General features: G+C 36.5%; 9 protein-coding genes across 9 annotated transcripts; 5 read left to right on the forward strand and 4 right to left on the reverse strand.

Annotated features, from left to right (window-relative positions):
* Nucleotides 1-11,325: 11,325 nt before the first annotated feature.
* LOC100890509 (tripartite motif-containing protein 40-like) lies at nucleotides 11,326-12,327 on the reverse strand. Its single transcript, XM_003729929.1, has one exon. It carries the CDS (start codon nucleotides 12,325-12,327, stop codon nucleotides 11,326-11,328), a length of 1,002 nt encoding a protein of 333 aa, XP_003729977.1.
* Nucleotides 12,328-23,670: 11,343 nt separating this feature from the next.
* On the forward strand, nucleotides 23,671-26,167 carry LOC115927626 (monocarboxylate transporter 12-like). The gene is made up of 4 exons (XM_030993734.1): nucleotides 23,671-23,691; nucleotides 24,263-24,425; nucleotides 25,613-26,109; nucleotides 26,147-26,167. Exons 1-4 carry the CDS (start codon nucleotides 23,671-23,673, stop codon nucleotides 26,165-26,167), a joined length of 702 nt encoding a protein of 233 aa, XP_030849594.1.
* Nucleotides 26,132-27,667, forward strand: LOC115927275. The gene is made up of 2 exons (XM_030992993.1): nucleotides 26,132-26,581; nucleotides 27,384-27,667. The coding sequence occupies exons 1-2, from the start codon at nucleotides 26,170-26,172 to the stop codon at nucleotides 27,500-27,502; spliced, it is 531 nt and encodes a 176-aa protein (XP_030848853.1). The 5' UTR covers nucleotides 26,132-26,169; the 3' UTR covers nucleotides 27,503-27,667.
* A 14,488-nt stretch (nucleotides 27,668-42,155) lies between these two features.
* On the reverse strand, nucleotides 42,156-49,733 carry LOC587202 (dual specificity protein phosphatase 3). Its single transcript, XM_011666040.2, has 5 exons — nucleotides 49,558-49,733; nucleotides 49,092-49,235; nucleotides 47,440-47,554; nucleotides 46,316-46,430; nucleotides 42,156-45,304 (listed from the first exon to the last, which is right to left on the reverse strand). Exons 2-5 carry the CDS (start codon nucleotides 49,217-49,219, stop codon nucleotides 45,114-45,116), a joined length of 549 nt encoding a protein of 182 aa, XP_011664342.2. The 5' UTR covers nucleotides 49,220-49,235; nucleotides 49,558-49,733; the 3' UTR covers nucleotides 42,156-45,113.
* A 912-nt stretch (nucleotides 49,734-50,645) lies between these two features.
* Nucleotides 50,646-62,855, forward strand: LOC594632 (dual specificity protein phosphatase 3-like). Its single transcript, XM_030992994.1, has 6 exons — nucleotides 50,646-50,681; nucleotides 52,716-52,858; nucleotides 54,144-54,255; nucleotides 55,714-55,837; nucleotides 59,040-59,180; nucleotides 61,629-62,855. The coding sequence occupies exons 2-6, from the start codon at nucleotides 52,734-52,736 to the stop codon at nucleotides 61,772-61,774; spliced, it is 648 nt and encodes a 215-aa protein (XP_030848854.1). The 5' UTR covers nucleotides 50,646-50,681; nucleotides 52,716-52,733; the 3' UTR covers nucleotides 61,775-62,855.
* An 11,354-nt stretch (nucleotides 62,856-74,209) lies between these two features.
* LOC115927278 lies at nucleotides 74,210-75,358 on the reverse strand. Its single transcript, XM_030992995.1, has 2 exons — nucleotides 75,243-75,358; nucleotides 74,210-74,758 (listed from the first exon to the last, which is right to left on the reverse strand). Exons 1-2 carry the CDS (start codon nucleotides 75,354-75,356, stop codon nucleotides 74,444-74,446), a joined length of 429 nt encoding a protein of 142 aa, XP_030848855.1. The 5' UTR covers nucleotides 75,357-75,358; the 3' UTR covers nucleotides 74,210-74,443.
* A 128-nt stretch (nucleotides 75,359-75,486) lies between these two features.
* LOC115927627 lies at nucleotides 75,487-86,073 on the reverse strand. Its single transcript, XM_030993735.1, has 9 exons — nucleotides 85,737-86,073; nucleotides 84,874-84,992; nucleotides 81,402-81,629; nucleotides 80,089-80,231; nucleotides 78,203-78,287; nucleotides 77,663-77,840; nucleotides 76,590-76,786; nucleotides 75,758-75,943; nucleotides 75,487-75,492 (listed from the first exon to the last, which is right to left on the reverse strand). The coding sequence occupies exons 1-9, from the start codon at nucleotides 85,804-85,806 to the stop codon at nucleotides 75,487-75,489; spliced, it is 1,212 nt and encodes a 403-aa protein (XP_030849595.1). The 5' UTR covers nucleotides 85,807-86,073.
* A 5,941-nt stretch (nucleotides 86,074-92,014) lies between these two features.
* LOC105444990 lies at nucleotides 92,015-96,965 on the forward strand. Its single transcript, XM_030992558.1, has 3 exons — nucleotides 92,015-92,167; nucleotides 94,343-94,470; nucleotides 96,227-96,965. Exons 1-3 carry the CDS (start codon nucleotides 92,079-92,081, stop codon nucleotides 96,514-96,516), a joined length of 507 nt encoding a protein of 168 aa, XP_030848418.1. The 5' UTR covers nucleotides 92,015-92,078; the 3' UTR covers nucleotides 96,517-96,965.
* A 2,190-nt stretch (nucleotides 96,966-99,155) lies between these two features.
* LOC115927628 (dentin sialophosphoprotein-like) lies at nucleotides 99,156-114,657 on the forward strand. Its single transcript, XM_030993736.1, has 4 exons — nucleotides 99,156-99,206; nucleotides 102,488-102,536; nucleotides 107,597-108,280; nucleotides 114,368-114,657. Exons 1-4 carry the CDS (start codon nucleotides 99,156-99,158, stop codon nucleotides 114,655-114,657), a joined length of 1,074 nt encoding a protein of 357 aa, XP_030849596.1.
* The last annotated feature ends 7,241 nt before the right edge of the window (nucleotides 114,658-121,898 follow it).

A 121,898-nucleotide genomic window follows, 5' to 3' on the forward strand; every position in this document is an offset into this window, starting at 1 on the left:
TTTTGGTTAGACTGTAGATGTATAGCTGGGAAAATAGGGACGGGCATTTTGCTGATAACAAAACTATCAAGGTTAACATGACAGACACTGATTATATAAATTTTCCCACAACTTATGACGTATTCTAAATCAATATGCACGCACATATGTCGAGCTCTATGCATGCTCTAGTTTGGTTAAAGGGGCGCTATAAAACATTCGACATTTGCATGTATATCAAAATATAAAATTTAATCGAATTAGAGGTTTTTGGCAAAGTCGCAGGACCGAAGTTAAATAGAGAAAAGACTGTCTTGATTTGGATTGGAACAGCCTGTCAACGATGGTCGTTATCTTGTTTTGGCTTACATTGGACAGATGAGCCAGTAAAATACTTAGGACATTATATCGCACCTGATCTGCAGTGTGCTTTAAAGATAGATTGGGAAAATAAATTAGAAAAAATGCAAAAATTGCTAGATAACTGGAGAAAAAGAAACCTGACTTTGTTTGGAAGACTGACTATTATTAAATCACTTGCAATTAGTCAAGTTATACATTTAATGATTGTTGATACAATACCGTCTACTTTTTTGATAAAACTGAATAGCCTGATATTTAAATTTCTTTGGAAAAGTAAAATTGAAAAGGTAAAACGATGTATTGTTACTGAGGATTATTGTGAAGGAGGAATACGAATGATTGATGTTAAAAAGCAAATGTTTAGTTTTAGGCTGAAGTGGCTTGGGATGTTTTTAGATAATACAACAGGAAATTGGAAAGATATGTGTAAACATTGGTTTGACTGTTTGGGAGGGCTGCATCTACTGCTCAATTGCAACTTTACTGATTATACTTTAAATCTCTTAAAACTTAGAAATGTCCCACATTTTTAGATAGAAATATTACATGCATGGTACCTCATAATCAAATACACATCAGCTGAATGTCAGACACAGAAACATGTCGACGAAAATATTTTATGGTATAATCAAGATATTGTTTTCGAAAAGAAAATGTTATTTTATGAAGACTGGTATAAAAGTGGTATTATATACTTAAATGATATCTTTAAAAATGGTACTTTTGTTTCAGTAAATGAATTATTCATCCGCCTCAAAACTAGAAGAAGTAAACAATTTTTGATTTTCGACTATACAAAGCTACAAAAATCAATTCCAAAAATTTGGATAAATGATAAGCATAGGGTACCTTTGGTTTTCAAAGAACATAATTTCTCTATCCCCCACTTTGTATTTGGAAAATCAGTTAAGCCTGTTAGTCTTTTGAGTAGTAAACAGTGGTATAATATGATTAGTTTTGAACAAATTAAAATAAATAAATGTTGTTTGTATTGGGAAGATGTCTTGCAGAAGGACGTTAAATGGTCCTCTGTTTTTAATAGGAATTTGATTGGGATAAAAGATTTTCGTCTACGTGAATTTAATTTTAAGCTTTTATATAATATGTTACCAGTTCGTAACAATCTGTTCAAGTGGGGTCTCTCATACGATGACCTTTGTTTAAAATGCAAAAAGACTGAAGATGTGCTTCATGCTTTCATTTCATGTAAGGCAAATGAAACCTTCTTTGAATATTTAAAGGACTTAGTTTTACGTGCTTTCAATCTTAGAATAGAGATAGATATTGTTTTATTACTCAAAATGAATTCGCAAACCGATATCGATTTAATAATGACTATTGCTTTTTGGTCGATTTATAAAATGATTATTTTTCGTAATAAGTATGGGTATGATAATAGAGATTTGAGTTTGATTTACTTATTTAAGAGAGAAATGACTAACAGAATAGAAATAAACGAACATTTGAAAGTACAAAATATGAAATTTCCTGCGAATTTGCTTAGTTATATTTGAATAAATAACTTGTGTATTATTGATGTTTCATTAATTTGCTGAATTGTAAGCAAAATTATGTTACTGTTTGAATATTGAATAAACACCTCTAAGAGGCAAAGAGAAAAAAAAAATGTATATCAAAATATGCTGCAAACTTCTGGATAAGTATTTTTACATGTAGTTTCAAACAACAGACTCAATTTCAAATCCAGTTTTATTCAACGAGGGCTTGTTTTCTGTAATAGTTAATATGTAACAGGTATATCTTAGCTGCAAAACTCACATCTCCCTTGTAATAGGCCCTACCTATTTTTTGTTAAATTATCGAGAAAAAAAAGTCGATCGTAATACATCTCTAGGGGTGCCATGAGAGAAATTAGGTTATGTCACAAAAACATTGATGAATTTACTTCGATTTCATGAAAAAAGAAGCTTGGAAACCCAAAGAGTATGTCATTTTACGGTTTCCCTTCCTCGCTCGCTCGCAACATTTAGGAACAGGATGATTTGAGTCAGCCAAGTGCCTGAATACCTCCATAATTATGTGGGCACCGAGGTGCCCGAGTATCATTATATTGAATAGTGAGGATCCTAAATACATCTTATATCTTTTCTATAACAATTAGATTTTTACCACGCTTATTCGCCTCACTCGATTGCAACATTAGGGCAATGAGATGGCCGAATAACCTCATATTCATTTATCACGGTGACCGAATATATGAGTTTTTGTATTCATTGATATTCCTCGGTGAGGTGCTCGCCTACAATTTATCAGGATGAATCTTTATTAACAATGTCGTTCTTTTGTATTCGCCTGCTTCGCTTGCTCACATGTACTATAATATCAATTAAAACGTTACTACGTGTGCATACTTGCAAATGACGAGTGCCAGAGTGATACAAAATGAATCTCCTGTGACGAATTGGGGATTAGGGTGACGCGAACCTTTTTATTTCTTAAAAGAGTGACAAAAAAAATATTGAAAACACTTATCTATAGACTAAAGACTGGTGCCCCCTCCCCTCCCCCATGGCCGAGTCCATGCACACTACGCTACAAAACAGTCCTCAGATTCAGAAATCCATGCCATTCAGTACAAACAGAACGCGCTCTTCATGCTGGACACAATATTCGATGGGGTGATGTCCATATTATTGACTTTTTGAAACACACCTCTGGTCAAGAAAAGCGAAAGAACCCATCTCAATAATAAGGATTAATCTTTCACTGAACCGACTCTGTCTATTCATTATCACCTATCGTCGCTCCAGTAATCTCGAGGCAGCAGACAGCAAGAAACTGTGTAGATGATCACTTGGCTTGAGAAAGTCCACAGGAGTGGACAAGAGTTTGTGCCTATACTAAAGTTCAAGGTTAGTATAAGCTTAAACTACATGTTATAATTTCCTCAACCAATGAAATTGTTCTGCATCAGATGAAATGTAGTGCGACGTCCCTATCCACAACCCGATATGAATGAGTCTCAAGTTTAATATCGGTGTGTTATATTTTTCTTCTCCCTTCCTAGATATCCTATTTGACCCCCCCCCCCTCTCCCTGGTAATGGTAATGGTAATGGTTTTATTAAAACATTATTTGCAGCCAGATGGCTGAATTGCAGAACTTTGTACATTGTAAAAACATAAATATTTATATAAACATAAAACGTATTAAGACATATCACTCAGTGAATAAATTTTCTAAATAAATCAGTGTACACATATATGCAAATTAATAAAATTCATAAAATTCGCTTAACAGCTAACAGTTGCTTAATTCTATTCCACAACCATCATAGGGCTGGAGGGAAATATAGAAAAGAGGTAGGGAGGATAATAGTGCAGACAGCACAGGACATCCAGGAAAAGTGGGAGATAGAGAAAGATAGAGGGAGAGAAAGGGAGAGAGGGAGAGAGAAAGAGAGACAAAGCGAGAGTTAGAGAGATATATATATAAAAGATAATGCTGAGGATGAGAGTGTATATCAGACATATCGAACATAAAGTAAAAAGTACAATTTCGACAGAGAGAATACCGATTGTAAAAATTAATAAATCACCTTTTAAATTTTCGTTGGTGAGTTATGGATAACATATATTGTAAATTGAGTTAATCAGATGAAAGACATGAAATATGGTAATTTTGAGATTTTTCTTGTAATAAATATGTGGTAAGTATGTTTCAATCATTACAAAAGCTAACAATGGTAATCTTGATTTAATTTATTATATTGTCATGTTCATTTATCAATTATCAAGGTTGTACAATCGTCTTGGTAACAAAAAGTTATATACTATTTCACATAAAATAAAATAATTCTACAGCACCTCTACCTCATCACTATGGGGATAAGTTAACATGTTATACATATGTGTACAAAGTGCATGATCACTACTGTGAATTTAGCAAGTCAATAAGGTAGGGAACTGGACTGTTACGAAATCGTTCGGTTTTACATTTTAACTGTTCTCTGGTATTTGATTTGGGTAGCTTTCTAATGTTCTTACAATGAGGTATGAGGTAAGATACCTTCTCGTTTGTTATCAGTTTCTCTGCAAAACTCAAACACAGTTCCCTCCTTCTGTCAGCCAATGAAGACAGATTCATTAGATTTAGTGCTGTCTCATATGACTGGTAATTAGGTCCAAAGATTATTTTCAGAGTTGTTTTCTGCACCCTTTCTAGTCGATCTACTTGTTCTTTAGTTAGGCCTCCATTCCACACCGGCGAGGCATATACTCTACGAGGGGTCTGAGGAAACCGGTGTAGATGGTACAGAGATCTTCGATTGGCAGTCCGTGACCTTTCAGGATCCTAATACATTTGCACGTTTTATCATGAAACCAACATGATCACTTCATTTTAAATTACAGCGGATATGAACTCCAAATAATTTGACAGACGTGGACTGCTATCTTCCCTTCTCTCCTGTTTATCTTTCTCTTTTCCCTCCCTTTCTTCCCAATCACAGCTCTTTGTAAGACAGGGCCTTGACGTCACAACCAATACTGTCCGTTTTGTACAGGTTCATGTGTGTAATGATTATGAACCTTGCAATGAATGTAGCATTGATTTCACAAACGTGTTTGTACTGCCCTGTACCACACTTTCATGTTCAGTTAGTTTTGTCCTGCAGAATTGTTTCATGCCCTAAAGAAACATCTATGGTACTCTATCTCTTTAACCTATTGAATCTATTTAATTAAACAAAAAGATATATAAAAAGAACAAATTACCTGTCAAAATTTCTTACAAGCCTATGGGCTTCCTTAAACCTCTATTTATGATCTTATTGATTATTATATGATGAAAATGAATATTCTCACATAAGTCTTAAAAGACCACTCCGTTACAATTTTGGGCTCCTTGATTGATAGAATTCTATTTTTTTTCTAACAAGCCGAGTTGAGAAAGATTATAGTTTCAAGCCCTTTGCAGAGAAACGCTCCTCAAAATCGATAGTTAAAGCAATGATGATAGTGACAGTGATAGTAATAATAGTTTCTGGAAATATGAAGTAACAGCCACAAAATAGTGTTTCTTGATAATATATCAAATACATTTTATAGTCAAGTTTGAGGCTTGCAAATACTAAAGGCCTTTGTGGGGATATTAGCAAACCGTGTTTTTGGTTAGAATGTAGTGAGTCTGAAAAAATGTCCCACTTTGTAAAATTTGTATTGTTTGAAGTATGAATATTTAATCATGTGTTTCATGATATGTCTGGATAGAGTTATCCTCCCAGTACATTTAGGTTCCATTTTCATTTGAATCTCTGCATGCATGACTGAACATCAGACAATATTTACAAGACTGCCAGATCTCACTTGCGCCAAGTTGCTGGGTGAGGAATAAAATAGTGTTTTGAACAAAGACAGCTAGGCAGACAAAATACACGCACCCACACGCAGAGGCACACGCACAGGCACACGCACATAAAACGAGTGTTCAATTTCCGACAAGGCCCGCCCAAATTGTTACTTTTTGTCGGAATTTTTTTTTCTCGTACGAAAAGTTGAGTGGCAGCTGTCCTCGTGGTGCGTATTGGCGGATGTTGTGCTTCATGATGATGAAAATTAAGATGATGACATGATGGTGGTAATGAACGTGTACTAAAGGGAAAGATTGTCAGGGTTATGCCACTTAAACATTCAGCGATCTTGATAAAATCATTGCTTAATAAAAAAAGGGGAAATTATGAATATTGAAAGTGAGATCGGGCAGTCTTGTAAATATTGTCTGATGTTCAGTCATGCATGCAGAGATTCGAATGAAATTGGTACCTTAATGTATTGGGATGATAACTCTTTCGAGACATATCATGAAGCCCATGATTAAATATTCATACTTCAAACAATACAAATTTTAAAAAGTGGGACATTTTTTCTGACTCACTCTGTATAGCTGGAAAAATAGCGTCGGGTATTGTGTCGATAGCAAGATTATCAAGGTTGAAATCACAGACACTGAATATATAGATTTTTCTCACAGCGTATGACACAATCTAATTCAATATGTACGAAGATGTGTGGAGCTCTATGAATTTTGTAGTTTTGTAGAGGGAGGGCCGCCAATAAATAAATATTTGACCAATGCATATGTATCAAAATATGCTGCAAACTCCTGGGTAATTATTTATGTTAATAAATGTACTTTCAAATAACAGACCGAGTTCCAATCCAGTTTATTCATTGAGGGCTTGTTTTCTGTACTAGTTAATATTTAACAGGTAGATGTTAGCTGTAAAACTCACTTCCTGGTAATACCTAATTTTGGGGTCAAATTATCGGGACAAAAAATCAATCGTATTACATCTCAAGGAGTGCCACGAGAGAAATTAGGTTATGCCACAAAAACATTGATGGAATAACGTCGATTTCATGAAAACCGAAGCTTGGAAACCGCGAAAGTAGGCTATGTGATTTTACGGTGTCCCTTCCTCGCTCACTCGCAACATTTAGAAACAGGGTGATTTAAGTCAGCCAAGTGCCTGCATACCTCCATATGTGGGCAACAAGGTGCCCGAATATCCCTTTATTTAATAGCGAGATATCGAAATAATATTTTTTCTATTGAAATGAGATTTTTACCACGCTTATTCACTTCACTCGATTGCAACATTGGAGCAATGCGTTGGCTGAATTATCTCATATTAATGTATCGCGATGACCGAATAATTATATGAGTTGTTGTATTATTTATATTCCTCGGTAGGGTGCCCGCATACATTATTGCACGTCTTATCTATATTAAGAATAGCGTTCTTTTTTACTCTATCGCTTAGCTCGCTTGATAAAATGTAGAATGAAAAAAAAATGCTGGTATGTGTGCATTATGGCAAATGACGAGTCTCAGAGTGATACAATATGACTAATTTGGGATTGGGGTAACGCGAAGCTTTTTATTTCTTAAAAGAGTGCCGCAACAACAAACAATTTTTTAAAAAACACCTATCTAGTAAACTTACACAGTTAAAATTTTTGTGAACAAGTTGTTTAAAAGTTTAAACAACTCTTGATTAACGGGTGACCTGATCTAAGAGTTGTTTAAAATGTTAAGCAACTCGAGTTGTTTAAAGTTTAAACACTTAGTTGATCAACATTTTGAACAACTTGTTTAAAATCACAATTTAAACAACCGGTGTTGTTTAAAGACGGTTGTTTAAAACGGAGCTGTTGTTCAGTGGAGGTTGTTTACACCAACTGGGTTGTTTAAAGAAAGTTGTTTAAAAAGGAGCTGTTGTTCAGCGGGGGTTGTTTACACCAACTGGGTTGTTTAAAGAAAGTTGTTTAAAACGGAGCTGTTGTTCAGTGGGGGTTGTTTACACCAACTGGGTTGTTTAAAGAAAGTTGTTTAAAAAGAAGCTGTTGTTCAGTGGGGGTTGTTTACACCAACTGGGTTGCTTAAAGAAAGTTGTTTAAAATGGAGCTGTTGTTCAGTTGGGGTTGTTTAAACCAACTGGGTTGTTTAAAGAAAGTTGTTTAAAAAGGAGCTGTTGTTCAGTGGGGGTTGTTTACAACAAAAGGGTTGTATAATGGGGTATAATTTGGGTTTGATACTCTGAATAAGTGCACCACTACTTCTGGGTCTCTATATAGGTATATGAAGACTAGGGTAATTCTGCAATTCATGAATTAGCGCCAAAACATGAGCGCGCATGCACGCACGTATAAACTGCATATATATAGGGATGCATGCAATCCCTATGGCAAGAAATTTAGCACACGTTATAACCGAGTGCGCGATCAGTGCCGCACTGCATGACGCGACGATTTTAAGTCTACCTGTATTCTGACATTTGCGTACAGATACCGAAATTTTAACTGTGAACTTACGCTAAAAACTTCAAAGTAGTTAATAGAAAAGTGATTTCAATTAAGCCATTGAATCCCCAGTCACTTAGAAGCGCGTCGGTAGCTTGGTCGGCCATGATGTTGTGTTGTGGGTTGGAAAGTAATAACTATTAAGCTAAATAAATGTAAGTATAGAGACAAACAAAATGGAGCCTGCAGAAACACGTGTGGTTGCTTTGGTAGTTTAATCCAGACTCAATGTCCATGTGCTTTTACATATGTATCAATCTGTGTAGTCAGCAAAAGACCCTTGCATACACTTGCATTGTGTGTATGCATCTAATATGAATAACAATGAGCTGTGCCTTAACAGCTGCACTGCATTTCTAAGTGGCATGTCAATTTCAATTGCATGTTAGTTTCAAGGAACCTGTTTCTAAACATAACAATGTGAAATAAAGCCTTTAGCCAACACGCACTTAACTGGCACGAGACACATGACGTCATATGTAAACAACACTGTCTAAAAGCTCTCGTATAGTAAATATAGCAGTCATTAAATTTTAAACAACGAATGTTTAACAAAATTACTTCTGTTTCGAGCAACATTGTTTACAATTTGATCAACTGTTGTTTAAGATAGTGTACAACTGTAAGTGAACATCACTTTTTTAAACAGCGTTTTTACTGTGTAAGACTGGTTCCCCCCTTCCAACACATGACTGAGCCCATGCACGTTACTCCACTGATTGAATGAGCGCACAAGAGCCCTCAGATTGAGCAATCTATTCAGTAGGAGCAAATCACGTGAACTTTATCTACCATTCAAATATAGCTTTTAATCAAAATTACATGGAATCAGTTCTTTATATGATTACCACTCACCCTGGCAATCTGGCCCAGGAGATTGTTTCTCTTGATGGTACCTGCTTCTAACATGTTGTTTTTCAACACCTAAAGTAATAATAATTAGTACAAATCATTGTGGATCAAAACAGAAGATGATATAATCACTATAACCGCAAATTATTAACTCTAAAAATATTACTTCATTAGTGTTTCGCCACATATGATTATCCAGAGTTATCCTCAACACATTATAATACTATAACTCCTAAATACCCCGAGTAACTTTTCAGATAACATAATAACATTCAAATCATCACAAATTACTACAACAAAATCAGAATCAAGTGCTTAACTCAGAAAATAAATCAACCTACTGGTGAAAAAACAAATGATATGCCACCCAATACAGAACTAATATCAATTCAACACAGATTATCATTCAAAACAATACCAAAATTGAAATGATACTTAATAGAATTGACAAAAAGGATGAGGCTCTGTCTTTTAACAGATAAAAAATTTGTCCCCTTGAGGGTAACAATGAAATGTTATGTTATCAAATAATAACATTCGATAGATACTCCCAACATTTGGAACCAGTACATCGCCTAAAAAATTCTAATTGCAACATCTCCAGTGTTTCGAATGATGCACACCGTCAAGATTCCCTAGTATTGCCTTTCTTTGGATACCATTGGTGTTTTGCATTAATTGTTTGCAGCAAAACACTTCAACGTTGTACAAAACATATACATAGTTGTCTTTACCAATTATTATTCAATTTATGTATTGAAGGCATACTTTTGTTACACTTAGTGAACATGCGTAAGCGCTCTATCAGAGTAAGATATGAAGCAGATGACAATCGTAGCCACCAAAACTCGTTATTTCACTCACTTACATACTCTCTTTAGCATGTTACGAAAGTCAGTGTGCAATTCATGCTACATGGATGGTTTGTTGCGGACGTTACGTGATGTTAACATGTCAGTCAGATCATCAATTTATACAAACTTTACTACACTATGTTGACTGGGGGTAATCGGTTTGATTTATTCTTGTCATGAAATTACAGTGTACCATTCAAGTTTATCACATACACGTGTTAGCAAAACATAATAAATCTATTTAACAATAAAACCGCAAAGAAATATCCTCGGCGTTTCTTTTGTGTTAGAAAAAAAAGAATGTTAAAACATCGCATATCCTGAGAATGGTACATTTACACGTCTTTGAGGAACATCAGATAAGAAAGGGAATTAAGGCCCTATTGATTTTTGTACAGTTTTGTTATACGAGCAAGGGAGGGTCAAGCTATTGAGTATTTAAACAACATGTGAGGATGATTCATGACAGGAGAGGAAAAATAAACGATTTTGGAGACGTTTCAGCTTATTACCCACGTACTGACAAACATTTTCATGATAGTTTGCCGTGACATTTTAAATGCAGCGTGAAGAATCTTTGCTCTGTTTTTCGTTTGCAATTTACTTGATGAATATTGATTTGCGCAAGTGCTCTGACTATATTTGTAGAGGATCAAGAGGGAGGGATGGCAGGGTCACTTAAGGGAAAGAGGGTGCGAATTATGAACCCCGTTATCCATTTTCTTGAATTCAGGTCTTTCTTTATGTATCACTAGACCGATAGCCTGTATCATTTTAACACACACCATTTTCTACACAACACATTGCTCCCGTCCCCAAATTTCTCTTGATTTAATGGGGGGGGGGGGGGGGGGGTTCAAAGAAGGTAGAGGGTAGGGTGAATGTTCTGAACTACACCATGCACAATTTACATTTTTCAGATTGCACTGTTCCAAATTTCACTGTTCCATAAAAATATGAGAGATAATTCAGATTTAATGTTATCTGTATTACAGATCCACTCATGGTCATTGATCATCGATAAGAAAGAAATATATTGTTTGCGCATGGCTATATACAATTATCAACTTCAACGAACTTTTGGTATGTCGATTCGGGTTACAAAATTGTGTAAACAATTTGCTATTCAGTGATACCTCATGCACATAACGCAAAGTTAAAAATGTGTTGTTAAGCTCTGGGAGATCAATCTAGATCCATGCTACAAGGAAACGAGAAAACTTTATCAATGGAAATGTTAAAGCTCTCAAAGTGCCATTTAGCTATTTGGTCGTAGTTAAGAATTAAAACAAACAGAGCCACAATCTGCTTCGTTCATATCTGACATGGTGTATGAAGACAAATATATATGCCACTTCTGGTCGCCTGACACAGAGAAGCAATCAGAACCCTTCCAGTTCCCTCCATACCCTACCACCACAGCGTCCTGGGACAGCGCTGCCATGCCAAGCAGGTTATAGAAACCATGAACCGTTCTTTCCAAAACGTATTTTCACTAGTGGTGGAGCGAAACTGTAAACCTGGTTTTTAGGAACACATCCATTAGCAAATACTGAAGTCTTCTTCCCTTTCATCTCTATATGACCTAGGTCAAGGAGCTCCTTCGCACCGGCAACAAAATGTGCACTCTTTACTGCTTGCAATTTCGGCATGGATCCCTCTACATTTGTTTTCTTCAACGACTTTTCAAGATCATTAGAGTACAAATGAAGTTCAATAAGGATATCGTCATTTACATCCTTCGTCATGCTGTTCGTCAAGTTCGCAATAGATCTCTCTATCTTCTTTATCGTTTGTTTCTGATGAGCAATATCTTTGTCCAATTGCTTGCTTGCATCCTCCCGAATATCATTGACCTCTTTTATTAGTTTTTTCTCGTTTTCCTGGAGGACTGTTATTTTCTTGGCAAGCACATCTCTAATGCTACATTCCAATTCTCCAAGGTGACAGTTTATGATCCTTTTTTGCTGCTCAGCATTTTCCACAGACTGTTCAGCTTGGGTTTTCCTGATTTTACTCTCTTGACTAAGAGTGACTTTTTTCTTTCTCAATCCCTTCTCCAGATCTTCTTTCTTGATAATCCTGTGACTTTGATGGCTTTCGATGAAGCACGTAATACAGATAAATATCTCACACACTTCACAGAAAATGTTCTTGCACTCTGTCTTGTGCAAGACACAGGAGTTTGGTAACAGACACTCATCGTGAAGATCATCCTGAAGACCTCTCAATGAAAAGTTTGGCGGGAGTCCAGCAATCCTATAAGGACCTAGCTTGGTGCGGTTCCTACAGAGAGGGCAGTCCATGTAATCCCAAAATGTATGTTTCTCATCGTAAGTTTCAAGGCAGTCCTTACAGAATGTATGTCCACACTGAAGGAGAGTGGGGCTTTTGAAGGCTTCAAGACACAACGGACAGGCTAGACTATCAGGGCACAGTTTTTGTTTGTTGGCCATCTTTATACCGCAAATCTATATTGAGGAAATAGACGATTAAAATATTTAGCCGGACAGAAGTATACAAAGATGATGTTATTTTGTCTTACATGATATTATGTATAATACTACTGTCAAACCCAAGCCTGTCTATAACGACCGCCCTAGGGATACACAAAGAGTGGTCTTTGAAGACAGGTTCCTGTACATGTTTCAATGAGAAACCATGTTCAAGGGAATAACAAAAAATCTAAGTCCGGGGCCCGTTAAACGCCCTACGTAGATATATACCAGACAAATTGTGGTAACGTGCATGGAAAAACTTGATTTGATTGGCTGTTCGGTGATGTTGCCATTGTAATTAATACCGATGGCAAAATTACCATCAGAGTTAAGTTCTATCATACATACGGGGCCCACAGATCGCGTCTGCTATTGTGCGCGGTGAGCCAAGTCCGTCGTAAAGTCCGACGACCACAGGCCCGACCACCCGGTCCTGAAAGACATGCAGCACGAGCAGACGGTGTACTGTTTGTTGGAAGAGTCTGTGTCAATTATTAAACCCAACATTTATCACGCAAGTGCAGTAAATTTACCTGTTTTACACTTATTTCAGATGAAATTTTATGCCGTAATTTATCACTTAATTAGCTGACTTACCAAACTTGTCTCGGCTCATATTAGATGAGATGAAGTCGAACCGCAGCGAATATAACTACACTCATACTACCTAGCCTGTCGGATCGATTATGACTGTTAATTCTAGCTCTCCTGCCAGCCGGACGTGTCGCGCGCGCACATAACTGAAAATACGTATTTTTAGTTCTATGGTCGCGCTCCCAATCAGCTCAGCTGAGAAAATATAAGACACCGTCAACGCTAAAACAGAGACAATATTGGGGAGTAGTGCGATCTGTGTTAGATGCGTGTAAGGTGAGAGGACATAATGATCGAAGAATTTAAAAAATATATAAAAACGGACAGAATCTGGACAAATGCCAATAGGGCTTACAGTGAAGATTTCAGCATCTCGTTCGCGAAGCAATCAATTTGAATGATTAGCGTGCATTGCATTATCTGAGCGTGATTTTCATGGATAATTTGAAGTGTCGCGCTTTTTTGACACAGGGTGCCCTCTGGCTTAATGCGTACATAATGCGATATTTTAGTCCGAAAACATGGTAACTCGAAATTGGTTTTGTAACAGTGGCTCAGCCAAAATGTATTGAGATAAAACGAGGATATCCTATTGAATATAATCTGTTTCAATTCGTTAAGGCCGTTCACTTTTCTGTTGCCGTCCTTTATCTTCCAAAACGAGAAGTTTTATGAAAGTTTTAGGACTCTGACTAATACATAAACACTGCCGCTCACATAGTGGGAATATTTGTTTTACCCCAATTTATGGAATTATTTTGACAACGATTTATTCCTAAAAGATCTAGATAAAGTATACATTCTCAGATGTTATTGAATAATAATTTGCCAGTGTTTTTTGTGCATGACTGCTAAAACATGGGTATGCTCCTATGCTTATCAACTAGGGGATCTACGCCCTTAAGTCATAAATGACAATAATGAGGATTAATGCCCAACAAAAGGGCACTAATATAGCACATCGACACGGTTTTGATCATGGGGCCTCACAGTTACGAGGCCATTGCTTTGCCACTGAACCATGACTGTATGCAGCGGGGATAGGGTAGGGGGCAGTTCCCACAAAAAAAGAAGAAGAGGAAAATGCAATAAATTATCAATAACTCACTGAATTCCCCCCTGTCCCCAACAGAAAGACACATTTGTGTGCCCATCCCTTGAGCCATAATGAAAATCCTCCGTACGGTCATGTAAGGCCCCGGGATCAAAACCGTGTCGATGTGCCATATTAGTGCCCTTTTGTGGTCCATTAATCCTCATTACTGTCATTTATGACTTAATGGCGTAGTTCTCCTAGCTGATAAGCATTGTAGCATACACATGCTTTAGCAGTCACGCATAACAAACACTGGCAAATTATTATTCAATAAAATCTGAGAATGTATACTATTATCTAGAGCTATTAGGAATAAATCATTGTCATGATAATTCAATAAATTGGGTTAAAAAAAAATATTCCAACTATATCAGCGACAGTGTATTTGTGACCCTGCCCATTGCCATTCCAAGTGGAAATATATTTTCTTCTTCTGGTAGCCCAATAAACAAAATCACGTGAACATCACGTCAATATCAAGGTATCGACTTGAGGAGAGTTACGTTCTTCAAACACCTGACATTTACGTAAATGTGTTAATACGTTTATTGCACTAGGTAACTTAAAACACACGTACACTAAATCACGCAATTGTCACTGCAATATCACCATTATAATAACGTGATTATCCCTACCTTGGAGACCATGGTTTGTAAACCTAATACTCCCGTGTTTGTTTGGTTATGAAATTACATCTTCATAAACGAAATTATCGCGTCACAGAAACACGTGAAGCGTTAGTGATAGTTTTAGTCAAAATATCTGCGTGAAATTCACGTGAATATTACGAGGCTGACTTGAGATGAATCATGTTCTTCATTCACGTGAAATTTACGTCGAAGAGGAAATATGTTACTGTAACCCGCGTTCAACCCAATAATTACGCAAATGTTACACAATAAATGAACCAAAATAATGACGTTCTCATCCCGTTTCTGAACATCGTGTCTTGGATCTTCAATAATTACGTCCAGGCGCGCCGGAAGCAGTTTGGGATTCGAGGGGGTGGGGGTGGGTGGGGGGGGGGGGGGGGTGCAAACATCCCAGAAGAGAAAGCTAGTTGCAACTGGTCCAGTTGATGAACCAGTTAATGCCAACAGGTAACCCTGGAAATTGAAATGGGCTAAATGATCCAGTTGATCCAGGCCAGTTAGAATTTAACTGGTCTAGCTGAGCCATTAGAACCATTTGGTAAAACTTCCAACCTGCTGAACAGCAACAACACTTCAATACTGGTACGTCTGTATTTCCAATGTAAAGGCATTGGTAATAAGAAGACTTACATAATTTAATTAATCGAAATTTTTTCATATACTTGTATTTTATTGAAACTATTTTAGTTCATAGTTAATGTTTCCCTTATTCATGTTTAACTAAATGTAATGTATACGAAGTAGCGAAATGTCCTAATAACTGGTAATTTATATTTGTAGTATTTTCGAAATGAATTGCATATAACTAAATCATCAGTAATTAAGAAATATGCTGTAAATTTAGATAAATTGTTTAAAAAACATAGATCTGCACGCACCCCATATTCAATATGCAAATTAATTGGTGTCAGCTGGTTCAACTGGAAATATGCACACTCCAGTTATCAACTGGTGCAATGAAAATATGCCAACAGTCAGTTATCAACTGGTGAACATAGAAATATGCCAACAGTCACGGGATTATCACCACGGAACTTAAATGGTAACTGTGAAACCATCAAGACACCCAAGAATAACTCATTTTCACACCTGGAAAACACGGAATACCCAGCTTATATTAATAATCCGTTTGAGTCACGAGATCATCATCGCGGAACTGCTGGCAACTTTGACTACCATTTAAATAGGTGTTTTAAGACACCTAATAATTACTAATTTTTCACACCTAAAAGTCACGTATGCCCAGTTTAGATTAATAATCCGTTTGAGTCACGAGATCATCACCGCGGAACCTATGGCAACTCTGACTACCATTTAAAAAGGTGTTTTAAGACACCTAATAATTCGTAATTTTCACACCTAAATATCACGGATTCACAGCTTAGATTAGTAATCAGTTTTAGCTACGTGATCATCACCAAGAAAGTTTCGGTAACTTTGAAACTATTTAAAAAGGTGTTTTAAGACACCTAATAATTACTAATTTTCACACCTAAAAGTCACGTATGCCCAGCTTAGATTAGTAATCAGCTTGAGCCACGTGATCATAACCAAGACATTTATGGTAACTTTGAAACCATTTAAAGAGGTGTGTAAGACACCTCAGAATTACTAATTTAATATAACCAGAGATTCACGGACAGAACAATAAGACGATTAGCCGGTGTAAGTAACGTGATTATTACCATCAACCTTGGATAACCTGTGAAACCAATCGATAAAGGTGTTTACAAGACCAAATAATTACCTATTTATCACCACCATCGGTTAACGGACAAAAAACTCGTTGCTTGGTCAAGTGGTTATTTGGTCATAAACACTTGATTTACAGAGGTAAGTGGAATCACGTTTCTCCAGTCGCGTGATAAATTGGTGGTTTTTAGGTTACATGAAAACGTGAACAGGAGTACCTTTTTTGTTCAAATGAAGGCACGTGTCGATAACGTTTAAATCTAGTTCAAAGGGCACTATACTTTGAAATCACTTAAAATACACTCCCAGAAGAGGTTACTTTTTAGTGTTCTGTTTATTGGGAGAGGACCTGGGTAATTTCAATATCTCTGATTTTTTTTTCTTAATAAAAGAGTTTCATATAATCATTACCGTACTATATCATGGAAATATCTTTGGAAACAAAAGCTTAGGAATGTTATTAAAGGGATGTTTGAATTCCAAACACACTAAATAAAACGAAAAATCAAGTGTGAAGGGCACCTCGCTGCCGCATACGTGAATGCAAAATAATATTATTATGTGTATTACCTCGATGCACATTACATGAGAATAGTCGAGCATAACATTACCAGAATTATCCTGTTTCTAATTGTTACGAGCGAGTGAATCGAACGAGCATAATTATGGTAAAAATGTAATTTCGATAGAAAAGATATAAAATATTGAGGCACCTCGTTGTCAAATAGAAGGCCGACTATTCGGGCACCTCGTTTCTAAGAGATGGAGGTCTTTAGGAACTTCGCTGCCTGAAATCACGGACCCTGCTGAAATCAACAAGTTGCTAAAGGATGCGATCGAACAAAGCGAATAAGGGAGAAAGCTTTTCCTCATGAAATAGTTATCGAAATCGACGTTATTCCAAAATAATTACAATTTATTAATACAATAGCTTAGTTTGTAGAGCAGTGGTCTCGTAATCTGGTGACCCGGGTTCGAAACCAAATCGATGCGATAGTGCCCTTTGGTAAGGCATTAATCCTTATTACCAGTTTCCCTCGGAGAGGAACTAAAGCCGTCAGCCGTCTGGTCGCTTACTTACAAGCATTTATGCTTTCTTAGCAGTCAGGTACAATAACCACCACCACAAAGGTAATATAACAATTCTCTCGCGGGTAAACCGAAATGACCTCTAGCTCTTGCGTCACCTAGTTAGAAAAAATACTGTTTTTAAGCCATGCATTTCTTTACGCTTATTACGTTAGGTTCTTTTGGTTGAGTAGTTTCAGTCAATAAGGCACATGTATTTAAAGAAAGTAACCGGGGTCGAGAATCCTTACTTTCCGAGTGAACAACAAATATCGTTAATAATAGAATCATTGTACCTTGTATAATGTTATAAGTATGTGAATCAGCAGGCCATTTGTACGTGCTGGACAATCGACACAAAGTAAGAGATTCGCTAAAATCGCCATTGTCGTTATAGTAGCATACCCATGCAGACGTTGTGTGTTCGGACAGGTTGTACCCGGAAAGTCGATTTAAAACAGCAATTTGAAAAAGTATACAAGCAATATTTCATAAAAACTTCTATGTGATGTCGGACAATTTTAGGAAGGACAAATATTCATGATGGTTAGTGCTATTTTATGAATATTTGTCCGTTAAATCCGGCGACAAAAGATCTAGAGAAGTCTTTATGTTTGTTAAGACAGTGTCTGGACACCTTCCTCTCCATTTATACGTTATAAGATGGGTGGTTGTTGCGAAGTGTTTGGGTCACCTCACTTCCCAGTAGCCCTTCTACTGTTCCTTGTTGCTGGTGCTGGTATGGGAACCAGTAAGGCAATGGGACTCTACCTGAAGGATATCAGCCGACATATTATTGGAACACCTTCAACGGATCCAGAACTGCGAATCGCCCTGGTCCTCTTCAATGTATTTGCTCACATACCAGGTATGGTATTGATTCTTCTTCTTCTTCTTCTTCTTCTCCTTCTTCTTCTTCTTCTTCTTCTTCTTCTTCTTCTTTTCCTTCTTCTTCTTCTTCTTCTTCTTCTTCTCCTTCTTCTTCTTCTTCTTCTCCTTCTCCTTCTTTTTCTTCTTCTTCTTCTTCTTTTTTTCTTCTTCTTCTTCTTCTTCTTCTTCTTCTTCTTCTTCTCCTCCTCCTCCTTCTTCATCTTCTTCTTCTTCTTCTTCTTCTTCTTCTTCTCCTTCTTCTTCTTCTTCTTCTTCTTCTTCTTCTTCTTCGTTATTGTTATTGTTTTAATTCTAACTCCGTGTATCATTAAAATGTGACTAGTTACGCCAAAATGTATTCGCTAAAAAAGTATTCCATCCTGCGTTACCTTTGTGCAATGATTTTGCGGAGGTTCTTGGCAGGCTGTCAAATATTTTTTTAATTTTTCATCTATATTTTGAGGAAGCATGATCACATCTCTCCTGTTCTGGCTGAGCTACATAGGCTTCTTGTCAAGAGCAGAATTGAATTCAAGTTCCTGCTGCTCACATGTAAGGCAATTCTTGGTCAGACCCCAGGAAATGTGTCATCTTTATTCGACTTTCGAATAACGTCGATTTAGTGAAAACCAAACATTAGAAACCGCTATACTATAATGTAAGATGGAAATAGCAATTTTAAACATATTTTGTTAATATAAGTGTCTTTCTTCCTCGCTCGCTTCGATCGTTCCCAAACAGTTACGATGTAAATCGCTTCGAAACACTGTACAGGTATTAAGCACTATACAAGTGTGACTATTATTGTTAATTAAAAAGGTGATGAATTCAGGCATCGATGTGCCTAAACAGCTCCATATTTGGGCAATACGCCTGCACAATATGTCCAAATATCCTATTGAGAGCGAGGTGTCCGAATATATCTTAAATCGTATATTTCGAAATTTCATTTTACCACGCTTGTTCGATTCACCGCCCCTTTCAACATTTAGAAACATTTGGTAATTCTGGGCAACGAGATACCCGGACCAAATTTCATATCATGCGAACAAAAATTGAAAACCACAGAAGGTTTTAGGGAGTTTTGATTTGCTGTCAGGGTGAAGATTTTTTTTTTTAAAGTGAATAAGTAGACGAAAATTAACGCATGTACATGAAGGTTTGCTGTACTGCACTATAGAAGTTTGAACGTGGTAAAAATGAAATTTCGAAATATACGATTTAAGATATATATTCGGGCACTATTCTATAAGGCTATTTTGGCAACACTTTTCAAACATAATCTTTAATATCATAGTTTTTCAAAAGTCATAAAGAAGAGCTATAACACTTTTTGTTTTCAATGCCTGAAAAGTAACAGTTTTTCTTCAGACCCATTTTAACAATTGGAAACGATGTTCATAGTCTTAGTTATGACATTCTGTTTCTAGAAATGGATGTTTCGTAAAAGCCTCACAGAACTTCCTGAACAATCGTTTTTGTTTTGTTGTTGGACCAATTGACAACGGACAATATTGGGATGTACGCAGTAACCAATAGATTAAAAGGAGTAAAACACGTGCTTTGCAACTCTCAATATTTTTAATCTTTTCACTTATAACAGCTCTACTTGTGGCAGTCATACAAAGAGATTCGATCATACACAAGTATGTCCTCCGTAGGAGGACTAGAGGGCCAACTAAAATCGTGACCTTTGACATTTCATAGGTTTTGCATTGGATGCATTATGGGGGTTTTGTCCGATTTGAACGACGGTTTTGGAGGGTCAATGAATATTCATGAGCAATGACGTAAAAAATACGCCAACTACTGTTTGATGATTGGCCATCGACAAAATGTTTTATGTATTAGGCCATGCATAAAACATTTTTTTCATTCCCAGAATTCCCTACGATTTGAGCACGAAAATGGCGATTGTGTGAACTGCAACTTTCAAGTTATTCAATTACGAACAATGAAACACTTTTCTTTTAAGTGAATTTCTATTATAATAGAAGTTTGTCAAGTACATCTCAGTGAAGCAGAAAATCTTCAGGCGAACATTGACATCGGAGTGATACCCTATGATATCAAGAAAAGTAAGTAAAGATCCATTTTGTGTGAAGGTCTCTGAAATAATTGTGATGTGTTCGTCATTGCAGTGAGGGGCTCTCCGCATTGTCACAACGTATTACCCGGTTAACCCCCTAGATCTATACCCTATCCTCTTTTCTTTCTTCTGACCAAAGAATATTAATTGATTGAATGAACTCTAATTTAAGTCATCGACGGTAATATTTTTTAGAAACAATCAGGATTATACCGTAGGTTATTTCATGAGAGCACATTTCATAAAGTTCAGTTCATAACTTGATTACCGATAGTAATCAGTCGTAGATGTAGACCTGTTGTAGACTGCGCAAATGGCTCATTGCTAGTCCAAGCCGATGAGATCTCGTCGAGCAGTTTATGATTTTCAATTCGCCGGTGCTAGCCGGCTGTAACACTCCACCAAGAAGCGACTGCGTTTCTTGAGCTGGCGCGGCTATAACAGTGTGTTACTGTAAAGCCTAGGCTAGTATTCATAGCATAGTCTAGCCTGAATTTTCTGTCTCTTTCGTTCGTTAGCCTCTGATTGGGTAGGGTCGGCTCCTCTCTTGACGTCAGCCAACCCTACCCAAATCAGAGGCTAACGAACGAAAGACTCAAACTCAAAGAGACAGAAAATTCGGGCTAAGCCAGCAGAGCCTAGGTCTAAGTTAGATCTATCATCTATGATCTAGACTAGGTAGGTCTAGTCTAGATCTAGCACTTGAGTATAAACGGCATTTAACCCCGCATCTAGTATAGTATAGTATAGGCGTCGATCTAGGCCTAACGCATTCTAATAAAAAAAAGACTCAAAAAATGCCTGGTTTAGGTGGATCAATGTGGAAGTTATGGAGGGGGGGGGGGTGCACAATCATTCTGTGCCCCCTTTTTCAGATGTGGCATAGGTCTAGATCTAGGTCTAGTCTCTAGAGCCACCTAGACTAATAATAATATAAAACAGAGGCAATTAGATCTAGATCTATAGCTTGTGTTATGCCATAGCAAAGACTTCCATAACCATGGGTCTAGGCTCGTTTTTGTTCCACTAGACTAGACTAGTCGTGCGCATGTGTCATTATTGTGATCCAGGTCAAGATTCAGCCTAGTTCGAATGTAGATCTAGAGGTCTAGGCTAGATCTACCAAAAAAAAAGGTGTCTCCTCCCACCCCCCCCCCTCCCACTTCCCCTGATTTCGCTCTTAGTTATGTCATTGTGCCTTGTTTGAAATAATTGGTTTATTTTCAGGATTTTATGCCACCACTTTTATGTTGGTGAGAATTCTGGATCCAACCCTACATTATTGTGATATGGATAATATATTTCTTTCTCTAAAGGACATGAACAAAGTTATAAACTAATAACTAATGCATGCATTTGATATTAGCAGGAACCTTACTAAGTTTCTGTTTTCTTTTAATTGTAGATCCTGAACAAAGAAGCAGATAATGATCACAGAAGTGCAACAAAGCACCAGGACCTGATCATCAAATGTTATGGTGTAGATCTAATCAGGAACAGGACACATAGTTTGAACTCTGGCAAGGTATGTTTGTATGAAGTTCAAAAATATTCTGGCTGTATAATCTAAGCCCATGCGAACACAGCACTCATCCTTGGACTATATACAAAGATTTGGGGGAACTGTCATCTTGTGTTGCATTATATCTTGTAATTCTCATTTATTCTCTAGCTTTATTTATATAGGTGACAAACTATGGTGTTGCTACAGTTTATTCTCTCAGCATATTAAAAGATGTACTCAAAGGCATTTTTTCCTAAATTTTACATATTATATCTAACAAACTTTTGTTTACAAAGGTCTAGCAAATAATAGCTTAAAATAAATTGGAAGTTACTTTTAAAATAATTGGAAATACATATAAACCTTTACTCTTCTCTTCAAAAAAGGCCCTATGAGATAGAAATAAGTTTATCATTTTTTAATAAAATTAAAATGCAAGACCTAAAAAAAGTGGGGAAGTACTATTTTTGAAAATCCAATATAATGCAGCAGTTTTAACCTTATTTGATTTCTCTCTTTTTGTTTTTATAATGCAGGTCGTCCCATGCAGAAGGTTTGATACCCAGGCTTCTTTTGTACAAGTCCCTAGACCACCCTCATCTTGAGAGCTGTTCCAGTGTCTGGGATCCCTACAACATCAGATTTCCAGGACGCTACTTCACAATGGGGACCACAAGAGTACCAACATACTGAGATGATCAGCACGTTTTAGTTGCCTACTATATCTACAACTACAAGGCACTCTGCAAGAAGACTGGGAATGGTGCACAAGATAGTCAATGGTCTCTCCGCTCTCCCTTGAAATGAAATGATGTAGTTCAATAGTAATACTGTAGTAATATAATTAATGACATTACTAATAATAACAATATTAAAAATAGTAGCAGTAATAACAATGATAATACAGGTAGTAGTAAAAACAACAACAATAATGTCTAATGTAAGATAAAGTACTCATAAAACTCAGTAAATACCTGTGCTTTACATAATAAAAATAGCATGTTGATATTATTGAATATTTTTTTTCAAAATATACAGTAAACTTTTACAACTGAAAAATTTGAATTCAAGAGACAGCACCCCCCCCCCCCCCATCCATTTGTCATCCTTTTGTTGATGTCATGTTGGATTTAAAAAGATCTTTATAGAAACAAAATATGTTGATAAATGAGTTCATAAATGTTAATAAATTAGTTAACACTGCTTAATTCTGTTCTTTTCATTTTCTTATTTTGTGAAATATATGTGATGGTGCTGGTGATTATGATGATGTAGGCACTCTGTAATGATAATGCTGTATGACTGAGGTGAGATGGGGTCTGATGCAGTCTTGTGTAGAATTGAGTATGGTGTTCGACCTTTCGATGTTTGTTTATATCTGGTATCAGCGAGATAGATTTAACCATCTTTCCTAATGAGAGAGAAAGCGGAAATGTAACAAGAGAGTGGGTAAGACTAATGTATGAATACAGTAAAAAAAAAAAAATGGTTTACAGTAAAGATGAGGGGGGGGGGGGGGTTAAATAAAGAATAAGTCAATGCCAAAATGATGAAAGCATAGGTAATTGGGGTGTGGATGGGGGGAGGGAGGTTAATAGAGCCTATGGAAATGTCAATATTGGAAGGGGTCCCTGTATTAAAATGTTACTGTTTGGGGGGAGGGGGCAAATTTAAAAAAAAGCAGTGGCAATTAACGAATGCAAAAATTTAAATTTCATTGGGGATGGGGCACAATATGAAGAACATTGAAGTCGAGGTGAGAATGATTCTTTATTTGGACACTAAAAATATGAATATATCACTTGTTAAGTCGGCTAAATGATCAGTTCCGTTTTTTCTGATTTAAACAAATATTTAAGTTAATAAACGAACAAAAAAAAGAGGTAAAAAATGAATTGAGGTACCACAGTGAAATGGGGTCATTATTTTTGCCTTTTAACTGAACTGAATTTAAAAAAATGTACTTTCCATCCTGGTGACAGTGAAGTTTGTGGCCCCAACTAAGTGAACCATTTAAAAGTTTATTCCCCCCCCCCCCCCAACACACACACCTCCCAACTCTGCATGACCTTTGTTCTACATTTATCCGGCCCAATTAAGGATTATAGTAACGCATGCGCATTGTCTTTTTTCATTGCGATAATATGCTAATAAGTGGAAAAGAGCTCATGAATATTCCAAATTTTAATTTAAGTATTTTGCGCGCTACGCGCAGTCCAAAATCCCCATTTCGCTGGTGCACTAAAAATTTGTCGTCTTCATAGGCTAATACATGAAAAGTGGAAGCAGTGTGCACTTTTGACCCTCCAAAATTTCCCCATGGCTAGACGGATGCAGAAGCGGAGTTGAACCCCCCTGCAGTCATATATCGACAGCGCCCCTTACGTCGTGTCCTGCTGATTGGTGGTTCTTGCATGGTCTCTATAGGTGTCATGTTGACATCCTTCGCTACGAACAAAGCTTCGATTGGAATCTTCCTCTCAGTTAGTGGTAAGAATAATTGAGGCAACATCATAATTTGTATATATTCTGTACGTGGAAGTGTGGTGGTATAGTGGTTCATTCACTTGTCTCTCAACCAAAGGGTTGAGGGTTCGAATCCCAATCCGGTACTAAGTTCTGTTGGCAAGGTATTAATTCACACGTGCTCCTCCCCACCCTGGTGTACATGGGTACTTGTCATTTGCTGGGGTAATACTAATGACAGGGCCCTCAGGAAGAACAGCATTGATGCTGATGAAGATTCCTTGGGTGAACAAAATTGTTACTATTATAATTTGTTATAATAACATTTCATTTATAAAGCGCCTTTTCATGAGATATAGAAAATACGTACAAACAAAAACGGAAAAACAAAACAGGAAATACTTGCAAACAAGCAAATAAGAAAAAGAACAATAGAATACATAGCTTAAATTAATTGCAAAACAATACGAGGACAAAACAATTGTTTTTCAGACACTTTTTGAAAGCTGCGAGAGTATGGCAATTCTTTAATATAGGAGGTAAGGAGTTTCAGGTTTTAGGGGGAATAACTGAAAAATCATCAACACCTATTTGTTTTACTTGTCCGAGGGACGGTATGTGCATTACTGCGAGGGTGTATTGTACATGGATGTTGCACCTAGGCAGGCACGTAGCCACGGGGGGGGGGGGGGATTTTTTTCTCCAATATCGGTTGAATTGTTTAAGACCCCTCCCCAGGACGTCGATCAATTACATGTATGTCCCCCCCCCCCCCCCCAAACAAAACATCAACATCTGGCTACGGCCCTGCACCTAGGTATCATAGAATTTAGAATGGTCTTCATTGCTTCAATTAAGCATACCTCTCATTTTACATAATTGTATCATGGCTCACACTCTCTTTCTCTCTTTTCTTCACTGCCCTATCCAACTGCTACCTTTGGTCTTCTTTAACTCTCTCTCTCTCTCTCTCTGTCGGCTTCCCCACCATATACAACTGATTTCGTGTAACTTATCAAACTAAAGTTGTTACGCCTGTATTTTAACATTACCGAAATTGTCTATGATTATGATTATTTCTTTTGTATACTGATATGTAACCTTCTAACCAGTGAAAAACGAATTTCCGAATGTACGATAAATGCTCAATTTCATTTTCAATTTCAATTTTGTTACATTTTTAAAATTCCTTTTATTTGTATACGATGTAGGTTTTGGAAATTGTTTCGTCCTGACCTCGGCCTCTATCGCACTGAATGAACTAGCCGACGAAAATTTTAACCTCATCTACAGCATTTCTATGAGTGGTTCTGGAGTAGGAACGGTGGCTTTGCCTGTCCTGACCGAATATCTCCATCAGTCTTACGGTTGGAGAGGTGGGTTTCTTATCGTAGGTGCACTACTGGCCAACATCATTCCTTGTGCCCTAGCGGTGAGATTTGGTACAGCACCCAATGGGACGGGTGAAGACCGTTGCAGCTCGGAAGACGAGGAGGTTTCAGAAAGACTTTCGTGTGATATACCAACCGGATCCTATAGTACTGCACGCTACCGTGGTGGACATAGAACAGAAGACGAGACGGAATTTGACAGCGATCCGAATCATATCTCACAGAGGGAGTCCTATCCATTGATGACTAGTCATTCAGAATCCTCGACTGACCTAAGTGAGGAGAACAGTACGCTGTCTAACTGCACCACACTATGGGCCAGCTTTCGCGCGTCGGATTTTTATATCGATCCAGCATTCAATTTCTTCTTCTTAGCGATGATATTGATTTCTTTTGGGTACTGTGGTTGGTACAACCTCATCATCCCTCACGCTTTGGAGAAAGGGTTAGCAGTAGAAGAGATCCTAATTCTTACACTCTCTACAGCTGTTGGCAGTGTGAGTGGCAGGGTCCTTGTTGGTCTCCTCTGTGACAACCGCTTTAGTCCAGTCACCATATACCTTATATGCACTTTCCTTGATATAGTTTCACTATTGTTTGACGTGTTTCTTTCATCCCTCTACGTCATCATTGTGTCGTCATTTATCAGAGCAGGAACTATAGGAGGGAGAGCAATATTGGGAACTCTTGCAGCCCGGGAGAGGGCGTCTCCTGGCAAGAAGGATATTGTATTTGCCCTTGGACTTTTTTGTTTCGGTATTGGGCTTCTACTTGGGACCTTCTATTCAGGTATGTTGGTTTGGAAGCAGATGTTGTACTCTAAACAAACAAATAGAAAAAGAATAAACAAACAAACATGTGTATCATGATAATAATATCGAAATTTTGTAATGTGCCACAATCATGTCTGTCAAAATTGTCAAAATGGCGCAGGTGTGAGAAAGTGATATGATTGTGGCCATGCATTCAAACGTAATTCAAGAAAAGAAAGCAAAATACACATAACTTGTTACATACTTCAGGAGATGTTTTGGCAATAATAGAATTAAATCATCATTTCCAACTTAAAAGCAAGGTTTCATCCGTCCAATATACAGGTATCACTTGAAACATTTAAGAGATACTGTTAATAGCTAATACAACATTATTGTAATACAAGTTGTACCAATGTAGTCCTGAGTAAAACATAATTAAACAAGCTTAGATGTTGGGAACAAAAACGTAGTTAAATGAGATTTGAGGTGTGAATAGGAGTTCTCATTTCAGAGTTGAGGATGAAGTGTGTTCCATGTTAATCAGTTCAAGGCAAGAAAGTGATCATGATAATAGACAACATGGAATATCGTGATTAGCAAACCAAAATTCACAAACTCCCCGCATTTCTTTGTTCACATTGTTTTGTTAGAGTAATGCTATTGCATGACATTCAGGCCAAGCATTTAAGACTACAACGCTAAAAAGACTATCATATCATATGAATGTAAAGAATGATATTGCTCAGACTATTGGCTTACAATTAATGAGCCTTATGGGTTATGTAATATTTATTGTTAAAATGATTCCCATTTTCTGTTTTTATCTCGTATCCTAGGAGCAATAGCTCACATATCATCGCATTATGACGTCACATGGTGGCTGGTAGCTGGTATATGTTTGGAGATAGCCATCTTCCTGACTGTATTAGTACCCTTACTTTTCAAGAAGAGATGACCGTTGACAAGGATAGGCGATCATTATCACGATAAAACATTAACAAACTTATTTTAATCAAGATGAGGTTAAGATTTTCAAGAATAAGATTTTTGTTTGGTTTCCCAGATGGTACGGAATCTACCTTTAATTTTGTCATTTTATATGCAAAACACTATATTCTCTGCGAAATACAAAAGGGAACAGCTATCTTTGAATTCTTTTAAGACGATGTTTAAACGTTGTTATGAAGTTGAGCGGGTTCTTTCTATCAAACGCAATAAATTTGTTGTTACTTGATAAATGGAGAGGTTCTGGTTGAAACTGTGGGTAAGAGGTGACTCCAATAGGACTATTTACTGATGGGCGCAGCCCCGAAGCAAATAGTACAATTAGAGTCACCGAGGCCCATAGTTTTAACAAGTTTTTTTCTCGAAAAAAGGCAGGGTATATTTGTTTTAAATCCTGCACTCCCGATTCCCCCCCCCCCCAAAAAAAAAAAGAGAGAAAAAACATTGAATTAATTTGTTTTTTTAAATAAAGTTGTATAAAGATTTACAATTTGGTTTGAAAAATATAAAACAAAATATATCATGCACTATTTCAAGCCACTAGGGAAATTATGGATTCCTCGGCGACAGAAATAGCACTACTTTCTTCGGGGCAACGTCTCTGGGAAGTAAGTGCTATTCCTGCCACATCGATCCATAATTTCAACTAGAGTCTCTCAGTGCATTTAGTTGTTTACTATTTGAGTACCCATGATGATCACAAATGGATGAATATTTCCAAAGACAGGATATTATTTATTAGTTGAGTACCCATACTGGTCAAGAAAGTATACCAAATGCCAAAGATATGATATTATTTATCATAAAATGATGACGTGGATCCTAATCAAATGATTGGTTGAAAGTGTACACGTGACCATGCATTTATTTTGGCAAACGCGAAATTTGGATAACTACCGGTCATTATCCTATGGTAATGACCGGTCATTGGCGATCATGTTTTGCGATCGTAACCATTGAGATTTCATCGTTTTACTTTTACTCGTGAAAATGGCTACCGCGGAATTTAAAACGCCTACGTTTGAAATGCTTTCGACTGAAGAAATGAGGGTGAATGGTGCTAGCTGTTAATTGATGATTTTGTTGCTCTAAAATGACGGAAGAAGTGACATGTGTCCGATGTGGAATGTAAAGCAAATAATTACTCCAATTTCGACCAATCAGATGGCTGGATTTCTAAAGTGAGGTATATACTATTTACTATTAGCGCACCTACGACGATCACGAAGTAATAACAAATGCCAAACATGTGATATTATTTACTATTTGAGTACCTACGAAAAGCAAGAAGAAAAAAACAAATACCAAAGATATCATATTATCGACTTTATCAGTTACCGTGCTTATTTGTTCCCATGCTGATTAAAAAGAGGCAAAGACTGGGAATGTTGGCAATGATAAACAAGATATTATCAGCTTTTTGAGTACCATGGTGATTCCGAAGAGATAAAAATTGCCAAAGATACAAAACTATTGAATAGCTCACTAATTTTGTTTGTCAAGAACATGTTAAGCCTGTGAAAGACAAAACGTTATCATGATTATAAACTATTTTGATACCCATGTTGAGTAAAAAGAGGCGAATATTACATATTATTATTTACTAATCTAGCTACTAGCCATGCTAATCAAGTAGAGACGACAAATTTTCAATGATAAGATATTTATTTAATATTGGATGGCTTTGAGCGTCGGATACATTATTGCTCGAGCTATGACAATATTGGAAGAGTCGAAGACCAGACAAATTGTCATAGCGAGAGCAATATTTATATAGTACCACTCGAAATCAAAGCCATACAATATGATTATTATCAACTATATCAGGCTGACTAGCAAAATAGCAAAATAGGACTCGATAATAAAGCAATATTGTATCGACAGTTGAGTTGACAGAGCAATTAGAAAATAATATTAATCTGTCATCCGGGTACTGCGCTCAAGATATTAAATACACTGATTTATTGTTCCACTTGGAAGCCTTATGAAGATAATGATAAAGGCCATTTTTTGTACCCACGGTGAAGAGATATTAATTATTCTACCCATTCTGTATTACTTACGTTATCTTTATTTTAGTGAAAGAGTTTTTAAAAGATGTAAACGATGCTTTCCTACTTTTCAAAATGTTTTTCCTTTTTATCTTCTATAACAAAATCTTGACAAGATGTGTACTAACTAAATTTAAAAAGCACTTTCTATATAGTTATACTGCATTTGTACTTTTACTAAAGAAATATTTTGAAATAAATCGTGTCTATTAACAATCTTTAAAGCTTGATATGTTCTTAATTTCCTTGCTGTGAAATGGAATATGAATATTAAGCGAGAGAGAGATAAGGGAGGTGGAGGAGGAAGAGGGATAGAGAGAGAGAAAAGGAGAGAGACAGGGAGAGAGATATAGTGAGAGGGGGGCGTCACAGATTTTCAACGAAGATTGTAGTTTTGCTTGAGAAGAAAGAAAAGAAAATAATGTCAACTGAAATAAAGAAAAAGGATATCATACCAAAGAGCAGTTAACAATTACATGAAGATTAAGAAACTTGTCTCCAATAATGGTGTCCGTATACAGCGCAGGAAAGAGGGTTTCGGATGTAATATGTATCTACGCATGCGCAACACGTAGATAAACAGTGGAAGAGCGTGATGAGAACGAGTGAAGCTGTTACTTTTAAACATCACACTGAACACCCCTTGTTCCCGCACACAACAGTCCGAACTTTCTTGATTTATCCTGGGAATACCATAATTTACAATGAATTGTCAGTGGAAAGCTATCATCACATGCTATTTGATGCTAGGACTGTATACAACTGGGTCAGTTTCAACAAGAGGTAAGCCAAATCAACAGGAGAAGGTAATTCCTTGTTTCTCGATCCCTCTTCAATATTTCAGTAAGCCTGCATGCTAAGCTTTTCTTTTAGTTTAACAAATGTTATGATTAAATAAAGGCGGTGTTGTAGTCAAGTCCTATAAGAAAATATGTCCAAGTACATTTTGCATTTTGAGACGGTTGCGTCATGAATATATTATATAACTTAATTGAATTTGTCTATTTTGATATGATTTTTTATCAATGTGTTTTATGAAAGGTATTATTTGATTGATTTATATTATGATGTGATCATATACACTGTCGCTCATAAAGGTGGAATATTTTTTTTTTAAATCCCAGTTTATGGAATTATATTAAAAATAATTTAAAAATAATAGATCTAGATAATAGTATACATTCTCAGATTTTATTGAACAATAATTTGCCAATGTGTGTTTTGCGTGACTGCTAAAGCATGTGTATGCTACTATGCTTATCAACTAGGGGACCTATGCCCTTATGTCATGAATGACAGTAATGAGAATTAATGCCCCACAAAAGGGCACTAATATAGCACATCGACACGGTTTTGATCCTGGGGCCTCACAGTTACGAGGCCATTGCTTTGTCACCGAACCATGACTGTACGCAGTGGGGGCTAGGGTAGGGGCAGTTTCCATAAATAAAAAAAAAAACAGAAAATGCAATAAATTTTCAATAATTTATTGCATTTTACCCCGGTTCCCACCATAAACAAATCTTCTGTGTGCCCATGCCTTGAGCCATAATGCATGGCCGTCCAGAGGATTTTGTTTCTAAATGTATGTAGGCCTACTTAATTTGTATAGCCTATTAGTTATTATTATTATGTTTTAAAAAAATGCAGAAATAAAATCAAACAAAGATTCACATAAGAATAACTACGAACATAATGCTCGTTTAGGATAGCAGTTTCCCCCCTTCTCCCCCAAGGGGGAGGGGGCGGTGAAGGGGTGTTAACAAACAAGCTTATTCTTAAGAATTTATGGGGGTGTCTATTTTCTCGACCTTTAGAACCTCAATTATACCTTTCAAAGTCCTGAACATGCATATTTCATTGGATTTGTGGTCGAATATATTGCAATATAAAGGTTTTAAAAACGTTTTTCGCAATCTGGCAGGAATCAATTCCTTGAAATGCCAGAGCGCCGTAGTGGCAGTCGTGCTAAAGCCAGGGTAATAATCGGAAGCGCCATGAGTGTCAAGTCTGACAGACATGAGCGCTATACACAAGAACCCACTATTATTAATATTTTTATTATCTTACTTCCAAATTCTTTTGAAATCAGACTTGAAATCCCCACTGCACTACTTATAGCTAACAATGCCTAATCGGTGACCATTTGTCCCCCATGATCCCCTTTCATAATTGAGAGCTTATTTGATGAGAATACCACGCGCCAGTGACCATGCAGGGAGGTCTAATCCATCATGGCCCAATTAGTGCGGTGTGGCTTAAGAGATAAAATAAGATATGAAATATCTGGGGAAAGGAGATATAATGCTTTTACGTGTTAACCTATTTTCGTTATTTATTTTTTTCTGACTGATTCTCCTAGTTTCGAAATCTTACTTTCGAAACCTTTTGAAATTATACTTTTAAGAGATGAAATATATTTAATATCCGGAAAAGGAGAAATACTTAAAGTTACGTGTTAATCTATTTTTTCCCTGACTGAATTCTCCTATAGTTTCTAATTGCCTAGATAATGAGCAATCTCCAAGCTTGACTATTGAGTGTCCAGGAATGACCATCAAGCTCACCAAAGTAATCTGTGTGAAGCTGTCTAAATGTGCAGACTACACCCCAGCCTTGGATGACCTATGTACCGGAAGTGATACGACGATAGAATGGAAGGCCATATGTGAATGGACCAACCCGTGTACCATATCAGCATCGTGTTCACCTTCTGTGGCCTGCCCTGAGGCCAACTCTTATATCTACGCTGATTATGAATGTAAGTACATGGGACTATTATAGAAGAGCTTAATTCCAAACGGAGCTAAATCCACTTTTGATGAAAATTGAGTTATTGATATCAAAACATTGTTCACTTAAGTACCAGTCTGGCAAGAAAATTATTTTCCTAAATTTTGGGACAATTGTGAAAATTATGAACCTTCTAATATTATTTATCCATACAAATTTCTCTTTCCTCGGAAGTTAGAAAAATGGATTTACCTCGTTCTAGAATTAAACTCTACATTACTGAGGGTCAACAAATGTTATTGGGAGAACACTGACTGAGTATACTTGTCCACCATGAAAAGAAGAGAGATTTAAATCGTTGTTGCTTGATAAGATAAATAGCATTCTCACGGGAATTGAACATGATCTTTGGTTCGAAGAGAACTCTTCGTTTATGTTACACGTATCTACCATGGTGGTAACCGATAAATAAGGACCCTGTTTCATGAAACTTGATATCAATAACAAGTTACAAGCTACTGTTATAAGCTACTGAAATCATGGCATCTGATTGGCTGAGAGCAAATGTGTCATAGAAATTAAGCATTTATTATAGATAACAAGTTTCATGAAAGAGGCCCAAGATCTCACAAAACTAAAATCAATCTTTCTGAATTGTATAGTTTGTTTCAATGAACGTTGTAGCCAAAACTACCATTACAAATTATAATGTCTTAATTGTAAATAACACATAGATTTTTTTCTGTATATATTGATATATATTTGCTCATCCGTTATCGCATCATCATTGATATTGATCATTAATGATGTTTTAAATTTTGTACAATTTTATCAAATTCGTTTATAACGTGTAATGTTATATTTGCTGTATTTATGCTACTTTGACAGTATTACATATTTTTATTTGTATACAGTGGTGATGTATTTTCAGGACCACAAATGGAAAACCAAGTTATGTTGGATGGGCTAACCTGGTGAAATGTAAATAAATAAATATATATAAATAAATAAGTAAATTCACTTTTTCCAGACAAAGAAGGGACTCGGAAAGGGTGGTGCCAAACGTCATCGCAAGGTTCACTCATACGAGTGAAAGCCGACAATGTATATAAACGGATGCAACAGCCCCAAAATGGACGCCCCCATCATTTAAGAATTTTACTTTATAGTTTAGAGATAACATTATTATTGTTGCATTCCGCGGGAAAGTGAAATTATTGCACCCCTCCTTTTAAGCCTCGGGTTAGCCCAGGGTGTGCCCCTGAAAAACCCGTTTCTACTCCAATTCCCTTGAGAAACATCATAATTTTATACCAGAATATTTTTTCCTTAAAGGTATTTCAGAAGGAGCAACTTTAAAAGCCGTGGACGAATCTCTAGTAAGTTTTCCTGTTCGCCTCTTCCCCTCTATCTCTCATTTTCTTTTCCACATTCTCTATCTCTGCCTATTTCTATCTGTTTTTCCTCTCCCAGTATTTTCTATTAATATGTTTTTCCATTTATTTTGATATGATTTCTCATCAATAATAATTATAATATTCCGCTTTTATACAGCGCAAATACATCGATACAACGATATGTCTAAGGGCCTGACGGATTATTACCCCGGTCGTCGGATTCAGGCTTACCCATACACAATGTATGCACATTTCCCACTCCCCGGAGAGCATTCCACATTGTTACACTTAAAATGAAAATGTATTAATACTTGCAAGAAGTTGAACACACAAACAGATTGTCTTAAATTACATTATGCTTTTATGGGATATTTAGGACGAGGAACTACTGAATGATCCATATAAAAAAGGATAATCATGCATTTACCTCAAGATAAAGAATAAATTCAAGACTGAAAGTTGGAATTACTCTCTTTTACCCACTGCGAAAATCTTCCTTTTTCTTAACCCTTTAATTATTCAAAGAAGGAGTAGATGTTGTTAACCAGTATTTGACAAGCTACACTCCCTTTAACCACTTTCATTGCAAACAGAAGATATGTATTGTCGGACACGCCACAAAATGAAGGTTCTTACTTTCAAGCTATTTCCCAACCATTTTTTAAAACGTTGCATTTCTTTCCTGTCTTCTTTTGTATTAGGAAGTACCTACGCTTGCATCTGCGACCAAACGTAAGTGATCAAGTTATAGCTATTGCTTATTTTTAAAATTTATCAAAGTGCAATACAGGGAATGATAGATAAGGAAAATCTGTGAGTGAGTTTGTGCAAGGATGTGCATGAGAGAGGGAGAGAGGGGAAACGAGAGAGAAAGAGAAAGAAAGAGAGAGAGATAGAGAGAGAGAGAGTTAGGGGAAATAATATGTCGAAAGATGGCAACAGCACATCAGGAAGTATTTGAAGTGGTCACCAATAAGTCAAGAACTCACTCACACCGTTTACCAAACCATCAGGAGCTGTTAGCGCTTACCATTGGTATTGACAAAGTTCAAATCCATCGAAGCTGACATTAATAATATATTAAAGGATATGAACAATTAACACTGACGCTTGACAGTTCGTTGAGAGAATATCGATTTTTAGGAATATTAAAATGGTTATACAATATTCACTTTCTTCTCAATCAATTTAAAGTACCATTAACGTTTTTCCATTTTTTTGTATCAACAGAATACTCAAGTAAATAAACTTTAATTACACAATGACGTAAGCAACTATACTAATAATACATTTCAACAAAAATGAGCAAGTGTTCATCCTAAGGACTTTGTAGAATACTCATTTTACAAAAATAAAACGCACCTATTAATGTAAGAACAGGGAGAATGATAAACGAAGAAAGGAAATTAAAAGGAAATAAAGAAATGAGAAGTTAGAGTAATTAAAAGAGGTTGGCCACGTACTGCTGCAACAAACTGCATGATAGCTAGCGTATAATTGAGCTGTATGTATCAAATGCATACCCGACATATCTGATGTGTTTTATTAGAGCAGTTTCGAAAGCAAATATATATTTAGTAATCGATATGCAATAACGTCATGCATTTATCTCGGTTAATATGTCTGTAGGCCTACCGGGTAAAAAGCAATTGATAAAAAAGGACTGTAATATGATAAAAAAATAAATGTATATATCCGATGCATAAGATTGTATGGATCATATATTTATCTTAATTACTGGGTTGTCATTGTCATTTAAAACAATTAAAACTCTATAAAGAAATGTCATCTCTTGTTACTCATTACTATTTTTTTTATAGACAGAGTGGAGTCTTGGTAAAGTATTTCATTTACTTCAATCCCAGCCCGGCACAAACTTCTGTTGGCAAGACATTAACCTACATTTGCAACTCAAATTCACTAACAAGGTGTAATGGGTGCTTGCTCGGTAATAATAATTGCAAGACCCTAATGGAGAACAGCAATTATGCTGATACCAAAAGGCTTCCCTTGGTAAACGAAATAAAATAATAATATTAATAATAATAGTAGTATTTTGAAATATCAAAAAAAGAACGTAGTTTGTTACAAAACAGCTCTATAGACCAAAGCATGTAATGCCTTATCGATTTGCCTCTTGTATATATGTCATCTTTTTTTTTTTTTAATGAATTCAAACAATTCCCTATTACAATAGGCTTTATCTCTCGATTCATTTACAGTTTAAGTATGTCAAATCTCAAAATTAAACTTGATCGTGAGTTCTTACAATAATATCCGTTTCTAAATTCATATTTTCTTAATCAACAGACACATTCCACCAAAACTCCGCCATCTTCATAAGAGCCAATACGCGACGATGCCTTCTACATCACGTGATCAATGTTCATCATCACGTGGCATTTCTTGATTGTACCTCTCTGTGTAGCATGTTGGATGGTTGTGTGTCATTCAATGTTAGAGTTCAAGATGGCGTCTGCGAGTTTAACAACCGGGTCATGAATGATATCGATATCACCGAGAATGATTTGGTTTTCATAGATGGATGTGAGCACTACCAGAATCAGTAGATGCGTGTGGACGTGTATAGTAGGAAACATTTTTAGTTTCCCATTAACCATAAGTTATGGTTATTGTTTGTCATGTGGTGATATCATAATACATTTTTGTTATGAAATGTTAAGTCACCATAATTATAATAATAATAATTATGGTGAAAATTTATAATGTACGCAAACACAGTCAAGATAAGTTTTATTGCGATCTTAAATATAATTATGTCCGCTTACTGAATTGTATCTGGACGATAACATTATGTGCAATTTCTGTATATACATGTATATTCGGCTTAGTAAGAATTATCATGAATAGTAATTATAGAATTTATAATACATGTACATCTTTCCTAACTTCTTTCTATAAAAAGATTGTCACAACTTTGCTTATTATTGATAGGTAGAGTTTATACATAATCTTCTTAGAACTGTATTCAATCAATCTGTATGACTCTTTAAATAGATCAATACAGTTCTGAGAAAATATTAACATTATCTATCAAAAATAAATCATATTGTCACAATCTATCATGAAAAGAGATTAAGAAAATTTATTCCAAATGTATGGGCTACAGTGTACGCACTATTGATTATCATATATATATATATATACATATATAAACATATATATATACATACATATATATATATATATATATATACACACACATGTGTCTTGTTGATGCCCAATCAGTATGCAATGTACATGATGGTACATTTTGTGATTTTCCTTACTTCCAAACTTGTTGTAGGGAAGCGTAATTTATTTTGGTTGATGCGGCATTTCTGGAACTTATTGTAGAGACAAGCGATAACTGCTGCTGTTTATAACCACATGTTGAGAGCATTGACCATCGCGTAAAAGAAGATACATGTATTGAGAATATTGCTTTGCGTTGTTCACGTTTTATGTATCCAATAACTAATCATCTAAACTTTGTTTTCAATACACGAACTTTCTCACGAGGAAGATGTTCGGGTTTCTTAATCATCGTTCATGGCATAAACATTTCTAACTTATATTGTTATATTTCCCGAACAAATCGAGGGTATGAATGAATAATACAGTTTAAAAAAACATGGAGATAAACATAGAGAGAAAAACTCAATTATTATGTTCCTACAGATTTCAATCTATCATCTGTCATGTTCAAAATATACGAGTTTACTTTCGTATAAAGAACGCAAAAATAATTTGTGTAAGTGAATAGGATTGGTTATTAATTAAGTGACTCATTGTTTATTGGTCAAACGTGAATGGAAGAATGGCAATGTAAGCCTCCTCTTTAATCCGAAACAAATAATGGAATTGATGTTCAATTCGTTAATATTCATGCTTACATGGCATACACTTCATTTCATTTCGTTTATATAATACAGTATAGAATATTAGTAATACACAGATTTTTTGGACTTTGTTGCTTCAAATAGCGATAATATAATTGAATATTCAGAGCAGTAATCATTTAAACAAATTTCATAAATTTTATTTCAGATCATTTTTTTTTTTTTACATCCTACGGTTTTACGATGGGCAAATTTATATCTTATATGAGTTATTACTTTTCATTTATCATCACAGATATATATATATATATATATATATATATATATATATATATATATAAGCAAGTTTAGTGAAACTGCAATTTCTGACAGTGCTCAACTGTAGGAGCAAATGTAGATATAGATATAGATATAGATATAGGATATATATATATATATATATATATAAAACCTCCTAACGTAGTAAAGGAATAAGACAATAACGATACAAAATGTGTTACCTTTGTTAATTTGTTTTATTTGATATGTGAAAATCCTGAATATATAGTAAAAATAATTAAAATACTTAATTATTCGAATTCTCAATGACGGTATTATGTCGATTAAGTAATTTGTTTAGTGATGAGTGGGATGCTGTTTTGGAAGATTTATTCACCACGTTTAAGTGTATTTTCCTAATGAGTACCTCATAGAATAGAAGTCCATTGTGCTTCTTTAAGAAATAATTCGGTTAAATTATACACAATCGAAACCAAATTCCATAAACCTAAATTGATAGTCCTAAATATCATATAGTTCCAAGAACAAAATGAATCGAATATTATTTTCAAATGTAACGAATACCTCAGACTTACAGAATAACAAACACACACAATATACCGGTAAATCACATCGACGAAACTAAATGTATAACACATGTCTATATATCTAACAATTTAGATTTATAAACAATTTGATAAAGGTATTACAAAGTTTTGGTATGGGGTCATGAATTTGGTTTAAATGAACATATTGGAAGCATATGCGTTCCTACAATATCCATTGATCGTTTTCGCGGTTGAAATCGAGTCTAAAGTTCTGAAATTATAGATAATAAACTCTTTATGTTGTATAGCTCCCTCTCAAGGTCAAGATATTAATTTAGCTATGAAACGATGTTTCTTGACTAAAATCGACCTATTAGCTATTCTCGTTTGGAAATTGTAAATCACAACTACATATTCTGAGATTTGCATGGTCGCAGCTACCATTGTACGGCCATAGGCGCTATCTGAAATTTATCAAAATTTACCGGGAGCACCGGTAAATTTTTATATTGAATATAAAAATTTACCGGTGCTCCCGGTAAAAACAGAAGTGTTTTGGGGGCTAATTTTTTTAGTGCTTATAATACATCCACAGGGGCATCCAAATATATCAAATTGTAAAAATTCACTTTCCACCCAATTTTCAAAATTTCCCAAAACTTTGTATTACCTTTAATAAAAGGTGAAACCTACAATTTCCTGAAAAAATGATTTGTGTAAAGCTTGAGGGTATAAACAACCCAAGAATAACTTTACTTGGCATTATTATATGAAGAAAATACAGGACAAGATAAACCCACGAAACCTTGATCTAATGATGAAGGGAGATTACACCTCAAACACCCACATCCAGACACGTACACACACCCACATACACACACAAATTGTTTAAAAGAATCTCAGGGTATATTAAAACCAGTCCTTAGCTTCTCATTCTTGGTCTTGCTTTTAATTCCATGCACGCTCTACCATACTCGCAAAGCCATCATTTTGATGCACAAATAAACTACTAAGACACAATAAAACGATGGAATTCCAAACTTTTTCCGTTGAGGTAATACAAATCTATATTTGCACTTGAAAGACCATAATATCAGCCAGAGAAGCAAAGTGTTGATAACAATGACATCAATCTACATATACAAAATAATGTCCTAAATTCAACGTAAATATGTAGGCTTTATACATTTGGCTAATACACAGCATGTCATGTTTCCAAACAAAATGTTTCTGTGAGATTTGAGGAAAACAAGAGAATTAGGGATGATTTCATGTTATTATTTTGTATTCCACCGACATAAAGTTAAAGGAATCTTATACAGTATCATGATTTTAAATTGGTGAAATTAGTAAAAATTTACAGACAAGCTTTCCGTCAACTACAGAGAAGTTTGTATTGCAATATAAAAGAAAGACTGCAAAATAATTGTATTGCAATTTAGCAGCTGCATTTAGCCAATATAATACATTATGCTCATCTGTACACCTAGTCTAGATTTCCCCCTTTTTTCACGGGATCCCTAAATTTCACACCAATTACAAAACGACACGACTATCTCCCTTTTCAGCATTGAAGGCGTGATATTTTCTCAGCAGATCGGACGACATGGTAACAGCATAAGCATTAAGACTCTTGTACACCTTCGAGAGTTTGAGTGAGACTCATGTCACACTGAAGGGACCGAAACCACGTTGGCAACAGATCAAACCAAATATTACATTACATTCATTGGGTCAATTTAGAATTGGCTTGGAATCGATTTGGCTGCATGACTGAAGTTTGTTAATCACATTTACTATGAAACACACTTCATGAATGAAGTAATAGTAATCATATTTACTATGAAACACAAAGGCTAAAGCATCAATGAAGTAATAGTGATCATATTTATTATGAAACACAAAGCATGAATGAAGTAAAAGTGATCATATTTACTATGAAACACAAAGCATGAATGAAGTAAAAGTGATCATATTTACTATGAAACACAAAGCATGAATGAAGTAATAGTAATCACATTTACTATGAAACACCAAAGCATGAATGAAGTAATAGTAATCACATTTACTATGAAACACCAAAGCACGAATAAAGTAATAGTAATCATATGCACTATGAAACACAAAGCATGAATGAAGTAAAAGTGATATTTACTACGAAACACAAAGCATGAATGAAGTAATAGTAATCATATTTACTATTAGACACAAAGCAAGAATGAAGTAATACTAATAATATTTACTATGAAACACACAGCATAAATTAAGTAATAGTAATCATATGTACTATGAAAAACAAAGCATGAATGAGGTAATGGTAATTATATACCTCATTTAAGAAATCCAGCCATCTGATTGGTCGAATTGCATTCATAAACTTCAACTGTTCCTGTAAAATTCCCGGTAACCATGCATAAAACATTTCAATATTTTTAATAACCATGGTTATTAAAAAAATAGGTCAGTCTCCATGGTTACCCCATAGGTTTACATGTTAAAAAATGGTTTGAGCGATGGAGGATACCATACGTGTGCGAAAAATTGGTCGGCAATTTCAATACAATTGAATCTCGATCGATCTTACCGACAATTTTATCTTGCATTGTTGACATGAAGACGAAAATTAACTCTCAAAAACAAAAAAACAACATCTGCCGATAGATCTTGATCTAAGTTCGTGCCAATATGCATTGCAAAAGTAAAAGAAGAGTCCGTATATGGAGCTTTTGCGAAGCATTCATCACACGCGAAGCCGGTTTCAATCCATTTTAATGTATATATCGTACAAAACTGCCAAGCATTTTGATAGCGCGCGATGGCCGAGAGGTCTGAGGCGCTGACTGAAGATACAACACCTTTTGTACGCAAGAGTTCGAATCTCATCTTCGACCAAAAAAAAAGGATTTTTTATTTTTTATTTTTTAGTCTATTTTTTTTCGGCATATAAAAGTATTAATGACTGCTTTAATATTCGAGAAATAGTTGTTTTCATACGCTCTCGGGAAGGTTACAATTGGGCTATTCCCCTCGGCAAGCCTCGGGGAATAGCACAATTCTAACCTTCCCTTGAGCGTAATAAAACAACTATTTCTCTCAAAGCAGTCATTAATACTATACCATATACACAAAGCGTGAATGAAGTAATAGTAATCATATACACAAAGCGTGAATGAAGTAATAGTAATCACATTTACTATGAAACACACAGCATAAATGAAGTAATAGTAATCATATGTACTATGAAACACAAAGCATGAATGAAATAATAGTAATCATATTTACTATGAAATACACAGTATGAATGAAGTAATAGTAATCATATTTACTATGAAACACACAGCATAAATTAAGTAATAGTAATCATATGTACTATGAAAAACAAAGCATGAATGAGGTAATGGTAACCATATGTACTCTGAAACACACTTCATGAATGAAATAATAGTAATCATATTTACTATTAGACACAAAGTATGAATGAAGTAATAGTAATCATATTTACTATGAAACACATAGTAAATTAAGTAATAGTAATCATATTTACTATGAAACACAAAGCATGAATGAAATAATAGTAATCATATTTACTATTAGACACAAAGCATGAATGAAGTAATACTAATCATATTTAATATGAAACACACAGCATGAATTAAGTAATAGTAATCATATGTACTATGAAAAACAAAGCATGAATGAGGTAATGGTAACCATATGTACTCTGAAACACAAAGAAAAAATGAAGTAATAGTAATCATATACACAAAGCATGAATAAAGTAATAGTGATAATATTTACTATGAAACACACAGCATCAATGAAGTAATAATGATCATATTTACTATGAAATACACAGCATGACTAAAGTAATTGTATTTACTATCAAACAAACTTGCCTGTATTCTAATATGATTTAAACCTTACGTTTGGTAAAGGCTTGTTTACAAATTGTAAGTTTTATCAGTTTCTATTTCTTTATACGTTAATTTACACGGTCGGTCAGGTTTTGCTCAATGAGTTCAAATGGACCATGCATTTTAAATGCAGCTTAATCATACATATATATTCATAAATATTCATTTATCGAATGTAAATAAACTACATGGTACATACATTTTAATTCTCTAATTATGGATTACATTTACATCTATATCTTAAAATTTCCACTAAAACACCAGCATTTTTCAGGTAAAAAAAAACATTAGTATTATTCAAATAATTAAACAAAAACAAACGTCAAACACAGACTGGCATTTAACAATCAGTATAAGGAACTTCTTGTAAATTAACCCTCAATATTACTGTCGGGTACAACGCTTAGGGCCAGCCATTCATCCCTACTCTGCACATTTTGTTTTATAAACCAAGGTTGAAAGAAAAAATAAAATGTAAAATCTCTTCCAATATACAAATGCTATATCGGTACTTATGCTATGAAGTACGAAAATAGAAAAGTGAGAATCTAACTTTAGGAAAATAGAATCAGTCATGATTATGACATACTCTGCCAACTGAAATAAGCAAATCAGTAAAAAACAAAACTTTATTAAACCTAATTAAGATACAAGTGTTGCTAAACATTCATCTATACTTTTCAAATAGAAAAGTATGGACTGTTACATTTTATACATTTTATAAGGATAAAATCCTCTGCTTGGAGCCTGAAAGGACGTTATCTCTGTGTAAAATGTATTAATTTACACCCTTCTTGTTCCAGACTGACAGGAACATGTTTACACAATACGCTGCAGTTACACATAAAAGCAAATTTAAAAAACATCATGAGAGCTCTGTGGCTACCAATTTTCATAAGCTCGGCTCACAGTATTGTTAATCTCTCTCCTTCACTTACAGTGCGTATAAAAAGATATACATAATAAGCTGCTAATTCTTATCTGCTTTATATTTTCATCATTATTGGCAGTCTGTTTCGCTGGCATTGCATAAATAGTCTGGTAAGCTGTGGCAAGAGTACCTGATAGATTCACTAACAATACCCTTCTTTAGTTTGGATGCAGTTCTGAATTGAGTTCACAAAGCTGTACACGGAATCCATTACTAGGTCCGATCTCTCTATTAGGTCTTATCTCTTTATTAATATAATACACATGTTTGTATATTTTCATCATTATTGGTAGTCATATTTGCTAGTATTGCATAAATGGTCTGGTCAGCTGTAGCAAGAGTATCTGAGAGATTCACTAACGATCGACTTCTTTAGTTTGGATGCAGTTCTGAATTGAGTTCACTAAGCTGTACACGAAATCCATCACTAGGTCCGATCTCTCAATCTAAGTCCAATCTCTTCATAAATGTAATATATTTTTCATCATTATTTGCATTCATTTTCGCTAGTATTGCATAAATGATCTGGTAAGCTGTAGCAAAAGTATCTGATAGATTCCCTAGCGGTCAACTTCATTAGTTTGGATGCAGTTCTGAAATGAGTTCACAAAGCTGTACACGGAATCCATTACTAATACTAGGTCTGATCTCTCAATTAGGTCTAATCTCTTTATTAATATAATATACATGTTTTGTATATATTTCATCATTATTTGCATTCAGTTTTCGCTACTATTGCATACATAGTCTAGTAATCTGTAGCAAGAGAACCTGATAGATTCACTAACGATACTCTTCTTTAGTTTGGATGCAGTTCTGAAATGAGTTCACAAAGCTGTACACAGAATCCATTACTAATACTAGGTCTGATCTCTCAATTAGGTCTAATCTCTTTATTAATATAATATACATGTTTTGTATATATTTCATCATTATTTGCATTCAGTTTTCGCTACTATTGCATACATAGTCTAGTAATCTGTAGCAAGAGAACCTGATAGATTCACTAACGATACCCTTCTTTAGTTTGGATGCAGTTCTGAAATGAGTTCACAAAGCTGTACACAGAATCCATTACTAAGACTAGGTCTGATCTCTCAATTAGGTCTAATCTCTTTATTAATATAATATACATGTTTTGTATATATTTCATCATTATTTGCATTCAGTTTTCGCTACTATTGCATACATAGTCTAGTAATCTGTAGCAAGAGAACCTGATAGATTCACTAACGATACCCTTCTTTAGTTTGGATGCAGTTCTGAATTGAGTTCACAAAGCTGTACACGGAATCCATTACTAGGTCCGATCTCTCTATTAGGTCTTATCTCTTTATTAATATAATACACATGTTTGTATATTTTCATCATTATTGGTAGTCATATTTGCTAGTATTGCATAAATGGTCTGGTCAGCTGTAGCAAGAGTATCTGAGAGATTCACTAACGATCGACTTCTTTAGTTTGGATGCAGTTCTGAATTGAGTTCACTAAGCTGTACACGAAATCCATCACTAGGTCCCATCTCTCAATCTAAGTCCAATCTCTTCATTAATGTAATATATTTTTCATCATTATTTGCATTCAGTTTTCGCTACTATTGCATACATAGTCTAGTAATCTGTAGCAAGAGAACCTGATAGATTCACTAACGATACCCTTCTTTAGTTTGGATGCAGTTCTGAAATGAGTTCACAAAGCTGTACATGGAATCCATTACTAATACTAGGTCTGATCTCTCAATTAGGTCTAATCTCTTTATTAATATAATATACATGTTTTGTATATATTTCATCATTATTTGCATTCAGTTTTCGCTACTATTGCATACATAGTCTAGTAATCTGTAGCAAGAGAACCTGATAGATTCACTAACGATACCCTTCTTTAGTTTGGATGCAGTTCTGAATTGAGCTCACAAAGCTGAACCAGGAATCCATCGTTAGGTCCAATCTCTCGATTTTTTCTGACCGCCTGGGTTGCTTCCTGAGCGGTCATCCCACGTCTGATCATGAGGTATGCAATGGCTACTGTCGCTGACCGGCTAAAGCCAACTACACAGTGGATCAAGACCTTAGCTGTAGAATGAAGAGATAGAAAGGAAGATATGGATATAACAATAATACTAAGAATAACAATGATCAAAATAATGATTGTAGTAATAACAATAACTATTGAATATTAATAACAATACCAATACTTATAAAACTAAAACATGGTTCTTATACAGTGCTCATGTCTGTTTACTATATGCCCCGGTCACTCTACAATTATTACCCCGCCGTTATAATCTTGAAACAATAAAAAAATATCTTTTGTCCAACTGCTGAAAAAGATGTCTGTTTGATAATTGCTAACCTTACTCCAGCTTACATTGATAGGCTTCTCATGGATGGCTAAGCACTGATAATTTGTTTTGTTAAAAAGGATGTCAAAAATTGCCTTTGCTAAAATTTGGGTTGAATAGGATTCAAGATTTTCTTTCAAATAGGCATTTTTTGTTTGCCATTATGTTTTTCCTATCTAGCAACAACTAATGTATGCAATTTGCATTCTGACTATTGAAAAACATTCATTCATTACAAGTGAATGAAACAATTTGCAACAAGGCAATTAGCAAAGACTTATGCATTCGGTTGGAACGGAGACCATAAGATCAAACCTTAGGTTGGCCATCAAGACACTTTGACATGAATCAGTAAAATGCTAATGTTCAACGTTCAATGGCTAAATCTTTCTTGATCAATGAATCAAATTAAAGAAAACATTATAAATTACAAAGTAAGTGTATTTTAATAAATGTTTATGTACTGATTGAACAAAATATTGCAAGAGACAATTTGACATGAATCTGTAAAATGCTTTTGTTCAACTGTCAACGGGCAGATTTTCTTTGATCAAGGCGTTGAATTAAAGAAAAAAGGGATACAGAGTGGGTGTATTTGGATAAATGTTTATGTACTGATTGCAACAGAAGGTAGGATTGTATCTGTGTTTTCTTTTTCTTTCTTTTTGTGACTCACACTACATGGATGTATGACATAATAGAGTTTAAAAATCTTGGAGAAAAAAATATGAAAGACTTTTACCATCTTTTTGAGAAAGAGTTTCATCAATGAATTTAGCAGCTGTCTCGAAATGTTGCTTGAGGTTTGCTCGAGGGTCATCAGATACCGGTAGGCCACAGTACTTGATGCTTGCATCCTAGAATGATGGAGAAAAGAGAGATATTAGATGGAAAAAAAGAGAGAAATAAAAATAAATGGAGAACAAATAAAGTTTTATAAAGGAATATGACTAGTAGAAGGGTGGAGAGAGATAGAAACTTAGAAAATGAAAGAAAGGGAGAGAGAGACACACACACATACACACGCAGATGGGAGAGAAAACAAAAGAATACAATAATAATAATAACAATAATTATAATACCCTTTTAGATGAAATGATGAACATAATTTTTTAGGCTTATAAGATAACTAAATAAATTTGGACTATTCTCAATATCTTTTACCCTAATTTCGCTATAATAGAGAAGAAAATGCTGTGTTCATTAGGTATTTTAATTTATCAAAATCGTGCAGTTACTCGTGAGCACAAACAAGGGCGCTGCACAGACATAGGTGCTTGAGCCTCCAGCCATTTTTTGTTGGTGATTGTCCGTTGTCCTGATGTTATAGTCTAGGAGAGTAGTAGACTGGATGGTGAACAGCCCCTTGGTCTACGACCAGTCGGTAGTCCGTCTACTACCCAATTAGTCTATTCCCATACGATCTACATCCAGCCCGTCTACTATTCACATGGTCTAATAACAATTTCGTCTACTAATCATTTGGTCTAATGACCGTTTAGGTTAAAATTCATTTGGTCTAATTTCAATATGGTTCAATCTCTGATTAGTCAACTACCCATTTGGTCTATTGTTCATTTAGTCTAATAACCAGGTAGTCTAATTCCCAGTTTGTCCAATGCCCATTTTTTTCTACCATCCATAAGGTCTAACAATCATTTGATGATCATTATTTTTTATGATTATACCAAATAAATATTAGCCTGAATGTTTATTAGACCAAATGAAAAGTAGACAAATTGATTATTATTAGACCATGCGAACAGGAAACATGCTGTGTGAGGACCATATGGGATTAGACTGATTGGCTAGTAGAAAACTGGTAGTGGACCAAACAGCAATAAACGGTCTTGATACATGACTTACAACATAATATTCTTGATTAGTATCGACCCGAAACATTCTTGAAGGACCTTCTGCACAGTTGAGTACATGTGTGATACCTAGGGTACCTAGCTTGGGCAGGTCTCGCGCTATCTCTCTGCAAGATAAGAAATAAACAGTCAGACATCAAATCTATAATATCTTTATATTCCTGGGACAAGATGGAAGCATTGCATCTTTATTGATGTCAGTTTAATAGAATAATGTAAGATGAACTGTTTATTATTCCCCCCAAAAGGGATTAAGGTACAGTTGATAATTTATAGCGCCCTCATTGTTCAGTGTGAGGCAGTGTCTACATAAGGCATGAGGGAAAGTCAACCTGCTGTTGATACACATTTTTGGAATAACAATGCTGTGTCTCAATTGTCTTCAAAATCCATTAATGATTAGCCTTATGAAGTACTATTCAAATGGCAAACATTTGAGAGAAAGCACAGATTTTTTTTCTTCAAATAATATATATCACCAGGAGGGTGACTTTAGATTGACATCTTCTTGTTTAGCAATGGGATTTCATTGAAATATTAGGTCACGTAACCCAAGACTTCTTAGATTCCACTGCGTGTTCTACGAAAGAACCCAAAACATGATAACGTGATTACTAGTGTGATTTTTACAAGCCCTTGAACATCTCTGAAGATGTCCAGATTCTGACCGCTTTTACATGATTTTTTTTTTCAATCATCATTTTTCCACTCCATGATGTCCCACAATGTCTCTTTTTGTATTAGCATTAAGGGTGTTTTATTTTGTCTGCTGATTGGGGTCTATACACCTCAACAGTCTCGGCAGTGACCTACTTTTAAAGCTTATCTGCCATAGTTTACAGGAGGGATTAGAGCGCCCTGCAAGGTCACTGGACAGGTGGTTATCTCATCAACTCAGCTCTCAGTTAACATAAGAAAAAGAGGATCATAGGGGACCAATGGTCACCGATTATGCATTGTTTGTTATATAGAGGGCGCAAGTAGCTACAAGTAGTGCAGTGGGCCTTTAAGATGGATAGGTGCGCTTGATTAGAAACAAGTCATTGTTATCCTCATTTACTATGGAAACTGAGCCAATATTCATTCATTCATTCAGTAATCAACATGTTATAATCTACCAGAACTCAACCTTCTCTAGCTCTTTAGACACCCTGCAGGAATTAATGTTGGGTGAATGATGACACATCAGTGATGATATCATCTATTTACAGCCAGATAGGCGTTCAACTCTGTAGTAAAGTCAATGATATGAGTTAACTCCCTTCTTCCTCCCAACAGATAATATACTAAGAGAAGAAAGGATTCCTTCGAATCATCTGCTCATGGCGTCGGGTCAGGTGGTTGCTTAACTCGACCTTTAGTGAAAACAAGCCCCTTTATTCACGAAATGTCAGGGGAATTGTTTGTTAAATAAATCCCTCTCATCTACGAATGGTATGATCCCATTTCCATGACACTTTGTGAAAACCCTACGGCAAATCTACAAAAGGTTGTGTGATCTTCATTTTTTGTTTCACGAAAGGTTGTGTGATCTTCACTTTTTGTTTCACGAAAGGTTGTGTATAGCGCGACCACCGGACTGGACGCGACGATCCGATGATTCAAAGTAAGCCCCCCAAAAAGTGGAATTGTGTTCAAACTTACTCTCCACCTACAAACACACGCTCATAGACTTCATTGACGTCACAGCTCGGTTCAAACAGGAACCTTGCACCAGCTCTGCAGAGGGACTCCAGCTCATCAGGAGTACAGGAGGCGGTCTTGGTTGCCATGGTGATACGATGATGGCTGAAAGATTAGCATTTTGATTGAAATTAGTCAGAAAGGATTTTCAAAATCTTTTCCAATAGCACATCAATAATAATAGCTTAATACTGCTTTTTAGTTAGGTCCAAATTTTCAGGAAAAAAGAAGGATATTGCACAGTAGACATTTAATTCATCACGTCACTAGATCTACTACTAGTACTACTACTAGCACTCAGCTCAGCTCATTTTGAAGCTTATCCTTAGTCGACATGAATCTTAGTGCGTGGGACCGATTAAAAAAATCAAATCCGGCAGTCTTATACTTGTTTAAGTCGTTAAATCCATCTTCAATTAGTACTCACATTGTCACAAATCACACTCCAAATTGGGAGATACGTTCAGCCAACAAGAAGATATCACGTTCACTATAACTGTCACTGATATTAAGGGACGATCGCGATTGAGGAATGACATCAACTATAAATATAACTCTTGCTGTCTGCATTGCAATACATTGCGAAATGCAATGCACGATGATGTTAATGCTCAGTCAATGCTCGCTCTCGATCTCCACTAGCACGCGCGCACGCCCGACACACAATAACAGAGGCGGTGTGCTAGTAAATGGGCGGGGCAGATATTGCATAACGGCCGGTCTTATTTAGAAGTTTTATCTAGGAAGATAGTGAGGTAGTGCATCTGTGCATGAGCACTAAAAAATAATTTTGTCCTCGAAAATCTGAGGGGGGGGGGGGGGGGGGGGGGGGGGATCTCCCCCCAAAATAAAATTAACGTTTTTTTTTCCCAGGGGGGGGGGGGGGGGGGGGGGGGGGGGGCTGGATCCGCCACTGGTTAGGATGACGGAATGATTTAGGTTAAAATAAACCATATCATTTGCAACATCAACAGTATACGGAAGAAAAGGTAGTCCTGTTGGTCTTCCGGTCGCTAATTCTTATGGTTCTGATTTAAAAAACAGACGAAAGCAACTTTGAGGGCACACTAGCTAGATGGATCACGCGCAACATACTAGAATTTAGACCAATTATCAAGTAATCTTTTGAAAATATTCAAACTTGGTGCTGTGACCGGCTGACCGCAGACTGAGGAAGATTGTTCCAATCGATGAGTATACTAATTTGGCTGCATGCCATCTCAGATTGAGTCTGAATTGTTGCTTAAAAATTTTAAGTGATCTTTATGTATGATTGAACATTTTCTTGGGGAAAAGGATATATTCCTGATTTGGTGAGATAATTATTGCTCATATATTTGTTGGCCCTTCTTCTGTTAGAGCATTTCATGTTTTGCCAATCAATCGACCCGCCCACGAACCTGCTGAGACTCCGCCCCATTTATTGCGTCATCCTGATTGGACAAACTCACTTTTTGGGTGTGGCTGCAGATTCTGTATTCTGTTTGTTCGGCCGTGTGCAATTTGGTTTCATTCATTTCTTGAATTTACGACATTAGACCGGAGTGAAGTGTAAGTTTGAATAGCTGATTTGCATGAGAAATAGTTCTTTAAAATTTATGTGCCAGTACTAATATTCGAATTTATTTAGAACCTAACGTCGCGTTGCGTCGTTGAGGAAATAATGTACAATAATATTGTCCCACATGTTGAGATTTGTGTACTGCACTGCCGCAACCCTTTCTCACCCGCTTTCTACTATTCTAGCTTCGGTTGTCGGCGCTCGTTCAGAAACCTATCCAAAGTTTGATTGAGAGCTGATTTGATGAGATAACCACCTGTCAGTGACCATGCAGGGAGGTCTAATCCCTCCTGTCCAAACTAGTGCAGATGGGCTTTAAATAGAATTATGCATTCAATTAACTGAACTGATCTGGGGGCCGTTTCTCGAAACCGTCATAACTGACTCGCAGCGCCAATGAAGTAAAATCAGTGGTTATTATTATATAATAGATGAATGATGGCGGAGTTACCACCGTTTTACTTACGGTGCGGTGAAGTGTATGAAATGAGTCAAGACGAGACACAGAATAAACAATAAACTAACCATATATTAGACGTAAAAGGATACAGACTGGATGCTTGTCTAGATGCTGAACACGTAGCAGAATCCAGAAGTAGAAGTAGAAGTAAAAGCTCAGCTAATTAATGATGCTCAGCTATAGTGTAGATAGTAAAACCTCTGTACGTCGGAAGGTAACGTCCAGAGGATAGATTCTCGTCTCTAGGCTGGAAGTTGGTTTCCCATGTATACTCATCAGCTATCAAGATCTCGAATGACCCGGTGCTTAGGAAGTTGGATCATTGCTGCGAGTCGCGCGCCCGTAAACGGACGATAAACGAATACGTAAGCGCATCCAAGATGCATACATGTGTATATGTATGTGAAATACCTGCGCTCTGGTAAAATGACCTGCGCCTGGTCACACATGTATCTACGCGTTCACGAATATACAATGAGAGAACTGGCATAACAAATGCCATTTTACAACATAACTGCAAGATCAACGACATCTCGCCTCTGTCACGCAACTTGTCAGCTTAAGTGTTTCACAAAGCCGTCTTTGCCAAGATGAGCGACAACTTCCGCAACAAGCGAGTTGTTACTGCTCCGAACCTGTCATATCTTTTTAATTGCTGTAAAGTGCCATCACAAGTCAGTTTGTTGCTATTCCATAGGCCGCAAAATGTATGATTAGTTTCACGATCATTTTGAGAAAAATATAGACGAGTTCGGTAATTCTCTGGGATGCGAAATGCAAATGTAAAAAAGGGATAATACAAATTATACAGAAATTGTAAAAAGCTGAATATAAACATTAAATCACAAATCATTAAACTAGTCTATACCATATAAATAAGAGAGATAAGAATGTTACACACCGTTTTCCATAGTCGATCTACAGTAGTCTTTTCTTAGGATACCGTCATACCTTTAGGGCCTATGTGCATTATTATTCCCTCTCTAATTACTTTTTCCAAATTATATTTTCAATATCAAATCAATTATATAACAAGTATTTTTGGGACTCTAGAATAAAAACTGGCTGAGAAAAGGTATTTTGCCTAAAAATCCTCGTCACAATAAACAAAAAAGTATGTGGACCTATTGATAAACTATCTTATTACGGTATCCTTCAACTAACTTTTTATTCGACTGTCAAAAAAAAACACTCATCGGTTTTTCTTCAATTTAAGAATCTTTACAGAAATATGCAAATCGTTTGGTGATCTACATTTGATAATGACACTATTTATTACTTATTTTAGGAGAATTTATACATGTATGTATATATTTCTTTTTGATCAATTTTAGCCCCAAAACTTGTTTTGGGTTATTCTTGATAAATCAAGTGGATCGTGACAAAGACTATGTTCTTGAGCTGCTAGTATCGCGATATATCGATATCATGTCTGTCATGGCTTTGTGAAACAGTTTATCCACTTCATGACATCTCCGTAGGTCGCCGACAAAGATATGACTGTCATGGAGTTGGTTTCGAGAAACGGCCCCCTGAACTGTTGATATTACAATTATTTTGGTAGATCTTATCTGCTGCCATCATGGGTGGTAAGATGTCATGCACGCCTCAAGAACTCGTTCTCATCTGTGAAGACAAGAAAGGTGCCTTCAGTTTCCCGACCTTTGATGCGGATGAAGTCTATGATCGTGTCTACGTAGGAGGACAGTAAGTTTACCTTTTTCCTTTCTGAGAATTTGATAGGGAAGTCCACCGTGATATTAATTTCGCTTTTTATGATAATAGAAGAAGAAAAGTGAGAGAAATGGGTGCAGGCCAAGGAAAGTTTGAGCAAAATCTGATAATTTTTTTTTTAAAGTTGCTATAATCAAATACGAATTGGCAACTATGTGACGTATCTTGCGAGCTCCTCTCCATTTTGCTCTGTATCAACAATTTCATTAACTTTCATTTTCTTTGTTATTAATGACGAAAATGTTTTTGTCCGTATACAGTATAGAAACATACTGGTAATTGCGGGTTTAATGGTTTATATTGAGGGTGAATTTGTGATTGAAAATATGGATTTTGAAAGTGTTTGACTGGTTGCACCTTCAAAAATTGTTTTTTAATCAGAATTTCCTCAATCTTTCACCGACCTGTCCCTCTCATTTTACTGCTTCAGGGTGGGCGTCCCCTTTCATGGATGGATTACCCTTTCTTCCATGCTGTGGGGCCAATCCCTTCCAATGTACAAAGTGTTGAACATTAAGTTTGGACTCTAGATTTTTAGAGAGAAAAAAGGACACCATTATTGTAAAGTTAATATTTTATGGATACTGTCATTTTCAAGTGAATTTGAATTTGAATTTATTTGAATTTGAATTACAATGATTTCTAAATGCTTACCGTAAGCCTGAATTCACAAAGCAGGTTTACATTTAACCCATGGTTTAAACCTTCCTTTACACAACCCATAGTTTAAAATTAGCACAAAATAAGTGCAACACAGTCAAAGAGGTCCAATATTAGACGCGGGCAAAGCAAGGTACGCTTATTTTGTGCTAATTTTTAAACCATGGGTTATGTAAATGAAGGTTTAAAACATGGGTTAAATGTAAACCTCCATTGTGAATTTGGGCCTTAGAGGCTTGGAGGAGGAGTCAATGATGTTATCTGAAAAATATATTGTCTGCTGACATTGGGTGGCCACCTCTCCATAAAGGCCACCTGTCCATAGTGGTAGGTGGTCACTTTCTCTGTTCCCTTGAGTGGCCAAACTAGCTCTATGCATCTATGTATGCAGATGTTTCATGATGTCCCTTTGTTTTTACAGACAGACGGCAAAAGACAAAGCCAAACTACAAGCTCTAGGAATCTATGGTTACAGATGTTTCATGACGTCTCTTTGTTGCGTACATGTAGATAGACATCAAAAGACAAAGCCAAACTTACAAGCCCTTTGCATTTATGCATACATGTATATGTTTCATGATTTCTCTTTGTCTTACAGACAGACAGCGAAAGACAAGGCCAAACTACAAGCTCTATGCATCACACATGTACTTAACTGTGCTGAGGGAACAGAAATGTTCAATGTTGATACAAATCAAGCTTATTATCAGGTTAGATTTCTTTTAAAGCACCACCACACTACTTACAGCTACTTGCACCCTCTATATAGCAAACAATGCCTAATCGGTGACCATTGGTCCCCCAGGATACCCTTGTTCTTATGTTAATTGAGAGCTGATTTGATGAGATAATCATCTGTCAGTGACCTTGCAGGGAGGTCTATACTCCCTCCTGGCCGAACTAGTGCAGTGGGGATTTAAAGATGCACAGTAGTGGATTTCATTGGGAAATCAACACCTTTTAGATGTTTAGCCAATGAAAGGTGTTGTCAATCACTAGGGACCCGTTTCACAAAGCCTTTTATCAATGACAAAAGTCAGTGACAAATCTGCTGATAACAGATCAGAAGCAAGGATGTCAGTAGCTTATAACAAGAACTGTCATTTGTCACTGATGACAAGTTTTGTGAAACGCCCCCCCCCCCCCCCCAGGCCTTATGTAATGTTTTACAATATCTACCCATCCCCCATGTGGTAAAGTTGTTATCTTACATTTCTCTTACTAAAGGCTCTTTGAGAGACTAGGGGGTATTTTTCAAAGTCCATAGTGGAGGTGTAAACCATAGGTAGTAGACAATATTTCGAGAGAGAGAGAGATAACCTTTATTATGTAATTCTGGCCCATAGCCTTTGGAAACTGTGTTCTTGTATTAACCATATGTTTATGAGTATTCACTCACAATGGTTCTTATTATTCAAATAATATAAAAAAAGTCTAGTACACTGCATCTACCGCCACAATATTAAGTTCACTGCAAACAGATTGTAGAATGAATGAGAGAATTTAGAAGTCAGTGGATCAAAAAAAAAATTCTTTTCTTGTCTCTCCTTTATCGGTCGCTTTCTTTTCATCCGCTTGTAGATTCCTCATTCTTGAAACAGCTTTACTTTTCTCTTTTTATTCTTTCTCTATGTCTCAATAGGCCATTTTCATAATGTAATCAAAGTAAATGCACAGATCTTTGTTAAAGGCACACTGCACTACTTGTAGCTACTTGCGCCCTCTATATAAAAAAAAAATGCCCAATCGGTGACCATTGGTCCCCCATGATCCTCTTTTTTCTTATGTTAACTGAGAGCTGAGTTGATGAGATAACCACCTGTCCAGTGACCTTGCAGGGCGCTCTAATCCTTCCTGTAAACTACGGCAGATAAGCTTTAAGTGCCTTGTTACAAATTTGTATGAATACTTGAATTTCAATATTTAGAATGTGAATTGCATGCATCCCTTGTTGGGTAAGACAAGCATTAATGTTGGTCCTGCCTAGCAAAAAGCTATGTACATGTATGCAATTTTCAGTGTGACTATTGAAATACAATTATTTGTATTAAACAGAAGAATGAAATAATCTGTAACTTTGCACTTGCTTCATGAATTGATTTTGATTGCATTACAAAAGTGGTCTATTTGTCTAACCTCTTATCTCTTCCTTCTCTCTATCTTTTCAGGAATACCAGGATACAAACATTAAATACTGTGGTCTTCCAGTAAACGATGTACCAGGAGCCAACATGAGGAAACATTTCAATACAGCAGTCAAGTTCATAGATGAAGCTCTGGAACAAGAAGATGGTAAATAAAAACATTTCAATACAGCAGTCAAGTTCATAGATGAAGCTCTTGAACAAGTTCAAGTTCAAGTTCACTTTATTCAATACTTTCATTAAAAATATACAAGGAAAGCAAACATATAAAAGTTAGAATATAATACATGTATCAATATATAACATGAGGATAACACAAGTGGAGAAGACATGATGGACAAGGGAAAAAACATTTTAAACATGTACATTAATGAAAGTATTTGGAGACTAGACAGGAAGGCCGGGCCTTATGTAAAAGTCTGTCTCCAGTAATTGTATAAAAAACTAAGTACATTATTTAAATTTTGTATTTGTTATAAAAAGGAAGAAAAAAAAGGGGGAAAAAATTGCATTCACACATACACTCTTTCCCATACACACCAACACACACTTTTCTGTCTGATGAACATTAAGAATATAGGTTATTGCACTATTGAGTATTGTCTTAACAGGTACAGTTTAAATTTTCTTTTAAAACTATTTAGTGATGGACTCAGTCGAATATCTATGGGTATGTCATTCCAAATTTTATTTATTCTTATTAAGTTGAAAATATTGTAAAATAGTATTTGGTAAAAGTTTTTTAAAGCATAGATACATAAAAATTGCACATTGATAAACATAAATATCGTTTACTTTAAAAAAAATTAGGTTGTAAAAAAGAGGTAAAGTATGAGCAAGGTATTGGCTGTGCGATATAATTCTTATAATTTTCTTTTGTAAAATTAAAAGCCTATTTGTATTTTGCATACTAGAGCATGCCCATACAAGAATACAATAATTTAAGTGGGGTAATATTAATGTATTATACAAAATTATCAATATTTCTGTAGGTAAAAATTTCAATTTATAAAATATACCAACATGTTTAGCCAATCTATTGCAGACGACACCAGTGTGTTCTTTCCAATTTAATTTATCATCAATTGTGACTCCTAAAAAAGTTAAATGTGTAACGTATTCAATAACTGATTCCTTAACTTTAACCTTTATTTGGGTAACATCAATGTTTTTTTTGGTAAAAATCATGAAGTGTGTTTTTTTAATATTGATTACAAGTTTATTTATATATAACCAATCAACCAGTTTAGCAAATTCTGTATTAAACATATTTTGAAGAGATACAATATCTTGATGGGACATACATGTAAACACACTAGTGTCATCTGCAAATAATATCAGTTCTAATACTTTTGAAACATTGCAAATATCATTTACATATAAAAGAAATAATAATGGCCCAAGAATTGAGCCCTGGGGCACTCCACATCTTATCGCCATTGTCTGTGATTCACATTTTTCTAGAACAACATATTGTTTGCGATTACTTAAATAACTTTTGAACCATTTCAGTACAATACCTCTAAAACCATAACATTCCAATTTTTTTAATAATATTGAGTGATCAAGAGAATCAAAAGCCTTGCTAAGATCTAAAAACAGGCCAATCATTATTTCTTTATTATCAAAGGCATTTGTAACTTTATGAATAAAATCAGAGATGGCAGAAGAAGTAGAGTGTCCCCTTTGAAAACCAAATTGTTTGGGAGTAATAATATCGTACTTTTCCAAGAATTTATATACACGACTATATACACATTTCTCTAAAATCTTTGAAAAAATAGGAAGAATAGATTTGGGCCTATAATTTGATAAATTATCATTTGATCCATTTTTATAAATAGGAATAACCTTTGCAATTTTAAGTTTGTCTGGGACAAATTTTAAAGATAAATTGATAATATCACATAAAGGGTAACATAAAATATGAATAACATTTTTAACCAATGTGATATCCACTCCATCAAAACCAGGACTCTTGCCATTTTTAAGTTTAGAAACAATATTAATAACTTCTTTTGGTGTACACGGAGTAAAAAATGCAGATGAATTATTTTTTATTACATGTTGCATACAATCCCCAGAATTTACAAAAGAAGAAGACAGTGTATGGCCTATATTTACAAAGTATTTGTTAAAAGCAAATACAAGAAGATGGTAAATAAAAACATTTCAATACAGCAGTTTTCATCGATGAAGCTCTGGAACGAAAAGATGGTAAATAAAAACATTTCAATACAGCAGTCAAGTTCATAGATGAAGCTCTGGAACAAGAAGATAGTAAATAAAAACATTTCAATACAGCAGTCAAGTTGATAGATGAAGCTCTGGAACAAGAAGATGGTAAATAAAAACATTTCAATACAGCAGTCAAGTTCATAGATGAAGCTCTGAAACAAGAAGATGGTAAATAAAAACATTTCAATACAGCAGTCAAGTTCATAGATGAAGCTCTGAAACAAGAAGATGGTAAATAAAAACATTTCAATACAGCAGTCAAGTTCATAGATGAAGCTCTGGAACAAGAAGATGGTAAATATGCGTAAGAGTATTTAGTATCATTTTCTTAACAAGCGATGGCTCAGTGGTAGAGCAGTGATCTCCTATCCTGAAGTTTCCGGGTTCAAAACTAAGTCGATGCTCTAGTGCCCTTTGGTAAGGCATTAATCCTCATTACCAAGTCCCTTAGAGAGGAATTACAGTCGTCGGTCTCCTGGTTGTTTACTTACAAGCGTGCACATGCTTTCTTAGCAGTCAGGTAAAACATCAAACAAACAAGTATTTTTTTTTTTGGAAGGAGGAACTAATGGGAGAAGATAGAGGAGTAGACCAATCGGGACATAGACTGATAATATCAAACAGTAGACGGGAATGTCATTTGAGTAGCTGAGTAGAACAGTTGACAGAAAGTTATGGAGAACGTGTGTCTCAAGGTCCATTTTATTTAGCATTGCTGCCATAATGGTGCTCTAGCAATACATTAGGATTTAATTACTGCCTGGGTGATGTGTTATAAATGTGAATAAATGTCTTGCCATAGGACATTAGTGCTGTGGTTTGATCCGAATCACAAACCATGTGATAACAATTCTGGTGACTACACCACCACCAGGTGAAGTTTAATTTTTTCTCTGATTTGAGGAGGTTCGAAACCAAATAATAGCTCTTGTGCCCTTTGGTAAGGCATTACTCCTCATTGCCAAGTCATGCAGAGAAAACTTAAAGCCGTTGGTACCTTGGTTGTTTACTTACAAGCATATACATGCTTCCTTAGCAGTCAGGTAAAACAATCAACATCATCATCTAAATATCATCAACCTTTTGTCTTGTTTTCTATGTTTTTTTTGTAGGTAAAGTTCTAATTCACTGTGTAGCTGGTTTTAGCCGGTCAGCGACGATAGCCATTGCTTACCTTATGATCAGACGCGGGATGACCGCTCAGGAAGCAACCCGGACGGTCAGGAAGAAACGACCTATCGGACCTAACGAAGGTTTCCTCAAACAGCTATGTCAGCTTAATACAAAACTATATCCACTATAGACTTGCCAATTTCACAGAAGATCTAGGTCCTGTTTCATGAAAATGTCATCAATAACAAATGCTAAATTTGTATGACATATTTGCTCTCAGCCAATCAGATGCCATCATTTAAGTATAACAGTTATTTTAACTTGTTATTGATAACAAGTTTTATTTAACAAGAATGGTATTGTTAACAAGTCCTGCAGGCGTAAAAATAGTACTTTATAGACGGATTGGTTATAAGTTATGACAAAGTAAAATGTTCACTGTTGGTTACTCAAAATTATTTCAGTAGACACGAATGATGAAAAAAGGTTATAATTCATTGTTCTTTACTTCTTTGCTAAAGATTTAATGGGGGCCATCATCATCGTTTGCATTTGTTGATTATGTTAATGTTGTTGTTGTTGCCAAAGGGCTTGTTGCTGTTGCTGCAGCATCTGTTGTTGCATCAGTTCAAACCGACGCTGTAAGATTGCTTCTTCAGCTTCCCTGTCTCTCTTGTTCCTCTCCTGTTCCTCTCTATCTCTTCCTCTCCATCTCTTCAGCTCCCCGTCTCTCCTCTTCCGCTCTCCTCTTCATCTCCTGCTCCAACTCCATCTATCTCTATAGAAATGTAAAACTATCTCGCCCTTTGTTTCGCTGCCTTTTTGGAGTGGCACTGGTGCTGCATTCACCTTGGTATCTAAAATGCAATATTAAAAAAAATGAGAAAAAAGAAGTGTCAAGTGTCAACCATGTAAGATATTCAAGAGCATGCATGATGTGGTGCGGGTTCTGCATTTACCTAGGTATCTAACATGAAATATAAAACAACAAGAAAGTTATATGTGTGTTGGGAGGGAAGGGGATGTAAGAGAGTTCACCTAGAATTTGTTAAACTGAAAAACCTTTCTAAAAAATATCTCTTCCTAGTTTCTCCTAATGTTTCACATGCTGACCCCCTTTCTCTATGAACCCAGTAATACCGGTAAGTCATATTAGCAACACCGTGGTCTTTCCTTGTCCGGCTGGGGCCAAAATGAGGATTCGCGCTGGCAGTCTGCCATTTACTTTCATTGAAATTATGTCAGCAACAGAACCCTGGAGTATTTTCTTCTTGTTCGTGTCTTTTCCACGAGCGTCCTTCTTCACCATTGTGACAACTTTGTGCATATCTTTGAACTCGGCATAGTCCTTCTGATTCCATTGCTTCATTTGGGTTATGCACAGTTGATCCAGGTACTTATTCTCCAACTTTTTGTGTCATTGCTGAACAGTTGAGGATTCCGAGATCTTCTCACTGGGAATATCTGAAACGATACAAGCATATAACACCATGTCTTATTGCACTCTCGCAATCTCAGCCCCTTCCTGCTCCGACCTCTTCTTTTGCTTATCTCCTCTCTCCTTCGATGCCAACTCGATGTCCTCCTCTGCTTGTATCATCTGCTCTATGGTCTCTCTCTTATCCCTTTCTCCTCCGTTTTCTCTACTGCGATTCCACTTTCAGCCTTCTCCATATTGTTCCTTGCCTTTACTTGGTCTTTTAGGATGTTGATATGATCTCTATCAGCTCGAGAATCCCATCTCGATGTCCTCCTCTTTCTGTATCATTTGCTCTATGGCCTCTCTTATCGCTGAAACTGAAAAGTAGAGGAAACAGAGAATTTTGTTTTATTATTATCATTTTGTAGCCTCAGCTGAATTACATGACAATTTACGATCAATTTAAAAATAACATCACATTTCATTTCTAAACAACTGAGATTCCACCTGCAGCCTTCTCCATATATTGTTCCTTGCCTTTACTTGGTCTTTTAGGATATTGATATGATCTCTGACAGCTTGAGAGTCCCATCTTGATGTCCTCCTCTGGCCTCTTCCTGTATCATCTGCTCTATGGCCTCTATTATAGCTTTTCCTCCTCTGTTTCCTCTACTGCTATTCCACTTGCAGCCTTCTCCTTATGGTTCCTTGCATTGACTTGGTCTTTTAGGATATTGATATGATCTCTATCAGCTCGAGAATCCCATCTCGATATCCTCCTCTTTCTGTATCATTTGCTCTATGGCCTCTCTTATCGCTGAAACTGAAAAGTAGAGGAAACAGAGAATTTTGTTTTATTATTATCATTTTGCAGCCTCAGCTGAATTACATGACAATTTACAATCAATTTAAAAATAACATCACATTTCATTTCTCATCAACTGCGATTCCACTTGTAGCCTTCTCCATATTGTTCCTCGCCTTCACTTGGTCTTTTAGGATATCGATATGATCTCTGACAGCTCGGGAGTCCCATCTCGATGTCCTCTTCCTCCTGTGTCATCCGCTTTATGGCCTCTCTTATACCTTTCTCCTCCTCTGTTTCCTCTACTGAGGCTCCACTTGCAGCCTTCTCTAAATTGTTCTTCGCCTTTACTTGATCCTTCAGAATGTGGATTTGGTCCCTCACCGCTCTGGAGTCCACCTTCAACCCCTTCCTCTGCATGCCTTCTGCCACCTGTTGCCATCCTCTTGCCTGATCTCCAGTCTCGTATTTGTACTGGAAGGGGTTGGCCAGTATGCCTTCCCCAATGAGTACCGGTATGTGTATACTGGTGTTGTCCCAGGACATGCTGCAGTACAAGGAAAAAACACAGATATATGATATTTTTGTGCACAACAAAAGGTACAGTAGTCAGTGCATACGTCAAAATCCACTGACCAAATTGCAAATTTGAGACACGCTTCTATAGATATAGTGATCTCATATTTCAAACTCTTATAACTTTCTTTTTACTGGTCGCATTTATTTAAAACTTTCGCCATATGCTGATTCTCTTATTTCTGCTTTCGTACTAAGTAACAAAGGACAAACGTTGGTTTGCCCTTTGATTAAATTCCAGTTCTGTGTGCCTATATCTTGCCTTCAAATTAATAGGACGGATTTGCAATAATCTTGTTTTTTGCATATATAAAAATTGGTCTAGTTATCTTGTGTGTGCTTTTTCTCCCGTAAAGATTTTAAGTACTAAGAGGTTATAAGTCTTCCATAAGTTCCTTTGCCTTTTAAAGACTTGTAAAACCATGACACAGTCAACTGTACTTTGTATTTTGTACTGTATTTTGTTTTTGTTGGGGGGGGGGGGAGAGAAACAGCCCCAAACCCCTACCCCATTCCCTTGTCCTCTAGAACTGCTGTTGCTCCTAGGCAAGACATTAATCTATATGTGCCACTTTTAACCCATTTGGTCATTAATATTAAAGAGGCTAGAAAGAGGTTTATATACACTATTCATTTTGATAATTTATAGCGCACATATCCACTAAGCAAGAAGCTCAAGGCACTTCAAATGTTACCCCAGCTCTACCGATTTCAGCACTAGCAGCCTTCAAGGAATTCCTTGCTACCAGTACCCTGGGTAGAGAGTGGCAAATGTAGATTAATGTCTTGCTAAAAGACAAGCGTGCCTGGTAAAAGCTGAAAGATTACAGGGTCATGCACAAAAACGTAGAAAACACTGCTGAAAAACTGTCAGGGTTACTAATTGTAGTAGTCAACAATTACAATAGTTGATGATAGACCCTCTTGCTTGTTTGATGCCTTTAAATAATAGTCTTTCATGTATAATATAGAGTTTTTATATTATTCAGTTGCAATAAATTTGGTTTAAAAAAATACCAGTTGTATAATGTTTTAATATGTATAATGTGTTATTATATACAATTTATTCTTTAGGAAGAGAAGAAGAGGAAATGAGAGAGAGAGAGAGAGAGAGAGAGAGAGAAGAAGAAGAAGACTGAGTGGAAATAAAGAGACAAAGGTAGGGAGGGAGAGGGGGAAAGAGAAAGAGAGATGGAAAGAGGTAGGGAGATGGAGAAAGAGAGTGAAAAAGACTGGGAAAGAGAGTGAGAGAAAGAGTGAAAAGGGGGAGGGTGAGAGAAGGTTATAAGGTACAGTGAGAGATATGTCGAGAGATAGAGAACGAAAAGAAGATGGAGAATAGAAACATTCAATGGAGAATTAGATGGACCAAGTTCTGGATAAGAAAGAATGAGAGAAACATTGATAGACAAGGAGGTTGAGTAGAAAGCATGTAAGTAAAATAGGTTAGAGACAGACACAATAACTTCAATGAAAGTGGTAAACAAAATCATTATTCCAACTTTTTGGGTAACAGTGTATAATAAAACGCAGGGAAAGAAGAGACATTGGACGACAGGGGGGGGGGGGGGTTAAGGGAGAGGTCACAAGAGAAATAAGAGGGTAGAGCCTAGCGAAGCGGAGTTTAAAAATTAGGGGGTGTGGTCTTTTAGAATTAGCAATTACTTTAAGATGAGTTCCATGTTCACCAATTCACTTAAATAATATTATTGTCTTTACTAAGCTGATTGTGAGGACGGATCCGATTATTACGAAATTTAAGCCAGCAGAAATCATGAAATTCGAAATCTCCATTTCTGACCCATATATTCGAGGGAATATTAAAGCTATATATTGTTGCATAGTTTAGTTATATCATTATAATAGTAATGGCAATAGGTCCATCTATATAACGCAGCCACTATATGAATATACCCTACATCGCTTGATACAAAGTACCATATTGTTAAGCCTACATGTATTTATTCACGAATTTTTCCCACACTGTTTTTTAAAACGACTTTCTCTTTTCATACTTTTTTTAAAAATCAGAATGGATTACATAACAAAATGTGTGACAAATGGTCGCAGTTATCAGTTACGTCGATTTTCTTAGACATGTATATAGGGCAAAACGCAATTACTGAAAATCTAGAGTTTAGAACCCTTACAAAAAAGTACCATGGTAACCATGTTTTTTTGTCGAAATTACTACTCACCATGGTAACCATGGTTATTATGGTACCAAAACAATGAAATACATTGGGTCAGTACCAAAACAATGTATGTTATTGTTTTGGTACAATGACAACCATGGTTACCATGGTGGATAATAATTTGGACAAAAGTACCATGGTTACCATGGTACTTTTTTGTAAGGGAAGGCTTTGAAGAAACAACGGGGGGATCATTCAGCGAGGGAAAGATGCTTTACATTGTGGCCCACTTCATCTCGCATGCAGTTTGCCTTGAAGATATTGGGGGAAATAACTAAGGAAAGTAAAAGCATAGGAAATAAAGAAGAAGAAGGAGAACGAAAGGGCAAGATAGACGAAGAGACAGGGAGAGAGAGAGAGAGAGAGAGAGAGTGAGAGAGAGAGAGAAAGAGTATGTGAGAGAGAGAGGTAGATAGAGAGAGAGCGAGAGAGAACAAGGGACAGAAAGAGCAAGAGAGAGAAAAAGACAACGAGAGAGAGATATATATCAAGAGAAAGAGAGAGAGAGATAGAGAGAGGTGAAAGAAAAAGAGATGAGGGGAGGAATTATATAGAGAATAAATTGAGAGCCCTTATTTTATAAACACGTAACGTTGTATTGACGTGAAATTAGTTTGCATATTTAATGAAAACGTGACTTCAGTGGTCTTTACAATATCCATCCAATCACGATTTTAATAACTTTGACCGTTCGCCATAAAGCACTTGTAATCTATTCCAGATTTGTATATATTTTTTTCTTCATTTCTTTCTCTTTAAAGAAATGAAAAGGTAAAATAATAAAGACCTGCTCTGACCACCCTTGGCTCGTTTCCAAGTTTCTTTGCATAAAATACCGACGAACCAAAGAAATAGACCAAGTGATCGTTTACTTTGATGGCTGCGCTTGTCATTGTTAAGAGCGCTAAAAGACGACATCGCTAAAATGGTGAGTTTCTTAAAAACTTTAGCCTAAACATTACGTTTTTTGTCTGCTTGTTTGTTGTCTATTTGTCATTTACCATAGTAAGTAACGTACGTAACTAAAATGATTATACTGTTGGTGTAGCTGTTAGCCAATGCCTCCTCTTTCCCTTCATATTTGTTACAATACACCGATACTTATATACAATAGTAAAGATAAATATACATCGACTATTCTAACCTTTCATTGTCTTTTGCTAATTGTAAATTTCTCCATTTTGATTATGAAAAATATATGCACCTGTATTTGTACGGCTCATGGCGTGTTCGAGGTAGCCATTTAATTCTGTTTTCTTATCTGGGACGCACTGAATATAATTTTAACAAACACGTTCATGTGAATTCCGGATGATAAACTTAGATGTTGTCTTATCCGCATGTTCAGCTCTGGCTCTACTGTTTTGAATAGTTTCCATTTACAATTATGATGTGTCACTTTAAATGCAATTCAAAATAATGTCCGAATGTTCTTTTTGGGGATTTACAATTTCCATGACCCTGCCATTTGATTCAATTTCAACATTCATTATTATGTAGAATTCAAGGTAATTTAAATCGCCATTTTTAATATTGTGCAGAAAAAGACGTAACAGTTAGGGGAGCCTTCCAAAGTTGCGACTGTGCCCGGACGCGTCGGGGCGCGATGAATAGAACAGTCGCGTCTCAAGAGACGCATTGAGGCGCAAAGGGGCGCGAAGGGGCGCAATAGTCACCCTCATCTGATTCTTGCATATGAAAAGAAACTGTCTATTGTTGGTATAAACCCGCTCTATTCTTCTTGCGCCCTTTTGCGCCCTTTTGCGCCCTACCAGGCGATGGAAGATTATCTTTCGCGTCATTGTTCTCGCTCGGGATGCGCGGTACAGCTTAAACTTGATATATAGCAAGTATTTGTCGGCCAAAGCCTGTCTTCCCCTCCTCCGGTTCTCGTTCTGATAAACATTCCATTGTTTGTAAAAACTTGATGTATTCTTCTCGCGTCGCGATCTATTCTTCTCGCGCCGTTTTGCGTCGTAACGGGCGGGGTATTATATTTCCAATCATTGTGGAAGCTTTGCGATGTACATTGCTACAGCACAGCATGAACTTGTCTGGTGGGAGCGTCTTTGTTTCGGGGGGCAATCAACACACATTTTATTTTTGTTGGGTTTAATACGCCTCCTTTTAATTTTTGTGACGACTGTATGAAATGTGAAATAAAGATGACTATGTACGATTAATGGCTGTTTAATTGCGAGCTTGATTGTCCCCAACAACAAAAAAATAAAAGGCGAATGATGTGAATGAATACATGTATGCGGTTATAGTCGGCAAATTGATTACTGTTTAGGACGCTTGTTATGTTTGTAATTTGAATGATTATCAACATATTTGTATAATTCCCACATCGCGATATTATTCTAGCGTCCTAATAATGGACAAAGGAATTATCTTTCCCGTCATTCATTTTGACGCTACGCGTTGCCACAGCCTGAGCTTGGAAGAATATATATTTTGTCAGTAAAATCCTCTTTTTTTCTTCTTCTCCTCCCTTGACTTGGTTCTAATAAATTGAAGGTTTGCTTATTAGGGATAAGGAGGATAACATCAAACAAAAGATCTACTCAAGATGACGCTCTTTTCATTTCACCTCGCTGTTTGATAAAGTAGAGTTCTGTATGGAGCGAATACAAAAGAAAAGTTCGCTCTAAAGGAAAAAACATAAAATGCTGTGGCAGGATATCACGCCAGAGATTTGCCTTCGAAAATTGCCCGTCCATAATGCGTTTTAAATCGTAATAATTCCATAGCTCTTTTTAAAAGCGGAATGAATAGTAAAAAAGAGTCTAGGAACTATATCGAGATTATAAAACATGTGTGTCATGAAGATGTAAACAAAAAGCGTAGCTTGATGGCGATAAAGTTGAGCAGCAAATGGAAATGCCATACAAAACATTAAGCAGTTCATGGTGATAATTTATCATTCGACTTCTACTTTGCGCTATATGTACTAAATGATCGCAAAACGGGCAGGGACACAAATACAAACATCGATTTCTGCTCTAACATTCGAATCATTTATTCGTAGATTTGTATAATTAAGTGGCGAAAGTGAAATTTTGAAATCATACTGCACAGATACAAAAACATACCAAACATGTTTTGATTCTTAATAATATTAAATAAAAAATAAAAAAAATAAACGCAAATTTTAAAAGATCTTTTTAAAAAGAGGGAGGCGCTTTAGCCCAGTGGTAGAGCAGAGCAGCTCGTAACCGGGAGCTCCCTGGTTAGAAACCAAGTCGATATGCTAGTGCCCTTTGGTAAGGCATAACTCAACATTACATTTCGTTCGGAGAGGTCTTAAAGCCGCCGGTCCCCTGTTTGCCTAATTCAGAGCATATGCTTCATGTAGCAGTCAGGTAAAAAAAAAAAGCAAATGGTACAGGAAGCTACCTTTTATGGATAGGCCTAAATTGAGGTTTGACTTAACTAGGGAGAAGAAGGATAACATCAAACAAAAGATCTACTCATGATGACGCTCTTTTCATTTCACCTAGCTTGAAGATAAAGTAGAGTTCTATGGAACGAATATAAAAGAAAAGTTCGAATGCTGTGGCAGGATTTTACGCGGCCGAGCAAGGCTATTGTTTGATCGCTATAATTGTCCGACTTGCTATAGATTCTTGTTTAGGTACACTATTAAGGCTGCGTATTATGTGTGTGTGTGTGTGTGTGTCTGAGGGAGGGGGGCGGCGAAGTGAACGGCCGGACGTAAATGGCAGAGGCCCATCAGGAGGGCTCCGCTCGCTAGTTATAAGGACCGCTATTCATTGGACAACTATTCATGAAGACCGCTATTTGTAATTTTAGAACATGGTCATTATGCATAAGGGTCATGAATTCGTAATACAATATCCCCCTCCCCAAAACTAAATAAATAAATAGAAAACTAATGATGCAATAACAAATAATGCCCGGTAATTGGTGATAGCCGCCTATGAGCGGAACAATGGGCGCACCAACTATTAGCTGCTCAAAGAGCTGTCTTTTGTCATTGCGTTGCAATAACAATGTCCTTGTAAAAGTTACATGTACTATAATATCCTTATGCTATATAACACCCAATGTGAACATGACGTGTTCAGGCCTTATAACAAAATACAGTGCACCAATGCAGTGCACGTTAAAACAAAAGACTTTACTAGCGCTAGCTAACAAATATGAAACGTCAAAACCTCACGAGCAAATGATGACAACAAATTGTTACGTCAAATGCCACCACCAATACAGTTTCTTCGCGAAGAAATATTCAATCAAATTTCATGTTTGGAACATATATAGGCGATTTCGAATGGTTCGAGGTGAAAATAACGAATATCGTGTCCGATAAACACTCCTTCTTTCTTCAAGGTCCCATACGATTCAAACATAATTTACAATGTTTATTTGCAAATAATAATCTCTCTGGGAGTATATCGATTTCCGCGATAATGCAGATATTCGTTTTTTTTCGTAAAATTAGTTTTATAATTTTGCAGGGAGACAGTGTTCCTTATGATTCGAGCAGAATTTTGGTGAGTGCATTTCGAAAAAGAGCGTCTTCCATCTACCGAAACGTTTTGATAATGCAGGCTCCCGACAATACGATTATCATTTCTGTAATATCTTTAATTCGCAGATGTTTGTTCGTTTCGTATGACATATTTATAAACGCCCTATGATCTTATTTCAAGCAGAATCTTACAATGTCTTTGATTATAAGTATCATTTTGAAATCACGGTGTTAAAATACAATAGCTGATTTTGCGAAGATTTAGAGAACCTACGTTTCTATTCTTTAAATCGATCTTGCATGAGAAAGAACAGATTGATGATATAGATATATGACCTATTTTGATCGGATGACAGAACAAAATAAGGCAATATGAAACAATAATGTGCCAAAACATACAGAAAGAATACAATTATACATATCGTTTCTGTTTTGTTCGTGAACAAATTAATATAATTGAAGTATTGAACACATTGATGAACAGAAATGAACAATCATGCCAACGTCAATGCCTAAAACACTTCGATGTTGGGAGGGAAATTAACAATCAGAATAAGAATCTAAATCAATGTCATGTACGTAAAATAATAATGAAACAAATCAGTAGCCAAAGTGAAAATTTTATAGTCAAATCTTTCAAGACGAGAGCGGACACACACGCGGGGATTACATGAATAACTAATGCGTTGGAACGGGCGCGAAAGCTTTTCAAAGTTAAGCTCCCATTCACAAATTCACAATTCACAAAGAGCGCTTCGCCGTTAAGCGCACCGCCCCCCCTCCCCCCACTGAGTGTTATTTAGGGTACGCATATCCATGTTCCCTCCTTTTGAAAACAGCCCCCTAAGTCCGGTGTGTAAAGTCAATACGGGCCGGACGTTTGTGTACTAGACCAGCCGGACTTTGGTGCGTGAAAAGTACTCCTTTATAACAATAAGTCTCCAAACAATAGCCAGATTTGAAATTCATATTGTGAGCATGTGCTTAAATAGTTATATCGGGATTTCCTGGTTATATTGAAGACGTGGGCTAATATTGTGTACATGTGTGCCCAGTATTTCTCCCTGATTGTTCGACCAACATTAAATTGCTATTGTCCAGCTGACTTTTCTATAGGCTTTTCTACCCTCGGCGCTGAAGGGCAGTGGCGGATCCATGGGGGGGGGGGGGGGGTTATTTTTGTTTACCTTTTCTGGGGTTTGCCCCCCCCCGGCGCTCAAGGGGGGGGGGGGGGGTGCAAATTTTAAAATTTTCGAGGGCAAAACAAATGTGCTCACTACCCCCCCCCCCCCCCCCCCCCCCCCCCACTGAGCGACTTTTCGGCCGGCGCGATTTTCACATTTTCGGGAGCAAAAAAAAAAAAAATTGTGCTCACTACCCCCTCCCCCCTCCCTCCCCTCCCTCCCCTCCCCCCTCCCTCCCCTCCCCCCCCCCCCAACTAAGCGACTTTTCGGCCGGCGCGATTTTCACATTTTCAAGAGCAAAAACAAAAATTGGGCGCCCTCCCCTAAGAAATCCTGGATCCGCGCCTGCTAAAGGGATTGCGGAAAATTTAATCACTATTTGTGTTTCGTGATGACCCAGTAGAAGAAGAATAAGGGCTAACCCCCCCCCCCTAAAGAAAAAATGGCCCAACACAACGCAATCATTATAAATTCCGTCTACTACTTGATACCAACACGCGCATGATGGATCATTATTTAGACAGCTAGTGAGACAGTTCTTTTACGAGAAGCAATTGAACGAATTGCCATGGCTTGTATTATTTGTTTTAGAACGCACTACGCTCTTTCGATACCACGTGGCCCCAATTAAGCACAATATATACGTATTTCAGTTCTTCTCAACAATGACCTAGATCTAAAACTGGCCGCGGCTGTAACCCCCCCCCCCCTTCTTCGTAAAGAAATATTCGTTAAAATTCTTTGGAACAGAATGATAAACTAATTTCTTCTTGAGATATGTTCGAAGTGAAATTTCAAACATTATTTCCTGGTAACGCTCTTCTTTTTTGATGCATGTTCTATTCTTACGATTTAGGCATAATTTATGTTGATTTGCAACTGATAATCTCCCTGGGAGTTTTGCGATATCCCCGATGATACGGGTACAGTGTATTTAATTTTGTTTGTAACATTAGTGTTTTGCAAAGAAAGAACATTCTGAAAATGAGCGTCTTCCTTCTAACGAAACATATTGATGATGTTCCCGACAATACGGATATCATATGCATAAACAAAAATCGTAATACAGATAAAACGCTTTTTAAATCAAATTCAAGGAGAAACTACGACATTCTTGATTAAGTATCATTTTCAACATCAAGGATTTAAATATACGTTATCTAATTTTAAGAAGATTCAAAGGATCTATGTATTGAAATAACAGACTGATGATATAATTATATGATTTATAATGATCATACGACAGAACTGTTTACAAGATGCAACGAAAATTAAAGAAAACAAAACATGCGATAACATCGCTAGAGAAAATATACACAAATTTAATGTAATATGAATCAAATAAAGTGTCAAAACATGCACGAGGAAAACAATGTCAGAGAGAGTGGGGTAAGTATAAAATAAAGTTGTTTTTGTCGTGAACAAATCAATTTGTACACTCTAAGAAATATTGAGTAAAATTTTACTCAAAATGAAGTCGTATGGGCACATGGTCAGAATTGAGTAAAGGTTTTTAATCAACTAGATGGGTAATATTTTACCCATTATTGAGCTTTGTTTTACTCAGTGAATAGTAAAGTGTGTTTTACTCAAATTTCAGGTAATTTTCTTTTTACTAAAATAAGGCCAGAAAACTCCTTTCACAATGCTCCTTGTGGTTTAATTTATGTTTTACATCAAATTTGACCATGTGTCCTTTTTCATATGTGTCATGTGTAAACGTCATTTTAGTCATAAATTAGCAATTCATTATGTAAATCAATTTTTATTTGGTAATGTCATCATGGACCCCAATGTTCCTTTTTACAGGACATATCTTTAAACTCTGCTGAAAATGAACTCCAAGGCCAAGACGGAATGATGTTATGTTATGAAATTATGCATATAAATAGAGCCTCAAAACCAGTATGCATGAAACTCACAGAAAAGTGGAATATGCCAGTATATAATTGTCCAAATTAAAAAAAAAAACATATCTGAAAAAGACTCCATAACGTTACAAAGCAGGCGGTACCTTAATGCCGGTGTGTAGTTTACAAAAAGATCTTTTAATTTCTTCATCTTATAACAAGAAAGCAAATATTAAAATGCATATCAAAACACAGAACATTAAAAAATCTAAGGAAATTCAGCCTAAAAAAAAAAGAAGGGAGAAAAAAAGAAGCCCAACATTTATTATTGTAGAAACAAGAAGTAAAAGGTAGTTGCATAATTAGAAAAATAAGACACTTTTGTATTTAGCAATTAGAGATAATGATCAGATGATTACAGTCTACCCTCTAAAATTTGACTTCAAAAGAACTTCAATAATCTGCAGAGCAAACATGAAAAAATGGCTCTTGTTCTTTAGCACTTAACACGCTTAGGAAAGAAAAAATACAATTTTTTTTAATCTTCCATTTTTCAAAAATTTTCATATTCAAGCTGATTCTAACAAATTTTCGCAGCATGAAAGAGTATGCAATTTTGTGTCAAAATTGAAGAAGGCTGAAGCATCTGTTCCATGTAATTTCTCATTGTTTTTACAAAAAGAAAAACACTAAAAATGTAGCTGATAGAAACCGTGGTCACTATTATTCTGGCTTTTTCACTAATGCACTCACACCCAATATCCACTCAGAATTAGTAGAATGGCTTCATACCAGTGCCAGTTTATGGGTTTCGCAAAAACCATGATGTTTGCCCCATTTGTGTGAAGTAGTCCTGGCCACATGGGAATGTGAATTTTGTTGTATTGGCATATATATAATTAACAAATACAGAAAATGGCATGTACATAAGCCATAAATTTGGTTCACAATAAAAATCTCAATATATGCTTTTAACATTTTGGCTGCATACAACTATAACAATGAAACATGCCCAGGACAATATGCAACACAAGAAAGCAAATATTAAAATGCATATCAAAACACAGAACATTAAGAAATCTAAGGAAATTCAGCCTAAAAAAAAAAGAAGGGAGAAAAAAAGAAGCCCAACATTTATTATTGTAGAAACAAGAAGTAAAAGGTAGTTGCATAATTAGAAAAATAAGACACTTTTGTATTTAGCAATTAGAGATAATGATCAGATGATTACAGTCTACCCTCTAAAATTTGACTTCAAAAGAACTTCAATAATCTGCAGAGCAAACAAGAAAAAATGGGTCTTGTTCTTTAACACTTAATACGCTTAGGAAAGAAAAAATACAATTTTTTTTAATCTTCCATTTTTCAAAAATTTTCATATTCAAGCTGATTCTAACAAATTTTCGCAGCATGAAAGAGTATGCAATTTTGTGTCAAAATTGAAGAAGGCTGAAGCATCTGTTCCATGTAATTTCCCATTGTTTTTACAAAAAGAAAAACACTAAAAATGTAGCTGATAGAAACCGTGGTCACTATTATTCTGGCTTTTTCACTCATGCACTCACACCCAATATCCACTCAGAATTAGTAGAATGGCTTCATACCAGTGCCAGTTTATGGGTTTCGCAAAAACCATGATGTTTGCCCCATTTGTGTGAAGTAGTCCTGGCCACATGGGAATGTGAATTTTGTTGTATTGGCATATATATAATTAACAAATACAGAAAATGGCATGTACATAAGCCATAAATTTGGTTCACAATAAAAATCTCAATATATGCTGTTAACGTTTTGGCTGCATATAACTACAACAATGAAACATGCCCAGGACAATATGCAACACAAGAGTTGCCCTCATATAAAAACCAATGCTAATTCAAAATGTTACAAATTCGAAGAGTTGTTGATTATTTGAGAGAACAATGGAGAGCACATTGCAAGCATCTTTCTGTATGATTGGTTTTTCCAAAGAACATGAATATGATGTTATTAAAATCCTAAGATAACAACAGGAATTGTAAATCTAAAAACTGTGCTGCATTACCAAGTGAATAAAAAAAAACTAAACACTTAGAAAATTTTCATTATAAAGAAAACCAATTTATGAACTCCAAATTATACATATTTTGGAAGAGTAACTTTTCCCGCATCTTCGTCACCATTTAATGTGGAATGTGTTTACGCTTGGTTGAACATGGTGCATTGTTTGCGAACATGTATAATTCGACTTGTGCCAAAAAATCAAAACAACAAAAAAGCAACTCCATCCTGATCAAAGTGGCATAACATTTTAACGAAAAGGTTTTGAGCAAAGTAACTTAGCAAGAGTGCTGTTACACCTATCGACTAAATTCTGTGTAAAGATTAGATTGATCTATCAAGTTATTCTATGAGTGAGCACACATCAAAGAGAAAATGGTCACTTATAGACATAAAAAGGACTATTGATACTCTTGAAAAGTGATCATTGTTTTCTTTGACGTGTGCTCACTCGTGAATGGCTCCACGGATCTATCTCATTTTTTTACACAGAATGTAGTTGTTAGGTGTAAGAACACTTCTTTTAAGTTAATTGCTCAATACTGTTCCGTTAAAAAGTTACACCAGTTTGATATGTGTGGGGTTGTTTTTTGGGGGGTTATTTCAACTACACCCCTACTTTGACACTTTTTACATCTTTTGATCAATGTGCTATGTTCATCCAAGCGTAAACACATACCACACAAAAATGGTACCGAAGATGTGGGAGGAGTTACTCTTTCAAAATATTATAATAGTTTGGGGTTCATAAATCTGTTTTCTTTTTAATGACAATTTTCTAAGTGATCATTTCAATTTCAAAAGGCCTGTTGATAGAACAACACATTCCAAGGCTTTATTTCTGGTTGAAATGGTAATATGCCCTGAAGGCTCTCACTGCACCAGACTCTTGAGCTCCTGGTTTGACATCAAAAGCAATGGTGTCCATCACGACCCACATTGCTCTTGCCTGGCATGGATACTGTAGATCAAAGATCTGAAAGATCTTGTAGCACAAATCTACAGCTGCAACGAGACTCTTCTGCTCAAGAACGTGGTGCTCCAATACAACAAAAGTCTGAGCTGGATTGCAGAAGTGTCCTCCTAGGGCTAGGATGAAAGGTTGGTTCCTCCCATGCGAAGATTTGTATGCCTCTACATTGGTCCCTTCCTGACATGAAAGAAAAGAAAAAAAATTGCCACCATGAAATGTGCATAATAATTGCTTGTAACACACTCTCATATGCTGAAGTACAGTTGAAATGTAATGTTAGGTGCATCAGAAATTATCCAGGGGGTATTATTACTTATTTGACTGACCATTAAATCTAATCTTTAAATATACAGTGACATTGTTATCGACCAACTTAGTTATTCCTGGGTATGGAAAGAAACAATAGTGATATTGTGTCTTGGAAAGTTGCAAAAATAAGTAGAAATATCTCCAGCTAAGGTGCCACATATATCCACAGCCCATTGTGAAATATTTGCCATAGAATGTATCATCCCACAAAATTTGAGAGAAGGGCTATTTCATGTAATGCTTCTCACTTTCACCTTCTTACCCTCTAACCACTTCCCCTTCCCAATCTACCAAAAAAAAAAAAACAGTTCTTTTTTGGAATGGCCATGAATCTTCTCATTGCTATAATTACCTTTTGAAAGTCAATGAAATTATCCAAGGCTTCTTGGATGGAAGCTCTTCCTCCCTTTGTTGACTTCTTTCCAGGGAACAAATGCGAGAGAAGGCAAAATGCCAGGTTCATCATCTCATCTGTATCAATAATATTAAAGAAAATTTCTTTAGACTGATGATACATGTTTATCATATTTTCATGCACTATTTGACTCGGCCTTCATTGTATCCATCGACTTAAAAAAAAATATTTGTGACGACTTTTAATGCTGAAATCTATAAATGAAAAAAAATAAAAAAATAGATGGAATCACAACTGCACAGTCAAAATTAACCCCTCCCCCTTCCGATGTATATATGGGTTTGTTATTTGTTCCTTCTTCAAACATAATGTAAATAAGATTTAATCTGAAAACTTGTTTATTTTGGTACAAACTACTCAATCATAGATTTTCTTCATAACACAATAAGAACTACAGAAAAACTTTGGGTGATGGTGAAGCGAGCAGTACAATTATTTGCCAATTTGCTTACTATATCTGTAAACAATATCATACCTTGACTGAAGTCTGTGTCTTTTCTATGCTGAACGTTAAATCTGGCCTTCCACCCTGGGCTTACTCGGTTTGCATATTCTAGGATGCACGCAGACACCACCGGCCACTTTGTATAGAGGTGCTTTCCTCTCCCCGAAAACAGCATTTCGTAGTCTTGCTCAATCTATGAATCAGAAAGATAAAATCTATAGCATGCATATCTCATTGTCTTTTTTTTACGGGTGTATTTTTTTTCTTCTTTTGGCCATGTATTGGCCTGCATCAATTTGACATGAAAATCATAAGAATAGTACAAGTAAAACAAGTCATGCACAGTCTGCAATGTGATCCAGCAAATACTTGGGTGGGTGAATGCATATTTACAAGATTAGGACTTCAAATTAAATAGATATTGAATAAACTGTATCAAAATTTATCCCAGTCAAATTTGCTTAAATGTAACATTTTGAATCATGGAATTCCTCTGGGAATGAAATCAACAAAAAAAAGATAAAAAAGAAAATATAGATAACATGTCTGGACAATTAATAAAGTGGGTGAAATAAAAAAAAAAAGACCCTAACCTACTTTTCTAACCACTTCACTGGACGATTCTTGAGGAGTTCTTCACACAATGTCATTTTCAGAATGTGTGCAGGTATTTTTTTTGTTTTTGTTGAATGCTCCATGTAGATATAACAGAAAAAGCAGTTATTTTTATGTGTACATAACCGACTGTATTAATATCCTTCATCTTGATTTCGTTAGATAAGGGACCTGCTTATTAAACCGTAATGACAGTTAACAAAGGTAATGAAACATTTACTTACCATTCCAGGGGAAAGGAGATGTGGAAACTCATCCAGCACTTCAGCCACACAAGGCTTTTTCCTGGAACTTCCCGGCAGTGTTGAATGTACAAAGTCCTTTCTATATGCTGATGTCAGCTGCATTTTGGCCACAACATCTTTTTGGGGGGTGTTATGACTTTTCAACCATTCAGTGATGACTTTCATGTCTGCAAGATCTGATCAATAATAATGGAACTCTTAAGATATCAATCATTATCAAATCAAGCCCGAGTTAAAATGGATGAACCTCCTGTTCATCCTAGTATTTTTCTAACTTTAAGCTGTATGTTTTATCAGGCAGCATTAAAATTTAATTTGGCTGCTAATTAGTATCAAAGTAAACAAGGTTTTACCAGGTAGTATTTGACTTATTTTTTAATACAGTTAAACCTGATTAGTCGACCTTTCATACGTCAAATATTCGCCCAAGTCAAAGCAATCTTTAAGACCAGATTATGCAAACATGTGTTAATGTATACTCTTCTAGGTTAAATTTCTCCCAAGCAAAACAGATTTCTATGGTCCCAAAAGATTCAACATAGCCAAATTACCTGTAATTGAAAAGAGTGTCACATTACCAGCATTTACTCCCTTCAAGAAGAGCTGATTTTGCTATAACATGCATTTGCCAGACCCCAACCAAAGAAATTAGTACTTCAATGGGACAAAAAGGAAATACAAAATTACATTCAACTCGAAAAATGCAAAGAAAGTCGGATCCCTTTCTCTAAGTTTTGCTATAAACATGCCCATGGCGGCCAAACTATGAAAATTAACACAATCTACATATAACAATGGTTATTTACTACTTAGCTTGAACCCCGGGAACAAATTTTTTGCTACTGGGCAAGTATTTTTTAAGCCTGCTTGACTATCCAAAAGGAGAACCGGAATCAACTGGACCAGTTACACCAGTAAAAATTCAACTGGTAACTCAGGAAATTGGAACAAAATAATACTGTTCCAGTTGAACTGGACCAGTAAAAATTCAACAGGTTGCATTAGACTGTTATATGCTTTGGAAATTATTGGTAACATCTGTAAGTGCATACCATAATTCATCTGAGGAGATGCTAGATCCTCACTGGAAGATGTTGAAGCTATATCCTCAGGACTGCCAACCCCGACTTGCTTCTTGTCTTTCTCCGCTGTTATTCTTCTTAAATACTTGAGTCTATTCTCTATCCTACCACCTGCAGGACATTTGGAGCTTTTGAAGTACCATTCCTCCTTTAAAAAAAAAATCCTGTGCATTAGCATGAATAATGTAAAAATTCAAGGAGTAAACTATATAGCCATAACTTCAAATAAATTACTATCTTCAAAGTTCATGAGAAAATATAAAATATTAATCAGGCCATTATCACATTAATAAAGAGCTAGATGAAAGTAACTCACAGACAGAAAATTTGAAACTGAAACTTCCATCATGAAGCACAAGGGAAAATTTAATAATGTGCTTCCTATCACAATATTCCAATGAGTAACAAGAAATTTTTCTTTGGACTAAAAGGACTTTACTGATATGTGCCACAGATGAGTTTTAATTGAAATACTGACACAAAGTCAGTCTCCACAAACTGTCTACTCACATCTCCATTTCCAGCTGGATCTTTCAGGAAGGGGAACTCTGCGATGATTGAGGAGGCCATTGCCCCTTTCATGTCAGGGCCAGGTCTGTTTAGTAAGAGAAATTAACATTACAGTTTAATGTACATGTACTTATGTTAGAAAATACACATGTGGAACAGTGTCTAGAATGAAATTATTGTGGTGTAGTTGAGCTTACTCCAAATCAAAGGATGTGGTTTGAGCTAACCTAATGTGCATGCCCCAATGTTTCGGTGAAACAGTTCTTTTTCTTATTGAATTTCACGAACACCATATTTTCGTTCTCAAAGACACCGTAAATTTCCCAGGTTACTTTGCAGCCACAATACTTTGACGATGAAGAAGTTTGACGAATTTGCAGACGGCAAATTTACCTTTATTTCCTGATTTGTCGAGGCTAATATCGCCCAAAGAGTAAGTAATATGAAAGTTAAATATCTAAATTTAATAATGATATGAAAGAGAAAGGAATTTGATAAATTCTAGATACGATGTTTTGAGATTGAAGTTTGATGTCAAAATTGTTATAACACAGAGTTATTGTTAATATGTTCGCTAGCTACGCTACATGTATTAGCAAGTGAAGAGTGTCAATTTCATAAACAAAGAGTAAAATTGTCTAGTTTGCTTGATAAGATTAAGCCTACAAAAGTACTGAAATTCTGGTACAAAACAAAGGTTTGATTTGTAGGATTAAGCTATGTCAAATTTGGTACAATGTACAAGATGTATTTTGAAAGCCATTTTGTGTTCTTAGTAGGTTTCATGTATTTAAAAGGGATACAGAACAGACGGAACAAAAGAATGCCTGAGAAAAGGGCTGAATGTTTAAACAGGTTTTATAAATGAATGCTGTTAAGCTGCATTTTGCCTGAGCTTGTATTCAAGATATTTTGGTCAGTCAAGATGTAGGTCGATAGGCAAAGGTCATATTTCATTTCGGTCAGATTTATCTGGAATGAGTTCTGGATAAATTAATTTGGATGTTCTTTTGAGCCACAAAAAGAAACAATGCAGCAGTAATAAAGCATGTCATTTAATGATTAAGAAAAAGCAAAGACCATATGTGAATAGTGGAAATATTGTTATATATAAACCATCCAAGAGGTTTCAAGGTTATTTAGTGCTTTGTTAAGCATGGTTTATTTATTCAGGATTTAGTTTGGTTTAAATACAGTAAAGAGCAAATTAGGTAGTTTGAATGAAAATCATACATTTGAAAGATTATACATTGCATGTGTTTTAAGGAGATTTCGGTATTTCCACAGGACGTTAAATTTCTAGTCAACTAGTTAATTGAATTTCTTAAAACCAAGTGAAGCTTGTGATTTTCTGAATTCTTAAAGAAAACATAATTTTGCTACTATTGACGTATAAATAAGTCACTCATGACAACTGATTATTCCATGAAGCGATATATGTTTATTAGCAAACAAGAAGATGTAAATCTCTGAGTATTGCACTAAACAATGTGTTTTTATTCTCTCTGTTTTCATCTACAGATTGAATGATTTGGAAGGGAGTTCCAGAATAAACTTCCATCCTCCATAGACCATACAATATGCGGTGTTAGCCTTGTTATTTGTTGTCTCACTTGACTCAAGGTTACTAGTAGCAGGTATATTTTAAGCTTGGCAAATATCCTTCAGAGCCCTGTTATACCATACTTTGAAAAATGAGATGCCTGATGAGGGAAAGGAGGATTTTCAAATCAACTGGACATGAGAAAGGGACCTAGTCAGGAAGGTCAAAGTCTTGCTGTAAAGTGAATGTGATTTCTTGCAAAAGAAAGAAGAAGAATGCACAATGCAGACAGAAACAAGGCAATAGCATATGAGCCATTGCAAATACATGTAACATTCATTACCTTAGGCCATGCAAGTTTACAAGGTGCTCTGTACACAAATTACAGACGACACGAGTGTTGTGTGGTGCGCAGACTTTCATTCGAGTTACTTCCTCCAACGTTTTTCTTCCTTCCATGGTTTTCTTTAGAATTTCACCCACATCCTATAAAAAAATCAGAATTGCACGAGTTAAGAAAATGTTGTGTGTGTGTTTTTTTTATTTTTTATCATAATAGTACAGGTGGTATTAAATCTTTTCTGGCACATTTCAACATCTTCCAAAAGCATTTGCTAAAAAGGGATTCTTACAGATACAGTGCATGTATTTTTGATCGATTTTGCATGCATAGTAATAAATGGGATAATCACAGCTCAAAATAACATGCAAAAAATGTGCTACCCAGCAGATAGAGTGTTCTTTGTTTTCAACAGACCTTGGTGATAAAAATAGCAACTGGGAGTCAATTTAATTAAATCTCTGAATTCTAAAGGGACTTACAATTTCAATGTTTTTATTATTGTTCTGAACTTAACATCATAGACAGCGTGGCTCTTAAATACTTTGCTCAGGGACACACAGAGTGGTGGACTTTTATTTCCACATAAAAAAAGAATAGATCTGATTGAAAGCTTTCGTTAACGCCATGTGGTAAGCCTTAGGGAAAAGGCCGTTGATATACATGTATCTTTCTTCAAGGGCCCCACTTATAGGGCAATTAGAGGAATAAAGGAAAGGAAGTGAATGCAATGGAATTTGAATTTAGAAACACAAACACAAGACTTGTTTTTTAGCTTTCAATTTGATACGTTTTTAGCTTTTTGTTTTGGTGTTGAAAACACTGAAAAATGAAATGAAATGGAAAGAGGAAAAATAGAAAAAGATCAAGATCAGAAAATTTGTGACCAGTTCACAAATTCGAAGAGTTTAGTTCTGAAAAGAACTGTTGGTATTCCTTGTTGAGTTTATTTCTGTAAAGAACGGTTGGTTTCTTGAAAGGGTTAACTATAGTATTTGTAACTATAGTATTATTTCAATAAAAGGAGATATCGACTCGACATGTTTCGAACAGTATGCTCTATTCGTCGTCAGGAGTATAACTCAAAGAATCATTCAGTGCAACTGGCTTTTTATGCAGTGGGAACCGCACAAATGGGTCCGGCGCTAGCGGAATTGTGATTGTTTAACGAAAGCTTTCAATTGTGAATACTCACTCACCATGAAAACCTAGAGAACATTTAGAATAGCCATGATATAAATACACGTAAATAATATAATATGGCCTAATTATTTAGACTGAATGAATTACAATTTTTTTTAAAAATGTGAACTTACGTATCTTACTGCTTTCTGGCGCTTGAGTGGTGGCGTGTCACTGCTGCTGTTCAAATCATTGACTACTGATGAGCATGAATCTTCATCTACTGCAATAGTTGAAGCCTGAGAAAGGTCGAAAGGAACTGATTCCACATCTGATATCATGAAATCATCAGACAGCTCGGGTGACTCCCAGCCCATCTGCATGCCTGTCAGTACAGATTCTGCAGAATCGTTTGCTTTATCCTGAAAGGATGAAAATACACAGTCTGTCAAAAGGTTTCTGCAATTCAACATTTAAATTATTATCTCGATTTTTCACATCATTTTACTTGAAATCAAAATTATTGAAATGTACTTGTAATGTATGTCTATTCTCCTTTGAAAAGATGCTTCTGATTGTACTAGTTCAAATAGCTATAAAATTAAACATTATGGAATGTGTAAGACAACTGAATTACGGTACCATGTCAAAAGTGAAAATTAGTGCTCACTGTCGATGGCAAATTTCTTAATTTGTTTTAGGATAGATAGAGTGTAATTGATCTTGTCATATTGAAGTGGTTCTGCATGAGTGCCAACATTGTATCCTAAAGATAATTAAACACTTTTGAACTAATAGTGTTTACATTTAAGGTGTTTTATACCTTCCATTATTTGAGATTCATTACTGATGGTGTATTGTTTGAAATGGAAATGAACTGACATTCCTATTATATGAATGTATAATGATGCATAGAAGTGCTACAGTAAACAGAGATATGGATGATCAAAGTTAAATTACAAAAATGTCTTTGAGGGGTTTACTTTGCTCCTTCTAAATATTCAGTTCTATGTAAAGGCCATTATTAAGAAAAAAAAATGTACATACACATTTATTCGTTGAAAGAAAGTACATAAGTTTGAACGGGTATTGAGGAATTGAAACTACAGTGTATTGTACCTGTAAGTCACTTTTGGCTCTGAGTTAACTTTGATGCAGTTATGACAGCATGTATCGGGTAGGAATGTACCACCGATGATCTGCAATACCATGACTCTTCACTGCATGAACAGGTCTGTGTTCAAACAGGTTTTCAGGATCAACCAACTGCAGTGTAGCCAACTCATCTTCTGATGCAACATAGGCTTGAAAGTGATCATGAAAGTAATTTGTCTTCCATGGTTGGATCATCAAATATAGTCTATCCTGCTTTCTCATAAGACAATCAATTCTTGAGAAAGATGGTAGTTCACCACACCAGTCAGTTAGCAACATTATATTAGGTCTGTATGTGTATCCATAAAATGTTACTTTATCACACAATTCTAGTACAGCATCAGGTTCACAGCTCAACAGCTGACATACTTCTGCCTCACTATCAAGATCACACACTTTAACAAATTCTGAACTGTGGATGCATACACATTCGCTGTTGATGTTTTCTTTCTTGAGCATTCTGAATGCTTGATCTTCCTGGTGTTTACGTGCAATTGTTTTGGCAATGTTCTTGTAGTTATTGCAAGTTTTTGCCCACCTTTTCAAAGGCTTGTGCTTTCCTTCTTGCCTCATACAAGCATACTGTGACAAAGGACCTAGCTCTCTCATTGCTCGGGGATAGTGGAGAAGATTGTGATGCTTGGGGAGGAGATGGTTATCAGGAAATAGTTGCAAATACAACTGATGATGCTCACTAATCCTTGACTGCAAGTAGTAGGTAACAGCAATGCTAATGTTTGGTGCTATGACCAGCTGGAAGATTTCCAGAAGAATTGTGAACAACCTCCAGTATTCACACCCTTCTTCAACTTTATCTCCCACAATCAGAGGTATGAATTCAACAAGACAGCTCATCTGTGATGCCTTTTGACCACTTGCTCCAAATGGGTTGTTAAGGTGACTTTGAAGGATGAGGCTGGGCTTGTTTGCGTGTTCTGTTACGCCGTAGCTGAATGACCGAATACGACTGTTTAGTTCATCAAGGCTAAATCTGCCCTGTTGTATGAGCTCAGACAGGACAAGTTTCATCTCAAATGGAAGTAACCCTTCTAGGAAATCGTGCATCAGGTCAGGAGCATAGTTTTGTGATACGTGGTAATAGCTCAGTGAATTGAGAGCACATGATCTCCGGAGTCCTGTTTGGGATACATCTTTTAAACTGATATCATAATCAACGTTTTCTTTAGTACGAAGTAACCTTTCATCAACAACTACCTGTTTTCTGCATATTGCCTTAAGTGCCTTGCAGAACCTGCAATAGTAGTTTGCACTAAAACTTCCAGCAAAGCCAAGTATGGTATTGAGAGCCAAGTTATCACCGACTGCCTGGAGAAGTCTGAGACGAATGGTGCCGTTGAATCCATCTGGACTATCTATATGAAGACCTTCGGTAAAGAGAACTTCAAGATCATCAGAAATACGCTGCAGAACAGCATTAACACCATATTTGGACACAAGAGAAGATTTTGCTAAAGCGACCAAAAGTACATTTTCAAGCTTAGCTTGATATTTCTTGGGCAAAGAAGCAACAGTTAAATAGACTCCAAGAAGTTTGTGTTTCCCTTTCTTTGAACCGAGGGGATTTGCTGTCTCGAAGTCATCATTATAGAGTAACAATTCAATATCCAAACAGTTTTGTTTCCCTTCAAAAGTCCTATAATATGATCCATCTCTATAAGTCTGAAGAACTTCTTTCTCACCAGCACTGTCTTTTTCTTGACTGATGACCGACATATAGCCTGGTTGTTCCAACAACACTTTAAGACTGTCTCCTATTGGCACATACTGAAAAGTTTCATCAACTTGTTTTTGCTCAGTCCTTCCAGTACGCACATTCAAACATTCTCTGTATGCTTTGCCCAAAACAATTTCTTCTGGCTCAATAAGAACTTTACATTCGTGGGCATATTGGTTTTGCTTGTGGACAGTAGATAAACTGAAATAATCAAATGGATCTTTCACCATGTGGAGGACTGACTGTAGACTGTCAATTTTATCATCTGACGGTTTGATATCATGAGCTATGTCCTCAATGACGGGGGCTGACACTTGTAGAACTGCTTCATTTACATTCCTGAGCAGCTCCCGTGTGTCACAAATGATGCTTTGCACAGTAGATGATGGCAGGGAAGAGCTTTTAAGTTTTGCCAAATATTCAGAAACAGAATGTTTGATATTTGCTGATATTTCCTCGTTGGGTTTTTCATTTGGCAGCACTTCTGACTGATCTGATACACTTTCATCATCAGAAACAGCATTTCCATGAGAATCTTCATCACTGACATTTTGTGCAATGGAATCATGATATTGTAAGTGCCGCTTGTAGCTATAACCATGATAAAATGTTTTAAAACATTCTTGCACATGACACACAAGTTTTGTTCTGGTCTTCGTATTGATGTTATGGATCTTTAAATGGTTCCATAGATCCCCACTTTTTTCAAATGATTTCACACATTTGCAACACGAAAACATTTTCTTTCCAGGAATATCTTATGGCTGCTTACTAACCTTTCTCTTCCAGTTATCAAAACGGTCAATGAATTTAAGTCTTGGACCCAACTGCGGGATCACGTCCTTCACAAGACTTGCATCAAGCAGCTTGAATGCTGATGAGTCAATGCCACAATCTAAATGGAAAGAAAAAGATATGGTAAATTCCACTTTTTGTAAAAAATTATCAATTATCAATACAACGATGATTAACTAGGTGTGATTCAATCCATACAGAATACATGACAATCGCATTTTTACTTCAGTCATTTCTATCTAGGGTCTATATCTAAGTTAGATGTAGACCCCTCGGCTCTATACATTGTAGGATCTAGCTTTGTTCTTAATGATTTGAGTCAAATAAAAAACAAAAACAAAAAACACCTGTAGGAAAAAAAATAAATAAAGAGGATTTATCTTTGTTATATTTTGTTTGGTATAAACAATTCTCCCTATCTCATATCATTTCGGGCAAACTCAGAATTCGGAAGTCTTCCGATTTCGGCAGTCTTATAAATATCATACATACATGTAGGCCTAGACTCCAAGTTAGAGTCTAGTCAGTAGCCTAGAATCTAGATCAGATGGAGTAAATATATAAATGCTATACAATGTTGATTCAAGATCAAAGAAAAAGCTGTACTGCTGTAGACCTAGTTTTAACTTAGACACAGCATGCACAGACCAAAATCAGGTACCAGCTAGGAGACAGGACCGCACGCGACCACGGCCGGCTCAGCCCGGGGCTGCGCCACCCAGTACAACGGCTGTGCGTTCGAGCTGCAATACCCAGTGCCCGATCAGACAGTACCAAAAAAAAAAATCATGTTGAAGAATTAGAAAGAAATATATACTCTGGTCTACTGGTAATGCATACTTACTTCTAAAATTGACGATTTGGTCGGTCAGCTCCCATTTCCTCAACAACGAAGCAACTTTGTCGTCCGCCATTTCACCGCTGTGTACTCAGGTTGGTTGGTGTACTAATACTAGATCTATATAGGGCCAGGGCCTTTAGTATATACCGTATGCATGTATTATGCACACATGTTTTTTATCCTATGCGGCCGCGTGCTGTGCAGGGCTTTTCGTGGAGGCAGTGTAAATCTGGGAGTGCAATTTACTCAGAGTTAAGTAAAATTTAATGCCACTGGAGCAAACTTTACTCATCAAGAATGAGCAAAACTAAAAATAGACAAAAATTGGAGCAAACTTTACTCAACAAGAATGAGCAAAACTTAAAAAGGAAAAAAAAAGAGTAAATAGTCAGAGTTTGCTCAATATAGGAGACTTGTACGTTGTAAAAAGTACATTATTGCTCAATATTGAGCACTCTTGTGTTTACCTCGGCGATATTTTACCCCACGGATTTAGAGTGTATTAAAATTAATATACTGAACACAATCATGAACAGAACAGGAGGAGATGAAATAATGAACAATCATGCCAACGTTAACGCCTACAGAACTCCGATGTTGAGAGGAAAATAAACAATCAGAAGAAACATTGTAACCAATGTCATGTACGTAAAATAATATTAAAACAAATCAGTAGCCAAAGTAATGCTTTTCAGAGTCAAATCTCGCAAGACGAGAGCGACACACAAGCAGGCACTATACATGAATAACTAATGCGCCGGACCGGGCGCGAAAGGGCGCGAAAGCTATTCAAAGTTTAAGCTCCCATTCACAAGTGTCAAGTGCTTCGTAACAATGATACTCCAAACAATAGCCAGATTTTAATGAGCTGGGAACCACCTGAAGTCCTCTCGTATCCGACGCAAAAAGGCGCAAATGGGCGCAATAAGGCGCCTCCTTTGTTCTCATATCCTGCTCTGCGCCCCGACGCGTCGCGGCACAGTCGCAACTTTGGAAGGCTCCCCTTATGAAATATTTCTTCTAAACCTGGCGGATAACCAGCCCGTCCGGACACACACAACGTGTTAGTAACATGGGCTAACTCTCGAATGCCTTATTTAGCAAAATAACCACGCAGTGCCGTGTTGAATACAAAGCCTACACTGCTATAATATGTATCTTACAGTTTTTGTTGGACATTTTAAAAACTTCATGTTACATTGTCATTATAATTCAGAACATCATAGCAGTTTGTATCGTGATATCACTCTCGGCATGTGCCTCAGGTAAGAGTTTCTCATTTGTTTAATTTGCATCCTCTAAACATCCTTATATCAGAAATAAACAATCTGGATATCATATTAAACAATATATATGTATTATGAGACAAGTATTTTCGTAAAGCACGGACATGGAGAAAGATTTCTGGATGTAACTAAAAGTACATGACGCAAAGTCGAAAATCCAGAAAAAGGCAGCCAGTGAAAACGAATTCGTTTGCTAAAATTATGAAAATGTAAGGGCTACTTTAAACAAACAGAACTTTGTCCTTCCTTGCTCATTTTTCCAGATTGAGGTGTCATATGAAAGGGCAGAAACTCAACTTTCTAGAAATGTGATTTTCCCTTTGAAAATTCAGATACCGCCCGCCAAATGACTTTTCGTTTTCCTCTCTTCAAACTGATTTTAATCACCCATGCGTGAAATATGCATTATACGAGTTGCATCAAATGAAAGAGGAAAATCTAAGCTTTCCAAGTTTGTGTCATTTATTAATAATAAATGTGACTAAGTTATGATAAAACATCGATAATTCTCGGTTTCGTTTTTTCTGGGACGCACTGTATAGTAAAATCCGCTCTCAAATTAGTCACTACTTTGAAGTGAGTTCTACTATCATGACTATAATTCTCTAGTGAATTCCAAGCCTCACAAACACACAAAGGGGTCACTATTAAGTGACCCCTTTGTGTGTTTGTGAGGCTAGCTATGACTCGTAACCAAGTGGCTTTCTATTCATTTGCGTTAACTCATAAGCAGTACAGTGTCTCCTTTTAATTATGTTTTGATCTGGAATGCTAAGAATCGAATATGTTACACAAAAACCTTCTTTTTAGGACAAAATTATTCCATTTTAATAGGCAACCTTGTAAAATGATCCGTTTTTTTACACATTTGCATTAAGTATATATGCAGCACTTTCCCGTTTTGAAACATTATTCATTTTTCTGAGACAAAAAAAAACTTGTCCTTTTCTTCATAACCTATGACATTCACACTTATCATTTCAATTATCAAACTATACTTAGCTACGTGCCTGGGAAATTGCCCTACACCAGTCTGTTCTGATCCGTCACATGTCCTACGCGAATCAGAAGACAACGAACTAAAGCACCTGTTCTTCAGAAACCAGTCACCATGGTTACCTCGTGACATGACCATATTTGTTTGCGCGGAACCGGGTAAATGCATTCTATGCTAATTTGATTTGATTTGATTTGATGTTTATTTATTCCACACAGATCATCATATTTATATACAGAAAAGGGGTAATCTTAAGACTTATTTTGACTTATCATTTTGGCGTAATAATAATGAATATATACTTATTAGGTTTTTTCTTTATACATGAGAGCTATTACTTCTATTTATTTAGATAGAAAACAGAAGCAAACAAACAAACACACCGGTACATATATATACCGTTCTTAATGCATGTACCGTTCCGTGTATGTAAGAGCAATCCCTGTGCTAATGGAGCTTCATGTTGGGAAGAATTTGAAGGGTTCTCTTAAAATGTGTTAAGGTGTAACCCTGAAGTCATAGAACTTATCTGTGATAAGCCCGGATGTAAGTCCTTGGTTCATTTCCTTCACTCAATATTTAAATTAATGCCATGAATTTAAAACAAATTAACGATATTTACATAAGAGTTTTTAAACATTAAAACAAACAGAAAATGAGCTTGATGTTTCATTTTTTCAATGCTAGAATGACGACCATTATTACTATAAAAAAAGTGTAAGTACCACAAAGTGAAATATTCAAGGCAATGAAAAGCGAAATAGTAACAAGAATGAATAATAAATCCCGGTAAGATATATGATAAGTCACGTATTCAGCACAATACGATTATGAAGTCGATGTAGCCCACCCGCCCTCATCCCTACCTATTGTAGACGAAGAACAATAGGTAACTTATGCACCTTGGTAAAATGGTCTTCTCAAGCGAAGATGCCAAACCTCACCCGTTCATCTTTTTTTCTCGTACATAAACGGGATTAGTTGGTCAGTGTTGATTGTGTTGTTTAATTAAAAATAGCGATTGTTACCTCACTGCCTCATAGTCTCGTCGTTTAAATATAATAATGTAAAAAGTATGAATGAGATATGTGATTTATTATCATGCATTATATTCCCGAAGACCTGTGGTAGCAAGTGATTTTGTCCCCTGCTCCTGGCATTTGTACTTATTTATATTTGTTTTCTGTATTTTGAAATTATATCTTTGATGTTCGTTATCCTTTGTTGGGCAGAATATTGACAATGAACCTACAAATCTGATTTTTAGTCAATAAAACAGAATTTCTATTTCAATTTCATTAATCAGAAAACCCCTCAAACGCCCAGACAGACGATCAAGCAGCCGATTCCACAAAAGATCAAAGAAACGATGAATCGCGCAATGAAACAGCCAAAGGATCGCACAATGAAACAGCCGATGAATCGCGCAATGAAACAGCCAAAGGATCGCACAATGAAACAGCCGATGGATCGCACAATGGAACACCCGATGGATCGCACAATGGAACAGCCGATGGATCGCATAATGGAACAGCCGATGGATCGCACAATGAAACAGCCGATGGATCGCACAATGGAACAGCCGATGGATCGCACAATGGAACAGCCGATGGATCGCACAATGAAACACCCGATGGATCGCACAATGAAACAGCCGATGGATCGCACAATGGAACACCCGATGGATCGCACAATGAAGCAGCCGATGGATCGCACAATGGAACACCCGATGGATCACACAATGGAACAGCCGATGGATCGCACAATGAAACAGCCGATGGATCGCACAATGAAACAGCCGATGGATCGCACAATGAAACACCCGATGGATCGCACAATGGAACACCCGACGAATCACAAGATCAACCGTACGGTCGTACAACTGTTGTTCTCATGTCAAGTGACGATGGCATTGTTATCCTTGGGGAAGCACGTGATGACGAGTCTCTACAGCTCATCACCTATCATGCTTTCACGGTATCAGGCAAACCGAGTACAGTAGACTTCGATCCAGTCTCTACGTCGATTTATTGGTCTGATTCAACCAGTATCAACCGATTACACTTGGAAACATACTCACAATCTGTGATCGTCTCCAACGCAAGCAAGTATTATAAAACTATTTCACATCATTTCAAATGTTCTAACCATACGTGACAGTGCAAACAAGTTTCCATCAAAAAGTAAAGTGTATTACATAAGATTGTGAGTGGACATTTTCCCTCATACCTGTTATTCCGCTTTTTGCTGCGATGGTACCCCTCATTAAAGCCTTCCTGGTGCTTGCAATACCCATGGAGCGCTGGATTAATATTGATTTTAAAAGGGTGCAGGTGAAGCTCGACATCGCTACAAATATCTAGGAAGGTGAGCGTTGCCAAAAACGTTGCTAGTTGTACTCGTGACGTCATATTTTCTGCTAAACTTAGTGCTGCGCCTCCTTGTTTTCCTTACCTCCTAAATGTTCTCATTCATTGACGCACACACACACACACACGCACACAAAACCCGCGGTTTTCCCGGCGTTTGTGATCTGAACAGGCTTTAATTTGTCTGGGCAGGAATCTTTCTAAGACTCGTAATGTTACAAATCTTGCATGCAGAGCTTTAGGCCTTTCTAGGCCATTCTGTTCCAATGACTTTCTTTCAACAACAAAAATGATTGTATATATTCACTTTATATCCTATAATTACGACGTTACAAATACTGATGAGATATAGAAATCGCATTTTCCGGATATCGGGAGCTTCAAACTTATCTGGGGATGCAGCCCCCCCCCCCCCCCAGCACACACACCCAGACGCACATATCGTATGTCTGTGTAAATGGGAGATATCGTACAATACGTTGTAGAGTCATATTTGTAAACCTAACGACAACCCTGCATTCGTCTCCAGCGCACTACCCGATGCATGCGGTATGATATGTAAACCCGTTGACTTCTAAATTCTCAATTCCCATAGACCTAGTGCTAAGTTTACACTATGTTCCTGGCGGCCACGACAGCCTCATTAGCCCGAACGTAGTGCGTTTTTGTTGCGTTCGACCCCGGTTTACTACGGCCTACTAGGTTTTCTCATCTATACGTGACTGTCATGGCAAATTTTGTTGACAGTTTAAAAATCTGGCCAGGCATCGGGCAATCACGGTCTGTCACGTTTTCCCACTCCGCCCCCCCCCCGCGTTGTCTCACGCCCATCCCATTTTGTCCACGGTGGCCTGAAACGTGATTGCCGTAGCTAATAATTACAGGGGCTACCCGGTTCCCGTAAATAATAGGTTAATGGTGCACACAAGTTACCTATCACACAGCGCTACGACCTTAAGAAGGCCATGCCGATCACCCCGATCTGAAAAAGTTATCAAAGCGGGGCACTATCGCCGTGAAAATCCATCAATTTGGCATTTTAAAGATTACATCACGACTGTACTGCGATGATTGTACGTCAGAAGCGTTACTGTCTCGATGCCATTACGATTACACCTAGACCAAATGCCGACCAAGTGGTCGTTTTTACTATGTTTTTGCTACGACGTACGGTACATGACTCTACTATACGTTGTTATAAACACCTAGAAGACCGTAGGACGATGTCACTACACTGGTGCTGACCATATTACACTTCTAGTACGCTTTTACTGCGATTTGTGGCGATGTCTATATAAATCAGGGATGTTGAAGCGTTTCAAGCGGCTCGAAATAGTTGCCGACGGTGCTGCGTTTTTATTAAGAGATGAATTCACAGACATCTCAACACGATGCTGCCACGCTACTTGTACGATAATGGCGTTATCACTACGTTCTTAATAAAACTTTGCCCCGCTTATTGTCGGCCACGAACCGGCTACGCTTATTTTGTGCGGCTTCAATATAAGCGTGGGGAGGGCATGCAGCTTCCCGATCAAAATAGTGATAAAATAAAATATGATAAAATATTGCCTTCCTATCCTATGAAAATTCATTTTGAACAGTTATTGTTACGTTTATAGGTGTCGTGTCTTTCGCATTGGACACGACTGGGCGGCAGCTATTCTGGCTGGATGATGACGAAAGGTTAATTATGACGTCACAACTCAATGGCAGCGAGCCGAAGAGAATACTTGGTTGGATGAAACGTTCTAGGCACATATTCTTGGATACATTGAATAGGTAAGAAGCCCCATGTTCCCTTCAAAAATCATGAGGCATAGACAAGAACAGGCAAAAAAAAATTATGCCAATGGCTGACCTAAAGGAAAGTGACATTACCCCCCCCCCCCCCCGCTTATTCAGCGGCTGGCTGAGTCGTTGCGAAATTTTTGGCCCGATGTTACCCCCCCCCCCCCCCCCCCCCCCTTGAAAAAATCCTGCGTACGCCATTGGACAAGAATATTTATGTGTCACCTTTTGTGTCACTTTGTGCTGTAATGGCATTTTTAAAAACTCACCCTCTCGCTCTCTGCATGATCTTCTAGTCAAGGAATTGACAGCAAACTTTAGGAATATTACCCGGGGAAAGAGAGGGGGAGAGAGAAGGTTATGTCTCATCAAGGCCACGTCCTCTTAAAAAAAAAAAGGGGGGGGGGGTACACGTAACTGCGCGATTCTAATGCAATGCCACACAACGACAACGAAATCTTAATATCTATTATCGTAAAAACTTATGAGAAATGGCTAGTTTAAGTAATTTGATTCAGAAGCCTCGAAATGCCATCTTTCACGTCAGTCCTTTGTTTTTGCAATGCTGAATTGACACGACCGCCTTTTCTTGTTAAAATGACATTGTTTTTTTAATTCTCGAATTTTGAAGAGATGTTTGGCACACTTACTCTCTAGCATAATGTTATACGGATTAAGATGAGATCAGACATTAGTGAATGCGATTAGAAATCTTGTCCATTTAAGTGGAATGTAAGGTGCGCAGACATTAGGCCCCAATCAATATTTTGTTCCCAATGCCTGTTATTCCAGCTTTTCGTGGTTCTTGCGATAACCATGTATTGTCCCTCTAACAGTAGAGGTATCGTGGTCCAGCGGATTATGTCACCGGACTGTGGATCACGTGGGTCGCAGTTCGAAAAAATAAGACGCGTCCCGCCGCGACACTAATGTTCTTTGGCAAGATATTAATCTACATACATTTGCAACTCTCCACCCAGGTAAAGTAAATAGGTACCCGGTAGAAAGAAATTCCTCGAATCCTTTAGCGCCCTATTATGGCAGCTCAGCTACAGCCGGGGTAATAATAGTGATATGATGATACTAGAAGTTGCGCTACTGAATGGACCTATTATTATATATTCCACACCTTTCTATTCCTCTCCCGCTCTCGCACCTTTCTTTCTTTCTCTCTCTCTATATCTCTCTCTCTCTCTCTCCCCTCTCTCCCCTTTCTCTCTCTTTCAATTCAATTCAATTCATTTATTTTCCTATTTCAATCGTTCATATAATACAATGAGGGTACATTTTAACATATTCACATATTTATATATACATATAGATCAATTTGCACAATACAATACATTAAAAAAATAAACATGGAATTGAAAGCAAAGGAGGGCCGACTAAAAAGCAGAGCTTGAAGGGTGTAAGCCCCCTGTAAAAGTAATTATCATGAATTATTATTTTATAAGAAAAAACAAAAAACAACAATAATAACAATAACTGATTCAGTAATAACATTGATAAATACATACATGTTTATAAAAAGAAACAATCAAAGTTGCATAAAGTCACACTACAAATTATATTTAATTGGGGAATGCAATAGCCTAGTAACTATTCAGAAGAAAGCTTTTAAGTCTCCTTTTGAAAATTTGTATCGAATTACACTGTATAATATCATTTGAAAGAGAATTTCACAGTTTTGGACCTGTAAAAACAAATGTCTTTTGTGCAAAAGATGTTTTATTTAATGGTAGATGAAAAGAGCTCGCCTGGCGAGTGAGGTAACTATGAATCGAATAATTTCTTACGAACATATCATTAAAAGGCAAAGGTAATTGTTTAGTGTTGAGCTTGTACATTAACAGTCCAAGCTGAAAAATATACAAGTCTTTAATTTTATAAATGTTATTATTCAGAAAAATATTATTCGTATGTGCCCGGAAATCTGCATTATTAATAATACGAATCGCTCTTTTTTTGTAATATAAAGAGTCTATTAATTAAATCTTTCTCTCTCTATCTGCCCTCCTCTCTCTTTCTTTCTCTCTCTCTCCCCCTCTCCCCTCTCTCTATTTCTTTCTTCGCCTCTCTCTTTCTTTGCTCTAGGTCCCTCTATGTTGTTATATGTTTAAATGATGTTCTTTGTTGATATAGTGGTAAATATTTTTGTCCTAATAGATGGCTGTACTGGGACGCCAAGGACCCCCAACGCATACTATATAAAACGAACCTGGATGCCCCTGGATACTCTCGCTACAGTATGTCACCGATAGACGCGATAAACTGCTTGTTTATTGATAATCAAGGTAATATACAGGGCGTCACGGAAAAAAACGAAACCGAGAATTATCGATGTTTTATCATAATTTAATCACAATTATTGATAAATGACACATATTTGTAAGCTTAGATCATCCTCTTTCATTTGACGCAACTCATATGGTGCATATTTCTCGCATGAGTGATTAAAAACAATTTGAAGAAAGGATACTTAAAAGTCATTTGGCGAACGGTGTAATTTGAATTTCAAAGAGAAAAATCACATTTCTAGGAATTTTATTTTTTGCCCTTTCATAGACACCTCAACGCGGAAAAATCAGCCAAGAATAACACAGTTCTGTTTGTTTAAAATATTGCTTTATGAATGATCTGCCCAATAGCGTCGAACATAGTAAGGTGATGTTGTATGCTGATGATACAGGGGCTATGTTCAGTGCCTTAAACCCAAAGTACATAAGAGAGTACATTAAATAGTGATCTAGACTGGGTTAAATCATGGATTTACCATAATAAACTATCCCTTAATACGGACAAGAGTCACAAGACCAACTTCTTACTCATAGGGAAACACAAAAAGCTACGACATATCGAGGCACCAATCGACATAAAGATAGATGGTCTTCTGCAAATTCGACATGTAAAACATGTGAAATAGGTTGGTGTGTTGTTGGACATACTGCCAGCAAAATTGCTTGAAGGTTACCACTATTGAGACGTGTCAGAATATATCTAACGATAGGCAAATGCACTAGTATTACCAGATTTTGACTATTGTTGCACCTCAAGGTCAAATTGTAATGAAGGTCTTCGGGATACAAGTCGCATAAACAGATTTCTAGGATTTTTCTCTAAATCACTGTACTTACCCGAAGTTCAGACATGTTTTAAAAACTCAAGTGGATGAACAAGGAAAAACGTTGGCAATTCCAGAAATGTAAACTTATCTTTGATACTGTGAACGGTAATTCCCCTCATACCTTCAAGATATGTTTACTCGGTCTACAACAACACATCGTTAGAGCACTAGAATCTTTGATACTCGTGGATTAGTCATCCCGAAAGTTAAACTGAAAATGGTAGAAGAGCCTTTTGATTTGACGGTGCAATTTTCTGGAATAACCTCCCCAGTGAGGTACGAAATGCACAAATCAAGCAGTCCTTTTGCACAAGTTGTCAGAGAAAAATGTAAACGAAACCCAAAACATAGTACACGCAGATAGGGAGTCTGTCACAAACTTACCAATTATAGATTACTGTTTTTTTTCACAATTATCCTACAAACTTCAAATTATGTATACTTATGTTTAGACACTCTGTCACAACGATATAGGAATTGTTTTCAGAATTTGTTTATGATTGATTTTTTTTTAATTTTGTTTAACTTGCTGTGTTAACATTTACATTTGAAATTGTATCTGTATTATTTCTGGTATATCATGTTTACTATTCACCATGTAATGATGTTTTCATGTTTAATATATGTATTCCTTTTTTGTTCAGGGCCCCGAAGTATAACCTTATCTTAACTAATGATGTGGCTACCCAGTTGAAATAAATAAATAAATCATCGTCGTCATCACCAAAACAATCATCATCATCATCACCATCACCATCATCAACATCATCATCACCATCACCATCATCATCACCATCACCATCATCATCACCATCATCATCATCATCACCATCACCATCATCATCACCATCACCATCATCGTCACCGTCATAGTCACTAGAACCATAATAAGGCATCCACTATTTATTTCTCCTTTCTTTTTACAGGGAATAATCTGTACTGGGTGGATAACATTGTTAGTAATCTGAAATCCCTGAACCTCTCTCAACCCGGATCTAACGTCACGGAATTGTACCAACTACCGATCGCCAAACCCGTTGGTATAGCTTTACACGGAGGGCATTTCTTTGCGTTGTATGGTGATTCTGTGATACAGTATCAGCTCGATACACCAGAGGATGAAGTCCGCTTTGATGTGACCGCCTGGTCCCTAGATGGAGTCCCATTTCAAATCAAAATGAAGAGGGCAAGGGGACTCTTTGTCAGACGGTTTTAGAGGGCTGTTTCCATATGCAGGGTCTAGTGATGGTTCTAGAGGTTTCCTTTGGAGGAAGAGTCAAACCCCCAATAATTCTTGGTATATAAAGATTATATCTTCACTAAACTTCATGGACGAAAATATTGTCGATCAATATAATATTAATAAATTAAGTTCTGAGAAGATATGAATCATATCTATCAAGTATAAATCATATTCCCACAACCCATCATGCAAAGAGATACGAACAATTTAGTTAAACTTTAGAGGCAACATTGCATTTTACTCTTCTCTTGCACTTTATTACATTTACAAATCGTATAGATTTAAAACGTTAGCATATTTCCACATTAACAAAATTTGAAACCTCAATATCACTTCCGTGGGTTTCATCAATAACTACTGCCTGTAAACAAGACAATATCGAATCATCTTTGTTCATGGGGTTCTAGGACAATAACCCCCTGGGCAATCACCCCCCGGAAAATTACCCCCCCCCCCGGAAAACTACTCCCCATGGACAATTACCCCCCGGAGAATTACCCCCCCCCCCCGGATAATTACCCCCCGGATAATTACCCCCCCGAGGACAATTACCCCCGAAGGACAATTACCCCCCGGAAAACTACCCCCCGGAAAATTACACCCCCGAGGACAATAACCTCCGAGGACAACTACCCCCGAGGACAATTACTCACAAAGGACAATTACCCCCGGAAAACTACCCCTTGAGGAATTACCCCCCGAGGACAATTACCCGCCCCCGAGGACAATCAGGATTCAATAGCAAAAGACGATCTGAGACGGCATGCAGCCAGTGAAAACGAATTCGTTTGATAAAATTATGGAAATGCAAGCACTACTTTAAACAAACAGACCTTTTTCATTCCTTGCTCATTTTTCCTGATTGAGGTGTCATACGAAAGGGCAGAGACTCAACTTTCTAAAAATGTGATTTTCGCTTTGAAATTCAGATACCGTCCGCCAAATGACTTTTTGGTTTCCTCTCATTTTCAAATTCATTTTAATCACTCATGCGTGAAAAATGCATCATATAAATGGCATCAAATGAAAGAGGAGGATCAAAGCTTTCCAAACATGTGTCATTTATTAATCGTAAATGTGAATAAGTTATGATAAAACATCGATAATTCTCGGTTTCGTTTTTTCTGTGACGCACTGTATAATAAGTCTCATTATATAGCTCTATCCTACCCCTTCACAGGTTTTTGAGTTTTGTTGTATTATAGAAATACTTTCTGTAGCGAAACTGTAGTATAACAACAAGCAATATAAGCCTACTTTTTCACTTTTCATTTTTACTTTGCCGGTAGTGAGTATGCAGTCCTAAGGGTTGTAAATATTCAGCAAATAGGCAGGAAGGGGCTTCTTAAAAGAGCAAGCGGAATATTAATTTTTGTAGCACTGTTTTTTCTATAACTCTTAATCTTGTAAAAATGCAGTGTAAACTGTGCTTACGGGATCGCCACCTCTGGTACACTTCTTATGTCTGAATAGACGATTAATATTTTTTAGTCTTATGATGTATATTTTGTTTAATGTTAATGGGATCATGTTTACAAGTTCTACCAAACTTTGTTTGTGATCCCACCACATTAACATTAATATTTTATATTTGCCTATAGCCCTACCATGTTGTCGTTTTTTAATATTTCATTGCCATGTTTTATGCATGTTTTGTGGAAATAAATTAAATTCAATTCAATTCAATGTAAACTGACTACTGGTTTATCGGGTTTGTTGGGAAAGGTTAATAACGTTTTACATAACATTAACTGTTCATTGTGAGGTTATGTAGTCTTATTGTCAAAGCGACAACGTATTCAAAGTAGCAGCATAGTTTCAATATAACATCAATGATTGTATGGTCTATTAGTTATAAAATGCGTCACCGATATTTAGTTTTGTGTGGATAATGTTGTTCTTCTCCATGCAGATGTTTTATTCACTTAGTACAATAATTGATGATGGTGATTATAATGATAGTATAAATAATAATAATAATAATAATAATAATAATAATAATAATAATAATAATAATAATAATAGAGATAATAATAATAATGATAATATTAATATTACTACTACTACTATTACTACTTCTACCACTACTATTACTCCTAATACTACTACTTATGATAACAATAACGATGATGATAATAGTACAGGTATGCACGTCCACCCCTGTAAATAATACCAGTGGATAGCAGGCACAGTGGATGCACCAGCTCATCCCCGAATACACGAATGGGAGGTTATAACTTTGTACGGGAATGCTCATGAATGTCAACAGGAAATTTTAGATTTACACGTCGACATAGTGGACTGCTACGTGTGACGTCATTTACTTAGAAGTTATTTTGTCTCATGTGTTTACCAATACATCAGATTTTTCCTACGTTTACATTTCTTCTCTGGTATTTTTAATTTCGAAAATTAAAACAAATTCTTAATTCCTATTTAAAGGTTAAAAACTAATATTAAAAAGGAAAAGATGCGGCAACACAATTTTGAAAATTTCTTTTTTTTTAGTGATGAAGAATTTAGTGGTGATGAATTGATATTGAGTGATCATGATTCTGGTTATGAAAGTGACGATAGAGAATCCATCTCCATTATTTCTTCTTACAGAGACGATGAAGAAGGGTATGAGGCGGGCGATGAGGAAGAAGAAAGCGACTTTAGCGGTGAGGAATTTGTTTTGAGTGATCATGATTCTGATTCTGGATGATGAAGGCGTGGAAGAAAGCGACATATGATTTGTCTAATATGTTTACCAATGCAACAGAATTGTCTAACATGTAAATTTCTTTTCTGGCAATTTTATTTTGCAATTTTTTTTCTCCTAATTCCTATTTAAAGATTAAAAACTAATATTAAAAAGAAAAAGATGCGGCAACAAAATTTTGAAAATTTCGGTTATTTTAGTGATGAAGATTTTAGTGGTGATGAATTGATATTGAGTGATCATGATTCTTGTTATGAAAGTGACGATAGAGAATCCATCTCCATTGTTTCTTCTTACGAAGACGATGAGGAAGAAGAAGAAAGCGACTTTAGTGGTGATGAATTGGTAGTGTCTGATCATGATTCTGGTTATGAAAGTTTCGATCGTGCAGAGGTGGAAAGAGCCCTCGGAGAAGAAAATGAAAGAGGGTATGAAGCGGACAATGAAGCCGAGGAAGAAAGCGACGTATGATTTGTCTCATGTGTTTAACAATACAGCATATTTTCAAACATTTAAAAATCTTCTCTGGAATTTTAATTTCGAAAAAAAATCCTAATTCCTATTAAAGATTAACATATATTAATTATATTACGAAATATAAGCCTGCAGAAATCATGAAAATATAAATCTCCATTTCTGACCCATATATTCGAGGAAATATTAAAGCTTGATATTGTTGCATAGTTTTGTTTTATCATTATGATTGTAATGATAATAGGTCCATTTATATAACGCAGCCACTATATGAATATAAACTACTGCGTGTGATACAAAGTATCATATTACTACCCCGGCTGTAGGGTTATATATGGCGGTAAAGCATTCAAGGTACTTCTTCCTATCGGATACCTATTTACTTCACCTTAGTGGAAAGTGGCAAATTTAGATTATTGGCTTGCCAAAAGACACTAGGGCCTTTTCGATTCTGCACGACGAGAACGTGGGCTGCCCTTTTAAGGCAATGTGACGTCCTTTTAAGGCACTGGTAGTGACGTCACATTTCCTTAAAAGGGCAGCCCACGTTCTCGTCGTGCAGTATAGAAAAGTCCCTATTAGTGCTGCGGCGGGACTTGAACCGTGCATCTTGTGATCAACAGTCCGGTGACGTAACCACTAGACCACAACACCGATTATTGTCATAATTATTCGTCATCCGCCAATGCTTGTAGTAAGATGTATTTATTTATGAAAAAAAACTAAAACATTCATTAGTCTTGCTCGTTTTGGTTTGGCCTAGGGACCTTTTAAAGTTAACTTTAGTCATCTTATGTTAGTGGATCACAATGTGTTGTTGTGTTGACTTTGTTTTATTGTGTGTTTTCTTGATGTTGATGTATTTGCGATAAAGTGTCGAGTTGCGCTAGGGTTAGCATAAATCACATTTTATCATGATACTAATGAGATGTGTAAGGCGCTAAATCTACTTCAAATCATATGCTCAAAGCGCACTTGTGCAACTGTTCTGCTATTACGAATCTATTGAGGGGAGCAATAATTGACAGCACTGAAGATCAGCCCTGCATAAGCAAACGTTCTCTTTCCCAGTTAGTATTAGGGTATTTATTCGCGAATTTCACCACACAGTTTTTTAAAACGACTTTTTCTTTTCATAATGTTTTCATCAGTATGGATTACATAGCAAAATATGTGACAAATTGTCGCAGCTATCAGTTACGTCGATTTTCTTAGACATGTATGTAGGGAAAAACACAATTACTGAAAATCTAGAGTTTACAAGGCTTTGAAGAAACAACGGGTGAATCGTTCAACGAGGGTAAGATGCTTTGCATTATGACCCACGTCATCTCGCATGAAGTTTGCCTTGAAGATATTGGGGGAAATAACTAAGGAAAGTAAAAGCATATAGGAAATAAAGAAGAAGAAGGAGAATAAAAGGGAAAGATAGATGGAGAGACTGGGAGAGAGAGAGAGAGAGAGAGGTAGATAGAGAGAGAGCGAGAGAGAGAGCAAGAGACAGAAAGAGCAAGAGAGAGAAAAAGACAACGAGAGGGAGATATATATCAAGAGAGAGAGAGAGAGAGAGGTGAAAGAAAAAGAGATGAGGGGGAGGAATTATATAGAGAATAAATTGAGAGCTCTTATTTTATAAACGCGTAACGTTGTATTGACGTGAAATTAGTTTGCATATTTAATGAAAACGTGACTTTAGCGGTCTTTACAATATCCATCCAATCACGATTTTGATAATTTTGACCGTTCGCCAAAAAGCACTTGTAATCTATTCCAGATTTGTATATATTTTTTTCTTCATTTTTTTCTCTTTAAAGAAATGAAAAGGTAAAATAATAAAGACCTGCTCTGACCACCCTTGGCTCGTTTCCAAGTTTCTTTGCATAAAAGACCAGCAAACCAAAGAAATAGACCAAGTGATCGTTTACTTTGATAGCTGCCCTTGTCACAGTAAAGAGCGCTAAAAGCCACATCGCTAAAATGGTGAGTTTTTTTAAATTTCATCCTAAACATTACGTTTGTGTCTGCTTGTTTGTTGTCTATTTGTCATTTACCATAGTAAGTAACGTACGTAAATACAATGTTTATACTGTTGGTGTAGCAGTTAGCCAATGTCCCCTGTTTCCCTTCATATTTGTTATTATAGACCGATACTTATATACAATAGTATACATCGACTATTCTAACCTTTCATTGTCTATTGCTAATTGTAAATGTCTCTATTTTGATTATGAAAAATATATGCACCTGTATTTGTACGGCTCATGGCGTGTTCGAGGTAGCCATTTAGTTCCTGTTTTCTTATCTGGGACGCACTGAATATAGTTCTAACAAACACGTTCATGTGAATTCCGGATGATAAACTTAGATTTTGTCTTATCCACATGTTCAGCTCTGGCTTTACTATTTAGAATAGTTTCCATTTACAATAAGATGTATCACTTTAAAAACAATTCAAAATAATGTCCGAATGTTATTTTCGGGATTTCTAATTTTCATGACCCTGCCATTTGATTCGATTTCGATATTCAATAGATATAATGTAGAATTTGTTATACGGTGCAGAAAAAGTCTAAATAACCTGGCTAATAACCAGCCCGTCTGGACACACACTGCGTGTTGGTAACATAGGTTAACTCTCGATTGCAAAATAACCACGCAGACAGTGCCATGTTGGATATAAATCAAACCTACACTGCTATAATATGTATCTTACAGTTTTTGTTGGACATTTTAAAAACTTCATGTTACATTGTCATTATCATTCAGAACATCATTGCAGTTTGGATTGTGGTATCACTCTCGGCATCTGCCTCAGGTAAGACTTTTCTCATCTGTTTAATTTGCATCCTCTCAACATTATTCTTATATCAGAAATAAACAATCTGGATATCATATTAAACAATATATATGTATTATGAGACAAGTATTTCCGTAAAGCACGGACATGGAGAAAGATTTCTGGATGTAACTAAAAGTACATGACGCAAAGTCGAAAATCCGCTTTAGGCAAAGTCATATCAGGGATCATTTTGTTTATTTTGTTTATTGGTAGAATCCGCTCTCAAATTAGTCACTACTTTGAAGTGGGTTCTACTACTATAACTATAATTTTCGAGTGAATCCAAAGCCTCACAAACACAAGAAGGGGTCCATAATAATTAAACTCAGGGGCGTAAATCCCAGGGGGATGGGGGGGGGGGGGGCTGCATCCCCCCCCTGGCTTGAAGTAAGGGGGATGGTCTGTAAAAACATCCCCCCTGATATTACAACAAAAAGAGAGAAAAAAAAGGAAGAAGAAGAAGAAGAACAAAATGTGATTGTTTCAGTTTCAGCATAATGCATGAGAAATTAGTTATTTTGTTTATGTATGTATAACTGTATAGCCTACACATATAGTCACAGTATGTCACTATCATTAAGAATATTTGCGCGACTTGCGCGAACAAGCACTTCATAAACTTCAGAATAATACGAAACCCACTATATACACAAAATGCATTGGGCCGCGCCCCTGCCAGCCGGTCACGCAGTCTTCTGCATATTGCACCGCATGCATGCTCCGCTCTCTCGCGCTAGCAATTCAGAACAATTGTTCCCGCCCGCGCGATCTAGGGGAGGTAGGGGCCAATAGGTTACCTTGACGACTGCACTGATCTTGATTGCGCCGTGTGTGGTCGAACGGTCAGTATAAAGCGCCGTTGCAGGTTAGACCGTTTCAGGAACGGTCTAAAGTTCGCCTTCTCGTCTTCTTTCTATAATAATTATATCAAACGTCTAAGGTTTTCGCGCTTCGCGCGGGAAGGGGAAACTGAATTCAGACGAGAATTAAGAGTCGAGAACAGTACACCTAATCGTCTGCTTTCTCTAACAATTTAAGGAAACGTCAAGGCTTCCGCGCTTCGCGCGAGAGGGGGAACTGAATTCAGATAAAGAGGGCTTATTAAGAGTCGAAAACGGTACAACGAATCGTCTGCTTTCTCTAATAATTTAATGAAACGTCAAAACTTCCGCGCTTTGCGCGGGAGGGGTAAACCGAATTCATACAAAGATTAACAGTCGAGCACGGTTTAACAAATCGTCTACTTTCTCTAATAATTTAAGGAAACGTCAAAGCTTCCGCGCTTCGCGCGAGAGGGTGAAACTGAATTCAGATAAATAGGGCTTAATAAGAGTCGAAAACGGTGCAACGAATCGTCTTCTTTCTATAATAATTGAATCAAACGTCTAAGCTTTTCGAGCTTCGTGTGGGAAGGGGAAACTGAATTCAGACGAGAAATAAGAGTCGAGAACAGTACACCCAATCGTCTGCTTTCTCTAATAATTTAAGGAAACGTCAAGGCTTCCGCGCTTCGCACGGGGTAAACCGAATTAAGACAAAGATTAAGAGTCGAGCACGGTTCAACAAATTGTCTACTTTCTCTAATAATTTAATGAAACGCCAAAACTTCCGCGCGGGAGGGGGGGAACTGAAATCAGACAAGGCTTTACAGTCGAGAACGGTACTGCAAATCGTCTTCTTTTTATAATAATTTAATGAAACGCCAAAGCTTTCGCGCTTTGCGCGGGAGGGGCGGGGGAATTCATACAGACAAGGGTTAACAGTCGAGAACGGTACAATAAATCGTCTTCTTTTCCTAATAATCTAAGGAAACGTCTAAGCTTCCACGCTTCGCGCGGTAGGCTTATATCACCCACACCCCCGAATGAGCGCGCTTCGCGCACTCTTTGAGTGATTCGCCTGCTCACTACCGCCCCTCCCTAAAATGAGATCCTAGCTCCGCGCCTGCATTAAAATATATAGCTATGATGGTGACTAAGTTGACGAAATAATTCGTTTATTTATGTCGTCGAGGAAAATGACCATTTGCGCATACGCAAGTACTATAGATAGTCCGTAGGAAAAACAATTTAGCATTCGGCCCGGGTATATATATAATTTTCTAAGCGATGGGACTCAAAATAAAGAGTTCACATCTTCCTGACGAAATACTCAATCTTTATGTTACTACTTGAAAGTGTGTCGTCTTATTTCGAAAGTTCATTATAATAAAACACTACAGTTTGCAGCTGTCAGTATTTCGAAATATATGTCCAATTATTTTACTTTATGGTTGTCAAATTTGGCATGTGCGTGCATGTATGTATGCATGTATAAATTTATGTATATGTGTTTGGGTATGTGTGTGTTTGTTGTGTGTGTGCGTGTGTGTATGTGCGTGTGTGTGTGTGTTTTGTGTTTGTGCGTGCGCGATCGCGCGCGCTTGCGTAAATTAGTGTGGGCGTGTGCTCGTGCTAGTATGTGATGGCTATCGCCGATCATCCCCCCACTCCTCGGTACGGATTCACGCCCCTGATTAAACTCGTAACCAAGTGGCTTTCTATTCATTTGCGTTAACTCATAAGCAGAAGAGTGTCTCCTTTTAATTATGTTTCGAACTGGAATGCTACGAATCGCATATAGAATGAGTAAAAATCACACACAAAAACCTTCTTTTCAGGAGAAAATTATTCCATTTTGAACCGTGTACAATGACCCAATGTTTACACATACACATTTGCATTAGGCCTATACATGCAGCACGTTTCCCGTTTTTAAACATAATTCATTTTTCGGAGACCAAAAAAAAAATTCAGTTGTAAAACTAGTCCTTTTCTTTATAACCTATATCATGCGAATTTATTATTTCAAATATCAAACTATACTTAGCTACCAGCCTGGGAAAATGCCCTACACCAGTCTGTTTTAAGCCGTCACATGTCCTACGCGAATCAGAAGACAACGAACTAAAACACCTGTTCTTCAGAAACCAGTCACCATGGTTACCTCGTGACATGACCATATTAACGTGCGCGGAACCGGGTAAATGCATTCTTATTTTGATTTGACTTGATTTTTGATTTGATGTTTATGTATTCCATATAATCAACATATTTATATTTACAACCTTATAACCTTAGTTGTATGATAATTACATGGTATATACAGAAAAGGGGTAATCTTAAGCCTTATTTTGACTTATCATTTTGGCGTAAAAATAGTGAATGAATATTAATTATGTTTTTTCTTTACACATGGTAGCTTTTACTTCTATTCAGTTCATAGAAAACACGAACAAACAAACAAATACACCGGTACATATATACCGTTCTTAATGCATGTACCGTTCCGTGCATGTAAGAGCAATCCCTGTGCTAATGGAGCTTCATGTTGGGAAGAATTTGAAGGGTTCTCATGGTGCAACCCTGACGTCATAGGACCTATCTTGGTTGGCTGGTTATTTTACCTGACTGCTAAGGAGGATTAATGCCTTACCAAAGGGCACTAGCGCATCGCCTTGGTTTCGAACCCGGGTCACTTGATTACGAGACCACTCATAGGACCTATCTTTAACAAGCCCGGATGTAAGTCCTTGGTTCATTTCCTTCACTCAATATTTAAAATAATGCCATGAATTTAAAGCAAGATTGCACTCCTTGTATCTACCTGCGCCCTCTATATAGCCAACAATACCTAAACGGTACCAAATGGTCCACATGATCCCCTTTTTATTATGTTAATTGAGAGCTGATTAGATGAGATAACCACCTGCCAGTGACCTCGCAGGGAGGTCTAATCCCTTCCGGCAAAACTAGTGTAGATGGGCTTTAAAACAAATTAACAATATTTGCATAATCATAGTAATAATAATTGATTCTTATTGAGCCGCTATTACAGGCAAACTGATCAGAGCGCTATAAAACAGAAAAGAAACATACAAATCATAACAATCAAATAAGGAACAGTAGTTAAAATATTATGAACGAATTGAAATTTAGATACTCAAAACTTACTTTGACGAGTCAAGATAGAAAGAGTTGGGTTTAAGTTTGTTTTTTAAAGTGTCTTCTCGACTACAAAGGCGGAGAGTTTTTTTTTAACATAAATTTATTTTTAAAATGTGCTTGAAGCTTCATTTGTTCAATACTGGAATGACAACCCATATTGCTATAAAAAAAAGCGTAAATGTAAGTGATGATACCACAAAGTGAATCATACACGGCAATTCGAAGCAAAGTAGCAACTAGAGGTGACTAATAAAGCCCGGTATTTAATGGCATAAGGTGAAATATATGATAAGTGACGTATTCAGCACAATAAGATAATGAAGTCGGAGTCGATGTAGCCCTACCCGCTCCCCTCTCCCCATTGAAGACGAAGAACAATATACTTATGCACCTTGATAAAATAGTCTTCTCAAACGGAGATGCCAAACCTCACCTCCCTCTTTATCCCGTTCCTCTTTGTTATCGTACATAAATGGGATTAGTTGGCTCAGTCAGTAGAGCGTCCGCCTCACAACCGGGAGGTCGTGGGTTCGAATCCCGGCCGCGTCATACCAAAAGACGTTAAAAGATGGGAGTTGTTGCTACCTTGTTTGGCGTTCAACAATAAGGGATAGAGCAACGTCGATCTGGCGCTGCTCAGTGGCTGCCGGGCTCACGATCAATTGGGCAAAAAGAATTTCCGTTTCGGTTTAATAAAATTTGGAGTGGACTATTAGGCTATTATTATTATTATATTATTGTGTTATTTAATTAAAAATAGCGATTGTTACCTCACTGCCTCATAGTCTCGTCGTTTAAATATAATAATGTAAAAAGTATGAATGAGATATCTGATTTATTATCATGCATTATATTCCCGAAGAGACCTGTGGTAGCACGTAATTTTGTCCCTTGTTCCTGGCATTTTTACTTATTTATATTTGTTTCCTGTATTTTGAAACTATATCTTTGATAATTGTTATCCTTTATTGGGCAGAATATTGACAATGATCCTACAAATCTGGATTTTAGTCAATAAAACAGAATTTCTATTTCAATTTTATTAATCAGAAAACCCCTCAGACGCCCAGACAGACGACCAAGCAGCCGATTCCATAAACGATCAAAGAAACGATAAATCGCGCAATGAAACAGCGGATGGATCGCACAATGAAACAGCCGATGGATCGCACAATGAAACAGCGGATGGATCGCACGATGATACAGCCGATGGATCGCACAATGAAACAGCCGATGGATTGCACGATGATACAGCCGATGGATCGCACAATGAAACAGCCGATGGATCGCACAATGAAACAGCGGATGGATCGCACGATGATACAGCCGATGGATCGCACAATGAAACAGCCGATGGATTGCACGATGATACAGCCGATGGATCGCACAATGAAACAGCCGATGGATTGCACGATGATACAGCCGATGGATCGCACAATGAAACAGCCGATGGATCGCACAATGAAACACCCGATGGATCGCACAATGAAACACCCGATGGATCACACAATGAAACACCCGATGGATCGCACAATGAAACACCCGATGGATCGCACGATGAAACACCCGATGGATCGCACAATGGAACACCCGACGAATCGCAAGATCAACCGATCGGCCGTACGGTTGTTCTCATGTCAAGTGACGATCGCATTGTGATTTTTGGGAAAGCACGTGATGACGAGTCTCTAGAGTTCATCACCTATCATGCTTTCACGGTATCAGGCAAACCGAGTATAGTAGACTTCGATCCAGTCTCTACGTCGATTTATTGGTCTGATTCAAACACTATCAACCGATTACACTTGGAAACATACTCACAATCTGTGATCGTCTCCAACGCAAGCAAGTATTATAAAACTATTTCACATTATTTCAAATATTCTAAATTATATCCCTTCTATGAATATTCATAAGTTTTCTAAATACATGATTGGTCAATTGGTGGTCACGTGATAAAATATAATTTCACTATTTGAAAAAAAATCTCTGCCAGAGCTCCGAATATTTTCCATTTTTTTTTCATGGGCAGAACCGCGCATGCTCTATGAGATTTTCAGGTAGAAAAGCATTGTGACATCACATCATGGTCAGTCAAACATAATGCGCAATTAGCGCGTCTTATTAAATTGGCGTTAATATAATTGTGCGCAAATTAAATTGACAAATTCAAACTGATTGTAAACTTCTCCAATACCCGGCCCAAATGTTGGTGACATAAGAATAAAGTTAAAAACCATATGCCATCCATTCATTAGGTCAGACGTTCGGATCGTAACGAAGTGATATAAAACAAATATACCAAGCATTTAGTTCGTAAGAATAGTGGAAATTGTGTATCTTCGGAGGGACTGGCAACAGTTACTATTTTTTCCTCGGGGCTTCGCCCCTCGGAAAAATTAGTACTAAGCCAGTCCCTCCTCAGATAAATAATTTCCACTATTCTTTCTCACAGCTTCGTATATTTGAATATTACACCGCAATAATTAGGCCCATTTTATCGGGAATAATCAAAATTACTTCACTGTAGGCAGTCGAAGTGGTCACGTGACACCATGTCACACGTGATAAAGCAAACAAGTTTCCATCAAAAAGTGTAATGTATCAAATAAGATTATGAATGGACATTTTCCCTCATACCTGATATTCCGCTTTTTGATCAGGGGCCTGTTTCATAAAACTTGATATCTATAACAAATGTTAGATTACTATAACAAATTAGCTTTCAGCCAATCAGATCCCATGATTTCAATAGCTTGTAACAGTAGCTTGTAACATGTTATTGATATCAAGTTTTATGAAACAGGGCCCATATGGTATCCCTCATTACAGTCTTCCCGGTCCTTGCGATATCCATTTAAAAGGGGTGAAAGGGGAACCTCTTGGGGCTTCACTTGAATGTCTTGATCTGCATTTCATGAAAGGTTGAGGTTGAACGTGAATAAGGAGTGACAAGAACCTATGCCTTTGCTAATTGGAGCCATCATTTAATAAGTTGTAGAGGCATATCTATAAACCTATAGCGACAACTCCTGTACTCGTCCCCAACGCACTACCCAGTCCTATACATGTGGTATGATACTTAAACCCGTTGATTACTAAATTCTCTTATTCCCATAGACCTAAAACAGGGACCACCCGGTTAATGTAGATAATAGGTTAATGGTGCACAATAGCTACCTAAAGGCCCGCTCCCACAGCCCTGCGAACTTACGAAGACCATGCCGATCACCCCGATCTAAAAGAGTTATCAAATCGGGGGAACTATCGCCGTGAAAATCCAGCAATTTGGCAAATTAAAGATTACATCACGACTGTACTGCGTTGCTCTCGCTGCCACTACGATTACACCTAGACCAAAATGCCGACCAAATGGTCGTTACCACTATGTTGTTGCTACGCCGAACATGACCATGATACGTTGTTTTACAGACCTAGAAGACTGTAGGACGATGTCGCTACGCTGCATGGTGCTGGCCATATTACGCTTCTAGTACGCTTCTACTACGATTTGTGGCGATGTCTTTATAAATCAGGGGTGTTCAAGCTTCTCTTCAGTTCTTTCCTAACTTCGAAGCTGAACGGCCTAAAGCGGGTCGAAATAGTTGACGACAGTGCTGCGTTTTTATTACGAGATTTGTACGCATACGTCTCAAGACGATGCTAGCACGCTGCTTGTACAATATTGGCGTTCCCACTACGTTATTAATAAGACATTGTCCCGCTTATAGTTGACCAAGAACCGGCTACGCTTATTTTGTGCAGGTTCAGAATAAACGTTGGGAGAGCAGGCAGCTTCCCGATCTGGGAGATCCAAACCCGACCAAACTACGTTCATGGAGATCCTCCCACGTTTGGCCCCAGTGGCGGATCCAGGCATTTTTATGGAGATGACCCCCCCCCCCCCCCCCCCAGTGAGCGAATTATTGGCCGGCTAATTATTTTCTCACGAATTTGGCCCCTCCCCTACCGCCGGCTGGATCCGCCCACGATTAACCCCGATTGGCCACGCTCTCAGCCACGTTTCGACCGTTGTAGAAACGCCGTGTGACCGGGGTATTAGCTATATACATGGGCATGATTACGTTGTGGCTATTACAAAAACAAAAAAAAATCCCTCTACTACTGATGAAATATTGCCTTCCTATGGAAATTCATTGTGAACTGTTATGTTTACGTGTATAGGTGTCGTGTCTTTTGCATTGGACATGGCTGGGGGGAAACTGATCTGGATGGATGATGAAGAAAAGGCCATGATGAGGTCACAACTAAATGGCAGCGAGCCGAAGACAATACTTGGTAGTATCAAACGTTCTACGCACATAACCTTGGATACATTGAATAGGTAAGAAGTCCCGTGCCCCCTCAAAAAAAACATGAGGCATAGGGGAATATGATTAGAAATCTTGTCCATTTTAAAGGGATAGTTGAGTTCTTGTTTCGAACCGCAAATACCTGCAAAGTGCATGGTTATTGCTCTTATTCTTATTTATGACATTTCTAGTGCTCTTACAGGACCTAAAATTGCTGTGAAGGCAATTTTAGACCCCAAAATGTGTGTAATGTAGCTATACGATCATACCAATTCGGCTCCACTTTCCAGAAAATATGGTAACCGTTCATTAATAAAATAATTAATAATAACTATACACGGGCAGGCTGGTTGTGCGTATTATAACCAGCATGAAAAGCCAATAAAAGCCCCAAATCTGCGTCGGCTGCAATTAATGTAATAAAGCGCTATCTTGTTTTTTTTTTCGTCAACGGCTGGTTCCAAAGCAGTCTCTGAACCGATTTTGATCAAACAAAGATGATTTAGTCATTTAAATTGTATGTTCTTCCAAATTTGACATTTAAGTTTTCATTATCTCAACAAACAAAAAGTTGTGTATCACCCTCTGCAACAAAACTATTCCTTTAAGTTAAATGTTAGGTGAGCAGACATTAGGCCCCATCGTTTTATAAGATTGTGAATGAATATTTTTTTTCCCAATGCCTGCTATTCCAGCGTTTCGTGATTCTTGCGATACCCATGTAGCGCTGGATTACATTTGTCAAAAGAGTATTGATGAACATCGCCATTGTCCCTCTTATAGGAGAGGTATCGTGGTCTAGCGGATTTGTCACCGGACTGTGGATCACATGGTTCGCGGTTCGAGTCCCGCCGTGACACTAATGTTCTTTGGCAAGGACATTAATTAACTTTGATTTGCAACTCTCCACCCAGGTAAAGTAAATAGGTACCCGGTAGAAAGAAATTCCTCGAATCCTTTAGCGCCCTATTATGGCAGCTCAGCTACAGCCGGGGTAATAATAGTGATATGATGATACTAGTAGTTGCGCTACTAAATGGACCTATTATTATATATTCCACACCTTTCTATTCCTCTCCCGCTCTCGCACCTTTCTTTCTTTCTCTCTCCATATCTCTCTCCATATCTCTCTCTTTCTCTCTCTCTCCCTCTCTCTCCCTCTCTCTCTCCTCCTCCTCTCTCTCCTCCTCTTTCTCTTTCTCTCTCTCTATCTGCCCTCCTCTTTCTTTCTCTCTCTTTCTCTCTCTCCCTCTCTCTCCTCCTCCTCTCTCTCCTCCTCTTTCTCTTTCTCTCTCTCTATCTGCCCTCCTCTTTCTTTCTCTCTCTCTCTCTCTCCCTCTCTCTCTCTAAGTCCCTCTAAATTGTTTTATGTTTAAATAATGATGTTCTTTGTTGATATAGTGGTAAATATTTTTGTCCTAATAGATGGCTGTACTGGGACGCCAAGGACCCCGAACGCATACTATATAGAACGAGCTTGGATGCACCTGGAGTCGAGGTCTTCACCATGTCACCAATAGACGTGATAGCCTGCTTGTTTATTGGTAATCAAGGTAAAAGAACCCGAGAATTATCGATGTTTTATCATATAACTTAATCACAATTATAATTAACAAATGACACATATTTGTAAAGCTAAGATCATCTTCTTTCATTTGATGCAACTCAAATGGTGCATATTACTCGCATGAGTGATTAAAAACAATTTGAAGAAAGGGTACATTTGGCGAACGGTGTTTGAATTTCAAAGAGAAAATCACATTTCTAGAAAGTTAATTTTCTGCCCTTTCAATTGACACATCAATCCGGAAAAATCAGCCAAAAATAACAAAGTTCTATTTGTTTAAAGTATTGAATGATCTGCCCGATGATATGGCGGTTATGTTTAGTGCCTTAAACCCAAATGACATAGTATATTGAATAGTGATTCTAGACAGGGTTAAATCATGGATTTACCTTAATAAACTATCCCTTATTACGGATAAGACCAACTTCTTATTTATAGGGACACATCAAAAACTACGACATATCAAGGCACCGCTCGACATAAAGATCGTTGATCTGCACATTCGACATTTAAAACATCAGCAAATGCTGATGCACTGGTATTACCATATTTTGACTATTGTTGCACCTCGTGGTCAATTATTGTAATCAAGGTCTTCGGAACACACTGGTTAAGTCGCATAAAAACAGATGGCTAAGATTGTATTCTAAATCAATCTACCTTATCCCCGAGTTAAGAAATGTTTTCAAAAGTCAAGAGGACGAACATGAAAAACGTTTGCAATTCCAGAAATGTAAACTTATGTTAAATAGATACTTTAATTCCCCTCATACCTTCACGATATGTATACTCAGTCTGCCAGAACGCATCGTTATATCCCATAAAACCTCTGATACTCGTGGATTAGACATCCACAATTTTTAGAAGGTCCTTTTAATGTTAAGGTGCAATTATCTGGAACAACCTCCCTAGTGAAGTACAAAATGCACAAATCAAGCAGTCCTTTTGCACAAGTTATTTGAGAAAAATGTAAACGAAACCCAAAACATAGTACACGCAGATAGGGAGTCTGTCACAAACTTACCAACTATAGATTACTGTTTTTCTTACAATTATCCTACAAACTAAAACATGATTTAGACTTATGTTTAGAAACATTTACATTTTAAATTGTATCTGTATTATTTCTGGTATATCATGTTTACTATTCACCATGTAATGATGTTTTCATGTTTAATATATGTATTCCTTTTTTGTTCAGGGCCCCGAAGTATAACCTTATCTTAACTTATGATGTGGCTACCCAGTTGAAATAAAACGAAATAAATAAATAAATCATCATCGTCATCACCACACCAATCACCATTATCATCACCATTACCATCACCATCATCATCATCATCATAATCGTTATCCTCATTATTATCATCATCAATTTCATCATCCCTTTCACAATCATAATTATCATCATCACCGTCATCATCATCATCATCATCATCATCATCGCTATCATCACTAGGCATCGTTCGTCATTATTATTAAGCAGAAGCAAGGGATAAGAGTAAATTATAAGCCACCATAAAACAAAACTATTGTCATTGTGTATTTAATAAGGCGTATCCGGACACTTATCCCCTTGACATCCACCCCCGGATAACCACCCCAGTCAACTACACCCTAGGACAACTACCCCCTAGGGCAAACATCCTTTAGGACGAATACCCCCAGGAACACCTACCCCCGGAAAACTACCCCCATACAACTACCTCCCAGGACAACTACCCCCTAGGACAGCTACCCCCGGACAACGACCCCCGGGGGTAGTTGTCCAAGGGGGTAGTTGTCCCGGGGAGTAGTTGTCCTAGGGAGTAGTTTTTCTAGGGGGTAGTTGTCTTAGGGGTAGTTGACTAGGGGTTGTTATACGGGGGTCGATGTCCAGGGGGTAGGTGTCCTAGAACCATAATAACGCATCCACTATTTATTTCTCCTTTCTTTTTACAGGGCGTAATCTGTACTGGGTGGACAACGATAGCCAATCCCTGAAATCCCTGAACCTCTCTCAACCCGGATCTAACGTCACGGAATTGTACCGTCTAAATGTTCTCAGACCCTCCGGTATAGCTTTACACGGAGGGCATTTCTTTGCGTTGCATGGTAATTCTGTGATACAGTATCAGCTCGATACACTAGATGATGAAGTTCGCTTTGATGTGACCGCCTGGTCCCTAGATGGAGCCCCTTCTCAAATAAGAATGAAGAGGGCAAAAGGATTGTTTGTCAGACGGTTTTAGAATGGCTGTACCCATAAGCAGGGACCAGTGGTGGTTCTAGAGGTCTCCTTTGGACGATCGAGGAGTCAAATCCCCATTAGTCTTTATGAGCCACGTGTTGGAAATGAATGCAAGAACCTCCAAGACCCACCCCCTCGGATTATATCTTCTATAAAAACTTCATTGACGAAAATATTATTGATCAATATCATATTAATCAATTAAGTTCTGATATATTATTATGATATATTCTTATATACCGAACTTAATGACATTTCAGGCATGTTGTTGATGATTGATTTTGAAAAGGCCTTCGATTGTATATCTCACAAGTTTCTAATCAATGTCCTTGACTTTTTTCATTTTGGGACATCGCTGAAAAATGGATTCATCTATTTTATCAAAATGCATATTCTTGTGTCACAGTAAATGGTTTTGCACAGAGAGATTTACTATAGGACAAGGGTGTCGTCAAGGAGACCCATTATCTCCATACCTGTTTTTACTTGTTAGCGAAATATTAGGAGTTTTGATTCGACATTCCAATGATTTAATTGGCTAGCATCTACAGGGAAAAAATAGTAAACTACTACAATACGCAGATGACATTATTTGGACACTTAACGGTACAAAAGAAGATTTACAGAGCTCACTGAAAATATTGGGTGATTTTGAGGAAATGTCATACCTAAAGATCAATATTACAAAAACTCATGTGATATGGCTTGGGAAAAATAGAGCCTGCAAAAAACAGCTAATGCCAGAGCACAAATTAAATTGGGTATCAGAAGGTTATTCCAGATACTTAGGAATAGATTTTTCGGTTAACTTAGTAGAGATGGTAAATCATAATTATACTGAAAAAATTAAAGATATAAAATGCCAAATTATTTCATAGTCTAAACGAACTTTAACTGTCATCGGAAGAATAATTGTAGTCAAATCTTTGTTGGTGCCAAAATTGAACTATTTACTGCTTTCAATTCCAGAACCGAATTCGCAAATTATGAAAGATATAAATCGTTCTCTTTATGCATTTATATGGGGTAACAAACCTGATAAAATCAATAGAGAACAAATGTGTCAACTATGATAAAGGTGGGGTTAAGATGATTGATATTTACATTCATGCTAAATCCCTGAAGATATCATGGATCAGAAGATTTGTAACTGATTTTCAGATAGAAAGTTTCACTTTTCACATGTTCAATTCATTCTTGCCCCAGACATATTTGTTTCACCTGTATATGGGCTCACATTATTTTAGAAAATTAGCAGACTTGACTCCAAATCCATTTTGGAGAGAGGTCCTTCTCGCTTGGTCAGACTTGGTCGAACTTCTTATTGACGACATTGCATGTCAACCTCTCTGGAATAATCCCAACATTAAAATGAATGTCAAAGTGGTATGTTTTGGGGTTTGGAATCTATGAGAAATACGTTTTGTGAACGACATCCTAAAAGTGGATGGTTCTTTTTTTTTTCTTCATATTTTGAGTTTCAGCGGAGATTTGACATACAAACAAATCTCCTCCAGTACTATTTGGTCAAGTTTTAAAATGAGTACACATGTAGCTCCTAGTAAGGCCTTAGAACCTATCATTCCTGAAGCCGTGCACCTTGTGGTGAAAAAAAATGTTGGTTGTTCACATATTTATAAGTCTTTTCTTAAAAGCAAAGTAAAATAATGTAAAGCTCTTACAAAGTGGAAACGTTTTTTTAGATTTTCAAGATGTACTGTGGGGTTCGTACTGTCAAATTCCATTTCAGTCAACAACAGATATCAACATGAGGTGGTTTCAAATCAAAATTTTAAATAGAATGTTATATATGAAGGACAGTTTGTTAAGATTTGGTGTAGTGGCTGACAAGAAGTGTACTTTGTGTAGTAGCAATGATGAAACTATCATACATGTTATTTGCTTTTGTAACTATTCTAGTGAAGTATGGTTCAAGTAAGAGTTCTGGATATTTCGTATTATTGATCAATATAATGTTAATAAATTAAGTTCTGAGAAGATATGAATCATATCTATCAAGTATAAATCATATTCCCACAACCCGTCATGCAAAGAGGTACGAACAATTTAGTCAAACTTTAGAGGCAACAGTGCATTTTCTTCTTATCTTGCTCTTCATTGCAATTACAAATCTTATGGTTTTTAAAACGTTAGCATCTTTGTAGTAGTATTTCCACATTATTTTTTTGGAAACCTCAATATCATTTCTGTGGTTTGAACACGACAATGTCGATTCATCTTTGTTCATGGACGTTAGTTATAATATATTGTAAGATGACTTGTTTATCAGTCAGACATAGCTTCGAAAAACCGAGAACGAGCAAATAATTCGAAAGCAGCGAATAACGACCATTGAACATAGAGCCCCCAACGTTGAATGCAAGGCAGTGTGAACATAAGGAAGAGTTTTTTTGTTGGATAAATGATGTCGTAGATATATTTTAAAAATATATATGTAAAAGGCATGTTATGAACCCGATCATTAACGTATTTAAAAGTAATTGAGCCACATAATTATCTTATATATATGTTTATATATATATATATATATATATTATACAAATAATGTCCCTATAGCCCTGTATAATACTTGTAACTACAGTGCCCTCTTGTTTCGGAGTTGCAAAGTGCTAAAATAACGTAGGCATTATAAATATTACTGAAGCCAATATTAGTTAACTATAATAACTATAATAAGTTATTATTAAAATTTATTTTTCGATTTATATAGCGCCTAATATGGATGATAAGCGCTTTACAATGATATTATTAGCCCGGTCATAGGAAACAATGCAAATCACCACACATTGTGTGCACAATCTCAACTCCCTACGGAGAAATCCTCCTAAGCGGCTCATGGGCATTGAGAAGATATTTCACATGAGGGCTTTCCCCTCCTATACAGGGTCCTCATTTTTACACCTGAGTACAGAGCATCAATAATTGTGAATAAATTGTCAAGCTGATGGACAAAAAGGCAGTGGGAAGGGTTCGAACTCGGGATCCTATTATCGGAAAGCGTGCGCTCAACCAATCTTGACAAGCCACATGCACATGAATGTGCTTATAGCGCGAATTTCTGAATATACTAGTACAGGAAGTCGGTCAGATGACCCCCTTGGTCGACGTTCATGATTACAAATAAAATAGTAATCATATATAATTATAAACAAATATTGTCCCCATAGCCCTGTTTAATACTAGTAACTACAGTGCCCTCTTGTTTCGGAGTTGCAAAGTGCTAAAATAACGTAGGCATTATAAATATTACTGAAGCCAATTATTGTTAACTATAATAACTATAATAAGTTATGATTAAAATTTATTTTTCGATTTGTATAGCGCCTAATATGGTTGATAATCAATTCTAAGCGCTTAACAATGATATTATTAGTCCGGTCATAAGAAACAATGCAAATCACCACACATTGTGTGCACAATCTCAACTCCCGGGAGTTAAGTAAAATGTATTCAAAGCGTTTTACAGAAAAGTTGTATGTTTTAAATCGAATTAAATGTAGATGAATATAATACATCAAATCTTTAATCTAAGAGATATATGAAAAGTATTAAAAAGGTATCATAATACGTTATTTAAAATAGTTTATCCCGAGAGATGTATAGTACATGAATACGGTTACCATTAACTTTGATAACAATGATCATAGTAATAATGATAGAAATGATAATAATAATTATATTTAATACTAACAAAAAATGATAATAGGAGTAACACTAATGACGATAGATCGCGTCGTGTCATACTACTACTACTACTACTACTACTACTACTACTAATACTACTAATAATACTGCTACTACTACTACTACTACTACTACTACTACTACTACTACTGTTGCTGCTGCTGCTGCTGCTGCTACTACTACTACTTCTACCTGCTCCCTTTTAAATCGTCCACAAAACCATTGTTATTTCACAGAGTTATGTATACCTTCATGCAAAAAATATTACTACTATTACTACTTCTACCACTACTACTACCCCTAATACTAAAGGTATGCACGTCCACCCCTGTAAATACCGGTGGAAAGCAGGCACCATGGATGCACCAGCTTATCCCCGAATATACGAATGGTCATGAATGTCATTAGGGACTTTTAGATTTGCACGTCGACATAGTGGACTGCTACGCGTGACGTCCTTTTAAGACGCGTCACAGTGCCTCAAAAGGAAGTTACACGTAGCAGTCCACTATGTCGACGTGCAAATCTAAAAGTCCCTAATGATAACACCTCAAGTCATAGTCTGTATGAGCGGCAAAGGATGCTGTACACTTGGTGACATCCCCTCATTTTTTTTTTTTTTTAACAATTTTGTTTTATTTCTCCAGATGTGTAATACAAACCATGACATACAATTGAATAAAATAAACGTGTTCAATATTGATGCTTTTACATAAACATAATTAAACACAAACTTATTTGCAGTATAATATAACTTAACAACAAAGTAAACGTATAAGTACCTAAACATAATATGTCAATTGTAAATGTTATTTACTTATATATTACAAAAAAAAACAAATCTGGAGATAATTTTACTGAAACAATCCTGCCCCCTCCCTGCCCCCTACATCACACAGACATACTCACCCTCTATCACACAAACATACTCACCCACTCACACACATACTCACCCACCCACCCACCCCCCCCCCCCCCCCACACACACACACAGTACTCACTCAGTGGATGTCTGCCAACATTCTCAACTTAAGAAAAATATACTAAATAAGTTATCCAGGCCGCAAAATCGAGTTACGCTTTTAACAAGCTCACGGTGGAGAAGAAAGCAAATCTTAATTAATCTTAAGCTGCTCCCACTTTAAAAAATGTGATCCTAGCTTTCCCATTTTAATTGCTATTTTCTTTTCCTCATCCCTATACTTAAAAATGCTTTTTTTCATCTTTTCTAAAGTTAGTACTCGCCCCCCCGATCTTGACATAAATGTAACATACTTCACCATGAAAATGATAGTATTACACATTTTTATTCTATATGAACTACCTACCGACCCAACAAATATATCTCGCCATTCTAAATCTTTAATTTCATCTAACTCAAAAAGTTGTATTAAAGCCTGCCATAACCTTTGAACGCTCCCACAAGATAAAAATAAATGTTTGTATGTTTCTATTTCCTGCTTACAAAACGAACATAAATTATCACCAACAAAACCAAATCTATGAAGATGCTCATTAGTGTATATGGCTCCATGCAATAATTTAAATTGAAATTCACGTTGTTTTCTAATGAGTATAGTAATTCTTGGTCTCACAAATATTTCTTTTAATTCTTTATCTATAAAATCATAGTCATTTTGCCCATCCCTTACCTGCAAATCATACGTTCGCTGCAGTGCTTTGATGAAATAATCATAGATTGTTCTTGAACCCACATCCACAAACTGTATTTTTTTACTAGAAATATGGAAATAAGTATTAAAGCTTATCAAATCAACCTCGAGGAATTCTATTAACCCTGAATCATCCTTCCATAACCTGGGTATCGCATCATAAATATCAATAATCATAAGCAAATTATTACCTTTCATACCGAGGTTCATAAAATATTTAACAGGCTTAACATGACCTTTCTCAACCAAATGATTCAGTTGAACAATCCCTCTTTCAAACAAGTATCTATCAAATATACTTTTTCCATTTATACATATATTCTGATTATTAAAAATAATTGGATTAATATAACCCTCCAAATATCTTAAATTACTTGTCTCTTGCCATCCTTGCAACATTTCCATATAGTATGGTGGAATATCTAAAACGAGTTTAATCTTGTTTAAATCATAATCACATAAAAAAATAAATCTACCACCCACAAACTGTAAGCAATGATCAAAAAACAATTTCCATCCCAAACTTTTCTCTCCATATAAAAGACGTTTTATCCACATTATGCGCTGTATTTTAACGGACATTTCAAAATTAATCATTCTTAATCCTCCAAAGTCATAATCCTGATACATTATTGCCCGTTTAATTCTATCTTTCCCCCTCCATATGAATTCAAATGAAATTTTTGCAACTTCTTTATATACCCAATGAGGGACAATAACGAGAGATGAAATATAATTTAATTTTGAAAGCGCATAAGTTTTTAGCAAATGTATTTTACCCATAATAGTTAAATCTCTTTGTTTCCACCATACAAGCAATTTTTTTATTTTACTTAGAATTTCTTTATAATTCAAATCATCTTTTAAACTTCGATCTAATGAATAACTAACCCCTAAAATATGTATTTCCTTAACCAAATTTCCAAATAAAGGCCCATCAGGTTTGTTCTCATCCTCACCCATCCACATAAAATGTGTCTTTGTTTTATTCACTTTAAGACCACTAATTTTTTCAAATGATTCAAAAATATATTGCAACCTTCTAACCGAATCAATATCCTTCAAAAATATTGTCATATCATCTGCATATAACACTTGCCTAATTTCAGATTTTCCAAATGTAATCCCTTTAATACCGTTGTCCCTCCTTACTGCATGCGCCAAAATTTCGATGGCAACCAAAAACAAATATGGCGATAATGGATCCCCTTGCCTTACTCCCCTTTCTATTTCAAAATACCCCGTGGAGTGACCACCGTTCATAACACAACTACTTATCCCTTTATACAATAATTTTACCCAAGAGCAAAATGAATCTCCAAAACCGAACAATTTCAATATTTGAAATAAATATCTATGAGATACAGAGTCGAAAGCTTTCTCAAAATCCACTGCACACAAAAACCCTTTCCCTTGTTCCCCATAATGCATAGAATAAAATAACATGTCATCTATCAATCGTACAGCTTCCCCAATATTTCTATCTTTTATATATCCAACTTGATCATGATGAATTATTTCATTTAAAACCTCTTTCATTCTTTTTGCTAGAACTTTAGATACAATTTTATAATCTACATTCAAAAGCGTGATGGGTCGATAATTTTTTATATGGAGAGTATCTTTCGCTTCCTTCTCAATTAAGGTAATTACCCCTTGTTTTTGAGATGCCGTTAATTCCCCCCTTTCGTATGTTTCATTCAATACTTCTACTAACAAATCACCCAAAGCTGGCCAAAAAGTATAATAAAATTCAACTGTTAACCCATCATTTCCCGGGGTTTTATTCAATTTCATTTCTTTTAAAACTTTCAAGCATTCATCTTTAGTTAATTTACCTTCACAGATTTCCTTATTGTCTTCA

This window comes from Strongylocentrotus purpuratus, unplaced genomic scaffold, assembly GCF_000002235.5.
Source record: "Strongylocentrotus purpuratus isolate Spur 01 unplaced genomic scaffold, Spur_5.0 spur5_scaffold_20, whole genome shotgun sequence".
In the NCBI taxonomy this organism is placed as follows: domain Eukaryota; kingdom Metazoa; phylum Echinodermata; class Echinoidea; order Camarodonta; family Strongylocentrotidae; genus Strongylocentrotus; species Strongylocentrotus purpuratus.

What these genes read in the sequence shown, in the direction of transcription:
- LOC100890509 (XM_003729929.1), bottom strand. Translation starts at nt 12,327, where the DNA reads ATGGCCAACAAACAAAAACTGTGCCCTGATAGTCTAGCCTGTCCGTTG.
- LOC115927626 (XM_030993734.1), top strand. Translation starts at nt 23,671, where the DNA reads ATGAAGAACATTGAAGTCGAG. An exon ending in TGAAGAACATTGAAGTCGAG is followed by an intron (nt 23,692 to 24,262) that starts GTGAGAATGATT and finishes CCCCATGGCTAG; the next exon opens with ACGGATGCAGAAGCGGAGTT. An exon ending in CTAACTGCACCACACTATGG is followed by an intron (nt 26,110 to 26,146) that starts GCCAGCTTTCGC and finishes ATATCGATCCAG; the next exon opens with CATTCAATTTCTTCTTCTTA.
- LOC115927275 (XM_030992993.1), top strand. Translation starts at nt 26,170, where the DNA reads ATGATATTGATTTCTTTTGGGTACTGTGGTTGGTACAACCTCATCATC. An exon ending in ACTTGGGACCTTCTATTCAG is followed by an intron (nt 26,582 to 27,383) that starts GTATGTTGGTTT and finishes CTCGTATCCTAG; the next exon opens with GAGCAATAGCTCACATATCA.
- LOC587202 (XM_011666040.2), bottom strand. Translation starts at nt 49,219, where the DNA reads ATGGCAACCAAGACCGCCTCCTGTACTCCTGATGAGCTGGAGTCCCTC. An exon ending in CGTGTGTTTGTAGGTGGAGA is followed by an intron (nt 47,555 to 49,091) that starts GTAAGTTTGAAC and finishes CTTATCTTGCAG; the next exon opens with AGAGATAGCGCGAGACCTGC. An exon ending in AACTCTTTCTCAAAAAGATG is followed by an intron (nt 45,305 to 46,315) that starts GTAAAAGTCTTT and finishes TTCATTCTACAG; the next exon opens with CTAAGGTCTTGATCCACTGT.
- LOC594632 (XM_030992994.1), top strand. Translation starts at nt 52,734, where the DNA reads ATGGGTGGTAAGATGTCATGCACGCCTCAAGAACTCGTTCTCATCTGT. An exon ending in CGTGTCTACGTAGGAGGACA is followed by an intron (nt 52,859 to 54,143) that starts GTAAGTTTACCT and finishes TTTGTCTTACAG; the next exon opens with ACAGACAGCGAAAGACAAGG. An exon ending in AGCTCTGGAACAAGAAGATG is followed by an intron (nt 55,838 to 59,039) that starts GTAAATAAAAAC and finishes TTTTTTTTGTAG; the next exon opens with GTAAAGTTCTAATTCACTGT.
- LOC115927278 (XM_030992995.1), bottom strand. Translation starts at nt 75,356, where the DNA reads ATGATGAACCTGGCATTTTGCCTTCTCTCGCATTTGTTCCCTGGAAAG. An exon ending in ATTTCATTGACTTTCAAAAG is followed by an intron (nt 74,759 to 75,242) that starts GTAATTATAGCA and finishes CTTTCATGTCAG; the next exon opens with GAAGGGACCAATGTAGAGGC.
- LOC115927627 (XM_030993735.1), bottom strand. Translation starts at nt 85,806, where the DNA reads ATGGCGGACGACAAAGTTGCTTCGTTGTTGAGGAAATGGGAGCTGACC. An exon ending in CCAAATCGTCAATTTTAGAA is followed by an intron (nt 84,993 to 85,736) that starts GTAAGTATGCAT and finishes CTTTCCATTTAG; the next exon opens with ATTGTGGCATTGACTCATCA. An exon ending in ATCTCCTTTCCCCTGGAATG is followed by an intron (nt 75,944 to 76,589) that starts GTAAGTAAATGT and finishes TCTGATTCATAG; the next exon opens with ATTGAGCAAGACTACGAAAT.
- LOC105444990 (XM_030992558.1), top strand. Translation starts at nt 92,079, where the DNA reads ATGACGTCACAACTCAATGGCAGCGAGCCGAAGAGAATACTTGGTTGG. An exon ending in TTCTTGGATACATTGAATAG is followed by an intron (nt 92,168 to 94,342) that starts GTAAGAAGCCCC and finishes TTGTCCTAATAG; the next exon opens with ATGGCTGTACTGGGACGCCA. An exon ending in CTTGTTTATTGATAATCAAG is followed by an intron (nt 94,471 to 96,226) that starts GTAATATACAGG and finishes TTCTTTTTACAG; the next exon opens with GGAATAATCTGTACTGGGTG.
- LOC115927628 (XM_030993736.1), top strand. Translation starts at nt 99,156, where the DNA reads ATGAAGAAGGGTATGAGGCGGGCGATGAGGAAGAAGAAAGCGACTTTA. An exon ending in AGAAGAAAGCGACTTTAGCG is followed by an intron (nt 99,207 to 102,487) that starts GTGAGGAATTTG and finishes ATTATCATTCAG; the next exon opens with AACATCATTGCAGTTTGGAT. An exon ending in ACTCTCGGCATCTGCCTCAG is followed by an intron (nt 102,537 to 107,596) that starts GTAAGACTTTTC and finishes TTTATTAATCAG; the next exon opens with AAAACCCCTCAGACGCCCAG.